Source organism: Mus musculus, chromosome 3 (genome assembly GCF_000001635.26).
Source record: "Mus musculus strain C57BL/6J chromosome 3, GRCm38.p6 C57BL/6J".
Lineage (NCBI taxonomy): Eukaryota > Metazoa > Chordata > Mammalia > Rodentia > Muridae > Mus > Mus musculus.
In genome coordinates this window covers 57,612,193-57,716,163 of record NC_000069.6, presented here as the reverse complement: position 1 = coordinate 57,716,163, position 103,971 = coordinate 57,612,193, and the positions used below count along the sequence as shown (strand labels likewise).

Sequence of the window (103,971 nt, the reverse complement as noted above, 5' to 3'; positions counted from 1 at the left end):
GCAAACAGGATGAAGTATCTGAGAATTGGTGACTTTAATCCATATGCTACAGTGAGAGGTATTTGGAGGAAAATATAATTTTATATCAAAACCTAACATGCTAGTAAGAAAAATTAATGACCAGCTTCATTTTGAATGAACACACACACACACACCAAGTAAAGACTGAAAAAGAAAAAAAATCAATAATAAAATCAAAATAAACACCAAAACTTTAAAAGAAAAAAATGATCAGTTTATTCCAATATTATAAGATAACAATATAAAAGGTATTAAGTTAGAAAGCTGTAAAATTGTCTCAATAGATGAAGAAAAGCGTTTGATTTTTAGGGACGAGCCCAGTGGTATACAAAACCATCACAGAAACCCCTGTGACAATTGACAGAAGCCAAGTTTTTTCGGTCATTTGTTTGTTTGTTTTAGTTTGTCAGCCATAGAAGCCAATGCTAATAAATTTCAGCATAACAAGGAAATCTGTTTGAAAGACATGGACTACTCAGGGTTAAAAGAACACTGGGGCTAGTAAGATGGCTCAGCAGTTGACAGTATTTGTTGCTCCTGCAGAGGACCTGGGATTGATTTCCAGCACTGAAGTAGTGGCTCAAGACTATCCTGACTACACAGGGTCAGAACTCTCTTCTGAGTTCCCTCAGCACCTCCTCATGGTGCACATTCATGCATGCAGGCAGAAACATTCATACACCTAAAATAAAGTTTAAACAATTTTACAGTGCTTGAAATCTAGTCCTATAAAGATCCGGAGCTCCAATTGCTGTACCTAATCAACGTTTTTACCTGGCAGTACCACCCAGGCTTTTTTCTCATTCTGCTCCTGGCTCAAATTGTAGTGAGGGAGATGTCCACTGATGTACCATGTAACATGAAATAAAAGACTCCACTATAATCAGGGTGGAAGCTGGGAGAAATTCCAGACTATGGAGCTCACCACCAGATGCATACTCTTTCAAGGAAGTCAATTTGTGCAGTTGAGAGTTGAGATATGTTTCTGCTTAATGCAGGAAATAACAAGAAGTGGGGAGAAAGGAAATATACAATTAGGGAAACAAGCAGTATTGCAGAAAATAGCAGTTTTAAAGTACAGCTTATTGGCAGCCAAACCAAAACAAACAGTAGGCTAATTGGGGTACACAGCATCATAGCATTAGTTGGAATGTTTCATATCAATAAAGAATTGGGAAATTAAATCCTATCTTTTACCACTGTCATATTCAGTAAAATTAAACATCTTTAAGTGATCTCTTCCCTTCTGCTGTCATGTCCTATTGTCTTAATCATCTCCTACATTTTAAAACAAACAATTTACTTGTTTTTATTGTATATGTATGAGTGCTTTGTCTTCACATGCAAAAACAACATATGAGTGCCTGGTACCCATGGAGGACAGCAGAGGGTGTCAGACCCCCTGAACTGGAGTTACAGACACTGTGAACCTTCATTTGGGTTCTGAGAACCAAACCTGGGGCCTCTGCAGGAGCACCCAGTGCTCTTAACCACTGAGTGACCTCTCCGGGCATTATAGCAAAGTCTTACCAATCTTAGCATTTTTTTATTTAATGAATTTGCCCCTGGTTCATTTATTTCTAAAAACAAAAAGGGAATGGTTCGGTTTAAATGAGCAAGTTAAAGCTGCAAGGTATGTTAGAAATGGAGACCAGGATGAAAGAATAGGAAATCCACATTCACCGGCTGATCATTGCTACTTCTTACCTCTTCCACCTGACTTTGTCTTTTTGCCTCCAACTTGCCTCTCTAGCTGCTACTCCGCATATGGTATCGCTTTGTGTTCATTTGCTCTGTTTGCATTCAGTGCCAAGTAAACATTTTAGGTGGGCAAAGTCTACGTTAAGTCTTTTCCATATTTATTTTCAAAACTGTCTCTCTTCTATATCTATTTGTGTGAGGCTAGTGCCCCTGAAGTTGTTCCATGTTTTTCAATGCTTCTATTGCCTTCAGTAACCAACGTAACAACAATAATAATCTTCTGGGCTTTTTCACTAGTTCTACTTACAGCCTCGGTCAGTTGCTCTGTTTACTTTTTGGGTAAGAAAGCTGTGGCACAGTTCCACACTTTGTCCCCATATTTCTTTGGAAAGGTCATCCAGAGACTGCCCAACCTGGGGATCCATCCCATATACAGAAACCAAACCCAGACACTATTGCAGATGACAAGTGCTTGCTGACAGGAGCCTGATATGGCTGTCTCCTGAGAGGCTATGACAGAGCCTGACAAATACAGATGCCTATGCTCACAGCCAACCATTGGACTGAGCACAGAAACCCCAATGGAGGAGTTAGAGAAATGACTGAAAGAACTGAAGGGGTTTGCAACCCCATAAGAAGAACAACTATATCAACCAGACCCCCCCCAACACCCCCCCCCAGAGCTCCCAGAGACTAAACCTTCAATCAAAGAGTATACATGGACCCATGGCTCCAGCTGCCTATGTAGCAGAGGATGGCCTTATTAATGGGAGGAGAGGCCCTTGGTCCTGTGAAGGCTCAATGCCCCAGTGTACAGGAATGCCAGGGCTATGAGGTAGGAGTGGGTGGGTGGGAAGGGAAACATGCACATAGAAGCAGGGGTCGGGGGGAATGGAATATGGTGGTTCCAAAGGGGAAACCAGGAAAGGAGATAACATTTGAAATGTAAATACATTGTTTTTAAATAGCTGAGTAGTACTCCATTGTGTAAATGTAGCCCATTTTCTGTATCCATTCCTCTGTTGAGGGACATCTGGGTTCTTTCCAGCTTCTGGCTATTATAAATAAGGCTGCTATGAACATAGTGGAGCATGTGTTCTTAGTACCAGTTGGAACATCTTCTGGATATATGCCCAGGAGAGGTATTGCTGGATCTTCCGGTAGTATTATGTCCAATTTTCTGAGGAACCTCCAGACTAACTTCCAGAGTGGTTGTACAAGCTTGCAATCCCACCAGCAGTGGAGGAGTATTCCTCTTTCTCCACATCCTCGCCAGCTTCTGCTGTCACCTGAATTTTTGATCTTAGCCATTCTGACTGGTGTGAGGTGGAATCTCAAGGTTGTTTTGATTTGCATTTCCCTGATGATTAAGGATGGATGCTCACAGTCATCTATAGGATGGAACACAGGGCCCCCAATGAAGGAGCTAGAGAAAGTACCCAAGGAGTTGAAGGGGTCTGCAACCCTATAGGTGGAACAACATTATGAACTAACCAGTACCCCCAGAGCTCATGTCTCTAGCTGCATATGTAGCAGAAGATGACCTAGTTGGCCATCACTGGGAAGAGAGGTCCCTTGGTCTTGCAAACTTTATATGCCCCAGTACAGGGGAATGCCAGGGCCAAGAAGTGGGAGTGGGTGGGTAGGGGAGCAAGGCAAAGGGGAGGGTATAGGGAACTTTCGGGATAGCATTTGAAATGTAAATACATAAAATATCCAATAAAAAAGAAAAGAAAAGAAGAAAGAAAAGAAATTATGCCATGCTAGCTATCCTGGGTGTGAGTTACTCTGCTTCTGTGGCTGATCTGCCTGTCTGAGCTGCTCTTTGGCTTTAGGTTGCATCTTCAGGTGTATCACCTTGTGGTGAGAAGAGATGCAAAATTGGTAAAGCCATGGCAGAGAACTGTACTTCTCTAGGATAAAAGCAGAGGGGGACTTATCTCTGCCCTTTGTTCTCAGTACTGGTAAGACTCTCTGAGCCAGTGTTCACATGGTAAAAAGCTCACTACAAGTTTGCACATTCAGATCATAGATTGAATAAGAGGTTATAACAGAGAATGTCTACACGGATATATGCTAGGAGTAATTATCTGAGTTAACTTTTATCATTTGTTACAACCTGAAAGGGTCAACGGAAGTTTAAGCCTGTAACTAAGTTGTCCGTGAAGTTTTGTTTAGACAAATCCAGTCATATCTTATCTCCTGTTTTTTTGCACCTGGGCTCCTGTAGTGTACATCTTCTTTATGGCATTTGGTTAATGGTTTCTGGAACTGCTAACCAAGCAGTCCTGGGGGGAGGGGGCGGGGGGGGGGGGGAGGGACACGGGACTTCAAAGTCTCAGTGGGTATTGCCATTCAGAAACAATGGTAAACCTTTCAAAAATGTTCTTTGTCTTTGAAAAAAGAAAAGAAAAGAAAGCTATGACACAAAGAAATTATTCTTAAACATCCATTCCTTTTGTGGCTGGAAGTGTTCATGTATTGGCTCTCTCCTGATTCTCTCCTTGACCAGTAGCAAATTCAAGAAATTGTATTTTGATTTTTTATTTCACTTTGCTCTTTATTTGAGAAAAAAAATCTTTTAGTGTATTCCATACCTTTTGCAAAGGCTTACTATATTTAGAATAATGGTTTTTTGTTTGTTTGTTTGTTTGTTGAGACAGGGTTTCTCTGTATAGCCCTGGCTGTCCTGGAGCTCACTTTGTAGACCAGGATGGCCTTGAACTCAGAAATCTGCCTGCCTCTGCCTCCCAAGTGCTGGGATTAAAGGCGTGTGCCACCACGCCCGGCTATTTAGAAACAATGTTAATTGCCCATACCCACATGGCTGTTTTTCCACTTAAAATAACAGTAAGTTTCTGGTTTTGGTTTTGGTTGTTTGTTGGTTGGTTGGTTCTTTATTTGTTTTGTTTTGTCTTGTTTTGAGACAGGGTCTCTATACATAGCCCTGGCTACTCTGGAACTTACTATGTAGAACAGACAGACCTCAAACTCAGAGCTCCACTTGCCTCTGCCAGCCAAAAATAAAAAATTAAAAAAAAAAAGAAACTAAACCATAAAGAATCAAAGATAATATGAAGACACAAAGAATACTAACAAGAAGTTACATCCCCTTTCATATTTTAAAAAGCAGGATAAGGGTGCTGGGGAGATGTCCCAGTACTTAAAAGTACTGGTTGCTCTGCCAAAGGAACTAGGTTCAATTTCTAGCATCCACATGGCAGCTTGCAACTGTCTGTAATTCCAATCTCAGGGGATTTTATGACCTCTTCTAGACTTTGAGGGCAGCAGGCATGTGGTGCACAGACATAGCTGCAGCCCGTACACATAAAATTTTAAATAAATACACAAATAAATATTGGTAGAGAATGGAGCGATGGCTCAGTCATTAAAGTTTTTACTTCACAGGCATAAGGACCTGAGTTCAATTACTGAATCCATATCAAAAGCTGGGCGGGTCAGCATGTGCCTGCAATCCTAGTCCTGGGCAAATCAGCCAGTCTGAACTGATAAGCTCCAGGTTCCCGGGCTGTGGGGGAAGGAGAGGAACTGAAGACGCACCTGATGTTTACCTCTGGCCTCTGCATGCCTATGCACACCCATTCACCCACATGCAGACACACCCCTGCAACGCAGGCCTAAGGTTCCACCTGTCCCTTCTGACAATTATTTTATAGGGAAGGCTTTTCCATGTAGCAAGGCGTATTTAAGAAATGAAAGTCAACGCAAAAGGATGCCACCTATTCACATTCAAAATAGAGATCCTGAGTTCCATGCCCATCACAGAATGCTGGGAACCAATGGCTTCTAACTCAAGTGAACAGACTTGTGCTCTAAACAAGCTTGCCTTCTTACTTGCTAACAGAAATATTTTAGTAGATAAGTGTAACGATAAATCTCATGAATTTTAAACGGAAGGAATTTAGTTTTATTTTATTAATTTAAAACTAATTTTATTGACGTCAATTAGGTGTGTCTCAATACGTTTCTTCTATTTTACTTTTATCCTTGACAAGCAAGTTAAGGGAAGTAAAACTGAAATCACCTTTTTGTGAAAACATGTTTAGTGGAAAATTACAAAGTACTATTCTTCTCTCTGTGAGCTGAGAGGGAGCTGTATCAAAATCTTTTTCTTTATTTTTATAAAGATTTCTTTTTATTATTTTTTTTACATATGTGTAGGTGTGTGCTTGCATGTGGGTATGTAAATATAAGTATGGATACCAGCAGAGGCCAGCAGGACCAGATCCCTGAAGCTGGAGTTACAGATGGTTGTGGGGAACCTGACCTGAGCGGGAAATGAAGGTGAGATTCTCTAGAAGAGCAAGTGTGCTTATCTTAGCCATCTCTCCAGCCCCTAGAACCTAAATATGATCCTGATAGACCACTTCTGATGACCATATTAGCTTAGGAAACTTGAATACTATGACTGTTCACAATAGCTCAGTCATGAAACCAGCCTAGGTGCCCATCAAGTGCTAAGTGGGCAAAGAAAGTGTGGTATGCATACATTCATAATGGAGTTTAATTCAGATATAAAGAAAAACAAAGTTACCAAACATGGTGGTGCACACCTTTAATACCAGCACTTGGGAAGCAGAGGCAGGGAAATTTTTGAGTTCAAGGCAAACCTGGTCTACAGAGTGAGTTCCAGGAGAGCCAGGGTTAGATAGAAAAAACCCAGTCTCTAAAAGAGGAAGGAGGAGAAGGAAGAAGAGAAGGGAGGAGGAAGGAAGAGAAGGAAGGAAGGAAGGAAGGAAGGAAGGAAGGAAGGAAGGAAGGAAGGAAGGAAGACAAAACTATATCACCTGTAAGTAAATGATGGCGCAGGTGATCAACATGTTTAATATTAAAAGCAAAACTCATTAAAGCAAGTACCACATATTTTCTCTCCTACAGTGAATTTATTAGGAAGAAAGGACATGAAGGTAAAAGGAGGACTCCTCATGAGTCAGAGTGGGAAAGACACAAGGGAGAAAGGGCACAAAAGGGACACAGAAGAGGTGAATATGATCAAAGCACATTATATGCATGCATGAAAAATATAGTGAAACACATTGCACTGAACAATTAACATATAAAAGTACTTAAGCATAATTACGTATTAAAACAGAGCCACCATCCATCTCAACATCTCACCACTGACATTTTTAATTACAAGGCAGGTATTAGTGAGGTAAATGTTATTGTAAAGAACTGCCAGTCAGTCAACTTTTTTTAGCTCCCCAAATACCTCTACTGTATTAATAAAACACAATACATACTAGATTTAAGAAAAATTTAAAGGGATAAAGATGGTTCCTCAGTCCTTGTAGAAGATCCAAGTTCAGTTTCTGGCACCCATGTGAGCAACTTAACAATTACCTATATTTTCAGATCTAGGAGACCTAATGCCTTTTACTATCCTCTAAAGGCACATGCACATACATCTACCATGCACACACACACACACACACACACACACAAATTTGTGTATACATATATATAATTAAAAATAAAAAGAGATATTTGAAAAACATTTTGAAAAACTTTCACAAGTTTATGACAATCAACATTCTAGCATAGAGGGAGGGAGAGGTTCAAGAACCCCAAGTCTAGTTGAAGAGCTGTTGACAGTTGATGTTTCTGAAGGAAGACGAGCAAGGGGTTGTTGTTGTTGTTGTTGTTGTTGTTGATGTTGTTTCAGAGCCTGGCCTCTGGTGGCCAACTATGTTTCAGTGAATGGCCAACACCTATGAGCATCAAGACAGCACAAACTGACCTGCATGAGTTATTAAAAATAAATAAAAAGACTACATGAAATTGGCGGGGGTGAGGAGGTAAGTGTGGGTCTGGGAGGAACTAATAAAATGACTATAATAAAAGATTTAAGAAACAACGACAACAACAACAAGCTAGAGAAAGTAAAGCGCCATCTCAGGTACTTACACCAAATGGAAGATGATGAGCATTCGTCTTCCATTTTAAAGTTTTAATTAACATATACTACTTATGCGTAATCATTGATTTTTGCCATGACACTTATTTTTTGTACATATATAATGTATTTGATCATAGTCATCTCCATTATGTTCTATTACCCCCTCTTACTCTTCCTGATCCCCTTCCACTTCCCAAAAATTCCCCTTCAACTTCCATGAGCATGGGCAACTTACCAACAGCTACATCACTGGAGAAACTGTCTCCCTCCCCTCCCCACCCCCACCCCAGTAAAGATTTTACTGTCTATAGAGACTCTGGGAGGGATGGCTCCTCCTCATAAGTTCTATCCACTTGCTATTGTCAGCTGTCCATATTCCCAAGAAGGGACATGGTCTCGTGAGCTGATAGAGTCAAATTTTTTGCAGGTTAAGCCAGGGACTACGAATTCCCCAGTAGTGTGTCCACATTCTGCCTAGAACACAGCATTTTACAACCCCCAGCCCTTCCTAGAAGACTTACATTCTTTCCATTCCCTCTTCCCTCTTATCACTGCTTTGGGGGAGGCTGACAGAGACTGAGTTTCAGGGCTGAGTGTTCAACACTCACGTATTCCTGTTACTCTGACCAGTAAGGTCAGTAATCAACTACAAAAAGAAGCTTCTCCAACCAAAGGTGACAGCATCTCTAATCTGTGGGCATTACAGATAGTTAGAAGGCAACTGGCAGGCATACGATGTCTGTCAGTTTAGCAAAACAACAGCTACAGTTTCCACACCAATGCCTAGGACTCAGGCTGAAGTCTTGAATTCTGTCCTGTGGCAAAGGCCTAGAGTCCTGTCAAAAGCTGATCAGTTACCTTCAGAGCAGACTTTCTACTCTTGTTCCAGGCCCCCCTTTTTTGACAACTCAAGTTGCCCACATCTAACACTGAAATTTTTGCCTAATAGCCTAATGGCTTCTGGGAGCAGATTTATTCACCCATAGGGCATAACTACATTTCAAAGCACTTTTATGGTGTGTGTGTGTGGGGGGGGGGGGGGGTGAGAGAGACAGAGACAGAGAGACAGAGAGACAGAGAGAGACAGAGACAGAGACAGACAGAGACAGACAGAGACAGACAGAGAGAGACAGACAGACAGACAAATGCATCTGGCAGTCAGGGACAACTTGAAAGAGAGATTTCTCTCCTTCCACCAAGTGGGTTCTAGGAATTGAACTCAGGTCATCAGACTTGGCAGCATGTGACTTTACCTGCTGAGCCACTCGCCAGCCCCTTGTTTTTATTTTAATTTATTAGTTTCCTTTCTTTGTTTACATTACTGTCCTGTGTGTACATGTACATGATGTGCAGGGGTAAGTGCACATGCCTCAACATGCATGTGGCGGCCAGAGACAACTCTGTGGAGTCAGGCCTCTCCTCCCACCGTTATGGGTGTTCTCAGGTTAAACTCAGATTTATGAGACAAGCACCTTTAGTCACAGAGCCATCTCAGCAGCCCCCACCTTTAATCTTACTTTTTATTAGCTTCCCTTTCATATATTTTCTGCCCCCTATCTCCAGTTAAAACTTTCCACTCCCAGGATTCCACCTCCAACTTCATGTTGTAGGGATACAATTATCCACCTTTCTTGGGCTCCTTTGTATTTTCTGGCTTTAATACTCACTCCCACATAAATACACACTTCTAAAAATTAGAAGCTTGGATATATATATATATATATATATATGTATATATATATATATATATATGTGTGTGTGTGTGTGTGTGTGTGTGTGTGTGTGTGTGTTTGTGTTTGTATATATGTGTGTATATATATAATATATATTTATATCATATGTCATATGTCATGTATTCCATACCATATATCATATATTATATACTGTATACTATATACCATATATCATATATTATATATATTCTTAGTTGCTTTGAAGAGACACCATGATCATGCAACTTTTTTTTTCCATTTTTTATTAGGTATTTAGCTCATTTACATTTCCAATGCTATACCAAAAGTCCCCCATACCCACCCACCCCCACTCCCCTACCCACTCACTCCCCCTTTTGGGCCCTGGCGTTCCCCCTGTACTGGGGCATATAAAGTTTGCAAGTCCAATGGGCCTCTCTTTGCAGTGATGGCCAACTAGGCCATCTTTTGATACATATGCAGCTAGAGACAAGAGCTCCGGGGTACTGCTTAGCTCATATTGTTGTTCCACCTATAGGGTTGCAGTTCCCTTTAGTTCCTTGAGTGCTATCTCTAGTTCCTCCATTGGGGGCCATGTGGTCCATTCAATAGCTGACTGTGAGCATTCACTTCTGTGTTTGCTAGGCCCTGGCATAGTCTCACAAGAGACAGCTATATCTGGGTCCTTTCAGCAAAATCTTGCTAGTGTATGCAATGGTGTTAGCATTTGGAAGCTGATCATGGGATGGATCTCTGGATATGGCAATCACTAGATGGTCCACCCTTTCGTCACACTTCCAAATTTTGTCTCTGTAACTCCTTCCATGGGTGTTTTGTTTCCTATTCTAAGAAGGGGCAAAGTGTCCACACTTTGGTCTTCATTCAATTGAGTTTAATGTTTTTAGCAAATTATATCTTATATCTTGGGTATCCTAAGTTTCTGGGCTAATATCCACTTATCAGTGAGTACATATTGTGAGAGTTCCTTTGTGATTGGGTTACCTCACTCAGGATGATGCCCTCCAGGTCCATCCATTTGGCTAGGAATTTCATAAATTCATTCTTTTTAATAGCTGAGTAGTACTCCATTGTGTAAATGTACCACATTTTCTGTACCCATTCCTCTGTTGAGGGGCATCTGGGTTCTTTCCAGCTTCTGGCTATTATAAATAAGGCTGCTATGAACATAGTGGAGCATGTGTCCTTCTTATCGGTTGGGGCATCTTCTGGATATATGCCCAGAAGAGGTATTGCTGGATCTTCCGGTAGTACTATGTCCAATTTTCTGAGGAACCGCCAGACTGATTTCCAGAGTGGTTGTACAAGCTTGCAATCCTACCAACAATGGAGGAGTGTTCCTCTTTCTCCACATCCTCGCCAGCATCTGCTGTCACCTGAATTTTTCATCTTAGCCACTCTGACTGGTGTGAGGTGGAATCTCAAGGTTGTTTTGATTTGCATTTCCCTGATGATTAAGGATGTTGAACATTTTTTCAGGTGCTTCTCTGCCATTCGGTATTCCTCGGGTGAGAAATCATTGTTCAGTTCTGAGCTCCATTTTTTAATGGGATTATTTGATTTTATGGAGTCTACCTTCTTGAGTTCTTTATATATATTGGATATTAGTCCCCTATCCAATTTGGGATAGGTAAAGATCCTTTCCCAATCTGTTGGTGGTCTTTTTGTCTTATTGACTGTGTCTTTTGCCTTGCAGAAGCTTTGCAATTTTATGAGGTCCCATTTATTGATTCTCGATCTTATAGCACAAGCCATTGCTGTTCTATTCAAGAATTTTTCCCCTGTACCCATATCTTCGAGGCTTTTCCCTACTTTCTCCTCTATAAGTTTCAGTGTCTCTGGTTTTATGTGGAGATCCTTAATCCACTTAGATTTGACCTTAGTACAAGGAGATAGTACTGGATCAATTCGAAATCTTCTACATGATAACAGGAAGTTGTGCCAGCACCATTTGTTGAAAATGCTGTCTTTTTTCCACTGGATGGTTTTAGCTCCCTTGTCAAAGATCAAGTGACCATAGGTGTGTGGGTTCATCTCTGTGTCTTCAATTCTGTTCCATTGGTCTACTTGTCTGTCGATATACCAGTACCATGCAGTTTTTATCACAATTGCTGGGTAGTACATCTTTAGGTCGGGCATGGTGATTCCACCAGAGGTTCTTTTATCCTTGAGAAGAGTTTTTGCTATCCTAGGTTTTTTGTTATTCCAGATGAATTTGCAGATTGCCCTTTCTAATTCGTTGAAGAATTGAGTTGGAATTTTGATGGGGATTGCATTGAATCTGTAGATTGCTTTTGGCAAGATAGCCATTTTTACTATATTGATCCTGCGGATCCATGAGCATGGGAGATCTTTCCATCTTCTGAGATCTTCTTTAATTTCTTTCTTAAGAGACTTGAAGTTCTTGTCATACAGATCTTTCACTTCCTTAGTTAGAGTCACGCCTAGGTATTTTATATTATTTGTGGCTATTGAGAAGGCTGTTGTTTCCCTAATTTCTTTCTCAGCCTGTTTATCCTTTGTGTAGAGAAAGGCCATTGACTTATTTGAGTTAATTTTATATCCAGCTACTTCACCGAAGCTGTTTATCAGGCTTAGGAGTTCTCTGGTGGAATTTTTAGGGTCACGTATATATACTATCATATCATCTGCAAAAAGTGATAATTTGACTTCTTCCTTTCCAATTTGTATCCCCTTGATCTCCTTTTGTTGTCTAATTGCTCTGGCTAGGACTTCAAGTACAATGTTGAATAGGTAGGGAGAGAGTGGACAGCCTTGTCTAGTCCCTGATTTTAGTGGGATTGCTTCAAGCTTCTCACCATTTACTTTGATGTTGGCGACTGGCTTCCTGTAGATTGCTTTTATCATGTTTAGGTATGGGCCTTGAATTCCTGATCTTTCCAAGTCTTTTATCATGAATGGGTGTTGGATTTTGTCAAATGCCTTCTCAGCATCTAACGAGATGATCATGTGGTTTTTGTCTTTGAGTTTGTTTATATACTGGATTACGTTGATGGATTTCTGAATATTGAACCATCCCTGCCTCCCTGGGATGAAACCTACTTGGTCAGAATGGATGATTGTTTTGATGTGTTCTTGGATTCTGTTAGCAAGAACTTTATTGAGGATTTTTACATCAATATTCATAAGGGATATTGGTCTGAAGTTCCCTATCTCTGTGGGGTCTTTTTGTGGTTTAGGTATCAGAGTAATTGTGGCTTCATAGAATGAGTTGGGTAGAGTACCTTCTGTTTCTATTTTGTGGAATAGTTTGTGAAGAACTGGGATTAGATCTTCTTTGAAGGTCTGATAGAACTCTGCACTAAACCCATCTGGTCCTGGGCTTTTTTTGGTTGGGAGACTATTAATGACTGCTTCTATTTCTTTGGGGGATATTGGGCTGTTTAGATCATTAACCTGATCTTGATTCAACTTTGGTACCTGGTATCTGTCTAGAAACTTCTCCAATTCATCCAGGTTCGCCAGTTTTGTTGAGTATAGCCTTTTGTAGAAGGATCTGATGGTGTTTTGGATTTCTTCAGGATCTGTTGTTATGTCTCCCTTTTCATTTCTGATTTTGTTAATTAGAATGCTTTCCCTGTGCCCTCTAGTGAGTCTGGCTAAGGATTTGTCTATCTTGTTGATTTTCTCAAAGAACCAGCTCCTCGATTGGTTGATTCTCTGAATAGTTCTTGTTTCCACTTGGTTGATTTCACCCCTGAGTTTGATTATTTCCTGCCTTCTACTCCTCTTGGGTGAATTTGCTTCCTTTTGTTCTAGAGCTTTTAGGTGTGTTGTCAAGCTGCTAATGTGTGCTTTCTCTAGTTTCTTTTTGGAGGCACTCAGAGCTATGAGGTTTCCTCTTAGAAATGCTTTCATTGTGTCCCATAAGTTTGGGTATGAAGTGGCTTCATTTTCATTGAACTCTAAGAAGTCCTTAATTTCTTTCTTTATTCCTTCATTGACCAAATTATCATTGAGAAGAGTGTTGTTCAGTTTCCATTTCTATTATTTATTTTGTTTTCTATTATTTATTGAAGATCAGCCTTAGTGCATGGTGATCTGATAGGATGCATGGGACAATTTCAATATTTTTGAATCTGTTGAGGCCTGTTTTGTGACCTATTATGTGGTCAGTTTTGGAGAAGGTACCATGAGGTGCTGAGAAGAAGGTATATCCTTTTGTTTTAGGATAAAATGTTCTGTAGATATCTGTCAGATCCATTTGTTTCATAACTTCTGTTAGTTTCACTGTGTCCCTGTTTAGTTTCTGTTTCCATGATCTGTCCATTGGTGAAAGTGATGTGTTGAAGTCTCCCACTAATATTGTGTGAGGTGCAATGTGTGCTTTGAGATTTACTAAAGTTTCTTTAATGAATGTGGCTGCCCTTGTATTTGGAGCATAGATATTCAGAATTGATAGTTCCTCTTGGAGGATTTTACCTTTGATGAGAATGAAGTGCCCCTCCTTGTCTTTTTTGATGACTTTGGGTTGGAAGTCAATCTTATCAGATATTAGGATGGCTACTCCAGCTTGTTTCTTCATACCATTTGCTTGGAAAATTGTTTTCCAGCCTTTCATTCTGAGGCAGTGACTATCTTTTTCTCTGAGATGAGTTTCCTGTAAGCAGCAAAATGTTGGGTCTTGTTTGTGTAGCCAGTTTGTTAGTCTATGTCTTTTTATTGGGGAGTTGAGACCATTGATATTAAGAGATATTAAGGAACAGTAATTGTTTCTTCCTGTTATTTTTGTTGTTAAAGTTGGCATTCTGTTCTTGTGGCTGTCTTCTTTTAGGTTTGTTGAGGGATTACCTTCTTGTTTTTTCTAGAGTGTTGTTCCCGTTCTTGTATTGTTTTTTTTCTGTTATTATCCTTTGAAGGGCTGGATTTGTGGAGAGATAATGTGTGAATTTGGTTTTGTCCTGGAATACTTTGGTTTCTCCGTCTATGGCAATTGAGAGTTTGGCTGGGTATAGTAGCCTGGGCTGGAATTTGTGTTCTCGCAGTGTCTGTATAACATCTGTCCAGGCTCTTCTGGCTTTCATAGTCTCTGGTGAAAAATCTGGTGTAATTCTGATAGGCTTGCCTTTATATGTTACTTGACCTTTTTCCCTTACTGCTTTTAGTATTCTATCTTTATTTAGTGCATTTGTTGTTCTGATTATTATGTGTCGGGAGGAATTTCTTTTCTGGTCCAGTCTATTTGGAGTTCTGTAGGCTTCTTGTATGTTCATGGGCATCTCTTTCTTTAGATTTGGGAAGTTTTCTTCAATAATTTTGTTGAAGATGTTTGCTGGTCCTTTAAGTTGAAAATCTTCATTCTCATCCACTCCTATTATCCGTAGGTTTGGTCTTCTCATTGTGTCCTGGATTTCCTGGATATTTTGAGTTAGGATCTTTTTGCATTTTCCATTTTCTTTGATTGTTGTGCCGATGTTCTCTATGGAATCTTCTGCACCTGAGATTCTCTCTTCCATCTCTTGTATTCTGTTGCTGATGCTCGAATCTATGGTTCCAGATTTCTTTCCTAGGGTTTCTATCTCCAGTGTTGCCTCACTTTGAGTTTTCTTTATTGTGTCTACTTCCCTTTTTAGGTCTAGTATGGTTTTGTTCATTTCCATCACCTGTTTGTATATTTTTTCCTCTTTTTCTGTAAGGACTTCTACCGGTTTGATTGTGTTTTCCTGTTTTTCTTTAAGGACTTGTAACTCTTTAGCAGTGTTCTCCTGTATTTCTTTAAGTGAGTTATTAAAGTCCTTCTTAATGTCCTCTACCATCATCATGAGATATGCTTTTAAATCTGGGTCTAGGTTTTCGGGTGTGTTGGGGTGCCCTGGACTGGGTGAAGTGGGAGTGCTGGGTTCTGATGATGGTGAGTGGTCTTGGTTCCTGTTAGTAAGATTCCTACATTTACCTTTCGACATCTGGTAATCTCTGGAGTTAGTTGTTATAGTTGACTCTGTTTAAAGATTGTTCTTCTGGTGATTCTGTTACCGTCTATCAGCAGACCTGGGAGACAGATTCTCTCCTCTGAGTTTCAGTGCTCAGAGCACTCTGCTGGCAAGCTCTCTTACAGGGAAGGTGCGCAGATATCTTGTGTTTGGACCTCCTCCTGGCCGAAGAAGAAGGCCCAAAACAGGACCTTTCTCAGAAGCTGTGTTGCTTTGGCAGGTCCCAGAAGCTGTCAGCTTCTGTGGTGCAGACTCTCACCTGTGCAGACTAAATTCCTAAGTTCGGTGGAGTCCCGGAACCAAGGTGGCGTCCGCTGCTCCTGAGGCTGAGGCCTTCCGAGCCAGGCGGACACCTGTCCTCTGGTCCGGTTGGTGGCCGGCTGTCTGCAGCCCGCAAAGGGTGCTGCCTCAGCAGCCCTGTGCCTCTGCCTGTCCCAGAAGCTGTCCGGTTCTGTGGCGCACCCTCTCACCTGTTCAGACTAATTTCCTAAGTTCGGCGGAGTCTGATCATGCAACTCTTACAAAGGAAACTGTTTAATTGGGGCTGGTGTACAGTTTCAGAAGTCTAATCTGTTGTCATCATGGCAGGAATCATAGTGGCATGCAGACAAGCATGTATTAGAGAAGTAACTGAGAATTTTACACAGATTTGCAGGCAGCAGGAAGAGAGAGACACTGAAACTTTCTTGAGCATTTGAAATCCCAAAGCCCACCCCCAGTGCCACACTTCCTTCAACAATGCCGCATGCTCTCTATCAAGCCAAATCTCCTAATCCCTCTCAAATAGTACCACTTCAAGATGACCAAACATTTATATATGAGTCTATGGGGGCCATTCTTACTCATACCACCACACCCGTATACATAGGGATGTTAAACACAACATGAAGATCAGATACTTTCACTATTTTGTATCCCAACTTAAAAAAATAATAATTATTAAAATAAAAGTATTACACAACAAATGAAAAAGATTCGGTACTTGATTTCCATCTTTGAGACATCAAGGAGATACAAGAAAATAAAAATGGGGCTGGAGAGATGGTTCAGCAGTTAAGAGCACTGCCTGCTTGTCTGAAGGTCCTGAGTTCAAATCCCAGAAACCACATGGAGGCTCACAACCATCCATAATGAGATCAGATGCCCTCTTCTGGTGTGTCTGAAGACAGCTACAGTGTACTTACATATAATAATAAATCTTCAAAAATAAAAAAATAAAAACACAATTCACTGGTTTAGCACATCTGTTTATTCTCACTCAAGAGTTTCTTTCTTTCTTTTTTTTTAGGTATTTTCCTCGTTTACATTTCCAATGCTATCCCAAAAGTCCCCCATACCCACCCCCCAATCCCCTACCCACCCACTCCCCCTTTTTGGCCCTGGCGTTCCCCTGTACTGGGGCATATAAAGTTTGCAAGTCCAAAGGGCCTCTCTTTCCAGTGATGGCCGACTAGGCCATCTTTTGATACATATGCAGCTAGAGACAAGAGCTCCGGGGTACTGGTTAGTTCATATTGTTGTTCCACATATAGGGTTGCAGATCCCTTTAGCTCCTTGGGTACTTTCTCTAGCTCCTCCATTGGGGGCTGTGTGACCCATCCAATAGCTGACTATGAGCATCCACTTCTGTGTTTGCTAGGCCCCGGCATAGTCTCACAAGAGAGAGCTATATCTGGGTCCTTACAGCAAAATCTTGCTAGTGTATGCAATGGTGTCAGCATTTGGAAGCTGATTATGGGATGGATCCCTGGATATGGCAATCTCTAGATGGTCCATCCTTTTGTCACAGCTCCAAATTTTGTCTCTGTAACTCCTTCCATGGGTGTTTTGTTCCCATTTCTAGGAAGGGGAGTTTCTTAATGACGTTTTCCTTCTTTTCCTTCTCCCTTTCTGCCATCTTCCAATTTGCCTGTTTTTCCTGTATATAAACTAACTCTCTTCCAAAAAGTAGAATAGAGTCTATTTCTCTCACTCTTGCAGTGGATTTTCTTTCTGAGTCATATTCTACATTGTTTTACTTACTAGCCTTGCGTTATAGCCTAATGTCTTGTAGGTGAGCGCCTTTATTTTTCTGTTTCTCCTTCTTTGACTATCTTTCTTTATAAAACAATTGCACTTACATTGTGTGTGTGTGTGTGTGTGTGTTGGGCCGAGGGAGGGGGGAGAGGCGGATGATCACATGCCACCGCCTATGACAACCTTTAAGGAACTGTTATCTCCACTCTATGGGTCTCGAGGAGCAAACTCAGGTTGACAGGATTAGGAACAGATACCTTTACCCACTGAGCAATCTTGTCAGCCTCTGTTTATTTTTCTATGTAAATTTTAGGACAATCTTCCCCAGATTATAAAAAAGAGAGAGAAACAAACCATGTGGGTAGTTTTATTAAGTTAATGTTAACTTATAGATTAGCTCAGAAAGAATTAGCTCGTTTTATGAGTTGGGCATTGTGTCTAAGCCATGTTATTCCAGTCCACCCTCCAAGTTCTGTTTCAATCTTTATTATCTATAGACCTAACATGTTTCGCCTAAAGTCAATCTCTAATATGCTCTTTCTCTTTACCAGTGAAGTATTTTCTTCTATTATGTCCTTACATCTGAATCCTAAAAACTATTCACTTGTATGCAATCATCAAATTGAATAATTTACCATCATAAGATTGGTTGTGATTTTAAAATTTTATGATCAATTCTTCTATAATAGGTATAATTTTAGTTACTGTTTTCCAATATTTATCTATCTTTTTGGGAAATTTTGTCTAGCATTCTAAGAATAACAGTTACCAGGCCTAAAATCATGGGCATCCCTGTTCTACCAGACACTGAATCTTGACAGACGGACTCTTGGTTTTAAGTCACAGTGACTAACTTGTACATGCTTAGAAAGAATGAGGTCAGTTTATCTCATAAATACAGAATCTCAAAAAATTCAAAGCAGTGAGCCGGGTGTGGTGGCACACGCCTTTAATCCCAGCACTCGGGAGGCAGAGGCAGGCGGATTTCTGAGTTCGAGGCTAGCCTGGGCAACAGAGTGACTTTCAGGACAGCCAGGGCTATACAGAGAAACCCTGTCTTTGAAAAAAAAAATTCAAAGCAGTGGAAAACAGAGGATTCTTCTCTCTCCCTCTCTTACTTTTCCCTTTTTCATATGTATGTGTCCTTCCCACCCCCCCCCCCCCGATATTGTAGGGAATTGGTCTGGTGCTGCTTGTATTCAAATGATAAATTCTATACTCTAAGATGTGGTTGCTCCAAGACAAGCAAATCCTCACATATACCAGCCTTTGTTGTGGAAGCTTTGCCCCAGAAGTTATCCATTATTGGCTAATAAAGATGACTACAGCCTATAGGTGGACAAGAGAGAGATGCCAGACTTTGGGTCCTGGGATTGGGCTTTCAGGTAGGGACCATGAGGGAAAGAAGGAAGGAAGAAGAAGGAGGAAGTTACTGTGAGATAGGTGGATCCTGAACTCATGGTCATGAGGACTCGCATGTGGAGTAGGAGCAGCCCAGGCTGAACATAGGAAGTGATATCTCAGAGTTATTGACAGGGAAGTAGACAAAATGGGACAGAGGGTTGAAATCTGCCCAGCTCTAGTGTTTTTACAATCATTATAAGTATAAAGGTTTTTGTGTCTTTTATTTGGGAGCTATATGGTCTAAATAGGTTTAAAGAAAAAAATCGTATTTGCCACAACAGCTAACTTCCCTTGAACGTGGCTATATATTGGAGCAAGATGATAGTTCTATCATAGTTCCTCATCTGAATGCTACAGTTTCAACCACTAACTGGTATTTACCTTCGGTGCAGAAAGCAAGGATTCTCACTGATTAGTTATAGTTCAACCAAATGATTTTGAAATGAAGTTCACAGTACAAGCAGGCTGTGTGGGCTAGGGAGCAACTACCTTAACTTTATGTGACTTGCTCATGCTTCCAAAAGGCCACTCAACAACAGTGTGACAAACGCTTTCTGGTGAAATAAACGCGCAGTTCAGGAAGGTACAGATCGCTCGGTTTTGGCTTCGTGTGAAGCATGTAAGTTTCCTGAGGATCTCTAACTTAACCAGAATCCTCTGGAAGCAGAACCTGAGAAGGGGATTTCAGTGTGTTCCAGTAGCTCTGGGAGACCATTAAGAAAAAGCTAGCAAGCACTTCACACCCAGAAGAACGGCTCTGCCTCTGGGTAGAGGCTTGCCGTGGTCTCCTCCCTTAGGAACTGATCCAGGCGGAAAGGTCAATTGCCTGGCTAAGGGACCAACCCTCAGGAGGGTGAATTCACCTAAGACCAATGAAGAGTGGGAGAAATAGTTACACCTTCACCCTGGACAACGTACTTCTCTCTGCCAGAGCCCCCGCCTCAAGCAGTTGCTTACAGAACCGGAGCCAGGCAGCTTCCTACACTGGCCTGCTTTTCTGAATTACTCAGAAACAGCTCACTTCTCCTTTTCTTCTTTCTGTTTCCCACACATTTCCCCTCACTCCTTCTCTAAAGCCCTCTCTGCCCCTTTTACTAGGTAGTGACTTATCTGCTATGGCTACTTGCTAACCTTCCATGCCTAACTCAAAAAGGCATGTCTTTCTGTCTGATTCTGTCTCCCTCCCCTAGGCAGCTGCCAAGACTGACAAATCTCCTGCCTCTGGGTTTTTCTCTTAAATTCTAATAAAATTTTCCTCAAGCTTCCTTTTGAGAGGCTGGTCTTATGTTCTATTACTAATGAAACTACAATCTTCCGTGGGGACCCTGATTCCTTAGTAACATAGAGACTCTGGTAGGACTCTCCTAATCGTCCAGGGACAAATGCATGCCACTTTCAGATGTAATCCTCTTAAGAAACAACTAAAACTGGTGAGAAATAAACAGAAGAAAGGGCTGAACAAGGCTGTAAATGGAAAGTCCCTCCAGAACCTGGTACACCAGGATCCTCTGCACAGTCACCTACTGTATTAGTCAGGGCTCTCTAGAGTCACAGACCTTAGAGAAGGTCTCTGTAGTTCTGCTAACTCAACAATGGGCAGCTATGGATGGGAAGTCCAAAAATCTAACAGTATCTCCGTCCTACGAGGCTCACTGTTTCAGCTTGTCTTCTGAATAAGCTGGAATCCTGAAGAAGTAGGTTCCAGCAGATGTGCTGTCAAGTAAACGCAAGCAGTTGAAGAAGAGTGATCTTCCTTTTTCTTCCAATGTCCTTATGTAGGCCTCCAGCTGAAATGTGACCCAGTGAGTACCACCATGCCTGAATCCTGAACTTGCTTTGTCCCAGGTTGGCCTTGAACTCAAAGATCTGCTTGCTTCCGTCTCCTGAGACTAAAGGTGTGTACTACCTTGTCTGAGCCTAAGCTTTTCATGGCTACTAGGTTTCAAGATCTCCACGTCAAGATCTGGGTGAGAAGCCTTTGTCTTCCAGACTCAAGATCTGGATCGTAGGTATGCCCTCCATTTCTGGATTGTAGTTTATTCCAGATGTAGCCATACTCACCCTTAAGATAACAGGGTGAGCTTGACAGTCTTATAGCAGTCAGGCATTGAAAGAGTCCCTAACTTCTGGAAAGCGTCACCCAACAACTGAAGATGATTTCTTTTTGTCACTTTTAGCAGTTAGCAAATACTGTTGCTGAGGGGCATAGTCAGAGAACCAAAGCATTAGCTGCATTCTGCATTATTATGCTCTCTATCAAAATAGTGAAAGCAAGGTTATCACTGTGTCAAAACACATTTGAAAATCGTGTGACAAGAGAGAGTCTTGCACTCAACACCCCCCCATTTATACTTCCTACTCTCTCAAATTTCTTACAGCTGGAACTCATAAACTCCCACATAAGTGTGTGGGAGTTTGTTTTCATTTGTGTTGTTGTTGTTGTTACTTTTGAGACAGAGTCTCATTCTATACCTCTGACTAGACTCCACGTCATGGCAAGCCTCCTTCTTCAGCCTTCTGAGTGCTGAGGTTACAAGCATGTTTACTAGATAAACATGTACCAAACACCTATCGTGTAACTCGAGCTGTGCTCAGTGCTGTTAAGAATCAAAAGAAATGCAATATAGTGGTCCTATCCTGAGTCAGATATGCTTCAGCAAGAAGGCAGATGTACAGCTATGGGGAGATAAAAAAGTTCAGACATTGAGCTGAATGTCTCATACAGAGGACGTCGGAGGAAAGATTTTCAGCTCTAGGGAAATGCTCATACTATAACTCGAGCAATGGTGCTTAAAATCATCACTCGGTGAATAGGGTTTGAAAAAATTCCCACCCAACATGGGTTGGGCTCTCCCACAAGTTCTGCACTACCGTTTCCCCGGCACATCTTGCAGGCAGGGCAGGTTGTAAGTTGAGAGTTGCTTGGTATCCAGGTTTCCCTTTCACTGGTGTGAGGAGTGCCTTCTCATGCCAGAGACTAGAACAGCAAGCAGGTCTCAGCCTGAGGGTCGCGATCCCGTGAGGGTTGAACACCACTTTCTCCCTGGTTACAGATCAGATATACTGCACATTGGATATTTGCATTATGTTTCATAACAGTAGCACAACTACAGTTGTGAAGCAGCAATGGAAATAATTTTATGGTTGAGGATCACCACAGCATGAAGAACTGTATCAAAATGTTGCAGCATTAGGAAGGTTGCAAACCACTGCACGGAAACGTAGGGGTGAAGGCTCCATGCAGGTACTATCTTGACCTCTCTACACCCAATGAGTGTTGTCCTCAGCAATGTTTGGTTTAAATTAAGGCTCACACGAGGAGGCCCATGCCCTACACTGCCTGGGTAGCTCTGAGATGTTGGGTAGAACCAAACACAACTGACCAAGAAAGAGAGAGAGAGAGAGAGAGAGAGAGAGGGAGAGAGAGAGAGATAGAGATGAAGGAAGGAAGGGAGGGAGGAGGGAGGGAGGGAGGGAGAGAGAGAGAAAGAGAAAGAAAGAAAGAAAGAAAGAAAGAAAGAAAGAAAGAAAGAAAGAAAGAAAGAAAGAAGGAAAGAAAGAAAAGGAGAGAGGAAGGATGAAAGAAAGGGATATCAAATGATTTCTAATGATATTCTGCTATACTCACAGACCGGTGCCTTGTCCAGGTGTCATCAGAGAACTTCCTCTGACAACAGATGGGAGCAGGTACAGAGGCACACAGGCAGATGATACACAAAGAGAGAGTCTAAATTTGAGGTCTCCATTGGGTCCCTCATCTGGGAAATAGGGGAATTCAACAGAAGAGCAGGGGAAAAGATTGTATGAGTCCAAGGGGATGGAGGACAACAGGAGAACATGGCCTACCGAGTCAACTAAGCAGGGCTCCCATGGCTTCACAGAGGCTGAAGTGGCCAGCATGATGCCTGCAAGAGACTGCGCCAGGTCCTCTGTGTATATATTATGGCTGTTAAGCGTTTTTGTGGGACTCCTAACGGTGGGAGTGGGTGTATCTCTGACTCTCTTGTCTGCTCTTGAGACTCTTGCTCTTATCGGGTTACCTTGTCCAGCCATGATATGAGAGCTTTTGCCTTTTGCTATTGTATTTTATTTTGTCCTGTTTAGCTGTTGTCTCTTGGAGATCTGGTTGTTGTTGTTGTTGTTGTTGTTGTTGTTGTTGTTCTGAAGAGAAACGCAAGAGGAGTGGACCTGGAGGTCCATTGGAGATGGTGGGGAGGAGGTGTGAGGGGTGGAGGGAGGGGAAATTGTGGTTGGGATGTATTGTATGAGAGAAAACTTTATTTTCAGAGAGAGAGAGAGAGAGAGAGAGAGAGAGAGAGAGAGAGAATTCCCATTGAGGCCAAGAGGGGTAGAAAGAGATCACAACAGCAAATTGTTCTTAGTAGCACAAAGACTGAAAGAAATATCATTTCTATTGTGTTGCTATGAGGCAGATTTTATTATGCAAGAATGGGAAGGGAAAGGCCACTTTCATTTTTCTGGTACAAATGGGTATTGTTCTGTAAACCCATGGCAGGATTGGACACACTGCCAGAGAACAAGTACACAAAGTTGTTATGGAAACTAGAATGCTTCCATGCAGACGTTTTACAGAGAATTTTCAGGACCACCTCATTCAATAAAATCAACTTTATTTGCTTTGCTGTACACTGGTGCACCCTACTGAAGCCCGTATTCTGATGGGTTCTTTGATAGGCTTTTCTTGAGTGATAAATTCAAAAGTCAGGGGATGGCAATTACAACACCAAAGTGTCACTTGTGTGTGGAATCTTTGCTCTATAAGTCACAAGCCTGCTCATACTTGCCTTGGCCATTGTCAAGTGTGCTGGTTTCTGTAATCTGAGAACCAGGTGGCTATTGTGATTGTGTTGAGAGAAACATTTCCTCCAACACAGCCACTGTCTAGGCTGTCCTACACTGGGATACCGACCTTGGATATGCCTCTTTAATGCTCTTTCAAGTCGCTGTGGAGAATAGACAATGACAGCTGCCTCTGGCCATCAATTTGGTCCTCAATCGTGAATTTGGAAATTTTTTCAGCTATTTTTAAAAACAGGGGTTTTGTTTGTCTTGTTTTTGAGAAGATAAGTGCACAATGAGGATTTTCATAGCTTTTGAAGGATCTTTTGAGGCATTCGATGTTGAAGCACATACATCGGTGGGTGCCATCAAGCAGATGATAAAGGTATGTGTTTGCTCCAGGGACACTAAGATGTGTTTGGGTTCAATTATGCCTTACAGTTGAAGATCTGCATAGGATAGAGATATGATTGGGTACATTTTTAATGCAAGGAACAAAGAGGTTTTGGGAAATATCACTGTTTTCATACTAGAGTGATAATAATATGTTATATTTGGGGATCTTAGATAACAAACTGAGCTAGTAAATTCTTGATGGAGGGTGGAGAAGCTCACTGTTAGTTTCACTTCTCTTTAGTGAATTTCATGGGTTGGGCCTGGACCAGATAGCTTACTGCGATTATTCATAAAAGGACAAAAATATAACACTAACTCTAGCACCTGCAAAGAGTGTGCCGGTTATCTGACAAATGCCTTGTTTTAAGCCAACAGACGAGGAAGCAAAGGATTTTGGAGACTTAGACAACATCAATGATCCTGTGGGCTTCGGTTTTATTTGATATTCAGAGAAAACTGGAGCTCAGAGAGGGCACTTTACCTCAGACCACACTGCCAGAAGAAGAAACAGTCATGAAATATTTCATTTAGATATGGTCATTCTCATTCATTAAGGAGTATATCTCTTCTTGCTTTGCTTTGTTTTGTTAAGATTTGGTCTCACTATATAGCTCTGGTGGTAGACCAGACTGGCCTCAATCTCACAGTGCCTGTCTCTGCCTCACAAGTGCTAGGATGAAGAACATGTGTCATCACGCCCAGCTTTATACTTTATTGAGTTTTTTCCTGAGGCTTGTTAGTATTTGGTAGATTATTGCAATCTAGATTTTACACAGGAGATAATGCCTAATATATGCCATGGATCTATGTGGAAGTATGATAAAGTCTCTCAGAATGTTGTTAAATGCATAAAATATGTAAGATAAAATAGAACTACTTAAGAGAGAGAGAGAGAACCATGGAGGGTAAGACGATGCACACTTATAATCCTAGCACTATGGACTCTAAAGATTGGGCCCAGTTAAGCTAGAGAGTAAATGACTCTCTCAAAGAAAACAAGAAAAAAAGTGAATTGGATTTAAATATAATCTTCAAATAATAAAATCAAATTTATGATACAGTGATATGGGGTATGGGGTTTTATTAACATTAGCTAACAGGTTCTAACAATGCACTTAACAACTAGTATATTTTCAAATTAGTGATAAGTATACATGATATTCTGAAGTATCTGTAACAACAGTAACATAAAATGAAAGTAAATGTAATTTGCAATTAGCAACAAAGACATAGCTACAGATAATGACTTAACTAAACAGAATTAAAGAGGGTAAAAAAAATCTCAATTTTAGAGTTAAGAAAAATAAAGCTGTAGGGCCTGGCGACATAATTTAGTGGTTAAGCAATGTCTAGTATTCCAGAGGACCTGGGTTCAATTCCCAATACTCACCTGAGAGCTGCAATTTCAGTCTCCAGTGCTCTCTTCTAACATCCCCAGGTTCCAAGTACACATGTGGTAGACAGACATACAAACAAAGCACTCGCACACATAAAATGCAAATAATACATTTTAAAAAAATGAAGGTGTAAGGTTTTTTTTCCCGGCTAACATCTATTTATAAGCTTATGGAAACAATGGAATCCAAGTTAAGAACCCTATATAAGCTTTCTTCCCTTTGCTCTAAAACAATTATCACACCATATCAGGGAAGAAGGGAGGAAGAAAGGAGAGGAGAGAAAGGAGGAGAGAAAGAAGGAGGAGGGGAGCCTTGTACTTCTGGTCTGCTAATAACGAAACAGCCTGTTTTCATAAGATGAAAACATAAGATGTTTTCATTGCTCTTTAAGGATTACTTCCACATTCCTCTTTCTGAAGACAAACAAGGCAGGTGGTATCTTGAGCTGATGTATGCTGGAGCGGCCCTAAGGAACAGCTGGAGTCTGTCGGACGTTGGAATATCTTTCTGTTCAACTCTCAAATGCTTTGTTAAGGTATGATAGAATAATGTTTGCCCAAGATGTCTCACTCATTTGGAGGGAAGTTGTGAATGGTTCAACTAAGCTATTTCATAACTGAGAAAAAGCTTTCCATAGGCCGGTGTTGTTGATGCATACCTATAATCCCAACACTTGTGAGTCAGAGACAGGACAATGGTAAGTTTGAGGGCAACTTAGGCAATATAGCAAGATCCTACCAAGAAGTATAGAATAAAGAGGGCTTTCTTTTCTTTTATAATTTTAGATTTACTTACTTAAATCTATGTGTGTGAGCACAGGAAAGGATGTTGGTGCTAGAGTTACAGGTGATTGTGAGCACAGGAAAGGATGTTGGTGCTAGAGTTACAGGTGATTGTGAGCACAGGAAAGGATGTTGGTGCTAGAGTTACAGGTGATTGTGAGCACAGGAAAGGATGTTGGTGCTAGAGTTACAGGTGATTGTGAGCACAGGAAAGGATGTTGGTGCTAGAGTTACAGGTGATTGTGAGACACCAGATGTGGGTTCTGAGAATCAAACTCAGATCATCTATAAGCAGTACATTCTACTAACCCCCGAGCCATCTTTCTAGCTCCCTAAAGATTTATTTTAATTATAAGTATGCCTGTGCATGCATATGAGAGCTGTTACCAGCAGAGGCCAGAGCCATTGGATTCCCTAAGAGCTAGAGTTGGAGACAGTTGTCAGCTACCTTGCACAAGCACTGAGAACCTAGCCTAGGTCATCTACAGGAGTAGTACACACTCTGAACCATCTCTCTCCAGCTTTCCTTGTCTTGTGGTCTCTCCAGTTTACACATGGTCTTACACAAGCTTCTAGCTTGTAATGTGCAGTACACAAGCTTTGAGCTTTTAAAGGGTAGTACAGAAGCTTCATGCTTGTAAAGGGCAGTAAGATACAGATGCACTATTTCCCCATCCCCGCCATTCCATCTCTCTTTCTTGCCTCATCCCTTACCACCTGTTCCATCCTGTCATCACAGGACTCACCATAGACCAGAAAGTCTAAGGGTTGGCTCTGAAATACCTGTATAGAATAGAACAGATGAGGTCACTTCCTGGGTCTTAAGGATTAGGGGCAGTAGGTTGAAGAGGAAATTCTAAGTAATAATAAGAATGGTGGGCAAGCATCTGTATTGGCTAGTTTTGTGTTAACTTGACACGAGGTAGAATTATCTAAAAAGAGGGATCCTCAAATGAGAAAGTGACCCTATCAGACTAACCAGAAAATGGCCACAAGTCACACCTTGAACAGGTTTAAAAAGGTTACTCCACAAGGCCACCATATTTCCCATCAGATCCAAGCAGGGGCAAGCATCGATCCTGATGTATTTCCTGCTTTCGTGCCTCCCACCCACATCCAACCAAAGCCAAGAGTACATCCTGCGGTATTTCCTGCTCACATACCTCCTGCCCACATGTGATCAAGCACATCTGGTGCAGTGCAAATGGGTCAAACAAACTTGCTTAGAGAAGGGGAAGCATAAATAGCCTCCAGCATTTAACTTTGATTCTCATAGCATATGGCTCCCAGTTCCCTCCCTAAAGCCAGTCTATACTGATGGTTTCCTAAGTACTGCCAATAAAACGTCACCCATCTGAGTGCTGCAAGCTCTGCACTGAACTCTAACCTTTCTATGGGGTCCAAAATTACAGAGCAAGGAATAGACTTTAGTGGCAAAACAGTTTCTTTGAGAGAATCAAGACAGAGCGTGGCCATCATTGGCATGCGGACCACCACAGGGTTTCACCAGGAACTCACACTTTATGGCAGATTTTACTCTTCCTCATTCTGCCCACGGGAGTCACATCTAGAGTTTGTTATCACAGACTTGAAGAAGGAGAGTGGTGTCTTTAATCTGAAGAAAAAGAATTACTTAACTGTTAGTTCCTATTTCAATTAGATGGTTAAACAAGCTATTTCTAAAATCCACAGTATTTACTATTTGTATATGATAGCATCTGAAAAATGAATTTACAATAATGAAAATTCTCCAATTGAAAAAAAAGTCCCATGTCCTAAAGAATGAGGACATGCATTCGCTCTATCTCAGGTAACCATTGGCTGCTTTGCAAACACATTATTGCTTTATTGCATAACTACATACATACAAATGTAAATAATGTCCTCGTTCTGTACCATTTAATTATGTTGCTGTGTGCAAGTTAGTTCTGCCTTCTGAGAATCTAGGAAAACCTTTTAACTTTCTTTAGCATAAGTCAGAAATATGATAAAAGCCGGAAACTCTTGCTGAAATCAAAAGCTTACCAAATAAGAGGTTTAAAAAAAAATGTCCAAGGAGTGGGGGCAGAGGCAGGTGGCTCTCTATAAGTTCAAGGACAGCCTGGTTTGCAGAGCAAGTTCCAGGGCAGCCAAGACTACACAAAGAAACACTATCTTGACAAAGAAAAACCAACCAACCAAACAAACAAACAAGCAAACACAAAACCACAAAACAAAAAGAAGTACAAGTAGATATATGTCATGAAATTAAACCAGGATAGCTGCTTCTTGTTGTGCTTATATATTTTGTGTAGTTTATGAAATATTGTTTTTGTGATAAAGAGATCTTCTATAAATATTTATATTTAACAGTACTGTTATGTTGTGTCCGGCCAGCAGACCACAACCTGGGTTCTAGCCTGGAAAGGCATTTTGGAAACCTGGAAGAGAAGAGGGGCTAGGTGGCGAGAGAAAAGAATGTAGCCAAGACAGTTACTCTGATCAAGGCTCAAATTTTATTGTTGGGACACTAGTTATGAAGGAAGGGGGAGGGGACCCGATTCCCGCCGAATAATCTCTGGTCCAGTAGAAAGGTGCACGTGTGTGGCTCCGCAGGTTCCAGCAGTGGGCGTGGCAGAACGAATGAGCAGGAAGCTCCACCCCTGAGCAAGCAGGTTTCAGGCTAGGGGAGGGGAGACTACATTTCCTCCCTTTTATTAACAAAATTTAAAAAAAGAAAAAGCTGGCCTGAGGGGGGGAAATTATCTATGCTCAATAGTTCTGCCTGGAATCTAGGGCTAAAGAAAAAACTTGCTTTCATGGGATTCCTTAACTTTTCTTATGGTAAACTGTATAAGGCTAAGACTGTCCTTTCTTATCTTAGTGAACAACTAACTGAAAAGCCTGGAGCTGTAGGCTCTGACTTTTTAATGCTAATTAGTACTTGGTAGGTAACTTTTTAGTTGAATTTTAAGTAGGGCGTTGGAACTCTGGCTAAGTTTGACTGAACAAATGTGAAATACACTATAATAACACTAAGTTGATATTTCTTCGCTTTTTTGGATGATAGGTGGGAAACAGGGAGAAGGAGTTCAACCGGCTCTTGTTACAAGGCCAATTGGCTTTTTTATTTGGGTGGGAGGCAGTGAAGGGCTTGCACTTTCAATAGTACGTCTCCAATCTCTCTCCCCCCTATTGATTAAGTTAAATAAGGCAACGCTTAACTGAGGTGATCAAATGATTTTCTCATCCGTAGATGAGTGGGCTTTTAACCTTGGCTTGGGTGGACATGGACCCGATTCCTCCCGTGGGTATTGATAAGACCCACACATGTGGCTCTGGGTATCTTTTGGGGAGGCGAGGCAGAGCCGGAAAATATTTTTGATTTTTAACCAAAATATGATACCAACCTCTTTTAAACCGGGTTTATCTCACAGGAAACTCAGAAATGGTCAAGCCGGACCTTCCCTTGCAGCACCTCTGCACCAAGCGATGCCCATACTGAATTTGTACAATCACAAACCAGTATGCACAGTTCTGAGTGCTGTGCAGCTCCTAAAGGAGAATTATCAACCTCAGAATTAGCAAAGCCTAAGCAAGAATTATGTTGTTAGTAACACCACGATTTGTGGCTAAAATAGGAGCTGGAAGTCGTTTCTCCTCATCCCTGTTTTTTCCACAGCCTAAGGACACCTTGCAGTAACAGCAAGGGTGAAAAGCCAGAGGTCAGCTAAGGGACTAAGCCTGTCTATCAAAATAAAAACCAATCTTTATTAATATAGAAATATCTACTTTTCTAGCCCTCTTGGTAAACCTAATTTTTAACTCAGACTGAAAGCCACATGCTGGAAATGTCCTTGGAAAGGAGATAACAGTAGCCACCTGTGTGCTCTAGGGGTGCGGGGATGCACATCCGCTGGTCCGCCTCAAGAATGTTGATTTACCTGCTTGAAAGACAAAATCTCGGACAGTGAGAAAGTAGGAAAGCAGAACTTCTTTTGGGGAACTCTAGGTACTTTATTTAAATGTAAATTGTAAAGCTGAGGCTAGTCTCCGGCCTCCTGTCGGGAGCTGGCTCAGAGAGTAGCTTTTTTCGGAGCCTGAGTCCTCAAGCCGACTTTTAAGCAAAAGAGGAATTTTAGTCCTCAAGGTGATACTTTAGAAGATTTAGAATCTGTGTTCATCTAACAAATTAATTTATCTGGCAGCCACTGCGCGCTATCTTCATCTCGTGAAAAAACACAAACTGAGGCCCTACCCCAAATTAGAACTGGATCTGGACCCTTCTATTCGTTAGTCAGGGGGTCCTTCTATTTTACCAATGTATTAAGTGACCAATTGCTCTTTAATAGCTTTTTCCACTAGCTGTAAGGCCAGCAATCTTTCTGAGGTTAGGGATCTAGGGGATGTGGGGGATGTGCTCTGAATTAACTTGCTAGGTAATTTAGAATATAGGAATCTCTAACATTGGACTGAATATTAGGACCAGTCTAAGATTGAGTTAGAATGGCTGGTCACACTGAAGAAAGGAGAAAAATCATTATGACTCTATTAAATGACTAATTTTACTAAGTCTGAATATACAGTCTCTGATGTACTATTGCCATAAAGTTAAAAAGCTAGAAGCTAGTCTAAACTGGAAAAATGACAAGTAAGGATGGATCTAAAACATGAATTTAATTTAGTTTTTTAGTCAATTTAATCAGGACATGAGTCAACTTACCTACCAGCTTGTCACACGAATTTACCAATATGCTTCTGCAGCGTTTTGTGGAGAAAACCTGTTTTTCCCTTTTCTAATAAGGTAGTTGTTTTAGGATTAATCTATAAGCCAATAAGTAGATCCCTTTAAGATACTATAAAGCATTTATTAAACTCTTTGACATTAAAATATTAGATTTTGAAAATAAAGGTAAGACTTTAATAGTGTGCATGGGAATGCACTAATAGTATGTACGGGGATACAATTTCTCTCTTTTTTGTCTTTTAAGAAGTTAAAGTTTTAAAATTTTATAATACCTAAACTTTTGAATTAATAACTAGTTGACAAAATATTTTAAATACATGGCTGTAAAGGGGCAGTGACTAATTGCACTTTTAATCAATTTTCTTAAGGAGCAGTTGTAACTAGAAGGCTTGCAAAGTTATTAAGAGTCACATGTGCATAATTTATTTATTAACTAGAAATATGCATAAGCAATTGTAAATTTGAGAATTAATAGTATCTGAGGGATGAACAATTTAAGCAATTGCGAGCTCAGAGATATGGCATTGACTATTAATATACAAATTAAGGTTTGATTGTTCAGCATTTTAAAACACCATCTACAGCACACAACTAGATCATCTGTGCTGGAACAGGGAAAACTGTGTCTTAAGACTCCGCCCCACAGAAGCTAGTTGGGCCCACGTGGGCCAACGATCGGCTGGGAGGATGAGAAAAATGACTTTACAATAATGTTTTCTTTTTGGCCAAAGAATTGTTTTGGGCACAACCAATTTTTAATTACCAATTAATAACAATTATAAAAGCTTTATTTTTTGTAGAAACTTTTGTAGTAAACTAAAACCCTAAGTAATAAAAGGATATTGTCTCTGAATCTTTTGGGTGAGAGCAAGGATTTAAGGTAAACTTTAAGAAGCATTAGTTAATAAAATACTTTTCACTTAAGAAACAATATACACTGAAAGATTAAAACTCTTGGCTTCTTGTATAGAAGCAGAAACAATAAAAACTTTTCTTACATAATGTAAAGTTACATTAGCCATACCTAGAGGCAAAATTTTCTAGTGATTACAGTTCACTAGAAGCAAAACTCTTTGAATTTAAGCATTATTTTAAACATCTGAATAGATCTGTAACACTGTTAAAAAGAATTTCTCTTGAACACAGGGAAAAATCTTTCTCAGGCACTGTTTGCAAAACAAAAGAAAGGCCACAAGCTGCTCTGGGGCTGCCCAGAGCCCTGCATTGACTCAAACGTAAAATACCTTTTAATCTGAGCATCTTGGCCCTCCTGTAATAAGGACCGATTCTAGAGAAACAATATAACTGTCTACGCCTCTAAATTATGATACTCTTTCTTAAGATGACTTACAGTTAAAACGTTCTTCACAACTTTAGTGTTGTGAAAAAATTGCCCGTACTGCAGTTTCCTGCCAGGCAGCAACTATAACCAAACTGTTTGTCTAATCTATTCACAAAGACAAACATAACTAGATAACTCTGTCACAGTTTTGTATGAAGTGAGCTGTATGAGCGCTCTCATAAGATGATTACTCTTGTAATTATCTTAATTACAGTATACAGGTGAATTAAAGATCTTAAATTTGAAATCAAACTGCAAGCTGCAGTCAATGGAACAATAGCAGTTTTAACCATAATTTTTAAGTTTTTTGTGCAAGGTTAGGATAATACCTGTAACCTTGGGAAAGCAAAACCCAAGTTTAAAACAATTTATTATCTTTAAAATCATTATTAGAAGCATTACTATCATATTACGAAGTTTGGATGTCAATTAATACCTATGAATACCTATTAAAGCAAGCTTTAATGCTTTAATAAAGAGACATTGCTTTAAATCTTATTTTAAATTTTACTATTTAGGATACGAACCACATTAATTATTACCTAAACTAGAAATATCTTTAGAGACCCAGCCTCTTGGGCTGCCTTATGCCATGTGTCGGAAGGACTCTAAACTTGAGTTATCAAATTTAACACTAACCATCTGTAGCAATGTAACAATTATTAATCTTAACCAACAACTTATGAGCTGATTGTGAAAACACTCAGAGCACATTACCAATAAAAAAGAACCAAATGAAGCAGTTACATTTAGACCAATCAGAGAATAATAATTTTTGTAGCTACAACTATAAAAATAAAAAACACTTTACCATTGTCAAACACATTAATCATGAACCATTTATTAGCTTTTTTACTCTGAAACTTAGAGGCTGTGCACTCGCCCTTATTTCCTAAAACGAACAGTTTTTCCAGCAGGGGCCCTCCCGCCATGTGTCTGATTCCTGGCTGAAACACGTGGCAGCTCTCGGCTTTGCAGATAAAGTTTTTTATACCATCTTTATTATCCAACACAAAACATAGAACATTCATTCATACAGACTGGACACGAACATACATGAATTGAACACGAGAACAGATTGGTGCACCGGACATTAGACAAGACACAAAAGGGAACAGAGTACTCCTGCTATAAGGCCCAGAGAGATATTTCTCTCTGCTTTTTGGGACATTTTCCTCCCTTATGATGCATTTTTTTATTAACTGGGGCAATCCGCCTATTCCTTTTAATAAACCCTTTCTTTTCTCACACCTCATGTAGCTTCGGAGAGCTACGGCCTACCGCCTGATACTCAGCTCCTCACTGCTGAACCTAAGTGAACCAGCGCTCAGGTTTAACGCTGTCTCAGCTTAGCCCATACCTTCTCCGGTATGAATTTCCCTTATCCTTTATTTTATGGAGCTCCGAACCAGCAGCGTCTCTTCCAAAAATCCTTTGCCGTTTCTCAGTCCCGCGTTGGTTCGCCAATTGTTGTGTCCGGCCAGCAGACCACAACCTGGGTTCTAGCCTGGAAAGGCATTTTGGAAACCTGGAAGAGAAGAGGGGCTAGGTGGCGAGAGAAAAGAATGTAGCCAAGACAGTTACTCTGATCAAGGCTCAAATTTTATTGTTGCGACACTAGTTATGAAGGAAGGGGGAGGGGACCCGATTCCCGCCGAATAATCTCTGGTCCAGTAGAAAGGTGCACGTGTGTGGCTCCGCAGGTTCCAGCAGTGGGCGTGGCAGAACGAATGAGCAGGAAGCTCCACCCCTGAGCAAGCAGGTTTCAGGCTAGGGGAGGGGAGACTACACTGTTAGTATATTTTAAGATAGTCTATTCCCCAGTGTTTGTGCACATGAAAGCATCAAGGGCCAAGTAAGAAAGTTAATAAGACAGTGTATGACTGCTGTTCAGACTTCACTTTGGGATACTAAACATTTCCATGGCCTGGATTCCCTCCATCCCTAATTCCAAGACAACCTAACATTCTTGGATCTTTCTCTTTCTACAACACTGTCCTTAGTTACAAGCAACAGAAACAAACCACAGAAAACTAAAACAGAAAAGAAACCTATTGAAAGCCTATTGGGTAGCTGTCAGTCTTTGGAGGAAGAGCAGAAAGTCAGGAGCTGCAGTTACATAGCTGAAAATGGCATCTAGATCTGGCCGTAGAACTAGTTCTGAGAGGCCACTCCCGGCTTTGAAAACTTTTTATTTTAAAATATTTATTTTCATTTTTATTTATGTGTATATGTATCTGGGTACCCTGAAAAGAAAGAAAAGGGCACTGGATCCCCTTGGTCTAGGTGGTTGTAAGCTGCCATGTGGGTGCTGGGAACTAAACTCAGGTTCTCTGCCAAAGCAGCAAGTACTCTTAGCAGCCGAGCATGCGCACAGCCACCCTTACTCCTTACACCAGGCACTGGTCAGGCTGCAACCTTGTAACCAGGCCAGGGTGCATCTGAACCATCACTAGGATAACCCCAAGGTCTGCTGTTACTTCTTGGTTTCTATTTTTTTTTTTTTAACAAAATGAAATATAATAAAATATAACAAAACCATCATACCAGAGTTAGACAAAACAAGCCCACAGTAAAATAAAAGAGCCTCAAGACAAGGCACAAGACTCAGAGACGCCCTCTTTCACATGCTCAGGACTCCCATAAAAGTACTAAACTGAAAGCTACAGTGTGTATGCAGAGGACCTGGCACAGGCCTGCGTAGGCCTGTGATTGCTGCTTCAGTCTCTGGGAGTTCATGTGAGCTTTTCTCAGTTGGTTTAGAGAGCCTTGTTCTCCTGGTGCCCTGTCCCCTGTCTCCACCATTTCCTCTAGCTCCTCTTCTGTGGGGATCTTTGAGCTCTTAGGGGAGGGATTTGACAGCAATATCTCATTTAGAGCTGTGTGTTTTAATCTCTCTCTCTCTCTCTCCCTCCTTCCCTCCCTCCCTCCCTCCCTCCCTTTCTCTCTCTCTCTCTCTCTCTCTCTCTCTCTCTCTCTCTCTCCACATACGCTATCTGGCTGTAGATGTCTGTATTTGTTCCTGTCTGTTGCAAGAGGAAGCCTTTCTGATGCTGGCTGAGTAAGGCACCTATCTGGAGATGTACCAGAATATCATTAGGAGTCACTTTATTGTTTGTTTTGTTTTTGTTTTTATTTTTTAGACTAGTACTTTCAGATTTTCACCCTAGATTTTTGGACTATGTAGACTCTGGCTCTTGGTTACCTAGCAGTGCCAGGTATGCATTCTATCACATTGACACGGTAAGTCAATCAGACACTGATTGGTTACTCCCACAGTGTGTGGTGCCATGACCTGGCATGTTTTGAAGGCCGGCAGATTGTAGACCCATGATTTTGTGTTTGAGTTGGTGTTCACATTTCTCTTTTGGTAGCCTGCAGAGTACCTTTCTGTATCATAGACACAAAGTCAGAACAAAGTTACAGAAATAATTGGGTTGACCCACCTTCCAAGTATACCTTTTTCTGGACAGCTGCTGTCCAAAAAGGGAACTTCTTTTGATTTCTCAAGTGGACTTCAGTCTATTTAACAAAACCAGACATCACTTCCCACTTTGTTCACTGTGGAACAGGATGGACAGGTTGCTGCTTCTTTGGTTTCTGCAAATTTTTGAGGCAGAATGATAGCAGAATTCAGACCCACATCCATTTGTGTTGTCTGTTTTTAATAAAATATTTTCCACCTCATTGCTAATGTACACATACTATTTTTAGTGTGTTTGCATCTACTTTTTGAAGACAAAAAGGAAATATGATCTTGAAATAGAATACATTTGTTTGGACTGAAGAGTTGAACCTTTGAGTTTGTTTGTGGTTTTTGTTTCCAAAGGGAAAAATCTAATCTTTTTGTTGGTGTTTTGTTGTTAGTGATTGTTGGTCAGTGGGTGTGGGGACAGAGGGAGTGGAGGAAAACCCCGCTTCCCGCCAGTGCTCTGGGAAAGGAAGGCCACATGCCTTCCTCGTGGCCCCTGTGGGTGTCTGGCTGTGGGAAGCTATGGACCCCAGCTCGGCGGGTGGTGGACAAGGGGCAGTCCTAGATACCAGGTTCTCAGCCTCGGGCATCCCAGACACAGCTGGACACCACGGAAGAGCTGAGAACAGAATGGGTGCTGGGAGTGGGGGTGGGGTGGACTCAGTAAGCCCCTGGGCTGAAGAGAGGAGAGGGCAGGGGAGAGGGATTCACTGTGTGGTTCCCATGCAGGCAAGAATCCTTGGTCTGGTCCATGGCTGGAGCACAGGAAGGCCTTCCGGCAGGAGGTTAGACACAGCTCTTAGGAGAAAGCCTATCCCATCGTTAAAGCACAGAAGGCCTTGATGAGCAGAGACTGTCTATGGTTTTAGAGCTTTGTTGTAGCAAGGCAGGCAGAAAGGAAGAAGGTAGAAAGAGGGAGAGAAGCCAACAATGACCACGTGGAGAGAGGGGGGAAGGGAGAGAGAGAGGAGGGCTAGAGATGAAAGTAAGGAAGGTGAGAGCTTAAAGAGAGCAAGGAGGGGCCAAGCAGCCCCTTTTATAGTGGGCTGGGCTATCAGGTAAGTGTGTGGAGGAGCATACCTGGCTAAAGTCAGATAACTGTGGGGGTGGAGTCTAGCCAGAATGCCAGAAGCTTGGGACATTGTCTGTGTGACTTACAGTCACAGAATTATGGAGTTGGGAGCTCTACTCTGGGAAGGTAGCTCACTTTTCTGTCCCTTGTAGAGTTTTCTGCTGGGTCACTGGAGCAAGCCTCATTCAACCAAAATAGGCTGCCTATCACAGTCCTACTTTATTTATTTATTTATTTATTTGTTTATTTGCAATCCTGTGGGAAGCCACATATGACATTACAAGGTGGTGCTGGCTACCGCTAGCCAACACGCATAAGTTTGGGTAAACAACCAATGTGTACATATGCAGTAAAGTTTTTGTCAAGTCACTGCCTAGCCCGGGCATGATAATGAGGTTCTGTGAGGTACTAAGAGTATAACCAATCGGATGAGAGACATGTAAATGAGGTATGGTAATGAGGTTCTGTGAGGTACTGAGAGAGTATAACCAATCAGATGTGAGACATGCAAATGAAGTAGAATGCATAACCAATCCGGTGTGAGGCATGCCTCTCCTAGGCCTATATAAGCAGCACCAGTTCTGGGCTCGGGGTCTTTCGCTTACGCAGTCAATGCTCTCCCAATAAACGTGTTGCAGAAGGATCCTGTTGTGGCATCTGCTTTGCTGGCAAGTCGGGCGCTCACACAACCCTGTGTTTTGGGATTGATTCCAGAGTCTCTTCCATACCAGGCAACCAAGCTCTTTATTACTAAGTTTCATTCCAAGTGAATTATTTGTTTTTTAATTTCCATAAGGAAGAAAAAATAAGTCATGAGTGAACACATATAGGATTAGATTTTGCCAGAGATGCTCATTGGTTTTGATACTTGTTGTTTGAAGATGTTGAAAGACCTGCTGCTATTCAGTGTGTAGTTCACTGTCTCTCATAAGAAGCTGTGTGTATCATACTTTAAAAAAAAAAAAAACTTTTTATTGATTCTTTGTGACTCTCATGCACACCAGTCCCACTCATTTCCTCTCCTTGCATATCCATCCTCCACTCTTGTAACCTCTGCCTCAAAAGAAAACAAAAAATAAAAATAACAAAACAAACAAAAAAAATCAGCAGTGTGTCACAAAGTGTCACACGGTATATACTTTTGTCCAAACCTCTTTACTTGCAAATATTCATTGCAATGTGTCATTGATCTGTTTCAAGGTCTCTGGCTCTGCTACACTATCAATACTGGATTCCTCTGGGATATCCTGTTGTTGCCCTATGTCATGGAGATTCTGCAGTTTTGGATTTGCAGTACCAGCCCCTTCATGCATTCCAGCAGTTCACAATGTTGGGATGGGCCAACTCAGAGCCCTGGATCTGGGCCTGGATAGTAGCTGAGTTGGTCAGCTTGCCAGTTTTCATGCACCCACACCATCAGGGCAAAGCTTTCTAACATTGCCTCTGCTAGTTCATCCAAGTGTCACAGCTGGCAAGGGGTGGGGCCAGCCCTCAAGCTCTCAAACCCTCATGACCAGCTCTCTTGTCTGCTGCAGGTGGTGAGGGATGGGGGAGGAGGAGAGCATTTCTCCCATGCCCTGTTCCTCTGAGTGCTGCACCCAGCTATGGGAGGGACCAGCTCTCCTGAGTGTGACAGCTAATGAGGGGCTAGGCCAACTCTGCATAGCCCTTGGAAATCAGCTTGGCCTCAGGTAGTAGGAAGACTAGGAACATTCACATGGCCTTTGATAGTAACATGGGCCATGGACATCAACACAAACCCCTGTTGTTGCAAGGCCATGGACCACAATATGGCCCTCAGTGGTATCGCAAGCTGAGACTTGACGATGGCCTCTGGTGGCAGCACAGGCTACTCAGGCTGTTCCTCGACTCTCTCACAGCTCTTCCTTTCTTCATAGTGCTCAAACCATTTCACTTCTCTTTTTATCCCATCTCTCCACCACATACTGGCACTTGCACATCGTAGTGGCAGCCAGGGATGGCAGGCCAAGCAGCAGTGGGTGCCTTCTGCTTGTTCATGCCAGCTGCCACATGGTAGCAGGTGGTCTTCTGGAAAAGCCCAATTTTATATTTGTCTAGCCATGATTTATTTATGGTTTTGCTTATCTAATAGCATCTGTCTTAGGGTTCTCATTGCTGTGAAGAGACACCATGACCAAGACAACTCTTATAAAGGACAACATTTAATTGAGACTGGCTTATAGTTATGGCAGGAAGCACGGCAGCATGCAGGCAGATATGGTGCTGGAGGAGCTAAGAGTTCTATATCTTGACCGGAAACCAGCCAGAAATAAACTCTCTCTTCTGCACTGGGTGGAACTTGAGTATAGAACTTCAAGGCCCATCCCCACAGTGACACACATCCTCCAACAAGGCCACACCCACTCCAACATTGCCACACCTCCTAATAGTGCCACTCTTTGGGCCAAGCATATTCAAACCACCACAGCATCTGACATACTTGGGCACTTAGCTAAGCAATCTGTCTGAGTTCAGAATGCTTGGAGAGGAATATCATGTATAGAAGCAGAAAGATGCCTTTGCTTTTAGACGCCTCTCTTTAGAAAGTGTTTATGTATTTGAATGTGTGTGTGTGCACATGTGAGTACACACATACATACATGCTATAGTTTCATGTGGAGGTCAGTAGATAGTTATAGGGAGTTGGTTATCTCCTTTCATCATCTGTGTCCTGGGTACTGAACTCAGGTCATCAGAGCTGGTGGCAAGTGTGTCTATTTATGGACACATCCTGTTGTCCCATAGATATCTTATCTTAAGGAGAGATGCCTATTTTAGGATGCTTTCTATTGTACCATTAAGTTAACAGGTACTATTTATTGGCATCTGCAGAGTGGTAGGCTATCTCTGCTACTGCAAGAGACAAAAATGTAGTTTGGTTAAACGTGACTAAGTAGTCAGTGTTGATTGAAACTTCAAGAGTCTAAATGTGAGTAGTTTAGTGAAATATTTTCTGGTGATAAATAACTCAATCCCATGTGGACAATAAAAAGGCATAGCTAAGCTTCATTAAACCTTCTTGTAAAAATACATGTGATATCTTCTATAAAGTTGGGTTCTCTAGATCGACTACATGTGATACCTTCCATAGAGATAGCTTCTATAGATTGACAAGCTTGTGATAAGGGCCTAGGGGAGGATTCAGGGCGGTCTCAACCACACAGATAGCACAAAGATCACCAGGCTACTAACCACAACTGTTCGAAGCCTTTTGTGTGAAAACCGGATTGTACCTTCCTCCCTCTGATGGAACAAACCTGTGTATTTAACATTCTTAGTTCGCCTACCGCTTCTCTGTAAGCACAAGGGCCACCGTCCCTCCCACGGGCGTCTATATTCTCCTTTTTCCATACAATCAAGGGCAGAACTCTCCTCTGCCATTACACCACATTACAGTTCAAACTACTAAATGAACCCAAAGTTTATGAAATAGTGGATGTACGGTTACAGTAGCACAATGGAAACTATTTTCTCCCTACATTAGAAATGAAATGAGCCTAGGATGTCATCTGTGTTCATTGATTAAAAACTATGATACAAAGTTCTAGTACCAAAAGGGGGGGGGGCAAACTTGAAGGCATTTTCAGAGACTTAAGAATCGAGCTTCATAGGTAGCAATTTTTTCTAGTCACTTCTAATTTTCATCTAAAGCTGCCAGCTATTTTGCTCTCCCTCCTTGTTATTACTTGCTGCAGAGTTTTCTACATGTGTGCACAGACTAGAGACCTTTTTCTTTATAATCATAGGATAATTAATATTCTGGCCTGCTTTTAATCTTACTTATCTCATGTTATTATGTAGTAGTTTGCTGTTGAGATCAACTCCATTAACTGGGTAAGGTCAACTTAAGCCTCTACACTTTTGTTTACTTGTTGTTATCTGTTTATTTGCATTTTGTTTGTCATTTGTTTGCATTTATTGATAAATATAAATTAGAGAGAGCTAAAGAGAAATTGGAGGATTCTAAAGAAATAACAGGCTGGTGTTGTGTGAATTACAATTTTTCTTTCTCTTTACTATCTTTAAAAAAATGTATATGGGGTTAGAGAGATGGCTCAACAGTTAAGAGCACTGGCTGCTCTTCCAGAAGTCCTGAGTTCAGTTTCCAGCAACCAGAAAGTGGCTCACAACCATCGGTAATAGGATCTGATACTGTCTTCTGGTGTGTCTGAAGACAGCTACAGTGTACTCATATACATAAAATAAATAAATCTAAAAATATGTGTATGTATGTGTAGTTGCTTGTATTGCGCATGCTAATTATGTCCCCCAAAACTGTTTGCATGAGAAGGTCCACATGTAGCTTCTGGGAACCTGTTCCCAGCTGGTCCTGATTAGTAAATAAAGATGCCAGCAGCCAAGAGCTAGGGAGGAAAGACAGAGGTGGGATTTTAGGATTTCCGGGGCTTGGGCCCAGGAGGAAGAAGAAGGAGAGCCACCATGCAGGGTCCATTCATAGAGCCTGCCATGGAGTAGAGAAGCAAGAAGAGTGGCCCAGAAAATGTGACCCAGAGGGTTGACTAATCAGAGTTAAGAGCAGCCAAGATGGAATGTAGGAGTTAGTAAATAACAACTCGGAATTGTCAGCAGGAAGTAGATTCTAGCAGCATGGAGGTTAGGAAGTTGCTCAGCTATTGTGTTGCTTGAGGCACATTAAAATATAAACACTGAAGTGTGTGTGTGTATGTGTGTGTGTGTGTGTGTGTGTTTGTGTGTGTGTGTGTGTGTATTCATTCAAGAACATCAACCATTTGAGGTGGGAAGTAACCCAGGCACACACCACCACCACCACCACCACCCAACATATGTGTGGAGCCCACAGAGACTAGAAAAAAAAAATCAGAGGCACCAAAGTGGATTTACAGGCATTTGTGAGCTGCCTGATGTGTTGATATGTGTGCTGGGAACTGAACTTGGGTCCTGTGGAAAAGCAGCAAGTGCTCTAAGACACTGTACCATTAAAAGACAGCCCCTCTCCACTGTCTTTTAATTACATTGTATAATAACTTCTGCCTGACTATAAGTATTTCTGGGACAAATTTGTCAGATACTTACCTGAGGGAGCCAAGGGAAGCATGAATGTTCTTACTGAGTGAGACTGAGATTATTACAACCTATGCTCAGAACACTTAGCCCACTGGGCACAGCTTGCCAGGCTGGCTTCATGTGTAACAGAAGAAACCCTGAACCCGTTCAACTGGTTTCAGTCAATGAAATGCACTCTCAATCAAAATACTGGAAACTCATATTTCATCAGTAACATCATTCCTCTAAGAATTTCTGAGATGTGTATGTTATATTATGACAGTGGTATCCGGGAAGAGGAATGGAGTTAACATACTGTAAGCAGGAACAGGCTCCAGGAGAACCCGAGAAGAATTTAGCTTTGGGTTGGCTTTTGTCTCTTGAGACAGTTATGTAGAAAACTTTCTATGTACATGAGGCTGGTGTTCAACTCCTGATCCTACTGCCTCTACCTCCCAACCTCTCAAGTCCTATAACTACAGGCAAGGTGTGGTAAGTGGCTGGGTTGGCTGAAATTGCATGAAGGACTTGAAACTCAGGTAGTCACTTCTACGAAAACCTCTGTGGTGGAGACATTCTGGGGCCGTGCCATGCCCTTGCATGTGCTCAGCCACCGAAAGACTGCTGAAGACAAATGTTAACAGTCCTGCCACCACTGAAGGGGAAGTATAGCCAGTTTCACTTCTCCAGACTGCTGGAAAGGTACTCCTATTTCCCCGCCCCCTCCTTGGGCTTGGTTGGTTCAAGTATTGCTGAGAGGATTAACATTCCCTCAACTTAACATTTTTACTTCTGATGTCTCAATTCTACTTGCTTTCCTATTTGGACTCTAAAATAAAAGGAATAATGAAACTGAAAAAAAAATCTATATTAGGTATTTCTGTTTTACAGTATTTGTATTTGGTATTTTGTGTTACATCACTAGTAAGTAATAATAGTAACTCTAGTGTGTTCGATAAGAAGCAGGCCACGCAGATGAGGAAGAACAGACACAGTTAAGAAAACTGTTCCTTGTGTTCTCACTTGGATCCAGCCTCCGGACAGAACCTCAGAAAAGGGACTTTTTTAATTGGCCAAAGGTGAAAAGCCCAGTCTCTCCACATTAAGCACAGAAGAGTGGAGAAGTGCTCTCTGTTCTGTTTGCTCTGGGAGCACAGGATACAAGCTGGCCGCACTCCACTTCTAGATCTGGATCTGTAGCATAAACCCCAGAGCCCTGAGTCTTCATCCCTTGGCTCAAAGCAGGGGCCAAGTGATGTCCTCAGGGCAGGGAGTGAAACCAAGCCACAGAAGAAAAGTGGCTTTATATTTCCCCACTTTGCACACACATCCTGGGAAGGAGAAATGCTCAGAGTCCTGCATCCCTAACAACCCTCGGACAGTGAGTGTCCCCTTTTCTCTCCTGCAGAAGGAAGACAAACCCACTCTCTATGTGTTCAATGCCGTGACCCAGGAGATGATGCCAATAATGGAGAACATGTCTCTCTTGGATAAAAAGGTGTCTGACCTGAGAATGCTGGTAACTCTGAGATGCGGCTTCCCTGTGAGTGTCTACTGTCTCCGGACACCAACGGGACTGGAGATGTATGACTGCAACACCCTCAAGGATTACCAGACTGATATCGGTAATGCCTGCCACATTTCATGTCAGCTGCCACCCAGGACTAGGGCTCTTTTATGCCAGGTTTTGCAGCTTTTCTAGAGGAAATGGAAACCTTGGTTTTTATATTCATACTGTTAGGCTTATTTATTTACCCTAAAATAGCCAATACATTATGTGACTTAACGATCAGAAGTATAAAAAGATGTACAGTAATAACTCTCCCTGGCCCCCTAAGCACTTGGTCTCTTCCTATAGGAAACCCTGGTTGGTATCAAGATTTAAAATCACAAATTACATCACACCAAATGGAGCTGTTGCAAATTGAAACCTCAGGAGGCACCCTGAGGGTGTCAACTATCAATATTTTGCTTTTTCATCTGGGTCTGTAGAATAAGAAATAATGGTCTCACAATTCTGCTTATTCCTCTATGTAATTTTAGAATTTTTATTTGTGTGTGTGCATATGGATATGTGAACATATATGTGTGTCTATGTATATGCACACACACACCTTTGGAGGGCAGAAGAGGGAGAGAGATCCCCTAGAGTTGGGGTTACAAGTGGTCATGAGCTGGAAACTGATCTCCAGATTCTCTACAAGGGCACCTCCCATGCTCCGAACTGCCGAGCCATCGCCAGCTCTGCTCTGCTAATTCTTTTTCCTTTTTAAAAAGATTTTTTTTTCTGTGAATACATCTCTGTCTTCAGACACACACCAGAAGAGGTCCTATTACAGAAGGTTGTGAGCCACCACGTGGTTGCTGGGAATTGAACTCGGGACCTCTGGAAGAGCAGTCTTAACTGCTGAGCGGTCTCTCCAGCCCTACTCTGCTAATTGTTAAAGCAACATTTTGCTAATATCATCAGGCTAGAAGGACAAAACTCAAAGAACATCATCTTTGTCTTCTAAAGAACATTTCAAGCACATACAGGAGTTCAGATGTTCTTTCTTAATGCGGGTGGCAGCATTATAATACAGAGTTCTGAAACTTGCTTTGTACAATTTCATTTTAAAATGTTGCCAATTATATTACAACAACCTTTCTAGCAGCAGTTCTGTGCAGGATGAAAAGCTGCCTTAGCTGGCTGGAATTTGCCCAACAAAAAGACGATAACTTCTCTTTCAGAAACATGCGTTCAGGTCGCATCTTCTGTGGCCAAATGTCAACAGCAAAAAGTAATAGATTTGTCTTACATATGCTAGAAAGTGACTCAGATCTTAAATTATTCCTGAAAGGTGAATGAATCCTTACTGAAGATCAGCTCATCTCAGAGTGGGAGGGTGCTATAACATTTGCTGAAAGGGATTTTTGAGTTCTAATAGACACACAGGGCTTTGTAGGCATGCTTGAGTTAAATAGTTTTGCTTTCTGTTAAAAAATAAAAATAAAAAATAAAAAAGAAGCTAAAATCACTGCTAAATCTACACTTATTGACATTTCTCCCAGCTCTTACTTTGCTGAGCAATTGACTTCCATGTTGTTTGGAACTGAAGATCTAAAATTGTTGATATCAACTCTTGTCTCTATTTTTGATCAGAGAAAGTAAAGCTGTAGGATTTGTCCCCAGAGTGCTACTCTAGTTCTGAGTGCTTGCTGGAGGCTTATTCGACCTGGAATGTAGGGCTCACTCTGATTTGTGCTCAAGCAGCTGATAATCCAATGCTTTCATTAAAGATCAGAAGATAGAACAACACTAGAATGCTTTCTGGAGGGCATTCGTTCACTCACTTCTTGGACTGTGACATTTTAAAGCTGGGAAGGATTTGGAAATTACTTGGTCCAAACCCACTTTTCCAAGATTAAAAACAAACAAACAAACAAACAAACAAAAAAACAGTTTCTAAATTTTTCATGATATGTTGAAGAATCCCTTAAATTTGAATGTGTGTGTGGGGGGGGGGGGTGAGAGTGGAGGGTATTTGAGAGAGAGGATTTCAGATGTAAAGTCTAGAGCCCAGAAATCATAGGTAGATCTCCTGGCTACCCACAGAACATAAGGCTCAAAGAGAAGGATGGGGTTAGGGAGGTGGCTTTGGCCTGCTTCTCACCATTCCCAAGGCATAACCAGCATTCCCTAGGTAGCCAGCCAGCCCACTTGCTTTAACTAGAGGAATCCTGGCCAGAATTCTGCTCATTGGAGAACCTCTCCACTCTCTACTCAATAAACCACCCTTGCTGCTATCTATAGGGGACTCTGAATCCTTCTCCAAAAGCAGTGGGAAATAACATTTTGGAAATGCAATCACATCCAGATTTGAGTTTCTCATGAGTCAGCACACATAGTACCTCATACGGAAACGCACAAAGTTGCCCCTGCACACTGGCATTTGCAGCAAAGTGGAAGAGATGAACTGTGGTCATATCCTCAGTTATAATCCAACAAACCAAGTTGGTGTGAGCTAATGAGATCACAGGGAGACATTCAGGAGATTGTGGTCTGGGGTGCATGGGATGAAGAGCTATGGATGGTCAGAGAGGAGGGATAGGAGGGATTCTGGGCTTCACAGGACTGTGAGCATACACTAATCCTAAGGAGAGGCTGAAAATAAAAGACTAAACTGAGAGGATTCCCCTGACCACACAGCGAAGCACAGTCCTACGAGCTAACCATGACGGTACACGCCTATAATCCTAGCACTTACAAGACACAGACAAGAGAATCGCCACGAATATAATGTCACTCTCATCTGTGTGGCAAGTTCCAAGCTAAACAGGGTTATATGGGGAAAGATTGACTGTCCCCACCTCCAAAAGAAAAAAAAAAACTAGATGAGGAGCTGAGGAGATGGCTCAATTGACAAAGAGCTTGTCACACACACAGGAGGACCCAGGTTTGATTCCCCACTACCCACATGAAATCCAGGCGCAATGAATGATGCATGCCAAGAGCCCCAGATCTAGAGAACACAGACAGAAGGCTCTATGGAGCCTGCTGGCCAGCTTGTGTGGTCAGATTGCTAAGGTTTTGATCAAGGAAGAGATCTTGTCTTATAAAATAAGGTAAAAAGTAGATTAAGAAAAATTCTCAACAATGATCTCTAGCCTCTATACACATGCACACCCACACTGTTCAATGGATTTTGACTTGGAATTGAGGACCTAAGCATCCTTCAGCATTTGTAGTGCGTGGTTATGTGAAGCGACACTCTTAGCAGTGACAGTTATAAAGTTAAAATATCAGTCAACTCCAAAAGATATTGCAGATGATTTACATCTGCATCAAATATTCATCCAAGACAAGTTTATCTGTCAGGGAGTGGTGGCAGCGGCAGTGCACGCCTTTAATCCCAGCACTTGGGAGACAGAGGCAAGCAGATCTCTGAGTTCCAAGCCAGCCTGGTCTACAGAGTAAATTTCAGGACAGCCAGTGCTACAAAGAGAAATCCTGTCTTTTTTTAAAAAACAAAACAATCTTATTTTTGTTTATGTTTTTTGTGTATGTGTTTCAGGGTGTGTATATGTCCACAGAAGCCAGAGAGGGTATCAATTCCCTTGGAACTTGAGTTACAGATGATTGTGAGCCACCATGTGGGTGAAGGGAACCAGATTCAGGTTTCTAGGAGGAACAGTAAGAGCTTTGAACCACTGAACCCCAAGATTTAAATTTGATTTAAATCTTTATGTCAAAGTAAATAAAATTTTCGATCTTAATGTCAGAATCTTTCATGTCAGGGAGTAGCTTGCAGGAGTCAGTGCTTTCCTTCCGTCACACAGATCCTGGGATCAAACTCAGGCAAGCCTGCTCGGCATCAAGCACCTTTGCTTGCTGAGCCACCTCACTGGCTCCTTGAACAGATTCTTTATGGTTGATTATAAATGTAAATGTCTGGGGTGTATACTTATTTGCTGTGCCTATTCCCCCCCCCCAAAAAAACTGCATACAATTTGTTGGGCAACAAGGACTTGCTCACGAAAAGAGTTCAAGAAGTCCAGAATTCTTGAACATCTTTATGGATATGGGCATAAAAAAAATGAGAAGAATGAGAAACTACTCCTAAGTGTGGGATATTTTCTCATGAAAATCCCTGGCATTTAGACATTAAATGCACTCACTGAGAAGATAGAGAACCCAGAGTACATGAATGTTAATGGACTTTCCCCACCCAATAAAGGCCGACACAGATATATCTTCCCTGCTTCCTGATAAAAAGTTTCATCTTACTGTGCATCTTGCTATGTTTGGAGAAAGGTAACATTAAATTTTAATGTATTGCTGAGCCACAGAGAGAGAGACTGGACCATAAACTGTCTTTCTTGATCCACAGGCACAACACTTCGTCTGGATGTCTGGGATGGATGGAAGGAATTTCTCATGGGATGTCTTCTTGGGCAAAAACCTAAAGTCCAACACTACTTATCAAAAGAAGGACCAGTCCTCAAGTATGGAAGCTAAATCAGACATTAGATGGATTTAAGTCACTTAGTTCTAAGCCTCCATGAACCTGAATTCTCTGTAGAGACATAGTCCTGATGCAAACCAATTTCACCTCACACAATTCGATAAGATATTATTATTATTACTATTATTTTAGATATTTGATGATTCAATAGCAAGAGAGTCACTAGGACTGGTAATGGGTTGCAATTCAGGCAGATATTTCTCTGGAACACTAATTAAATCTGTGACAAATTTGGTTTGCATATCACTTGGTTGGTTGGTTGGTTGGTTGGTTGGTTGGTTGGTTGGTTGGTTTTTCAAGATAGGGTTTCTCTGTGTAGCCCTGGCTATCCTAGAACTTGCTCTGTAGATCTGGCTGGCCTCCAACTCAGAGATCTGCCTGCCTTTGTCTTCTGGGTGCTGGGATCAAAGGCATGCGCCACCATCACCTAGCACATATCATACTTATAATAACACTTTAAATATTCTTATCTTCAGAATAAATATTCTGCCATACATGTTTAATTATTTTATTAAGTAACAGTATTTAAAAAAAAAATCTGCCAAGTGATAGGCTGAAAACAGTGGCCACTTCTTCCCAAGCCCACATATATTAGCTAAATTTAATTGTTAAAACAATGTAACTCCAAATACAACTGTTGAATTTGCATTGAGTTACAACTGTAATTGCTTTTTAATTGAAAAAAGAAAAAGCCGGGGTTTAACAGCAGACATTTGTTACAAAACCGTAAGCTGCTATTTGATTTTAAATGATTGGTTGTATTCGAGCTTTGAAATGACAGTGAGTCTAGCTTCTCCTTTAGAGGCCTTATTAAGAGCTGGCTTGGCTGCCTGTCTTTACCTCCACCCAGATCCTTTGCACACAGTGGCCATAGTTACACCCCAAACAGGATACCAAACTGCCTTCTCTCTGTGTTTCTCTGGCATGAATCTCATTCTGTTTGAATGTGTTTGCTACGATCCAAATAAAAAGCTCTCCTCTCGATGGAGCAATAGTTCGCTCTTTTTTTTTTTTTTTTTTGCCTTATGTGAAGGATAATGTGTGTCTAGGGCTGTGGAACTGTGGAACGTGGCTGGCTTGGAGAAGCCGCGCAGCATTTATTTTATTGCATTAACAACCAGAAGCTACACAAGTCTCAGTTGAATTGTTTGTGATACGGTGTTTTAGAACAGCGCCCTCTTGTGGGCAATTTAACCACGCTTTTCTAAAGGGTAGGAGCCAGCAGTAGCTCCGAAGGCTTCATAGAGTGAACACAGGAGGCAGAGTTCTTACAACCATGAAATATACAAAAATTCCCATCAGTTTCTGTTTAGGGATAGTTGTAATACTGTTTCATATTCTAAATCCGAACAAATAGTTGTATTACTTTTAATACAACTGTGTTATTGAGTGCATTGCTCAAGATCAAACACTGTACTGTGTCTATTTATAAAAACAGTAATTCCATAGGGTGGGAACTCTTTACTTTGTTTTACAGGTAAGGAAACCGAGATTTCAAAGATGGGTATGGTAAGGCTGAAATGCTTTTTATTCCTCTCTACCTAATCAGCACATCTTTATTGAGCACTTATTATGTACCTTACGGTGAAGTCCTAAGAATTCAGCAGTAAGAAACGATGGTTGTTGTAGTCTATAAGCTTACAGCATAGAAGCTTCCTAGAGATGAACTAAGTCAATCGTTGTAAGCATGCTTGGCCCACAGTAAGCAGGCTATAACATCAAGGTTCATTGCTATTATTATTCAGTATGAGAGGGGCTATGACTGGGCACGCTGCAGATGGCACGTCATGGGAACAGTATGACGAGTGTCTGAGACCGGTAAAGAAGAGTCGAGAACTACAGGTTTGCATTCCGATAGGCGGTAAGGAAAAAGAAAGAAAGAAAGAAAGAAAGAAAGAAAGAAAGAAAGAAAGAAAGAAAGAAAGAAAGAAAGAAAGAAATCAGCATGTTAGAGTAGGTATTCCAGAACTATATGCAAAGACCTGGGAGCGAGATAGCTTTAAGGAACTGGGTGACCCGTGAGGAAAGCAGGCAGTCGGTAGGCAGAGGCTGGAAGTCCGAGAGAGACCTCCTCATGGAGAAGTATGAAGGAATTTTGTTTTACCTACCAAGCTTTGAGAAGACATTGGGAGTGGGAAGGAGCAAGACTGATCTTTAAAAACTAGCTCACACTGGGTGCAAGAGCCCCTACCTACAATCCCAGCACTCAAGAAGGTAGAGGCAGGAACGGGGTCCGAGGCCAGACTTAGCTACATAGTGAGTTCAAAACTAGTGTGGGCTATAGGAGAGCTTGTCTCAAAAAAAAAAAAAAAAAAAAAAAAAAAAAAAAAAAAGGAACTGATTGTGTGTGTGTGTGTGTTGTACATGTGTGTGTTGGATGTGTATGAATCTGTGTGCTCATGCATGGAAATTCCAGAAAGGTGTCAAGTGTCTCCCGAGACAGGGTCTCTCTCTCTGGCCCTCCAGCCAGGCCAGGGGGCAGCAAGTCCCAGCAATTCTGCCTCTGCCCTCACAGCGCCGGATTACAGGTTCACCTGAAGCGCTTTACCCGCTGTACCAATATCCCAGACCTTCTAAACCCTGCTTACGGTTAGCATAAGGAATGAGCATTGGTTTTGTCATTTCCTCGACTTACTAACCCTTTGTACCAAACTTGTTCCACTCGTTCAGGTACCAGAAAAGGGTAGCCCTGTACATCGCTGCTTTTCACGGACACACTGAGCTCACTGAATGGGCTCTGAAGCAGGGGGTGCAGCCCCATGAGGCAGTTGGGGTTCACCCTTATCGAGCATGGTGCCACGAAGCCCTTCACACAGATGTCTCTAACTGCCCGATTCACGCAGCCGCAGAAGCTGGCCAGCTGTTAATTCTGAAGGCCTTTGTCAACTGCAGTGTCCTGTGCCTGGAATGCAAGAACGCGGCAGGACAATCCCCCCTGGCCATCGCATCGAAACACCAACATAAAGACTGTGTGTTGTATTTACTGAGTAAAATGTGGTCCACGGTGTCTTTTCTAAAACTTTCAGTCCCGATGTGGATTTATATTAAAATAAAACAATGGATTCTCCGAGCTCAGAGTCATAGGTGCCATAAAAGCCAGCTTGGCAGAGGGAGGGTCTCTGGGGCAAAAGTCGGAGACACCGTGATGGTTGATGGTTTCACCAAGCCCAAGATGACCTCCAAGAGTTGGTACAAGACTGAAGACAAGAGCTGGCAAACTGCCCAGAGTAAACTACCACCCTGCAAGCAACAGTCAAGCAGGAAACCTGTCTATTCTTTACCAGTGTCACAGCGAGACACCAGAAAACAAATCTTCACATTCCCGTCCTTAGTAGACGTGAAGAGCTTTTCAGAAGTGCGAAGTCATCAACAAGACAACCAGAAAAAAATGTCTGCCCCAGCTAGAAAAGAAAAGCACATCAAAAACCCCTATCTCCCCCAGGTCCCCCTCCCTCCCGTTTCAAGAGTGGATTATGCACACCCTCTCTTCTACTGCCCTCCGCCCAGGGCGGACTGTTTGCTAAGGTCGCTCTTCACATCGTTCTCAGAGCACAGTGGGAGGACTCCACGCGAGAATGCCATTTACTGCTTAGCTGTGGCAAGGTAAATGGTAATGCTTTCTCTTCAAAAATACAAGGGCAAATCCTAAATGAGGCAGGTCTAGGACAGAGGAGTGTTCATGAAACCCTACTATGGTATACTGAGTAATACAAATTGCTTTAAAATGTCAATTCTTAATTAGTACCAAGGACTGTGTCTCACTGAGCCTAGGTCTCTCTTGCCTGTAGTCACTTGGGAGTCAGAGTCGGGGGTGGGGGTGGGGGTGGGGATGGGGGCGGGGGCTTGTTTCAAGCCTGGGATTCATAGTAAGACTCTGTCTCAGAAAACAAAATAACAACAGAAGGATCTCACCTCATACTAGATCTAAAGAAAACCTCTGCTGGTGCTATTACCCAGGCCATGTGTCTATATTCATTCTGAAAGTTCTCAGGAGGGGAGACAGGACAAGGAAACTTGAAATATGGGAGGGTGTCATCAAAACTGCCCCCAAAGACAGAACAGTCATCAAAGTAGAAGTGGGGGGAGAAAAAGAACAAATTAATAACAAATTGAACAATAAAAGCTTACGGAGGTTTACAAGACAAGATGTACAGGAGAGAGGACGTCTGTCCTCGGTAGAATGGCAGAATTGGAATTTAAGGTGATGGACTGTCACAGCTGGGGACACACAAGGGTAAAGGGGAGGCTTCCTGGAACAGTCACTACTATAACTGAAAAACAAAACTTTCTCATCAAATCATTTGTGTTCTATCTTACATGTGAGGCATAGCTGGTTACCTATGTTAGAGAGTTACAGATGTATGATTGGCCTTTTCCCTTGCTCAGGATCAGGAGAAAGAATTTTAAAACCAGGATTTCCTTTCTGGACTGGTTTTGTTTTGTTTTCCCTCCTAAGTTGCTGCCACCTAGTGGCGAGAGTAGTTTACGCTGTAAAATTCAAAATTAAGAGATCCAACTTTATGTGTCCCGCATGGTGGCACACGCCTTTAATCCCAGCACTTGGGAGGTAGAGGCAGGCGGATTTCTGAGTTCAGGGCCAGCCTGGTCTACAAAGTGAGTTCCGGGAAAGCCAGGGCTACACAGAGAAACCTTGTCTCAAAAAAACAAAACAAAAACAAACAAACAAAAAAGAATTTAAAAATCCAACATATCTCAGGGTTATGGATCATGCCTATGATCCTAGCCTCTTTTTTAACTTATTCACTTTCTATTTTCTGTCTGTATTTACTAAACTATGTTCTAATGAAGAGATAATAGTTCAGTGGAAAGATACTATGCTGATTAATCTAGTTAACATCATGGTAGATTCTGTTTCCTCTTCCGTAAAATAGGTTTAAACAAACAGTAAATCCTCCCAGAGACACCCTCAGTCTTACTAAAGGTGTATCCTGTTCTTTAGTTTCTCTATCTGGCTGTTTGCTCAACATATCATCTATGAAACTAATTATTTTATGTATATTGGTTTTTCTTATTTCTATGTATTCCAACTTTATGTAATATCCTACATCCTAATATATTTATCCATTTTATTGGGGGGGAAGAATCTGGGTTGTCTTTAATTTAGAGGCTGTTTTGAATTAAAATATATAATTTTTTATATTATTTTTTTATTCCCCTCTCATTATATCCTGACCACAGCTTCCCTCCCATTAGCCTTTCCTCCAACCCTCATCACCAATCACCTCCTCTCTTTCCCGGTTCACCTCCTCTTCCTCCCTTCAGAGAAGAGCAGGCCTCCCAGGTACATCAACCAAACACAGCATAACAAGCTCCAATAAGACCAGTCACAGACCATCACATTAAGCCTGGGCAAGGCAAACCAGTAGAGGAAAACGGTCACACAAATAGGCAAAAGAGTCAGGAACAGCCCCTGCTTCCAGCATTAGGATTCCCATAAGAACCAAGCTACTCAGCCATATCACACATTCCCAGGAGCTAAGTCAGACTCCTATAGGCTCCCAGATCTCTGTGAGTTCCTCAGTCCTCAGTTTGATTATCTCCTGCTATCTCCTCTTCTTGAGTGTGTTTGCTTCTTTTTGTTCTAGAGCTTTCAGATATGCTGTTAACTTCCTAGTATGAGATCTTACCAATTTCTTTATAAAGGCACTTGGTGCTATAAATTTTCCTCTTAGCACTGCTTTCATTCTGTCCTATAAGCTAGGGTATGTTATGCCTTCATTTTCATTGAATTCTAGGAAGTCTTTAATTTCTTTTTTTTTTTTAATTTCTTCTTTGACCCAGTAGTCATCCAGTAAAGAGTTTCCATGAGAGTGTTGTTTCCGTTGTTGAAGTCTAGCTTTAATCCACAGAAGTCTGATAAGATACATTAATGAGATCTAGGCATTGAAGTCTCCATTATTGTGTGAAGATCAATGTGTGATTTAAGCTTTAGTAAGATTTCTTTTACAAATGTGGGTGCCCTTTCATTTGGGACATAGAATTTGGGAATTGAAATATCATCTTGAAGGATTTTTCCATCTTCATGACTATGAAATGTCCTTCTCAATCTCTTTTGATTAATTTTTGTTTGAAGTCTACTGTTGGTGGTGGTGGAGGTGGTGGTCGGGGGGTGGGGGTGGGGGTGGTGTGTATTTCCCTTCTTTGGGTTTTTGCTGCTGTGAGATTATTTTCTTTGTTTTAATGGGTGTGGTTAAGCCTCTTGGGTTAGATTCTTTTTTTATTACATACTTTTAAATATTTTTTATTACATATTTTCCTCAATTATATTTCCAATACTATCCCAAAAGTCCCCCATACCCTCCCCCCTACTTCCCTACCCACCCATTCCCTTTTTTTTTGGCCCTGGCGTTCCCCTGTACTGGGGCATATAAAGTTTGCAAGTCCAATGGGCCTCTCTTTCCAGTGATGGCCGACTAGGCCATCTTTTGATATATATGCAGCTAGAGTCAAGAGCTCTGGGGTACTGGTTAGTTCATAATGTTGTTCCACCTATAGGGTTGCAGATCCCTTTAGCTCCTTGGGTACTTTCTCTAGCTCCTCCATTGGGGGCCCTGTGATCCATCCAATAGCTGACTGTGAGCATCCACTTCTGTGTTTGCTAGGCCCCGGCATAGTCTCACAAGAGACAGCTATATCTGGGTCCTTTCAGCAAAATCTTGCTAGTATATGCAATGGTGTCAGCGTTTGGATGCTGATTATGGGGTGGATCCCTGGATATGGCAGTCTCTACATGGTCCATCCTTTCATCACAGCCCCAAACTTTGTCTCTGTAACTCCTTCCATGGGTGTTTTGTCCCAATTCTAAGGAGGGCCATGGTGTCCATACTTCAGTCTTCATTCTTCTGGGTTAGAGTTTTCATTCGAGGACTTTTCTGTAGGACTGGATTTGTGGATAGTAGATATTGTTTACATTTGACTTCGTCATGAAATATCTTGTTTCCTCTATCTATGGTGATTGAGAGTTTTGTTAGGTATAGTAATCTGAGCTGTTGTTGGTTGTGTTCTTACACTGGAGCTTAGGTATCTGGATTTAGGATGAATATATGTCTAGGTGCTGGTTACTGGGTTTGTCTTTGTTGGATGGATGTTTTCCCACTACATTTCTGTTTCCTCTTTAGTTTTCTCATCTTTGTGCCCTGGATTTCTAGAAGTCAGTTTGACCTCTGATCCACAAGGGAATCTCTGACCACATTGGAGTCTTGACTTTTGGCAGTCTTGACTTGGCCTTTGGTGCAGCAGGGAATCTCTGTTCTTCTGACTGGTGTGGCCTGCACCTGAGCAGCTGGAGTCTGCTAGAATTGGGGGCAAGGGCCTGGCCACTAATACATGATTGCTTTTGTGTAAGTCCTTTGGTGATATCAGCATTTCTTTCTCTTGTTCTGTATCTAGGAATGAATAGATAATAGGGTATGTTTATGGTTGGCTTTTTGTAACTACTTCTGGTCAGTTTTCTCTGTTATGCTGGGGTTTTGCAGCTGTGTGAGACTGGAAATGTCATATAATCAATTCAAGGTTGAGAAGAGATTTTCTAGAAAAAAAAAAACGTTGTTTAATAAAAAGGATTAGTGCAAAAAGGAGAGTCCCATGAGGGGTGGCCCTCCTGACTGTTTTTCCTTGGCAGTTACTTCAGGCAAATCCATGTTCTGGTTCTCATTTCTCAATATTTTTCTCTTTTACTTCAACATATTTGACTCTGTCCACTTTCCATGGTGCCTTTCCCAGGATATGTTTAGTCTTTCTGGGCTGCTAGGCTCAGAAAGTAAGGGAGAGACCTATAGTCTAATGCTCCTGTATTCTCTTGTCATCTTGTTGGTCTAGTTTACATGTGTTATGACAGTCAAGGAAGTCAGGTGGGGGGGGTCTATCTGAATCATCCAGCCAGTCAACCCAGAGAATCAGAGGCTCTAAGTAATTATCTCCAAATAACCACTGCAGCTCTTTTGTCAAAAAGGCACACACATGTGATCAGTACACATCTTAATTCAGTGTGCACTAACACCGAGCTGCTATTACAGGTAGAAACTAAACAAGAACCTCACTGTCCATAATGGATCAGGCCAGTTAAAGCAGCCACTGGAAAGCTAGTCTCCCAACCCAGGACTCCAGAAAACTCACCTAACACACCATGTAGTGCTGGGTGGACCAATGGTCACTAGTGAACTCTACATTTAGAGTAATGAAAATGGAGCTTCTACAGTTGACTCAAGGATCACATTGCTGCAGTTAGCACAGACACGGGCTACTATGATCTAGCTCGGTGAGTTTGTATGACTTTTGCAGGGATGGGAGTGACTGAGACCAAAGATCACAGAGTCTTAGGGCGGAAGACAGTGTAGGATTAACATGGGTCAAAGGAAATGTCTATAGTGTTGAACAAAACATCAGAGTCCAATGAGCTTCATGTGCTCCGAAGTCCAGGTGAGTGACTATTCAACTATAGGAGACTGTTTCCGAAGGCTGTGTGAGAGCACACGGAAATCAGACCTCAGCCTGAATGCTCACTCTGAACAGTCTCTGTGTTTGAGAAGCGGCCAGAGCTCTCTATTCTGTTTTGTTTGCAGTTTTAAAAAGGCATGCCTTATGTGTTCTGTTCATGTTTTTGTGTTCCCAGTGGATAAAGCAGTTCTTGGTATATAGGTGCTACACAACCTACAGCATGTACATGAATGTAGAAGAGCCAGAGTTTGATACCAAGGGAGAACAAAGGGTGAGCTCTGAACAGGGAGGAGTGGAGATATGCCTCAGAATGAAGGAGAGAGGTCCCCAGATTAAGCCAGGTGGTATATGGAGAAAAGATAACTAAGTATGAGCAACTGTTTCTGGGTTTAAGAGTTAATGGTATGGGCAGCATAGATGGGTTAACATACATTAGAGGATTCAGAGAAACATAACCATTGAGATAAAGCAAGAAGCTAGACACAACATTTTAAAACCTAAAGAAAGGGCTAGATCCATGGCTCAGTGGTTAAGAGAACTTACCACTCTTGCAGAAGGCCCAAGGGTTTGGTTCCTGGCTTTCACAACCGTCCCTAACTCCAGTTCCTAGGAATCTAATGCCCTGTTCTGACCTTCATAGGTAGAAGCTATATATGTGAGAGATAGATAGATAGATAGATAGATAGATAGATAGATAGATATGCCATATGTATATATACATACATATGTATGTATAAATATTCAGGAAAAACATTCACAAATGTAAATAAAATAAAATTTTAAGGCAAAAAAAAAAAAGTCCCAAATTTCACCAGGCTAAAGAATGATTTAGGAAAGGATCTAGGCAAGGTGGTAGATTGGTGGATGATAAGCTGACTACACTGCTTGGAGACCCAGGGAGAGATTGGCTGGAGGTGGAATTGGCAAGGTAGACTATATCTCCATTAGGCAGCAACATCTCTGCCCAAGTGGAGACTTAGTTCTTATTCTTCCCTCCATAGCAGAGGGAGTTAATCAGGGAGACCACGGAGGTGGGATTTTAGTAAGGCGAGTGGAATAGTCAAAAGCGTTTGCTTTTGGAGACAAATCTGGTGGATATCTGTGAGACGCAAAACCCCAGCAGAGGAAGCAAGCAGCCATGTGACAAAGAAAAGACAGTGCAGACGGAGATCAGAATCAGTTAGGGAAGAGGACAACTGCTAATCTTGCTGAGGGTGTGAGCAAGGAGAAGGGGAAGAGGGCGGGGTTTGGTTCTGGCTTAGTAGGTGGGCAGGAGAGAGAAGGATGCTAGCACAAAGAAGATATTGTGAAGGGAACACAGAGAGGCTACAAAAGATGTGCTAAGTTGTATGTGAATCGGGGGAGAAATATTTCTACTTGCTAACTGTGTGTATAGAACTTGAAAGAAATATCAGGATGTGAGAGTCACAGGCCTAGGTCCTGAAGTGATGAGTAAAGGGGGCCAGGATAAGGGCACTACAGGTCTGTGTACCAGATGCTATCCGTGGAGATCTGCAGGGCTCTGACCGGGCATGAGCGGCCAGAGTTGTGCTCTCCGAAGGGACCTCTAAAGATAGGATGGGATCTTGTATGACACCAACATTTAATAAGGTGTAAAATATTTTTTTAAATAATTATTTATTTTTATTTTATGTGTATGGGTGTTTTGCCTGCATGGATAGCTGTGTACGGTATACATGCAGAGCCTGTAGGAGCCAAAAGAAGGCACCTGATTCTCCAGAATGGGAGTTAGAAATGGCTGTGAGCTGCCAGTGTGGGGCTGGGAACTGAGCTAGGGTCCAGTGCGTTTAACCACCCAGCCATCTCTACAGTCTGTAAGATTCTTCTCTAATGAATCTCATTTTAACCATACAAAGTAGGAGCTGTTGTGTTGAAATTTACAACTCTTTCTTAATACTGACCCAGAGCACGTATAGTAAAGAATTATTTCTCTAACATTTCAGTTAAAGACTGTCAAAAACAAGCTTGTTTTTGAATTTAAGAATCCTACTAGGGTCAGAAAGGGGAATTGGCGAGCGAGGATATATTACATACAGTCACCTAGGGAAGACAGATAGAAAATGTTACAACTCAGAAAATGCTACATGACTTTGTATGGCTTTCAGTTTCTAGGTGGACTCTGAACCTCTAGCACTAACTTGGAGGACTATCCTTCCTCCTCATCGTAAGGAATTAGCTTTAGAAGACTGTTGTTTATGCTTTCCCTCTGATCTATAGGACAAGAGAATTCAACAGTAAGGAAGTTAGTTACCTTCAAGATTTTCATTCCGCCACTTTCAGGGAAGAGATTGAGCCTCCTTGTGAAATACGACGTTGTAAATTTTTTATTTGTTTTGTTTTGTTTTGTTTTGTTTTGTAGTGCCTTTAAAGAGAAGCGATGGCTTCAGCAGTTAGAAATAGCAAGAGTCCTAGCCAAAAGGAGCATTTCTAACCTGACTGTCAAAGGAGGTCCGGCAAAGTGTGAAAACTATCCAGAAACTGTGCTTTGAAAAGTCACGGCAGCCCTGTTTGAATAGAGATATGGCCAAACAGAAGCTCCAATTCTGATGGCAACATATCTAATAGTAGTTCTAATGCTACACAACTTCGACCTGATGAGGAGCAATGTTTAACAGCAAGCTTCCGTGAACACTGTATTATTCAAAACTCTCTAGAGAGCAGAACCTATAGAATGAGTACGTATTAAAAGGGCTTATTGGATTGGCTTACATGGTGTAGTTTGGATAGTCCAACAACAGGTGCCTTCACACTGAAGAACCAGGTGCCTGCTCAACCCAGGAGGCTGGATGATCCCACAATCTCAACCAGCTGCCAAAGGTGTGAAAGATTCTTGGTCTTCCCTCCACATCAGCAGCCAGAAGAAGATGGATTTTCCTATCAGGAAAGCAGGGCATGAAGGCAAGCAGGCAAGAAGCAAAGGTTCCCCCTGGGACCTCCTTACATGTGGCCGCTATGAAAAAGAATGGGGTTCGTATATTTAAATGATTCATTTGTTTGCTTGTTGTTGTTGTTGCTGCTGTTGTTGCCGTTGTAGTTGCTGTTTTGTTTGTTGAGGAAGTGTGTCACTTGGGGGTGGGCTTTGAGGTTTCAAATGCCCATGCCTGTCCCAGTCTCTCTCTGCCTGTGCATCAGAACATAGCTCTCAGCTAATGGACCTGGTGTGCTCCTCATTAGGATGATAACAGATTAAACCTCTGAAACTATAAGCCAGCCCCCAACTAAATGCTTTCGTTCATAAGAGTTGCCTTGCTCATGGTGTCTCTTCGCAGCAATAGAAGAGTGACTAGGAGACCTGCCTGTAGAAGATGCCATTTAAAGTGGACCTACTCACTTTTAAATAACCCAATCAAGAAAACCCCTCCCAGCTAGAGAAAATACCCAAGGAGCTAAAGGGATCTGCAACCCTATAGGTGGAACAACATTATGAACTAACCAGTACCCTGGAGCTCTTGACTCTAGCTGCATATGTATCAAAAGATGGCCTAGTCGGCCATCACTGGAAAGAGAGGCCCATTGGACTTGCAAACTTTATATGCCCCAGTACAGGGGAACACCAGGGCCAAAAAGTGGGAGTGGGTGGGTAGTGGGGTGGGGGGGAGGGTATGGGGGACTTTTGGGATAGCATTGGAAATGTAAATGAGGAAAATACCTAATAAAAAAAGAAAAGAAAACAGCTCCCACACATCCTCAGGAGCTAACTTTTGTCTAGATAATCCCTCACGGGTGAGCTTTGGAGACTTATCTCTTAGTCAACTCCAGATACAGTCAAGTGGACATCCAAGGTTAACCATCAGGGATATAGACATCCAAATGGCACTTAAATTCTTTTTTTTTTTAATTTATTTTATGTGTGTGAGTACACTGTAGCTGTCTTCAGACACACCACAAGAGGGCATCGGATCCCTTTATAGATGGTTGTGAGCCACCATGTGGTTGCTGGGATTTGAACTCAAGACCTCTGAAAGAGAAGCCAGTGCTCTTAACCACTGAGCCATCTCTCCAGCCCCTGGCACTTAAATTCTTAAAAGACAATACTGTTCTGATGTCAAAATTTAAGAATGTGCCCCCCATTAGAGTCTCAGAAAGAACTCATAGGAAAACAAACAAAAGCTGACAGCAGAAGTTGCCTGTGGGTGTTAGGAAATCAAGGAGGATATAAGATTAAGAGTTTGGCAGGCTAGAGAGATGGCTCAGTGATTAAGAGCATTGACTGCTCTTCCAGAGGTCCTGAGTTTAATTCCCAGTAACCACATAGTGGCTCACAACCATCTGTAATGGGATCTGATGCCCTCTTCTGGTGTGTCTGAAGACAGCTATAGTGCACTCACACATAAAATAAATAGATCTTTAAAAAGAAATGGGAGCCGGGCGTAGTGGCGCACACCTTTAATCCCAGCACTCGGGAGGCAGAGGCAGGCAGATTTCTGAGTTCGAGGCCAGCCTGGTCTACAAAGTGAGTTCCAAGACAGCCAGGGCTACACAGAGAAACCCTGTTTCAAAAACAAAAAGAAAAAAGAAAGAAAGAAAGAAATGGGAATTTAGAATTTTTATCATATTTTTTACCTTTGTTTTTCCTGAGTTTGTGTTAATTCTCTGGAGTTTAAAAGTCATATAAATAAAGAAGTAATAAGATAACACTTAAATAAAACTCTATATAACAAGGTTCCCTGAGGGTTACCAAAAGCTCCTAGGTTTAGACATTTTAACTCCTGCTGGAGTATCTCCTGCTATTATTTTTTTTTCAAACTGAAGTAAAGCTTACATATGATGAGCCACATGGATATTACATGTAACAGGTAGTGGATCTAACAAGCTTGTGTCTGTGTAAAGAATACCCCAGTCAACATGTAGAGTGGCTGAGTTACTCCTGGGACGTTGGTTAAGCTGTTGAATAAGTCTCAACCTTGAAGGACAATGCTGTTCCAAAGTTACTTTCTAGAAAAGATGTGCAAAGCACTTGGAACACTGTTGTTCACTCGAGGTCTGATGGCTTGTGATTCATTTACATTGCTGCGTTTATCAATGGCACTTTTTGTTAGGGCTTTGTTTTTTGTTTGTTTGTTTTTGTTTTGTTTGGTTTGGTTTTTTGGTTTTTCGAGACAGAGTTTCTCTGTGTCGCCCTGGCTGTCCTGGAACTCACTCTGTGGACCAGGCTGGCCTCAAACTCAGAAATCCCCCTGTCTCTGCCTCCCAAGTGCTGGGATTAAAGGTGTGCACCACTACTGCCTGGCTATGGCTTTGTTTTTATGAGGCATGATTTAATGTGTGGTTCTGGCTGGCCTGGAACTAATTTTGTAGTCCAAATTACTCTAAAATCTGTGGCTATCCTTCTGTCTCAGCCTCCCAGGTGCTAGGAATTATAAGGATGAGCTGTTAGACTCCACCCAGTGCTCCATTTTTTTTATTACTTCCTTAGTAGTTAGAATTCTGTTTGTGGATGTATCATATCATCTACTATCATGCATAGAAATTTAGACTGTCACCATTTCTGAGATATTATGAATAAAGCATTTTTGGACAGTACTGTCAAAGTGTTTTCTGGATATCTGTTTTCGGTGTTTGGGGGGTGGGGAGCATTAAATACCTAGGAACGGAATTACTTGATTATAAGGTAAGTACAAAATTATCATTGAAAGAACTTGTTTAAGAGTTTTTTAGGTGCCTTTGCAATTTCACACTTCCACCACAACAGAAAGGAGATCTCATTTGACATGCCTCCCTAACACTTGCTTCAAGGCCTAACAAACAAGTTCAAATGTTTCCAAGCAGCTGGCCAGAGGCCTCCTTTCCTCCTCAGAAATCCCAGGTAGGAAACAAGAAGTTGTTCCAGTGCTAGCCTCTGGTGAGCTTTATAACCCTGGACGGCAGAAGGCAGCAGCAGATGAGCCCGGTAGCAGGTGGTAGCCTCTACGGTTACATCTCCTGTGCAGATTTCTGATAGTAACATTCCTAACCCTGCAAGTGCTATGATCCCTGGGCAAGCCTTAGTGTTGGAATAGACCTTGAACAAACAGCGCCAGACCCTGACTAAAGAGCTTTTCTCCCCTAAAGCTTGCTGAAATCCCCTGCCACTATGTTGAAACTCCAACCTCTTGCCAGGCATGGTGGTGCATGGCTTTAATCCCAGCACTCAGGAGGCAGAGGCCAGCAGACCTCTGAGTTCAAGGCCAGCCCTTCTACAGAAGAAGTTCCAGGCAGCAATGAAGAGAGACCCTGTCTCAGAAGACCACAAAAACAAATAAAACAAAACCCTCCAGTTCTTCCCTCCTCACTGCCATTTCCAAACTCATCTGCCCACTCTGCCCTTGCATCCTGATAGCCAGGCAAGGGAGTTTCTAAAGATAAACAGACCTGTGTGGATAAACAGCTCCAGGAGGGAGAAACTACAGGCTTACCTGTAGCCCTAGCAGTTGCATTCCCAAACTGCCTACATAAGCCCAAGCACCCCCTTTTCCTTTTGCAGACACTGCCTTCATCCTGTGCCTGCCCTTTCTGTTTGAAATAAAGAGTTCCATCCGTTGAGGTCAGACTGGTCTATTTCCTGCCTCTATAAGCTGTTTCTTTAAGCTGCCTCGGAAATCTAATGTTGTGCTACTTCAGAAATCTAACATTGGTAGTGGAATCCTTACTTCTACAAGGTTCATGGCTCTTGTATAGGTCTACAGTAAGTACCAAGACTCTTTTATAGGTGTAAAAAAAAAATCAAGATATCTTAGTCTTGGGCAGTAGCCAGCACTGAAGATACTAAATAGGCAGGTATCCAATTCCTCACCCCTTGGTGATAGACAATTGTGTAGTTCCTGGGCCTGGGGTAGTTGAAAACATTGGCTCCCTAGAACTCAAGAACTCTTTGATTATTTCTAAAATAATTTTTATGACATTAGGAAGAGACAGAGAGTGAGAAAAGGGAGAGAGGGGAGGAGTGAGTTAATATGTGAACACATGTGCCTCAGTGTACGTTGGTGAGTCAGAGAACAACTCATATGTGTTGGTTTTCTCTTCTACCGTGAGGGTTCCAGGGGTTGAACTCTTGTCTTCAGGCTTCACAGCAAGCAGCTTTTATCCACTGAGCTATCTTACCCACTCAGCTATCTTACCCACCCAGTCTGTTTGAATCTTTACCATCTTCTATCCCTCTTCAGTTCCTAAGAAACTGGTTATTTTACGTTCCCCGCCTCTCAGCTCTCCCTCTTCTGCTGGCAAGAGTCAGGCTGTGCTGTCACTTCTATGGCTTGATGTTCAGAATGCTCAGCTGTCGCAGCTGCTGCCACATGGCTGCTTTTATCATTGCTGCTATAGCACTGTATCTGCTTCCAGAAGTGGGCAAGAAAAGACCCCTAGAGAGAAGCCTTTTATTGAGTCCAAAGTTGTAGCAGCAAGGGATACAGTGTAGGGTGTGTCTATCCCTACCTGCTCATGAACTGAGCAGCCAGCTTCTAAATCTGAAGAAATGGTGTTTGCACCATTTGAAGCAAACCTCACATGTAAACAAAGGTATGTTTGGTTAGCATCTTCCCTTTTGTACTAAGAAAGTGCTCCCTTTCTTGCCTAAGTGGACACGTTCACAGGCTTATTTAGGGATCATGAAGGCTTGTGATAACACAAAGTCCTACACAAACTGTTCAAAACTACCCTAGTTGGGGCTGTATCTTCAGAAATTAATGCAAAGACCTCTGCTCATAGTGTAGTCATAGTGTAGTTTCTTCAAGGTATTTGTGGAGTGTACAAAATAGTCACTACATATATATTTATGTATATATACATGTAATATACGTATACATATATACATATATATACACATATATATACATATACACATACACATACATATACATGAGTATATGTATATACATATACACATATACACATACACATACATATACATATACATGAGTGTTATATACCCAAAACTAGAGTTAGTGATGGTTGAGAACGTGAGTACTGGAACCGAATCTGGTTCTTCTGCAAGAGCAACAAGAGATCTTAACCACTTAACCACCATCTCTCCAGCACTACATATTACACTTTTGCAGGATGGCTCATGAATGAGTGGAAGACTTGTACCTTCAACTCTTTTAACCAGCGTTCACTGCCTACCTTCACTCCTATAGAGTGAACCGGACGATACCGTGCTCCTAGGACTGCCAGCAACCGGAACCCAAAGCATGGGCTGTACCGCGACGCCCGCCGGAACTTCTTTTTGCCTGCACAGAGGTCGGAAGTGGTGAGGGCGGGGCCGGCGCCGGGTGGCAAAGTCTGAAGAGCCGCTAAAATGCTGCTGGATTTGTCCGAGGAGCACAAGGAGCACTTGGCCTTCCTGCCGCAAGTGGACACTGCAGGTAAGTTAGTGCTTGCGGGGTGCTTGCGGCGGGGACAACCCGGGGGACAGCCCGGCACTCACAGCCTGCTGCTGACTTCCGTTGCAGTGGTCGCCGAGTTCGGGAGGATCGCCGTGGAGTTCCTCCGACGGGGCTCAAACCCGAAGATCTACGAAGGCGCCGCCAGTAAGAAAGGGGGAGGACGGGCTCTGTCTGTGGAGCTGGAGAGTGCGATCCATTCTCTTTCTCCGCAGGAGTCTTTGCAGGTCCTAGGGTCTTGTTCCTTGTTCCTCTTAAAACCCCGCAGAGCAGTCAGTCAAGGCGCACACTGCAAGGAGCTGCGCGCTTTTATAACTAGTGTGGAACAAATATCTTCATATTTAAAATGAATACAGTGCCACCTGCCTTTTAGAAATATTCTGGTGCTTAATAAAATACCGCATGCTGAAGAAGTGGAACTGTCATCGAAGTGTTTAGTAAACATTTGCTACCCAGAAACTGCTTTTTTTCTAAGCTGGGGGGGGGGGGGTGGTGGTGGTGGTGGTTGAGATTAAGAACATCTCTACTGACTTCTCCTTCTGCCTGGGTTGAAGGGGCTTTGTGTGTCTGTTCACAGGTTTGTGTTTTGTTAGGCTGACTTGGAGGGAAATAGCCAAGGCCCCTGTTAGTGGAGTGGGTTAAGAAGGAACAGTAGTCTCCGCTTAACTCATTTTTATTGTATAGTTTGAAAACAGAGCAATTGAATGTGTTTATTTTTAAACAAATTGATAATCTGTTTATTTCTTCACCACCCCACCACCACCACCACCACCACCACCACCACCACCACCTTAGGAAAACTGAACGTGAGTAGTGACACTATCCAGCATGGTGTGGAAGGATTAACGTATCTCCTCACCGAGAGCTCAAAGCTTATGGTAAGACTTCTGAGAGCTGTATTGTATCACCCAGATCCTTTCAAACTGGCGCCTATTACAATATTTCTAACTCATAATCGAATTTGTGCAGTATACCAAAACAGTGCTATTGGCGTTATCTAATATGAATTCCTCTTGCCGGTTTAAATTATAATTGTCTCTATTTCTGCATCATGTGCCATCACCCATGTATGTCAGGAGATGGGAGAATGAAATATTGCATTTTTAAAAATGTATCAGCAGTCATTATCTGGCTTGATGGAAAAATATTAAATAAAATTAGGCATCTTAATTTCTTTCCTATTTTAATAAGGTTATTTTGTATATTAGTAACTTGGATTTCAGAATGGTGGGTCTTTAAGGAATGTTCTAAATAGAATTAGAGGATATAATGTACTTGTGTGTGTAGAAATGGTTTAGCATTTACTAGACAAAGATAAATTCCAGTGTTCTGTTGAACTCAATTTACCTTTAGATTTCTGAACTGGATTTCCAAGACTCTGTCTTTGTTCTGGGATTCTCTGAAGAACTAAACAAATTATTGCTTCAGCTCTACCTGGACAACAGAAAGGAGATCAGAACTATTCTGAACGAGTTAGCACCTCGTCTTCCCAGTTACCATAGTCTTGAGTGGCGGCTAGATGTACAGGTATGGCTTTTCCTTTTCTTAAATCTGTTATTTACCAACTTAACCAAGCTCTGGTGTGAAAACGAAAATGTAGATTTTAATGGTCACTTTGGGTCATTTCACAAGTAGCTCATTTCCTTTTATTTCTAATTTGATTTACTGAGTTTAATTTGCAAAGGTTTTAAATTTGTTTTTATTACATGTGTTTACTTAATGTATGCGTACATGAATGTCACTTGTGTAGAGGTCAGAGGACAGCTTTCAGAAGTTTGTCCGAAGGGACTGAACTCAGGTAGTCAGGCACAGTAGCAGTTGTGCAATCTGAAAAGTTGTTAAGAAGTCGTTTAGAAGAAAGTATGGTTTACAAAACAGACTTGTTTGTTTGTGTTGCTTTGGTTTTTGGCAATGCTTAGTTTAAAAACACAGTTCTCTCTTGTACACAAAGAAAAGTGTACAAGTCTGTGTACTCAATATCACATAGTCACAAACTCAAAATAGATGTGACCGTGACCAGGACCCCAGAGACATCTTTTTTTTTACCTCCTATTAATGATTGTTCCTTCCCTCCTCTCCAAAGGTAACCACCATCGGAAGTATTTAATGCAGTTTTTTTTTTTTTTTAACTCATTTTATCTGTGCACACATGCAGTGACTGAGGCAATCCTCCTATATAGGGCCGGGGTTAGTTCTGGTAGTGCATTCTCCTAGTGTATTCGAGGCCCAAGCTTGAATCTCTAGCACCGGAACAAAAAAACTTACACAGAACACAAAAAAATCATTGATGTCTGGCTTCTCTGGTAAAACATTGTTTTTGAAAAGATTTGTCATTTAGCTATTTTGGAAGACTCATAAATCCAGGATCCAGGCCCAATACAGACCCCAAGTCTCAGTTACTTGAGAGGCTGAAGCAGTGGGGCCACTAGCCCAGGAGTTTGAGACCAGTCTGGGTAACAAGTGTGAGATACTTTTTCAACTAGAAAGATGTTATCTACAAAATACACAAAGAAAAGTGTACGAGTCTGTGTACTCAATATCACATAGTCACAAACTCAAAATAGATGTGCCCTATCTGATTCTGATGATACTAGTATAAAGTTTGGCCTGGAGAGCAGAAATTTTAAAATCTCTCTTTTAATCCAGATATTGGTAATAGGAATCAAAGTTTGTGCGTCATTATCACAGTAGAGACTGTGTAACCTGAAATAAGGAAGCTGTACTGGCTAGTATTGTGTCAACTTGACACAGCTGGAGTTATCACAGAGAAAGGAGCTTCAGTTGAGGAAATGCCTCCATGAGATCCAACTGTAAGGCATTTTCTCAATTAGTGATCAAGGGGGAAAGGCCCCTTGTGGGTGGGACAATCCCTGGGCTGGTAGTCTTGGTTCTATAAGAGAGCAGGCTGAGCAAGCCAGGGGAGGCAAGCCAGTAAAGAACATCCCTCCATGGCCTCTGCATCAGCTCCTGCTTCCTGACCTGTTTGAGTTCCAGTCCTGACTTCCTTGGTGATAAACAGCAATATGGAAGTGTAAGCCGAATAAACCCTTTCCTCCCCAACTGCTTCTTGGTTATGATGTTTGTGCAGGAATAGAAACCCTGACTAAGACAGAAGCCAAAATGGGTTACAGAAATTTGGTAAGAATTTAGATGTAATATAGCAGACAATAGGAAGCCCTTGTAAATACTTTGATAAACGTGACATTGAAGCAGTTATTTAAAAAATTAATTTGGCATCCTTGGATGCATCAGAACAAAAGTGGGAATTTAGAAATATAAAGAATGTAAGCCTTTACAATCATTTCCCCCTTTCTATAGGATAAACCTTTTTTGTCTTACTAGTATCTTGTTACTCTTTTTCTTACCTTTTAAAATTACAGTTTATTTTTTTATTCATTAATTCATTTTGTTTTTGGGGACAGGGTTTCTCTGTGTAGTTCTGACTGTCATGAAACTCTCTGTAGACCAAGCAGACATTGAACTCAGAGATCCACCCACTTCTGCCTCTTGAGTGCTGAGTTTAAAGGCATTTACCACTGCCTGCCTTAAATTGCAGTTTGAATTAGGACTCAGCATACTGACCACATCTGACTTGTTACTTCTCTCTATAAAGTTTTAGTTGGTATAGCCATGTTTGTTTGCATATATTGGCTGCTCTTAAAATACAAAGACAGAATTGACTCATTGGACCAGAAACTATATGGTGTGCACAGCCTAAAATACTTGTTATCTGGCTACTTACAGAAAAAAAATTACCAACCTCTGCTTTAATTTTTTTTTTTATTTAACTGAATGAATGTATTTATTTTTTATTTATTTATTTATTTTTATTTTTTGTTTTTGGTTTTTCGAGACAGGGTTTCTCTGTATAGCCCTGGCTGTCCTGGAACTCACTTTTGTAGACCAGGCTGGCCTCGAACTCAGAAATCCGCCTGCCTCTGCCTCCCGAATGCTAGGACTAAAGGCATGCGCCGCCACGCCCAGCATGAATGTATTTATTTATATTTGGCTCTTTGAGACAGGGCCCCACCATGTAGCCTTGGCTGGCCTAGAACTTGCTGTGTAGACCATGCCAACCTTGAACTTGTAACATGTGCCTTTTTATCCTGTCTAAAGAATCTTTCCACACCATAAGATTGTATTTACAATCTTTTTTTTTCCCACATTTTTTAATTAGATATTTTCTTCATTTACATTTCAAATGCTATCCCAAAAGTCCCCTAACCACCCCCCTCTCCCCCCGCCCTGCTTCCCTACCCACCCACTCCCACTTCTTGGCCCTGGCATTCCCCTGTACTGAGGCATATAAAGTTTGCAATACCAAGGGACCTCTCTTACCAGTGATGGCCGACTAGGCCATTTTCTGCTACATATGCAGCTAGAGACATGAGCTGGGGGGGGGGGGGGCTACTGGTTAGTTCATAATGTTGTTCCACCTATAGGGTTGCAGACCCCTTCAGCTCCTTGGGTACTTTCTCTAGCTTCTCCATTGGGGGCCCTGTGGTCCATCCAATAGCTGACTGTGAGCATCCACTTCTGCAATCTTGTTGCTTTCTTTCCAACTGTTTTAAAGTTTACTTTTCATTTTGACATTTGTGATGCACCTAGAATTGGATTTTTACATAGCAGAGTGTACTTTAAGTGTTATCTATGCAGCATAGTTACTAGTTACTGTGCTCTTTTGTTTCCAAGCTTGCAAGCAGAAGTCTCCGGCAACAGATTAAGCCAGCAGTGACCATAAAGCTGCACCTCGATCAGAATGGCGACCACAGCACTCATTTCTTGCAGACAGACCCAGCTACCCTGCTTCATTTGGTTCAGCAGCTGGAGCAGGCGTTAGAGGAAATGAAAACAAACCACTGCAGGAGAGTAGTCCGCAGCATCAAGTAGCTCTGAGGTTTCCTTCCTTCCAGTTGGAGACACTGGCGTGGCAGTGGTACGTCTGGATTCGTGGAGTTTCTTTCCCTGCTCAGGATGTTGAAATCTTGATCAGAAGCTGAGCCGCAGCTCCGTTTTGGTGCTGAATGCGGTCAGCTTCTTGCAGGTTGGAAAGCATTTTTTACTTCAAGTGTGTAAAGAGGATGCACCAACTAAGATGGATCAATACTGCTGATTTCTGTGGACTCTTCGGACTTGGATATTTTTTTTATCTACTTTATTTCCTTTGCTCTTGATCAAAATTTGAAAATAAAATTCACTGTTACTACTTAGAACTATTTCTAGACAGTTCAATATTTTTTTCTTCTAAAAGCACTATACAATTACAGCCATAGAAAAAGACAAATAGGATTTCTACAAGCTTTTCTATATTGTTACAGGTAGCATGTGTATTCTTGTTTGTATGTAAAGATGATAAGTATCATTTACCATATTGCTTACATTTGAGTTATTGGGGCTAATTAATTTAAGTGATATACAAGTTTGTGTGGTCTAATGTACATTTTATCAGGGACTAACTTCCCCCATTCCCAAAGCAACTAAAAGACACACCATCACTTAGATTTACAAACAATGATGTAAAAGTAGAATGATCAATTCTTTTTTATCTTTACATATTTATTTTGTGTGGGTGGGTGTTTTGCCTACATGTATGTCTGTGCACCTTGTGTGTTCGTGCACACAGTGGCCAGAAAAGGGTATTGGATCCCTTGGAGCTAGACTTACAAAGGGGTGTAAGCTTCCACTGGGTGCTGAGGCTCAAACCCAGCTCATCTAGAAGAGCAGTCAGTGCTCTTAACCACCAAACCATCTCTCCAGCCCCAAAATAGGTTTTTGTTTTTTTGTTTTGGTTTGCTTTATGTTTTAATATTTACTTTATTTGTGTGTGTTTTCATCCAAAGGCTAAAGTTAGGGAGTTAGTTCTCTCTTCCTATCCTATGGGTCCTGGAGATAGAACTCAGGTCATCTGGCATATTGACAAAAACGTTTACCCACTAGTTGTCTTAGATGTATAGACATAATTTTAATTACACTGAGGGCTAAGTTAATGAAACTGCCACATTAAAAAACCCACAAGGAAGGAAACCATGAGTTAGCAGTGCATGTCACGGGGTTTAAAGGTAGCCTCCCTGCCAAGCTGTTACAGCTCTGGGAGGCTTACTTGTCCACAGCGGACAGACGATGAACTAGGTTTCCCCACTCCCAATATTGAATGATTAGCCTGTGTCCTTCTAAGCAACCTTTCTTCCACCCCTTGGTTCATTGTCTTAGCTCAATCAAAAGATGAAAGCAGTTAGCATAGTGGTACATGACTAGTTCTAGTGCCTAGGAGACAGAGCTCTGTGATTCCAAGGCAGCTTGCTCTACAGAACATTCTAGGCCAGCTAGGGCCACATGAAGAGACTCGGTCTACACACACACACCAAGATAAAAGCATATGCTATTTGAAAAAGGAAAAAAACAAAAACAAAAACAGTTCTCCCAACTGTTCTCATATTGATTATTTCTGTGGTGATGGGCCCTTTGGGGGCAAAGAAAGATTGTGAGTAATCCCCCTGCCCCTCCCTCCAACACCTTTTAGACCTTAAACACCATCAGGTAAGCATATTCCTTTTTGTTGTTGTTGTTTTTCTCAGACATTGTTTTATGACACATTGGGTAATTTTCAATTCTTAATTGCTTTTTAAAAATAAATTAGCCTGTAAATTAAAGGGTTTCATGATGAAACCCCTTATATGTTTTCATACATATACATCATTGTACTGTCTTTGTACTGTTTGATCCTTCCCCGCCTTACTAGCCCCCCACCCACCCCGACCCCACTTCCTCTTGCTGGTCACCATCCCTGAGTCACCCCTCTGCTTTCATGTCATAAGTATTCCATCATCTTTTCTTTGTTCCCCTTCTGTAAGCTCTCTTAGGATCCACATATAGAAGAAACACATTAATTTAAATCTAGATTCTGCATAGTAAAAGTATGGTATTTGTCTATATTTTTCTGTTTAACATAATGATCTACAGTTGTATCTATTTTCCTACAAATGTCACAATTTCAGTTTTTCTGTATAGCTGAATAAAATTCCATTGCATTGGGGCTTGTAGAGATGGCTCAGCAGTTATGAGCACTAGTACCTCTTGAAGAAGATCTGAGTTCAGTTCCCCAGTTCCCGGCACCCACATGGCAGATCACAACTGTCTATGTAAACTCTAGTTCCAGGGATCTGACACCCTTTTCTGGCTTCCTTGTGGTGTACAAACATGCACATAAGCAAAACACCTATACGAAAAAAAAAAAAAACCCACCTGTAAAAAATTCCATTGTATTTATGTACTCCATTTTCTTTATCCACTTATCAGTTAGTGGGCATCTAGACTTCATTCCACTTTTTGGCCGGTATGAAGGGTACTGGTGTAAGCATGGCTATGACTATATCTCTGTATCATGTGGACTTAGGATCCTTTTGGTATCCTCAAACAGTACAGCAGTTGTGGAGTAGTTCTCTTCCTAGTTTTCTGAGGGCCCTCTACACCGGCTTCCGTGGTGGCCATACATGTTTACATTTCCATCCACAGTGCAGAGTGCTTTGTTCTGACGTTCTCAGCCTTTGTTGCTGTTCATTTTCTTTCTTTTTTAGACAGGATCCACACCAAGTCGCCTTGATTGGCCTGGAATTGAGTATAATAGATCAGACTGACCTTGAACTTGTAAATTTAATTTGTTTTCTTAATGATATTCATTCTGATCGGGGTGACACAGAATCTCAAGGCAGTTTTAATTTGAGGTGTTTTTTATTTGCTTTTGACACATGAATTTCTTCCTACCTGTTCAATTTATTACCTATTTATTGGTTGTATAATTTCAGTTGTTTGATAATGTGGTTTGTTTGTTTGTTTGCTTGTTGCTGCTGTTGTTGTTATTGAGACAGTCTCAGGTAGCCCAAGCTAGGCTTAAACTTGCTTTGTATTCCAATAATAGTCATGGATTTCTGATCCTCTTCTTCCAAGTGCTGGTATTAGAGTGCCACCACGTTCAATTTTAACGTGCTTCGTGCAGGCTAGGCAAACACTCTGACAACTAAGCTATATCCCTTCCCTTTCTTTTTTAAATTTTTTGTTTTGTTTTGTATTTTGAGACAGGGTTTTAACTGTCCTGGAGTGCACTCTGTAGGCTAGGCTGACCTTGAACTTAGATATCCACCTGTCTCTGCCTCCCAAGTGCTAGGACAAAAGGTGAGTGCTACTACTGCCCCGCTCATCCCATCCCTTTCATATTTAAATTTTGTAGTTCTTTATACCTCCTATTAGTCCCCTATCTGAATATAATAGGCAAAGATTGTATTCTCATTCTGTCTTTCCGTTACTGATGGGTTTCTGTCTGCCTCCTCTGTTGTATTCCATTGATCTACACGTCAGATGGTTTCGTGTCATGTGTTTGTTACTATGGCTACATAGTATAATGTAGTAGTGTGATATTTCTAGTATTGCTCTTTCTGATTAAGATGACTTTGGATGCTGGGTGTGGTGCTGTCCACCTTTAATCCAAGTACTCAGTATGCAGAGGCCAGCCTGGTCTACACAGTGAGCTGCATTCCAGCCTGGTCTACATAATGAGACTGTCTCAAACAAACAAAGTCTGCTTTGGCTATTCTGGGTCCTTTGTGCTTCTATATAAATTTTAGGGTGGTTTTATTTTTTCTGGTTCTTTAAAGAATGTCATTGGAATCTTGGCGCAGATTATGTTGAATCTACAGATAACTTTTGGGGAGTCGCCATTTCCACAGTATCACTTCTGCTGATCCATGACCATGGACAGTTTTCCATGTTCTAGGATCTTCTTCACTTCCTCCTTCAGTTTTAGGTGTAGAAGTCTTTCCCTCTGCAGCAGTGATTTCTCTCTTGTGATAAATGACCATGACTGAAGACAGCTTGAGAGAGGAAGTTTAGTGTGGCTCACAGTTGCAGAGGGCTAGTGTCCGTTACAGTGGGAGGCATGGTAACTAACATGCAGCGGATCAGGAAGCTGGGAGAACACACACAGAAACAGAAGGAACTCATGGAAGTGAGGAAAAGCTATAAATTCTCAAAAGCTGCCCCAATGACATATTTCCTCCATCAAAGTTCACAGCATCTCCAAACACCGCCAGCTAGGGACCAAGTGTTCAAACACATGAGCCAATGGGAGATATTTTTCTTTCAAATCACTACCTTTTTGGTTAGATTTCTTACTGTTTACTTTTTTGGAAGCTATTGTGACTGGAATTTTTTTTTCTGATTTCCTTCTCAGCAAGTTCAGTGTGTGTGTGTGTATGTGTGTGTGTGTTCACTGGTGGGGTCTTTAGAATTTTAAGTATAAAGTCATGACATCTACAAATAGGGAATACTTTGACCTTTTGTCCTCTCTGTATCCCCTTTATTTCTCTCATTGTGCAGGTAAGGACTTTAAGCACTACATCGAATAAGATAGGAGTGGGCACCTTTGTCTCATTCCTGACTTTAAGAAAAATGCCTTCTAATCCCCCCATTTCATATAATGTGTTTCGGATTTATGCAGCCTTTATTGTGTTGCTATACGTTCCATCTATTTCTAGTTTCCTCAGGGATTTTATCATGAAGGGATGTTAATTTTGTCAGAGGCTTTTTCTGCATCTGTTGATGTGAACATGTTATTTCTGTCCTTGAGTCTGTGTATATGTTGTAGTACACTGATTGGTTGATTTATGTATGTTGAAACTTCCTTGCATTTCTGCAGTGAAACCAACTTGAAAATGGTGTATGATTTCCCTCCCTCTCTCTCTCTCTGTGTGTGTGTGTGTGTGTGTGTTGTAGTGTATGTTCTTGAGCATGCTCTTGCACATATAACAAGTGTTGGCCAGAGGTTGATATTGAGAGTCTTCGTTTGTTGCTTTATTATGATTATTGAGACAGGGCCTCTCATAGCCAGTGAGATCCAGCACCTCCCTGCTTCTCAAACCTGCTTACAGACCCTTGCTGACACAGGAGTCTTCACGTGAGTGCTGGGGCTCCTACCTCAAATCATCTGCTCGTATATTGAGAATTTTGCTGACTTGCTATCTCCCCACCCCCCTTAATGTTTTAGTTTAATACTTTTTTAACATTTTATATATTTTCATGTATATGGATGCTTCACCTGCATGTATATCTGTGTACTGTGTGAGCAGTATTCATGGAGACCCGAGAGTGCTTCAGATCCTCTGGGAGTAGAGTTACAGTTGTGAGCGAAGACATAGGTGCTGAGACTCACACTTGGGTTTTCTGAAGAGGACAGCAAGGTACTCTTAACCACTGAGCTCTCTCTCCAAAGTGATTTTAAATTTGTGTTGTTATTCTCAGTATTGTTACTGTATGGCAATATTACATTGGGGAGGCCAGAAGGCTCTGTTGATAATGTGCCTTCCATGAAAGCAGGTCTATCCAAGTTCCAGTATCCAGCACCTGCATGAAAATCGGTGTTGCATAACATGACTGTCACCTAGGTGAGGGAAAGACAATAGATCTCTGAAGCTGATGTTCAGCCAGCGTTGCTGAACCAGTGGTATCTGAAAGCGATCATGCTGTCTTGAAAAATAAAGGTGGAGAGCAACTAAGGAAAGATACTTGACATCAGCACGCATGTGTGCATACATACATATATACACATGTCCATACATGTACACCCACATCTATATGAGCACTCCCACAAGATACTAAATAGAAAATTAGAAACAACAGCCACCCTCCTATGTATGCATTAAATGGAACTATGTGTATATCATATTTAGCATAGTACCAGGCTTTTTTTTTTAAAGATTTATTTATTAAAGGTGGTGTACACCTTTAATCCCAGCAGTCGGGAGGCAGAGGAAGGCAGATCTCAAAGTTCAAGGCCATCCTGGCTTACAGAGAGAGTTTTAAGACAGCTAGGGCTACACAAGAAACCATGTTCTGGAAAAAAAGAAAAAGGAAAAAAAAAGTTTAGATAAGTCAAAACAAGATAAAAAAAATCACCTAAAAGTTTATTAAATCACTAACATTAAATATATAAATCCACACATACAGAGACCACCATGCTCTTGTTTTGGAACTTTTTAAACTTTTTAAATATTAATTAATTTTTTAACCTATTCACTTAATGTCCCACTGACTGCCCCTCCCCCTCCCCCTCTCCCATTCTCTGAGCAGGTGGGGGTCCTCTTGGGTATTCCCCCTACCCTGACACATTAAATCTCTGCAGGGCTAGGTGCATCCTTTCCCACTGATACTAGACAAGGCAGCCCAGCTAGAAGAACATATCCCACATACAAGCAACAGCTCTTGTGATAGCCCCTGCTCCAGTTGTTCAGGAACCACATGAAGACCAAGCTGCACATCTACTACATATGTGCAGGGAGGCCTAGGTCCAACCTGTGTATGCTCTTTGGTTGGTGGTTCAGTCTCAGCTGCACATTTTAAAAAATTATATACATTTTTGTTTGTTATACATGCATTGGTGTTTTGCCTACATGAATGTCTTTGTAGGGATGCTAGATTCCCTGGAACTGTAGTTACAGACCAATATAAGCTGCTGTGTGGATGCTGGAAATTGAACCCAGGACCTCTGGAAGAGCAGCCAGTATTATTAGCCACTGAGCCATATCTCCAACCCCCAGTACCAGACTTTTTAAAATATTCAATAAATCTTTACCAGTATCAAATAGTTTGGAGACTGAGGTTCTCATTCTTTTATAGTTTTGCATTATATTCAATATACTCTAAGAAACTAGAGCATGCTAACTTTGTTTCTAGATAGTAACATCATGACTTTTCTATTGTGAATTTGACTTTAAGAATGTTGTGGAAAAAATTTTTTAGAAGATTTCTTTATTTTGTTTATATGAATACACTGTAGCTGTCTTCAGACACACCAAAAGAGGGCTTTGAATCCCTTTATAGATGGTTGTGTGCCACCATGTGGTTGCTGGGAATTGAACTCAGGACCTCTGGAAGTTCAGTCAGTGTTCTTAACCACTGAGCCATCTCTCCAGCCCAGAAATATTTTAATAGTATCTAAACAAAGGAAAAGCAGGGTGGGGGACTAAGTAAGTATGTATAATATGTAAGTACTTGATAAGTTGAACAAACCTGTTCTTTTTCATCTTTGCAAGATATACCACGAAGAAAAGCAGTGATACACTGCACACTAAGGTGGGCATTTAAGGATTTTTATAATTGTTGACTGATTTGTTTGGTTTTTCTGAGACAGAATCTTACTGTGTCACCTGAGGTAGCTTCACACATTTCTTCCTGCTTCAGCCTCAGCAGCACAGCAGGTTGTGTATCACCAGCTGTAACTGTTGGCCGAAGAACTCAACTTGAGTCTTCTGGATGCTATCCATCCATTGTCTGCAGTCTATGATGCAACCCTATCAAAAAACCAATTTTATTTTCTTAGATAGGCTTAAAGCACAAAGGGACAACTACAAACGCTTCCATTAGTACACTCTAAAATTGGTTTTCAGACAGGCATAGTGGTGACCACCTTTAATCCCAGCACTCGGGAGGCAGAGACAGGTGGATCCCTGAGTTCGAAGACAACTTGGTCTATGGAACAAGTTCCAGAACAGCCAGGGCTACACAGAGAAACCCTGTCTTGGAAAAATAAAATAAAGTAAACTTGGTTTTCAGTTAGAGCGCTGCCATTCTAAACCCAAGCAACTCTTTATACGATGAATTGTTTATCTAATTTCAACATAAATTGTGGTTTCCAACTGTTATAAATATTGCTAACTACATGGCGGTTGAACTGACAGCCTATGCTCTTTGCTTGATTTTAAATCACAGTATTTTAGTGTAAGGAGTGAGTGACATCCCTAGGGGATATGTTGACAGAGTCATGGCAACGCCAAGAACTCCAAAGCCTCAGCCCCATGAAAATGGCAAAGCCTTCCCGCGTGACTCTCAAAGGGATGAAGAAACCTTCCTGTGGTCTGTGTGAAATGATAATGTATACAGGAAATGCCCACCATCGTTTTCTCCCCTCAGCTGTTTGTGGCCTAGAGACTGAGAAGCTAAATGGCTTCTTTGTTGTGCTGTATATGATAGCTTGGCTTCCTTTCCTATTCAGCTGTCTGTCACACCTCCATCTCCCTGCTCAACTGTAATACAACAAACACGCTGTCCTTCAGGGTTACTGTGGTCTCTCCATTTGAGAGCACCGACTACCCGATCCCAGGTTTTCTGTGTTCATGTATCCATCATTTCTTTCGTGTCATCAACCCTCCTCAAGGGTTATGCAAGCCAAAGGAGACTAGGCTGTATCTTTCATTTTCATTTGTGTGAAATAGAATAGTTTGCCCAGCTACCAACCATATGAAGTTTATATCTCTTTTTTCCCCCACCCTTTACTTTCTTAAAGGTACACTTCACTTATTTTTGGTATGTATAAGTGGGAGGGGGGATGCAGAACAATTTGAAACCTTTCTAACTTTTTTTTCGACAGAGTACAGGCAGGTTCAGTTTTGTTAGTCATTTATTACATGTTTGGAGTGGTCCTTGTGTGTGGAATGAAGGATAGTTTTCTGGCTTGGGTGTGTTTAGTTCATTTCATCCTGCAGAGCTGTCTCACCTAAAGCCCCTTAAGTTGCAGTACAGGCTTCCCTGAGCGGGTGTTCTGGATAAAAGCAATGTTTGCACCTACCTGTTGACAGTGCTTCACAGCAACCGTGCTGCAGTCCAGAAGGCAGGGCAGAGCTGGAGTGCACTCCAGTGGCCAGAGCCCTGGAGTGTTCTGCAGAACACAGATTCCTGCAGGATGCTGGGTAAGATGTGGTCGTGCACGGCACAGCAGAAAGCGTCCTTATGCCTTTTCCAGTGAAGTGGGGTTCCCTGAGGTAACTAGAGGTGTGATGGGAAAAGCAAACTTGAGTTCTCCTTCACCTGCATGCCAATGTGGTGATTGTTATAAATCCAATGAAAAGTGCGTGCCTGTGGTCATAAAGGAATGTGCTTGGTTCACAGAATGGAAAGGCTTCTCAGTGAACTCAGAGAATCCTTCAAAGGTCAGGTTACTTGAAGTTCTGTAACATAATAAAAATGCTACACAACAGGAGCTCCAGAAAGGCTGTGAATTGTTGTTGTGTTTTGCTTCACTTGTTAGAAGTTTGTTTGTTTGTTGAGACAGGGACTCACTATGTATTCCCAGCTGGCCCATAGCCCAGGCTGTTGTTCTCAAACGCAAGAGAACCACCTGTTCCTGCCTTCTGATTGCTGAGATTCATGGTGTGCACCTAACTGTTTGTTAGGGGTTTGTGTCTATGTATGTATGTATGTATGTATGTATGCATGCATGTATGTATGTATGTATTTTAATGAGACCTGGTCTCACCATATAGCTTGGTTAGCTTGGAACTCATTCTGTAGACCAGGCTGGCCTTGAACTCACAGAGATGTACCTGCTTCTGCCTCCTGAGTGCTGGGATTGAAGGAGTGTGCACTACTTTGTTCAGCTTGTTTGTTAAGTCTTTTAAGACCCGGCCTCACCCACTCTGTTACCTAGGCTGGCCTCAAATTTAGTGTGATGCTATTCTTGGTTGTCAACTTGACCACATCTGTAATCAACTGAAATCGAGGGGTTGCTCCTGTGAAGGACTTTTTTCTTAATACAATTGTTTAAAGTGGGATAAATCATTTAATCCAGATACTTTGAGGTGACAAGAAATACTTTTAATCCAGATTCTTATTGTATAATCAATATAATTAAAACCTTTTATACATTTGTTTACAGTTTTATTTATTTCGGAGGGCACTGCTACAGTGCACATTTGGAGGTCAGAGGACAATCTGGAGGAATGGGTCCTTTTCCCTTGGGTCCCTGGGATCAACTCAAATCAGGTTGTTTGAAAGGGCCTTTATCCTTTAAGCTACCTCAATGACACATTGAAACCTCTGTTTTGAAATTGTTTAAGGGTTTGAACATGACTTAGTGATTTGGAATACACACTGCTCTTATAGAGGGGCCTGAGAACATAGAATGTACCCTGTCAAAGTCAGTGGGGTTCATATGATTGTGAAGTTGTACTACCATCCACTCACTTGATTAAAGAACCTTACATTAGCTGTCCCTCATCAATATTCTGTCTGGCTTCTGGCCACCATGACTACTTTGATGGATTTGTCAACTATACATATTTCACATAAGTTGTGAGTAGATAGCCTTTCTGTCGGCTTCTTTCTCTTAATGTGCTCAAGGGTCTTCTGTACTGTAGCATGGCTCAGTAATTCCTGCCATTGTATGACTGAACAATATTTGGTTGTTTAGATACAGTATTTCTTTTTAATTACTTGAGGCTTCTTCCTAGTTGTACTGTGAAATTAATGTCTTGTGTTTTACTTTAGGTTCTTGAACCTCTAGCAGATTCTAGTCACATATTTCCTATAATGATGGATTGCTATAATTCTTCCCAGGTATAATTTAGTTGGGTCTGAGAGCAATTTCTTCTTAGCCAGTTATTAAAGAGTCATTCCTCCCGTGCTGAGTGGTTTCGATAGCCTAACAGAAAAGTAGCAGCTGGCCAGGGGAAGTTTAAAGCTTCTTAGGAGAAATTAGCTTTAAAGAAATCATTCTGTTTTTATATCCATTTTTTATTTTACCCCAAAAGATTTTTTACTAAAGTAAGAAATGTCCCATGTTCATAATTTTTTGAGTTAGGAAAACCCGCCTTAATATGTTCTAATTGTCTCTAGTGGAACAGAGAAGAGGCTTTTAGCTTTTGCCAAAGTTGGCACCTTATATTTCTAATCTAATTTAAGGAGCCACGCTGAGAGGTTCCCCCATGACATTGGTTTTCGGGTCATGTGACTCTGGTAGCCACTGTTACCTGAGCAGTCCTCCCTGGTACCTGGACTAGTGTTCTGGTATCTCTACTTGTGACCGATCTATTCCTTATGTTTCTGAGTCCCATTCTTTCAATATACTGATACTTTTAAAAACTTCTACTTCGTCATTTTCATGATTTATTTTAAAGGAAAAAGAAACAGTTTGGAGTCTATATCATCTTCACATCTCCTGGCTCACATCCCATCTGCAGGTACCGCACACTCTTTTCCATTTTAGTAACGTAAGATAATTTGCCTCCCTCCCCAGCCACTCATGGGACTGTCGCTAGGACTTGCTGGGTGGTTAAGTCCAGCTCTGACTTCTCAGGCATTGAGTGTGGCTAATGACTTAAACAGTTTCCCCAGCCCTTCTGTCTGACTGGCTGTTGTGTTTTTAATTCTACATGCAGAGCACTGCATTCTTATTCTTCCGTGTGGGGTGTTCCTGGGTGCCCCTCTTTCTTGTGAGTGTTCTCCAGCACTTTGCTCTAAGCCATTTTTCACACACTGACTGATGCTAGAGAACTTGATTCGTTGCCTAGATTCCCTTCTGTAATCAAGTCAAGTCACTTGATTATACTTTTCTAAGCCTGCCTCAGATTATCACACATCTCCCTATTTCCAGTGCCCTTTGCCTAGTGAGCCAACACTGTTTCTTGCCTAGGGTCCTTTACCTGCCACCAGATCTGGGCTTTCACTAGTCTCTGACTAGCTCATATCAAACTCATTTCATTCTCCCACTCAAAACAAAAAAAATTTCTCACACAGCAGCCAGAATTCTATTTGTGGCAAGTGAGCATCCTCTGAGCCAAGCAACTGCCATCTTGAGGCATTCAGCTGTGCCCCCTTGAAAATGATCTTGCCATCTGGGCTTTGGATAGAAAGACAGAGGAGAGTATGAGAGTCTCATCTTAGAATCCACTTGTTTCCTGCCACCTGGTGTAAGCAACTGTGACTTAATTGCATGTGGTCTGCGAGAGGGGTTAGAGTATATATAGGCTGAATAGGGGTCACCCTGGCAAACCCTCATGCCTACTGAGTAAAGGTTTTCTAGGTATAGCTTGTTAGGGGAGTGTGATGGTTTGTCAGCCCAGGAGGTGGCACTATTAGAAAGTGTGTCCTTGTTGGAGTAGGTATGTCACTGTAGGCATAGGCTTTAATACCCTCATCCTAGGTGCCTGGAAGCCAGTCATTTAATTGAAGATGCAGAACTCTCTTGCACCATGCCTGTCTAGATGCTGCCATACACCCACCTTGACGATAATGGACTGAACCTCTGAACCTGTAAGCCAGCCCTAATTAAATGTTGTCCTTTATAACATTTAAAATATTAAAATATTGTTGACTTGGTCATGGTATCTGTTCACAACAGTAAAACCCTAACTAAGACAGGGAGAAAGTCCCCACACCCTGTATGTAACACTCACCTGTGTTCTTTAAAGGAAGCCTAATAAACTCACTGATTTTCCCAGCATGACCTTCAGTGGAATCATACTTTAGTTTGTTGATGGAACCTTAGGAGAAGGGGTAGGTCTTTCTTTTAGGGGCTTTTTAGCACAATCAAAACAAGGAATCCTATCCATTGGAGGCTTAAAACTCTTTAGTTGATGTGTACTGCTTTTTGGAAGAAAGTCTAAACTTCTTTTTAAAAAGAGTTTCTTTTTTATTATTTTTTTAAAGTGTATGCTTGTTCTGGCCTCAAGCATGTCTGTGCAGCATGTACACGATGACGCCTACAAAGGCCAGTGTGCATCATGTGCATGCTGACACCTATGGAGACCAGTGTGCAGCCTGTGCATCCCGATGCCTACAAAGGCCAGTGTGCAGCCTGTGCATGCTGACACCTATGGAGGCCAGTGTGCAGTGTGTGCATCCGATGCCTATGGAAACCAGTGTGCAGCCTGTACATCCCGATGCCTATGGAGACCAGTGTACAGCATATGCACACTGATGAAAATGAAGGCCAGTGTGCAGTGTGTGCATACTGATGCCTATGGAGGCCAGTGTGTTGCGTGTGCACACTGACACCTATGGAGGCCAGAAGAAGTCATTAGATCCCTGGAACTGTAGTTGTAGACAGTTGTGAGCTGCCACATGGGTGCTGAGAATTGCAGTGAGGTCCTCTGAAAGAACAGTCAATGCTTTTAGCCGTGGAGCCATTCTCTCCAGCCTGAGTCTAAACTTCTTAACTTGGCATGTAAAGTCTTATAATATGGCTTCTGCTTCGATATCCCTTATCTCTCTAGATGGATTTTCCTTCTCTTTTTCCTCTGTTAGGTTCCTTTAGTCCCCCAACTTTTGTGACTCTAACCAGGATGTTACACTATCTGGTCGTTCTTTCATTATTTACCAAGTAGACAGGACCCCTTCGCTATGTACATAGTGCCTCATGTTGTCCTTATAAAGGATTCATGTTTCCTTGTAGTGAGTGTACATGCATAAAACAGGGCGGTTGGAAAAGCCATACGGCACAGATAGTCAGTTCTCTCTCTACCATATCGGTCCCAGGGATTAAAGTCCAGCCACTAAGCTTAGGGGCAAATGCCCGTACCCACGAGCCATCTCACTGGCTCTTGGGGCATGGTTAGTTTCTATTGAACAACAAAGAAAGATGGAGGAGAAGGACGATGTACTGGCTAGTTTTGTGTGTCAACTTGACACAGGTTGGAGTTATCACAAAGAAAGGAGCTTCAGTTGGGGAAATGCCTCCCTGGGATCCAGCTGTAAGGCATTTTCTCAATTAGTGATCAAGTGGGGAGGTCCCCTTGTGGGTGGTGCCATCTCTGGGCTGGTAGTCTTGGTTCTATAAGAGAGCAGACTGAGCAAGCCAGGGGAAGCAAGCCAGTAAAGAACATCCCTCCATGGCCTCTGCATCAGCTCCTGCTTCCTGACCTGCTTGAGTTCTAGTCCTGACTTCCTTGGTGATGAACAGCAGTGTGGAAAGTGTAAGCTGAATAAACCCTTTCCTCCCCAAGTTTCTTCTTGGTCATGATGTTTGTGCAGGAATAGAAACCCTAAGACAGAGGAGAATGTAAAATATGGAGGAGAACTGAACTGTAGTTTGCTTGTTTGCTGGTAGATACGGTTTGCAGTAAGCTCTCAAAGTTCATGGCAGTCTTCTCTTCTTTAGTGCCAAGACATTTAAGACGTTTGGATTCCACTGAATGGCAAGAGCAAGGTTCTCACTTGGACAGTTTTTAAACCAGCTCATATACTTGAATCATTTAGTAATCGTAACAAAATATACAGAATAACAAACATTCCTGACTTTATAGGTTCTGATTTGATTGCACTGAGATCTATAAAATCTTGCCACACGATTCTGATACACAGTAAAAAATCAACATGCAATTTTTCCACATCCTCTTTCCTGCGACTTCTTTATTGACTGACATTCAAAAGAGTTGAAGATATCAAATTCAAATAAAAAGAGGGCTGGAGAGGTGGCACAGCAGTTAAGAGCACTATTTTCCTGTAGGAGAACCTAGTTCAGTTTCCAACACCCACATGATAGTTCATAGCCATTGTTAATTCTATTTCAAGACACACATCATACACAGATATACATGCAAGCAAACCTTCATACACATGAAATAAATAAATAAATAATACTAAAACAAGAGAAAAAAAAACCTTCAATCTTCTGGGGAGTGATTTGTAGATTCTTATCCTCCAAGCTGTGTCAGCATCTGCAGAGAAAGCATCCTGCTTGACATCTCAGCATTTTAATTTTAAAAAACATCAGCTAATTGATGTTTAAAAAACATCACCAGCACATCGAAAGAGTCACATACTTTGACCAAGGAGAAACCATTCATAGAATGCAAGCAGCTTGTGAAAGTTAACATAATACAGCAAAGTTAAGGGTTGGGGAACTACATAATCTCGATTGATGCAGAAAAAGAGCATCTGAAAAATTCAATACATGTGTCTCACACACACACACACCCAAAAAGCAACACAAAACCAAAAACCTAGGGACTGGAGAGATGGCACAACAGTTAAGAGAGCCTGCTGTATTTCCAGAGGATTGGAGTTCAATTCCTACCAACCACATCATATAGCCCATAACCAGGATCAGACACCCCCTTCTGGCCTCTGCAGGCTCTTGCCCACCCCCCCTCCACACACACACATTTCAATCAATCAATCAATGGATGGATAAATAAGTTTTTTAAAAAGCCATTTGTGCTGCCACTCACCTCCAAATCCAGCATTCTGGAGGCAGAGACAGGGAGATCTCTGTGAGTTTAGGGCTAACACAGTGAGATCCTGTCTTCCCCCTCACCCCCAAATAAACAAGTAAAACAAATAAATAATAAAATAAATAGAGCTGGTGAGATGGCTCAGCGGTTAAGAGCAGTGACTGCTCTTCTGACAGGTCCTGAGTTCAAATCCCAGCAACCACATGGTAGCTCACAACCATTCGTAATGAGATCTGATGCCCTTTTCTGGTGTGTTTGAAGACAGCTACAGCGTACTTAGAGAATAATAAATAAATTTTTAAAAATTAAAATAAAATAAAAATTAATCATTTAAAGAAATAAATACATAATGATAATAGTTAAAAATAAACAAAAGGTAAAACAAAGACACCAGAATATCATGGAGTTACTTCAACGTAACACAACTATTTGTAAATTACCCACAGGAAAAGCCTATGGGTTTTTAAATACTATGTTAAAAATTCCAAGTTTTCCTCTAAGATGAGGAGTCATGCACAAATGTTCACTTTCAACACTTCAGAGGGGCTGAACAGCTGGCTAAGAGCACTGTTAAGAGCACTGACTGCTCTTCCAGAGGTCCTGAGTTCAAATCCCAGCAACCACATGGTGGCTCACAACAATCTGCAATGGGATCCGATGCCCTCTTCTGGTGTGTCTGAAGACAGCTGCAGTGTAGTCATATACATAAAATAAATAAATCTTTAGAGAGAGAGGGAGGGAGAGGGAGAGAAAGAGAGACAGAGCAATTAGATTCAACAAATAAGTAAAAGACACTGTGAAGGAAAGTTCTGAAAAGAAGCTGTACCTTCTGAACTTTCTACAAGGTTGACTGACAAATTAGAGTTTCGATGACTTTTCAGATGTTGGAATGATGCAGGTCCAGAACCTGATTACAATTTATCTTAGGCTACTTTTAGCCTTCTAAACAGCCATTCCTTGCCCACCTCTGCATCTAACTTAACATTCTGTGACTAATAAATAAAACCTTTAGGATATATTAAATTATGAAGACCCCCAATTTCCACCAAAAAAAGCTAATAATGCTTTAGACAACACCAGACGTCCAGGACTGAGATTCCAACTTGTACTTTGTTTTCATCTTTCTGCTTTAAGTCTCCACCAATGTATCTGACATGTGCCTTGATTTATGACTGTCTTTGTTACTGTAAAAATTTTATCAAACTATTACCATGTTAGAATGTGGAATTTGAGAAGAGTTTAATATGTGTTCCTAAAGCCATAGTTACTCATATTTGACTCCAGAACAAACTCTTTTACTCCTCTGAAATGGGAACTGTTTCTTTGGTTGACGATATCTAAGTTCAAAAAGAAAATTGTTTCTGTTTACAAATGATTTTTATATAGGAAAACAAGTTTCCACTAAAAGAAATTTCTTGAACATTCTTCTGGTTAGTTTTTAATCAATTTTATACACACCTAGAGATACTCGAGAGAGGGAATCTCACTTGAGAAATTGTCTCTCCCAGTTAGCCTATGGGCAAGTCTGTGGGGCATTCTCTGGTTAATGATTGATGTGAGAGGGCCCAGCCCACTGTGGGCAGTCCATCCCTTAGACACATGAAAAGTGTAGCTGAACTAGCAGTGTTCCTCTGTGGTCTCTGCTTCAGTTCCCCAGGTTTCTACCTTGGCTTCCCGAAAAATGATAAACTGTAACCTGTAAGCCAAAAGAAATAAATCCTCCTCCTGAAATTGCTGTTGGTCAATGTTTATCGCAGCAACAGAAATGATCAACCTTGAAAGAAAGCGGTGTTGTTAGTTCTATGGCAAGAAGAATAATATGCGTAGGAAATGAAACAATCTGTATGATGACAACTGCAAAGCACTTCTTAGGAAAATTAAAGAAGAAATAATTAAGTGGAGAGGCTGGAGAGATAGCTCAGTGTATGAGAACTTTCTCTTTCAGAGGGTTTCAGTTCAGTTCCTAGAACCCACATGCTGCTCACAACCATCTGTAACTCCCCTTTTAAGGGAACTAACACCCCCTTCTCCTAATCTCTTCAGACTCATATATACATGCAGGTAGAAAACACATACGCATAAAATTTTAAAAAATCTAAAAATTAAATTTTAAAGACAATATCAGCAGTATACAAAGGCAACACAGAATGGCAGGCTGTATTTGTTATGGTGTTCCTGATCCCTGGGGAAAGACTCAATCAAATTATAATGAAAATTTAACCAGGCCTGGTGGCACAAACCTTTAATCCAGTCACTCAGAAGGCAGAGGCAGGCAGATCTCTGTGAGTCCCAGGACAGCCAGGGCTGTTAGACAGGGCTGTTAGACCCTGTCTCAAAAATAATAATAATTTAGAGATTTATTCATTACTGCTAGCAGGACAACAATCTCTGAGACAAACTTGAAATTGCCATGCCAAAAGGGGTGAGGGGAGGATTTTTAAGGGGAAACTCACAAGAATACCTTGAGTATCTACACAAGCAATCCAGGAGCTATTCTGCTCTGCCAAGATTAGATAGTCAGGCTACCTCACAATAGTCCTTGAATGTCTGCATAAGCAGGTTACAGAAGCCAAAAATGCAGTTAGTCATATCATAAGAAGTAGATGGTCCCAGGTGTACATGTCTGGATGAAGGTCACTGAGTAAAGGTTAACTTATCTTCCAGGCACAGCTAGTAGGTGTTTGTCTCTGACTCCAACATAGATGCCTAGAATAAAAAGTTTCTTTAGTCATCACACATTTGTGAGTCACATGTTTGACAAAAAAATAAAAAAATAAACAGAACATACAAAGAATTCTGTAACTCAATAACAAAAACACCAGCATTCTTACTCAAAGGTAGTCAGTCATGGGATTTGAATTTCTCCAAAGAAGATCTACAAATGGCCAGTAGGCATATGAAAATATGCTTAAGGTCACTAATCATTCAGGAAATCCGGGTCAAAAGTCCCATGAAAAGAACAGCAGGGTAGCACATGCCTTTAAACCCAGCACCGGAGAGGCAGAGAGGCAGAGAGGCAGAGAGGCAGAGAGGCAGAGAGGCAGAGAGAGACAGAGAGGCAGAGGCAGAGAGGCAGAGAGAGACAGAGAGGCAGAGAGGCAGAGAGGCAGAGGCAGAGAGACAGGCAGAGGCAGAGGCAGAGAGGCAGAGAGAGGCAGAGAGGCAGAGAGAGGCAGAGAGGCAGAGAGGCAGAGAGGCAGAGAGGCAGAGAGGCAGAGAGGCAGAGAGGCAGAGAGGCAGAGAGAGGCAGAGAGGCAGAGAGGCAGAGAGGCAGAGAGGCAGAGAGGCAGAGAGGCAGAGAGAGGCAGAGAGGCAGAGAGGCAGAGAGGCAGAGAGGCAGAGGCAGAGAGACAGGCAGAGGCAGAGGCAGAGAGGCAGAGAGAGGCAGAGAGACAGAGAGGCAGAGGCAGAGAGGCAGAGAGGCAGAGAGGCAGAGAGAGACAGAGAGGCAGAGGCAGAGAGGCAGAGAGGCAGAGAGGCAGAGAGGCAGAGGCAGTCCTATCTCTGTGACTCAGAGGCTAGCCTGGTCTATACAGGAAATTCCAGGTCAGCCAGGGCTACTTAGTAAAACACTGTTTCCAGTAACAAAAACAAGAACACAAATAAAATACCATTTGATACCTGTTGGAACATTACCATCAAAACAATAGAAAAGAAGAATTAGTGAGGATGTGGAGACATTGGAACCCCTGTGGCCTCACAGAAGGAATATAAGCAATACAGCTCCTGAGTGACAAGTTAGCCGTTCTCAAAAATCAGAAACAGATTGCTATGTGATGATGGCGTGCTGGTTTTAGATGTTTGCCCCCAGATATTTGAAAGTGAGGTCTTGAAGTATTGGTCCACTATGATCCATAGTTGCATTATTCACATAGCTATTTACTTCTTCATTTTCATGGAAGCAAGCCTCCATCAACAGGTGAGTGGGAACCATATGCTTACAATAGAACAGTGGTTCTCAAAGTTCCTAATGCTTCAACCTCTTAATACAGTTCCTCATGGATTATGGTAACACCCGACAATAAAATTGTTTTATTGCTACTTCATAACTGTAATTTTGCTACTGTTATGAATCATAATGTAAACATCTGATATGGGACTCCTGTGAAAGGGTCCTTCAAAGGGGTCATGACCCACAGGTTGAGAACCACTGCAATGGACCATTATTCAACTTTAAGAAAGCTCTGGAGTATGCTACAAAAGAGTTAAATCCTGAGGCTGTGGTGCTATGGTGAGATAAGCCACTCATAATGCTGTATGATTCTACTTACTAGCCAAAGGCGTGGAGACACAAAGTAAGAGTGGTCTCTGCACCGCTGGGGAGAGCAATGGAGAGTTGGTTTAATAGGTGAGTGGTTTCACTTTTGCAAGATGAAAGGGAGCTGTAGATGGATGGTGGTGATAGCTCACAGTATCGCGTACTTAATTCCACAGCGCTGTGCGTTTAAAGAGGGCGAAGATGATGCAATTCAGAAACTACCGGGGAGCCAGGTACAGCGGCACAAGCCTGTATGTAACCCCAGCAGTTCAGAGGCTAAGGTAGGAAGACGTCAAGTTCACGGATAACCTGGAGTACACAGGGAGAGCTTGGAAGAGGTGTGTGGGGAAGAGAAAGAAAAGGAGAGAGAGAGAGAGAGAGAGAGAGAGAGAGAGAGAGAGAGAGAGAGAGAGAAGAAGAAGAAGAAGGAGGAGGAGGAGGAGGAGGAGGAGGAGGAGGAGGAGGTAGGAGGAGGAGGAGGAGGAGAGGGAAAAGAGGGAAAAGAGAGGAGAGGGGAGGGGAGGGGAGGGGAGGAGAGGAGAGGAGAGGAGACAAGAGACTGAGAAACACAGAGTTTGTTGGGGGGGGGGGCGTAGAACCTGTAGCTATATGGCTAAGTGGCTACTTATGATCCCTACCCCACTACGCTGCCCACCCCTGCGTGTTTGCCCTTCCCTTTCTCAATTCTCATGTTCTAGTCCGTATTCCTATACAGTCATGCTTTTAGGAGACTGAAAATTCCAAGTTGAGAGCCGAGTGTGGTGGTGCAGGCTTCTGATCCCAGTTCAAGGCCAACCTGGTGTGCTCGGAGAATTCCAGGCCAGTCAAAGCTACACAGGGAGACCCTGTTTCAAAGTAAATAAATAAAATAAAATAAAATTCCAAGTTGAATGTAGTGATTATGAGGGGAAAAAAAGAGAGAAAAGAAAAAAGTCACCAGTCAACCACTGCCAAAGCCTTTTTAGTTTTGATTATCCTACAGACCCCTCGATAGCCGGGGCCTGGTAACTTTATCATGTCCACACAGGGACAATGAGAGAACAGAATGATTATTTTCTGACATATTTGGGTTAATATTTCAGTAGTTAAAACCATTTCCTTAATAGGTAGTCTGGGGGCATAATTTTATGTGAATCCTAGCCTTAATGACATGGCGATTTTTTTTTTTTAATTTCAAAATTGGGGATGTTTCTACACGGTGGTTTGAAACCTAAGAAAAAGGAATGTGCCAAAGTATTGTTTGTGACTTAGAAAATGTCTGATTTCACAAGCTATTATTGACCTGTCTTTAAGGTTTACGTACATGCCTTTCCAGATGTATGAAGTTTTATTTCTGTACTTCAGCTGACGGTATTTTCATTATCCCCTTTCCATACATAATCAGGCAATTACAGCCTCACAGTTAGCTTTCCTCTTGTCCTTCGCTCCTTAAACACCAGAGGGCGCACGTCCTTAAGTATCACTTTGTGGGACCTTTCACTCCAAAATTTGTCTTCTGGATTTGTTCCAGAACCAACTTGAGGGAACACTTAACTGGGCCATTGCTAACGACCCAAAGCCTTTCCTGGTGGCTGCCTTAACTCATCGCTGGACCCTAGGGACAGAGAGTTAAGGTCAGTCGGGAGAAAGCCCCTCTTTATCAATCAAACTTAAACAGCGTAGTCCTTAACAGAGGTAAGAGATCAGCCCAGCATCTGTTCTTGCTGATTTTTCTTTGTGTTCGGCTAAATACAGAGCGTCTTCAAAGCTAACGAAGCAAGCTGGAACGACGCTGCGTGCAAAAGAAAAGGAGCAGAGCGGCATGTAATTACAAAGTGCTCAGGGTGGGGGACGTTAACAAGCCCACGCTCCTGCCAAATCGGCGAGTCAGTAATCTGCAAGTGGTATTACTAAGAGCACTGTTTTATTCTAAAAGAATGTTTCAGTGTGTGTGTGTGTGTGTGTGTGTGTGTGTGTGTGTGTAGAAAGGTCAGAGACTACCTTGTAGAAGCTGGTTCTCCTACCGTTCGGGACCTAGGGAATCAAACCAGGGATTAAGAATCGATAACAAGTGCCCTTCTGTACTCCCTGAGCCATTTTATATGTTTATTATTATGAATGAAATTATCACATTTATTCTTATCATTTCAAAGTTGATCATATCTAATAAAATATTTTATTATCTATGCCTGTTAATATTTGTGGAGTGATCCTAAAATATACATTCAACACCACTTAGCAATCATTGTTCCCTTATAAAATGTTATGCCTACTTATAAAGATATTGAATTAAAAACAAAAAACAGAGGCTAGCCAAATGGCTCAGCCAGTAAGATTCCCTGCTGCCAGGGCTTAAAACCTGAATTCAATCCAGGAGCCCAGACTGAAAGAAGGAAAGTGAGTCACAAAAGTTGTCCCCCGACCTCCACCTAAGTGCAGTGTGGCACCTATGTACCTACCTATACACATCAATCACACATCACACACACACACACACACACACACACACACACACACACAAAACATGTAATTCAAAAAAAAAGAAGAAGAAAGAAAGAAAGAAAGAAAGAAAGAAAGGAAGGAAGGAACAAAAAAGGAAAGAAATAGCAAGGCATAACACATGCCTTTCTTTAGTCCTAGCACTTAGGAGACAGAGAGGCATGTGGGTCTCTATGAGTTCAAAGCCAGCCTGATCTACATAGTGTGTTCCAGGACAGCCAGAGCTACATAGTGAGACCTGTCTTAAAAAACAAAACAAAACATAAAACAAGTAAATTATCTAGGAGGAAATATCAAAGTACAAATACATAGGCATAGTCTCTAATGCCAAGTAAGAGTATTTGTTATTCTCCTTTGATTCAGAACTTGTAGGATTCCCTGACCTCCAAGGTGCCGAGGATCAAACCCAGAGCCATCATGGGGGCTTAGAAAGCACACTAGGGACAAATGCTTTTTATCTATTCCTTTGTTTTTTTATTTTGTTTCCTTCCTTCTTTTTCTTTCTTTCTTTCTTTCTTTCTTTCTTTCTTTCTTTCTTTCTTTCTTTCTTTCTTTCTTTCTTCCTTCCTTCCTTCCTTTCTTTCTTTCTTTCTTTCTTTCTTTCTTTCTTTCTTTCTTTCTTTCTTTTTCTTCTGATACAAGGCCTCACTAGGTAGCTTCGGCTCTCCTGGAACTTGCCATATAGACCAGATTGACCTTTAACTCACAGAGATCTACACCAGGTGGGGTTGGTTGGTTGTTTTTGTTTTTTTTTAAAGACAGAGTCTTTCAACATAGTCCTGCCTGTCCTGAAACTCACTATGCAGATGCTTGGCTTGAGTGTTATATTTTTTTGTTTCTTTGACAACTGTGGTTAAATCTAGTTGCGGGAGTATTTAGGCTTCAGAGGATCAGAATAACTTCTGCATTCGACACAAATAATCTTCAATGTTTAGAGTTTTTAATGTTCAGAATTTTGTCAACTGTTTGTAAACAAACTTGGGAATGATTTTCATAGGAGGGCAGCATTATAGAGGATGGCACTGTGCCACAGTTATCATTTAAACACAAGGAAGCATTACATCAGAGTCGGGTATGGTGACCCATGCCTGTACTCTCCGCGTGGGGAGCCCAGGCAACAAAGACACAAAGTGAAGCAGAATGAGGTCTCATTAAAAGGTCCCCTCTGGGACTCCTAGCACTGTATTGCTATCTTTGCTGGTTTTATGATTGGTACAACAGGAAAATAATTAGCATGTGTGCATCATGTTACTAACCATTGTACGTTAGAAACATCTGAGGTACCATGTTCCTGATTTTTTTTAAGTACAACTGCTACAGAAATCTGCTCAATAGATTTAAAAATCCAAGATACTCACCAATTTAGGAGACAATGCAGGAATTGCGTTTTGTTTCGTTTAGAATTGACATAGGCAATTCCAAAGTTTTAGTGTATGTGTGAATTTATTTTTAAGTCAAGTAGCTAAAAAAATATTAAGGAGTACTGGATACACGTTATATGATGAATTTCACCTCTCCAACTCCACCCCACCTGGAAATCAAAGTCCTTCTCATTTCTCAATATTAACATCCCTAACTAGCGACATCTTTAGTACAAAAGCAGGTAGAAAAGTACCTACTTTCTCTAGTTTGCTTTTCGTTGCTGTGATAAACACCAGGACCAAAAGCAACTTGGAGGAGAAAGTTCATTTGGCTCACAGTTTCATATCACAGCCCATCTTTGGGTAAAGTCAGGGCAAGAACGTAAGGCAGGAACCTGAGCAAAAACCAAGGAGGCTCATTGCTTTCAGGCTTCTGTGCAGGTTTCTATTTTATAGCACTCTGGCCCACCTGACTGTTGTACTTCCCACAATGGGCTGCCCCCCCCCCCACATTAACTAACTATAAAGTAAAGGCCCCACAGAGAGGCCACCAGTTTGAGTGAAGGCAACTCTTTAGTTGATGTTCCCTTTCCCCAGGTGTGACAACCAAGACTAACCATCGGTTTACCACAGATATGTGAAATCTGTTGGAGAGGCGTTGTGAGTGGGAGACACAGCCTTTGGCATCAGGCATCCGTCCTTCTTGCTCATTTACAGCGTGATCTTGATTGAGCCTCAAGCAAATTTTGTAACTTGCCTGGGTCCCTTTGAAGTCGTTGTGATGATATTTACCTCTGGGAATGATTTCCAGACATCAATGAGGTATCATTTGTATTATACTCAAGTTACTGTTTCCTTCTTCGTAGTAAACTGGATAAATGTGCAATAACTCCTTTTATCATAATGATTTAGAGTTCCAGGTTAGCACTGGTGTAGAACTGATGATCAACAATAACTAAGATGACTTCAGAGAATGTTCAATATTATATGAGAAGTAAAGCAAATATAACATAGAAACAATGAGGAGTAATTGAGGTTGGACAGGCAAAGAGTGGCCATCTCAGGAAAGCCGGAGACCTGCGCAATGAGCCATTTAAGTATCTGAAGCAGGATAAAGATGCCCAGGTCTTGTTGACAGAACCAGAGCTGGAATGTGGTGATGGGGATAGGGGTAGATGAGGAAAGGGGCGTAAGCTGATGGCTACCTTGAGGACTGGGTCTCCAGTTTTCTTGGCCTTAACTTCTTGTATCCCTGAAAGAGCCGAGTTCAAACAGGACACAGCAAACAGAGCACGCAGTCCGAGTCTAAATTTAACCAACACGGAAACAGCAACACACTCTTTAGAATAAGAGCAGTTTTATATTCCTTTCTCTGTCCTGCCTCAGGGTGGACACTTCCAGGTAGGAGCACGTTCTTAGAAGCCCATTTACTCAGAATTAGACAAACTATACATACAACGTGCGAGTATATGTTTAAGCCATAAATTAATAAGAGCCGTAAGCGTCTCTGTTTTTGACATTTTCACAGGGGGAAAAGGAATCAGGCACACGTACGTTCGTGCTTTCCTGGCAGGTAAAATCTGAAACCAATTCAAAATAACCAAGCTAGAATCACCCACTCCCAAGTGTGCTTTGTTGTTGTATGGTTTTGTTTGGTTTTTTTGTTTGTTTTGTTTTGTTGAGAATTTATTTGATCTTCCCTTCCCAGAGCTGCCTTTCTGCCTAATAACCCACAGACCATGGTTAAGTTCCTAATTTTCTACAGGAATTTTACAATCAAGATACATGCTTACCCAGCGGACTGATGACTGATGCTTTAAAGAATTCCTCGGACCACATGTGGAGACACGGAAGGTGACAGAATAGTCTGAAGCATGCACACTGCCTAGGGAGGCGCATCAACACTCCAGCTAAGAGATGCTAATGGCTACTACTGCACAGAGGTATCATACAGAAGGTGAGAAATGGATGCCTGATAGAACAGTAGAAGCAGCGTTCAGGTGACTCGCTGAAGAGTTAGAGACAGAACAGGAAGAAAGGGAAGAATCAAAACCAGCTCCCAGGTTTTGCCCCGTGTCTTGGGCAGCTTAGTGCCCCCATTTCTCCAATGGTACAGCTTGAATACTTCAAAGTAAAAATAGTTGGCTAGAGGCTTTCTCTACGTGAGGTTATAAATGAGGCAGTCTGAACAAGATAAAATAGATTCTATTCAAAACAGCAAAAGAGTTTCCAAAGCCCCTGAAGTAAATGAAAGAATACTGTGGTGCTTTAAATGAAATATCCATAATACTTTCTGAAATTGGAATACTTGGTCCCTAGTTGATGATGCTGTTTGGGCGGGTTTAGGAGGCATATGACCTTGCTGAGGGAAGTATGTCACCAAGAGCGGGCACTCCCAGTGCACTCTTTGCCTACTTCCTGCTTCTGGCTTAAAATGGAAGCCCTCGTCCTCAGCCTGCTCACTGTCATGCTTCCCCACACAGTGATGGACTTTTCTCTAGAACTATAAGCCCGCCACGTATGTTCTTTTTCCTGAAAGTTTCAGGTGTTTTTTTCAGATAACTTAAAAGAGCAGAGGAAAAAAAAAAACAGGCAACATGGAAGTAAGATGAACAAACTCATAGTTAATGGGGCGTGGCACGAATCGGGATGGCTGGACCTCTCAAACCTCTGCCATGATTGTGGGGTTTGGTAAGATTCCTCCGGAAGACAGGTCAGCACTGGAAAGAAACCCTGTTCCCATTTCTCATGTTTCTCATGTTGTAAGACTTGCGGAGCAGTGACTGGTGCCATTTTGAGAGATAATCCACTTTTAAAAACTGAGTTCCTTTAGGAACCCAAGCTCAGAGAATGTCCGTTTGGCTGCCCCGGCTGCAGGATGAGGCAGCCAGCCATGGTGGAATGCAACACTGGACAACAAGGAGCCAAAGGCGTGGCAGCAGGAGGCTTGGATCAGACAGAGATAAGAGAAGGGAAGGATTACCCAACTTCCTTGGCCTGGGAGGTATCTCATCTACTTAAGGCTGGAGTTTAAAGCTCTGAGCCTTAGCCTTGAGGAAGGGGAGGGGTTCACACACTGAAACCACCCATTTATCCTTCACTGTGAGAAAGCCAGAGAATGATGCAGCGCTGTGGGAAATTGATACCCACCCAGCTGCATCCTTCCAGCAAGGTGCACCAACCAGAACACAGAAACACATAAACACCATGAAAAGTGACACTATGCAACTCCTCCGGAGGTCATGCCACCCCAACCACTAGATTTGAGGGCACTGAAAGAAGTAAAATCAAAAAAGCTTGATAAAGATAGCCAAAGCTTGCCAGTGAAGACGGCCAACCAGGTCAAAGCAGATAAAAACAAGCAGACTGACTTAGTTTCTTTCTATTGCTGCGATAAACATTATGACCAAAAGCATGGGGAAAGGCAAGGATTTAATTCATAGTCCATATAAAAGGAAAATCCTGGCAGGAACCAAGAGGTGGGAACTGAAATTGAAGATAGAGAGAATGCTATGCCTAGTTTCTAATACCAGCCGTGATCTGGAGTGGCACCACCCATAGGGGGCAGACTCTCCCATAGTGATCATTTATCAAGACTGATCCCAAAGACTTATGTACACACAGGTCGATGTGATGGAGATATTTCCTCAAGTGAAAATTTCTATTCCCAGATAACATCGGCTTGTATCAGGTTAAGAGAAAAGTAAAATAAAAAAGCTATTCAGCACACAGATGAACTAAAATCAGGATGTGGAGAGGAAAGTCAACAGCAAAAAATGAGTCAGGGGGCCTATAAGATGGGTAAAGGCACTTGCTACCAAGCTTAACACATTGAATTCAGTCCCTGAGAACTACATGATACATAGAACTGACTCTTGAAAGTTGTCCTCTAACCTGAACACATGTGGTGTAACATGCATACTCATATGAGTACAGCATATATATAATAACTAAATATATTTTTACAAAGTCAGTAATATAAATGGAAAAAGTCAAGATCGTGGAAGAAGATTGAGATATTTACAAAATTGAGATATTTACAAAATACAAATGTTGGAAATAAAAAACTCAGTGGGGGCTGAAGAGACAGCTCACTAGTTAAGAACACTCACTGCACCAGGTAGTGGTGGTGAATGCATTTAATCCCTGCACTCGGGATGCAGAGGCAGATGGATCTCTGAGTTTGAGGCCAGCCTGGTCTACAGTGTTCCAAGACAGCCAGGGCCACACAGAGAAAACAAACCAACCAAACAAACAAAAAAATCTCAGAAGAATACTCACTGCTCTTACAGAGGACCCAGGTTCAATATTTAGCACTCACATGATGTTTTGTAGCCACCTGTAACTCTTGCTTCAGGAGATAAGCGGTGCTCTTCTGGCTTCCTCAAGCACCTCATTCATATTCACAATGGTGGCATTAATCCCAGTGGTGGTGGTGGGGGAGCAGACTCAGGCAGACATATTGGAGTTCAAGGCTAGCCTGATCTACAGAGCAAGATCCAGGACAGCCAGGAATACACAGAGAAACCGTGTCTTGAAAAAAAACATGGATAGATAGATGATAGATAGATAGATAGATAGATAGATAGATAGATAGATAGATAGATAGATAGATAGATAGATGGAGCAATGTTAGAGGTATCTCAGTTTCTGATCTCAAATTATATTACAGAGCCACAGTGAAAGCAGCATGCTTGGTATTGGCACACAAATAGACATATAGACCAATGGAATACGATAAAGGACTACAAAATAAACCCACATAGAGACCACCATGTAGTTTTCTACAAACCTGTTGGAAAAAAAAAAATACACTGGAGTAACTAGAGAGAAAGCTCTGTGGGTAAGAGCATCTACTACTCTTCCAGAGGACCTAAGTTTGATTTCCAGAACTTACACGATGGCATCCAACACCAATGTAACTCTAGTTCCAGGATGTCTGACGCTTTCTTCGGGTCTCTGTGGGCACTGCACTCATGTAATGTACATACATAGATGTAGGAAAACACTCAGTCATATAATATAAAATTTTCAAAGTAAGTAGGCAAATATTAAAAATTGATAGACAGGGTCTGGAGAGGTGTTTAGAGCACTGACTGCTTTTCCAGAGGTTCTGAGTTCAATTCCCAGCAACCACATGGTGGCTCACAACCATCTGTAATGGGATCTGACGCCCTCTTCTGGTGTGTCTGAAGACAACGACAGTGTACTCATATGCATAAGATAAATAAATAAATCTTTAAAAATTGATAGAAAGTTTTGTAAAAACATACATTGGAGAAAAGATGGTCTCTTCGATAAATGATGCGGGGAAAATTGGATATCCAAATGTAGAAGAGTAAAACAAGTTTCATATTTTTTACCCAATACAAAAATCAACTCCAAATAGATCAAGGACTTTAATAAATGATCCAATACTTTGAAACTTCTAGAAGAAAATATCAGTAAAACACTTCAAGATATAGACATAGATAAGGACTTTGCAAAGACTTCAAGAACACAAGAAATAGCCTCAAGAATTGACTTGGGCTTATATAAAACTTAAAAGCTTCTGCACTGTAAAGGAAATAATTAATTACTAGCATAATGAGGTTATCTACATTGTGAGAAAAAAATATCTGTCAACTAAACATTGTATTGGGGTTCATATCTGGGATTTAAGAAAAACGGCAAATATTAAATACCCCCCCCCCAAAAGTCCAAAGTATATCTATCAATATATAGGCTAATGAACTGAATTGCCAGTAATAAAAGAGAAAATAAATGGTCAGTAAATATTTGAAAATGTGTTCAATGTCCTGAATTAGCAAGAAAATTCAGTTTGCTGGGAGTGATGGCACATGACTAATTCCTATACTCTGGAGGCAAAGACAGAGGCAGAAAGATTTCTGAATTACTGAGTTAAAGGCTACCACATACCAAATTCTAGGGCAGTCAGAACTACATAGTGAGACTGAATCTGAAAGAAAAAAAAAAAAGGAAGGAAGGAAATACAATTAAAATTACTTTGAAATTTCATCTATGAAAGCAGGGCATGGTGGCACACGCCTTTAATCCCAGCACTCCGGAGGCAGAGGCAGGAGGATTTCTGAGTTTGAGGCCAGCCTGGTCTACAAAGTGAGTTCCAGGACAGCCAGGGCTACACAGAGAAACCCTGTCTTGAAAAACAAACAAAAAAAAAAAAAAAGAAAGAAAGAAAGAAAGAAATTTCATCTATGAATAATTATCTATTTGTTAAGAATGCTAGAAAAATGACTAGCAGCTAAGATTACTAGTTGCTTCTCCAGGTGACCAGGGTTCAAATCTTGGAACCAGCATAACTATTCAAAACCACCTATAATTCCTGTTTCAGGGGATCAGAGGCCCTCTTCTGGCCTCCAAGGATACTAGGCATGTATCATAGCCATAGGCAGGCAAAACACCCATTACATAAAATTAAATTAAGTTTTCTTTTCAAAAAAAAAAAAAGACATGACAAAAAATTTCTGACAAAGATTCAGGGAAAGAGAAATCTTTGTGCCTACTAGAGGGAATGTAAATAGGTAAATCACTGTAGAAATCGCTGTGGGAGTCCCTAAGACCCAGCTGTGCCATTCTTTGGTATATATTCAATCAACTCTAAGCTGACATATCACAGAGATCCTTATATACCCATGTTTATTATCGCACTATTCAAAATAGCCAGGACACAGAGCAGCCTAGATATCCATCAACATATGGCTACACTAATTGTGGTATATATACACAACAGAATTTGATGCAGACACGAAGACAAATGAAGTGTCGACCCTCTGAATATTATTATGTTAAGAAAAAATAAACCAGACTCACAAAGACAAGTACTTCAGGTTTCTCTTCTATGTGCAACGTAGATTTAAGACTCTCCCTTCATCCCATGCATATATGCACTTACACATCTGTGTTTGTAAATCACAAGACCAGAAAAAGATTGTCAGAAAGAAAGAAGAGACTTTTAAGGTTTGTGGGAGATAGAGCGATCAGATGTCTGTGATAAGAAAGCAAAGATGGAGCTGGGAGTGGTGGTGCATGCCTTTAATCCCAGCACTTGGGAGGCAGAGGCAGGTGCATTTCTGAGTTCGAGGCCAGCCTGGTCTAGAAAGTGAGTTCCAGGATAGTCAGGGCTACACAGAGAAACCCTGTCTTGAAAAACAACAACAGAAAGAAAGAAAGAAAGAAAAAAAGAGAAAGAGAGAGAGAGAGAGAGAGAGAGAGAGAGAGAGAGAGAGAGAAAGAAAAGATGGAAGCATTTGGGGAAAGGAAAGCTGCTAGCCAGCAGGGGCTAAGGCAGCGCGGAAGGAGGGTGGTGGTAGCAGAGGAAGAATAAGAACCAAGTATAATGGCATAACGTGAAGAGGCCATAATGAAATCTCTCATTCTATATTTTAACTTTACAAATTAATTTAGGGGCTGGAGGGACTAGGCAGTTAAGAACTCTTGCAGAGTACCCAAGTCCAGTTCATAGCACCCATGTTGGATACCCACAGCTGATACCTCAGGGTACCGGCACAGATGTGCGCATGTTCCCACACAAACATTCACACAGATACGTAAGTAAAAATAAAATATGAAGCTTCTAAGTTGTCATGTAATTCACTTCTCTGCCACTAGATGACATGTGTTGTGAGGGGGGAAAACAAACAAACAAAAACTAAAATTAACAGTGGAAAAGGCAGCAAGCAGGTTCTTGGGCAGCAGAAGCAAAAACTAGGTTGAAGGGGCCTTGTTTTCTCACGTTCTCTAGTCTGTTATTGAAAAAGAAATGTTAAAACTGAAGGTTGCTCCAGAAAACCTTTTGAAGAAGAAAAACAAACAAAACAACAAAACAAAGCAAAAAAACAAAACAAAACAAAAAAAAAAAAAAACAAGGCTGTGGCTGGTGAGATGGCTCAGCAGTTAAGAGCACTGACTGCTCTTCCAAAGGTCCTGAGTTCAAATCCCAGCAACCACATGGTGGCTCACAACCATCCATAATGAGATCTGACTCCCTCTTCTGGAGCATCTGAAGTCAGCTACAGTGTACTTATAATACTAATAAATATAGTAATAATAAATAAATCTTTGGGACAGAGCCAGAAGGGACTGAGCAAGTAGGGTTGACCAGAGCGAGCAGAGGTCCTAAAAATTCAATTCCCAACAACCCCATGAAGGCTCACAACAATCTGTACAGCTACAGTGAACTCACATACATAAAATAAATAAATAAATAAATAAATAAATAAATAAATCTTAAAAAAAAAAAGTTCAGACCTGTGGCAGCAGTCGGTTCCCGAGTTCTCCGGTATGAGTCCATAGCTCAATCCCAAGGTGCCAAGCTTGGTGGCTCTCACCCTTATCAATGAGCCATTCCAATGCCCAGGCCTGGGAAACCCTTTGAAAGCATTGGCCTCTTCCGAGTAGAGATGATAGCATGTTTTGGATTGAGCAAATAAGGCATGTCAACTTTCTAGACTTTGAAAGGAAAGTCTGAGTGACATCAGTGGATCCTGGGGACATCTGGAAGTCTGCTAAGGAGCAGGTTTCTACAGCTGATAATGCCCTAAGAACATGTAGATTTTGATCCCTTATTTTTGATATGCCTTTTTACACTGAGTTTTGTTTTCTTCTCTCTCTCTCTCTCTCTCTCTCTCTCTCTCTCTCTCTCTCTTTCTTTCTTTTTATGGTTTTTCGAGACCGGTTTTTCTGTATAGCCCTGGCTGTCCTGGAACTCACTTTGTAGACCAGGCTGGCCTCGAACTCAGAAATCCGCCTGCCTCTGCCTCCCGAGTGCTGGGATTAAAGGCATGCACCACCACGCCCAGCTGAGTTTTGTTTTCTAAAGTTGTTCTCCAAGCTACTGTATATTTGGATCGCAGACCAATTTGTCAAGTGACATTTTAAAATTTGTATTACTAATAATTTCCTAACTAGTTGTCAGTTTGTTACAGAAGGTTGCTCTGGACCCATGACCCAGGGTGAACTAAAAACAAACATAACTCTGTTGCTTGTTTTGAACTAGACTTCTATACTAAAAAATATCTTTATTACACTGAAGGTTTTCTTTTCATTTATGTGTACGTGTACATGCTTGCATGAGTTTGTGAGCAGCACATGATTGCAAGTATCCTTGGAGGGCAGAAGAAGGCATCAAAGCCAGTGGAACTGGGGTTACAGGCTGTGATGACCTGCCATGTGGAACCAAACCTGGGTCCTCTGCACAAACAGTAAGTGCTTTTAACCACTGAGCCACCTCTCCAGCCTCAGTGACTTGCAGCTTTAGATAAAAGACTTCACTAGAAAGAATTAAGTAGACTTCAAAGAGGAAAGGAAAAACACGTTTATGAATCCCAAAGAGTATTCCAAACAGGAGCAATACCAACTCCCTAAGGTGAGACTCCACCTCCCAGATTAGCTGCAAGAGAGTCTGAAAAACTTGGAGCCAGACCCTGGCTGAGGACTCTCTGGGCCCTGAGAACACCAACCTTAAGAGGTCTGATAAAGCCATCAAGAGACTGAAGTAAACATTTGAGTGATAAGTAGGAAAATATGTAGTTGTAAAAGGAGATGAGAGAGAGAGAGAGACAGAAACAGAGAGGGGGAAGAGGGAGAGAGAGAAAGTGTGTCAAGAGTGAAAGTTCATCTGATACTGCTGAGAGGGTTAGAAGATGAGAGCCATGAGGTGATTTTGGGGATGTGAGCAAACCAGGAACAGGGAGGTAAGTTGGTACTGCTCTAGGACAGACATATCCAAAGGACAGAAACTAGGAGCCAGGTGAATAGGCTCAAGATCATGGGGGTTGTTTTCCTTAAGTGTGGTGTCCAGTCTCCACACAGAATGGATGCATTTCATAGTCTTTCTGAGTCTAATTCAACAACCTTCCATACACTCAACAAAACACATTTGAGCCTTGCCACTGTCATTAGAACGGCCACAGCACTACACTTATCCAATCAGTTCCTCTCTGGGACAGTTGAGAGTGTATCATTGTGTCTCTGTGGACGAGTCAGTCTTTCCGTGAAATGTCTCCAAGTAATAAGCTGGGCTGCAGGAGAAACTCGTTAGCTATTTCCATGGTTTGGCGAAGAATTGCTGTAAGAAATGCTTTTAAATGTGCTTTCAAAAATGTGTTTAGGGGCTGGAGAGATGGCTCAGTTGTTAAGACTGCTCTTCCAGAGGTCCTGAGTTCAAATCCCAGTAACTGCATGGTGGCTCACAACCATCTGTACAGCTACAGTGGATTCATATACATAAAAGAAAAAAAATAAATCTTTAAAAATATTTTTAAATGTGTTTAAAGCTATAATTTGGATTAAAATATTTGGTGGTTGCTAGCACATCCTTATTTCTTAACCTTGGGCCTTTATTTCTTACAGAAATGACTTTTCGTGTGAAGCCACAAGAAGAGAGAAGTAAGAAGTAACCTCACTGGATGTGTCCAGTAAATTCACTGTGGTGCCTGGCAGGTGAAATTAGGATACAGTTGCCTCCCGACCTTGTTTTCTGTCATAAAAACACATGCACAGATTTTCAGAACCCTTGTATAGACACACATTCTGTAAATGCTGGACTTGGCAACTCAGAACTGATCTAAGAGCTGGGTCTGTTTCATACCACTTCTGACCAGTAAGAGGCTCACAGTTGTTTGTTAGGCTTTTGTCTGGCTTTATACTCTCTTAGATATTATCTCCAGATTCTAAATGTCCTCTTATTTTTCCGTATATTCAAACTCTATGACTCATCCCCACCCTGCTTCCTTCCCAGACTATGAGCCACTACAGTTTAGTCAAAACATAATCAACTTGGGACTAGCGAGATGGCTCAGCAGGTAAGAGCACTGACAGCTCTTCTAAAGGTCCTGAGTTCAGATCCCAGCAACCACATGGTGGCTCACAACCACCCATAATGAGATCTGACACCCTCTTCTGGTGCTGTCTGAAGACAGCCACAGAATAATAATAAATAAATCTTTGGGCCAGAGCCAGCAGGGACTGAGTGAGTGGGGTTGACCAGAGTGAGCAGAGGTTCTAAATTCAATTCTCAACAATAACATGAAGGCTTACAACCATCCGTAGAGCTACAGTGTACCCATATACATAAAATAAATAAAATCTTATAAAAAACATAATCAACTTGAGTGTGATTAATTAGTGAAAGCTTATAAACGGGGTAAAAATATTTGGGGAGTCATTAAGAAAGTGGACTTTGTGTCCGTGGTCCTAGAGTGATATCCTCTCCCTCTCTGTCCCACCCCCTCCCTTCCCCTCTCTCTTTGCCTTGCTCTCCACCT

The 103,971-nt window shown here is 41.6% G+C and overlaps 2 protein-coding genes, 2 long non-coding RNA genes and 1 other non-coding gene across 9 annotated transcripts; 3 read left to right on the top strand and 2 right to left on the bottom strand.

Moving 5' to 3' along the window:
• The first annotated feature begins 23,626 nt into the window (after positions 1 to 23,626).
• Positions 23,627 to 48,742, top strand: Ankub1 (ankrin repeat and ubiquitin domain containing 1). Its single transcript, NM_001033349.2, has 4 exons — positions 23,627 to 23,907; positions 25,707 to 25,850; positions 43,164 to 43,380; positions 47,626 to 48,742. Exons 1-4 carry the CDS (start codon positions 23,818 to 23,820, stop codon positions 47,751 to 47,753), a joined length of 579 nt encoding a protein of 192 aa, NP_001028521.1. The 5' UTR covers positions 23,627 to 23,817; the 3' UTR covers positions 47,754 to 48,742.
• Positions 48,743 to 64,479: 15,737 nt separating this feature from the next.
• On the top strand, positions 64,480 to 71,815 carry Commd2 (COMM domain containing 2). Its single transcript, NM_175095.4, has 5 exons — positions 64,480 to 64,577; positions 64,665 to 64,742; positions 65,391 to 65,473; positions 65,949 to 66,122; positions 69,288 to 71,815. Exons 1-5 carry the CDS (start codon positions 64,511 to 64,513, stop codon positions 69,483 to 69,485), a joined length of 600 nt encoding a protein of 199 aa, NP_780304.2. The 5' UTR covers positions 64,480 to 64,510; the 3' UTR covers positions 69,486 to 71,815.
• Gm46805 lies at positions 70,079 to 79,273 on the bottom strand. Its single transcript, XR_001783845.2, has 3 exons — positions 78,208 to 79,273; positions 76,790 to 76,933; positions 70,079 to 75,476 (listed from the first exon to the last, which is right to left on the bottom strand). It is a non-coding gene; the product is annotated as a predicted gene, 46805 (long non-coding RNA).
• Positions 79,274 to 88,806: 9,533 nt separating this feature from the next.
• On the top strand, positions 88,807 to 103,567 carry Gm26671. Of its 5 annotated transcripts, XR_375688.4 has the most exons (7): positions 88,807 to 88,937; positions 89,024 to 89,128; positions 90,358 to 90,460; positions 93,284 to 93,508; positions 94,215 to 94,259; positions 94,452 to 94,643; positions 103,058 to 103,567. It is a non-coding gene; the product is annotated as a predicted gene, 26671 (long non-coding RNA). The 5 variants fall into 5 exon arrangements; XR_867303.3 differs by lacking the exon at positions 94,215 to 94,259; XR_001783843.1 differs by lacking the exon at positions 103,058 to 103,567 and having other exon boundaries at positions 93,320 to 93,508; positions 94,452 to 95,260.
• Mir6377 (microRNA 6377) lies at positions 99,442 to 99,555 on the bottom strand. The gene has a single exon (NR_105797.1). It is a non-coding gene; the product is annotated as a microRNA 6377 (primary transcript).
• Positions 103,568 to 103,971: the final 404 nt, after the last annotated feature.

What these genes read in the sequence shown, in the direction of transcription:
- Ankub1 (NM_001033349.2), top strand. Translation starts at nt 23,818, where the DNA reads ATGAGGATTTTCATAGCTTTTGAAGGATCTTTTGAGGCATTCGATGTT. An exon ending in CCATCAAGCAGATGATAAAG is followed by an intron (nt 23,908 to 25,706) that starts GTATGTGTTTGC and finishes TTGCTCTTTAAG; the next exon opens with GATTACTTCCACATTCCTCT. An exon ending in CTCTCAAATGCTTTGTTAAG is followed by an intron (nt 25,851 to 43,163) that starts GTATGATAGAAT and finishes TCTCTCCTGCAG; the next exon opens with AAGGAAGACAAACCCACTCT.
- Commd2 (NM_175095.4), top strand. Translation starts at nt 64,511, where the DNA reads ATGCTGCTGGATTTGTCCGAGGAGCACAAGGAGCACTTGGCCTTCCTG. An exon ending in GATCTACGAAGGCGCCGCCA is followed by an intron (nt 64,743 to 65,390) that starts GTAAGAAAGGGG and finishes CCACCACCTTAG; the next exon opens with GAAAACTGAACGTGAGTAGT. An exon ending in AGTGGCGGCTAGATGTACAG is followed by an intron (nt 66,123 to 69,287) that starts GTATGGCTTTTC and finishes TTTGTTTCCAAG; the next exon opens with CTTGCAAGCAGAAGTCTCCG.